Consider the following 144,179-nt stretch of genomic DNA (forward strand, 5'->3'; position numbering starts at 1 on the left):
GGTCTATCAAGGTCTATAAGTGAATACACACACACACACACATGCAAGCCCACACAAGAACATCAGCTGGACAGAAAACTTTATCTCCATCATTTAACCTGTCTATTATGCTATCAGACAGGGCAGCTAAGCATGTGCTTGTGCAAATGGGCTTGGTTAATATAAACAACTTAATTGAAATGGCTGGTCCCAAGAAACTCATTGAGGAAGGAGGATGCTTCCTGGTGGAGTTCAAGATGGCATAAAATGTATCAATGTTAAATCAGTGACATATGCAGCTCTGTTCCTCTTGGTTTACAGCTCTTTTAGGAGAGGCAATACCCATTTGCTTTTATCATTCCTCTGAAACTGCATTAGAGAAATTACAGGGTATTATCAAGATAAGAAAATAATTGCATTTTAATTTGACATGAGAGTTTCTTTGGAGAATAAAGTGGAAATCGGATCAAGAGAGCAGGATAAGCACACATCTACCTGTGTCCCACACAAAATCAGGGGACAGCAAGGGTACTTCAGAAAAATTTAAATCTGTTAGAAAGCTGGCCAACAGAAAAGGAACGCAAGAGTGCCATTCTGGGAAATTTCGAACATATAAAGCCTAATTTTCAGGATGAAACTGTGAAAGCGTTAGTCACTCAGTCATGCCGGACTCTTTGCGATCCCATGGACTATAGTTCGTCAGATTCCTCTGTCCATGGGATTCTCCAGGCAAGACTACTAGAGTGGGTTGCCATTCCCTTCCCCAGGGGATCTTCCCGATCTAGGGATCAAACCCAGGTCTCGTATTTCGGGCAGATTCTTTTATTGTCTGAGCTGCCAGGGAAGCTCTCTCCTGATGATGAGTTATACCTTTGAATAAATGAAATTTTAAAAGGTCTGAGCTGAAATGGTGTGCAGGAATGCTAAGCAAAGAAGCATGGTTGATGGCAGGGAATCTCCAAGTACAGAATCTGAAGGGATTCAAAGGAGGGAACCCAGGGGGCCTTCTGGGTGGATTCTGCAGGGCAGCATTCAGAGAAAATGGACTTTCTGGACACTGCCAACATCTTATTTGTGTTCATCTGTAGGCTCCAGGGGCTAGTGTGCTTTGACTAATGCAGGGAGGGTTTGTTTTCTCATTGGATTAGCAAGGTAGTCCTATGGAGCCTCCTACACCCACCAACTCTCATACCACAGCTAAAATCACTGAGGACAAGTCACTCTCATCTGACTGAGGACAAGTCACTCTCATCAGATCGAACATCTTCAGAATGAATCAGGAATTTTAAGATGCAAATATGAGCAAACAGCTTGTAGTTACCAAACTCAGAATGCCAACATGATGATAAGGGAGCATCTAAGAAAATAAAGGAACAGCAAGAGAAAGAGTTGACAGAGTAAACAGAACAAGTCAAAGTGAGCTTACTGCATATTCAAACAGATAGTGAAAGAGTATTGCCTATCTGAAAGAAGAAATTGTAGGATCTTATAATATACAAATGGAACCACTGAAAGAAAAAATTAAACAGATGGTTTAACAGGGAAAAAATGCTGGAGAATGAAGTAATGATCTGGAAATCTGAGCTCAGTGATCAGCTCTAAATGAAGTATAAAAGAAACAAATAACTGAAAAATAGGACAGAAAATGTAGAAACATAGGAAGTACTTTCTAAAATTCCAACTCCTATAAGTTTCAAAAAAAAAGAACAGAAAAATATAATGAAATACAGTTTTTCTACGGTTTAGAAGATCATGAGAGAATCTTAAAAGTACTCATGGAATAAGAAAAAGAAATGACCACTTTGAAATATTTGAGAGAGCATCAGAATGTGATGAGTCTCAAGAAAAACATATATTGCAATTTTCATGTTTTGAGTACAAACTTGTTTGAAAGTAGAGTGAAAAAATAATAAAGACAAACTATGACAGAAGTATTAAGGCAAAATTAAGATAATTTCACATATTCTACATCTAATAAGCTTTACCATTTGGCCCACAAGTTTCTCTTTAAAAATATTTAATATTTTCTTATGGCAAAAAATTTGTTTTTTTAATTCAGTGAATAATTTTAAAAAATGATGTAGTGTGCTTATTTTTAAAAAGACTAATATTCATAAATTAACAGAAATTACAAACTTGAAACTTTAACACTTATGATAAAAAAGTATGTATTAACCCTAAACTATGTGTGCTAAATTGCTTCAGTCATGTCCAACTCTTTGTTACCCTATGGACTGTAGCCCTCCAGGCTCCTCTGTCCATGGATTCTCCATGCAAGAGTACTGGAGTGGGTTGCCATGTCCTCCTTCGGGGATCTTCCCTATCCAGGGATCGAACCTGTGTCTCCTGCAGCTCCTGCACTGAAGGCAGAGTCTTTGCCACTGAACCACTGGGTGGCTAAACTCTAAAGCCATACCTCAACTCTAAAGTATGGGAGTGGCTAAATATTCTTTCAAAATGCTTTGATTGATTGACCAACACAACTGTTAGAACACTGCCTTAAAATCAAATTCAATACATCCACTATTCTTTCTTCTGTTGATATATTCTGCCACCCCATTTTAGGAGACATAAAAGGGTGGTTTTTCAGTTATTCAGAGAACAGTGTCTTGGAGGATGGAAGTGGGAATGAGCTTAAAATTCACCCTATTTTGATGGGAAATTGACAATGGCTTTAATCCATGGGTTCCATGTTGTGAAATGAAAAGTGGATAATTAGGTGTTGAGCTAGTTTCAAAGAGTTACAGATTATTTAACATACATCACCCTGGAGGATGATTTTCTTTGTCAGAAGCATAAAAGTCGAATAAGTTGAAAATCTGCTAATGTGTTTTTAACAAATGCCAGGAAGCAACACCATTTTTACTCTTTGGAGGTTAAATGTGCTTTTGATGGCATTTTATGGTGACTATGTATAAGGGACTAGAGATTTTTGTAAATACAAGGCAAATTTTGTGAGCTTCCACAGTCTGTGTCTTCTTAAAGGAATGAAATGTGTGCATTTTTCATTATGACGGTGTCCAAGATCTTTGCAGTCTTACAGAGCCCATCAGTTCAGTTCAGTTCAGTTCATTCGCTCAGTCGTGTCCGACTCTTTGCGACACCATGAATCACAGCACGCCAAGCCTCCCTGTCCATCACCAACTCCCAGAGTTCACTCAAACTCATGTCCATCGAGTCGGTGATGCCATCCAGCCATCTCATTCTCTGGCGTCCCCGTCTCCTCCTGCCCCCAATCCTTCCCAGCATCAGACTCTTTTCCAGTGAGTCAACTCTTCGCATGAGGTGGCAAAGTATTGGAGTTTCAGCTTTAGCATCAGTCCTTCCAATGAACACCCGGGACTGATCCCCTTTAGAATGGACTGGTTGGATCTCCTTGCAGTCCAAGGGACTCACAAGAGTCTTCTCCAGCACCACAGTTCAAAAGCATCAATTCTTTGGCACTCAGCTTTCTTCACAGTCCAACTCTCACATCCATACATGACCACGGGAAAAACCATAGCCTTGACTAGACAGACCTTGGTTGGCAAAGTCATGTCTCTGATTTTTAATATGCTATCTAGGTTGGTCATAACTTTCCTTCCAAGGAGTAAGCGTCTTTTAATTTCATGACTGTAATCAGCATCCGCAGTGATTTTGGAGCCCCCCAAAATAAAGTCTGACACTGTTTCCACTGTTTCCCCATATATTTCCCATGAAGTGATGGGACCAGATGCCATGATCTTAGTTTTCTGAATGTTGAGCTTCAAGTCAACTTTTTCACTCTCCTCTTTCACTTTCATCAAGAGGCTTTTTAGTTCCTCTTCACTTTCTGCCATAAGGGTGGTGTCATCTGCATATCTGAGGTTATTGGTATTTCTTCTGGCAATCTTGAATCCAGCTTGTGCTTCTTCCAGCCCAGTGTTTCTCATGATGTACTCTGCATATGTTAAATAAGCAGAGTGACAGTATACAGCCTTGACGTACTCCTTTTCCTATTTGGAACCAGTCTGTTGTTCCATGTACAGTTCTAACTGTTGCTTCCTGACCTGCATATAGGTTTCTCAAGAGGCAAGTCAGGTGGTCTGGGATTCCCATCTCTTTCAGAATTTTCCACAGTTTATTGTGATCCACACAGTCAAAGGCTTTGGCATAGTCAATGAAGCAGAAATAGATGTTTTTCTGGAACTCTCTTGCTTTTTCCATGATCCAGCACATACTGATAGAGATAAACCTCCTGAGCATGGACTGATATATTAACACATAAAGGCAACACTCTTGGGTTTAGTAAATGTGTTTTTAAGAAGAAAAATAGATATTTTACTTTTACCATAATCTGCATAAACCCAGAATTCTCTATTCTTTAGTTCCTGAAAATAACCTCCATGTTTTAGAATGCTATATTTTCAAACAATGAAGTCTAGATTCTAAATTATAATATGAAGACTCAATATTGTTAAGAAGTTAGTTATTCCCAATATGATTTCTAGGTTCAATACAATTCCAATAAAAATCTCAGCAAGTTATGATTTGAATATCAAGAAATTGATTATAAATTTTACATAGAAAGACAAAAAACCCAAAATAGACAAAATATTACTAAGAGGAACAAAGTTGGAGGACTGACACCACTAAACTTCAGTGTTTTACTCAAAAGCTATGGTCATGAAGATAATGTGGCATTGGAAAATAATAAACAAATTGATCAATGGGACAGAACAGAGTACCCAGAAACAGGCCACACAAATCTTGTCAATTGATTGTAAACTCAACAAAGGAGCAATGGCAATTCAATGAAGAAAAGATAGTCACTTCAACAAATAGTGCTGGAACAACTGTTCAACCATGTGCCAAAAAAATGGGGTTAGGATCTAGACACAGACTTTACATCCTTCACAAAAATTAACTCACAATGGACCATATACCTAAATGTAAAATGCAAAATTATAAAGCTTCTAAAACATAAGATAAAACCTAGAAAATGGGTTTGATGATGACATTTTAGATATGACACTAAATGCATGACCTTTGAAAGAAATCACCGAAAAGCTAGACTTAATTTTAGAAACATCTCTGCTCTGCAAACACTGTTAAGAGAATGAAAAGACAATCCCCACGGTCTAGGAGAAAATACTTGCAAAACACATATGTGATAAAGGACTTATACCTAAAATATACAAAGAACCCACCTTAATATATACTCAAATGAGTTAGAAGCTTATGTTCACACAAAACCCTGCACATTAATATTTATAACAGCTTTATTCATAGTTGCCAAAGCTTGAAGGCAACCTAGATGCCCTAGGTGAGTAGATAAACAGTGGTATATCCAGACAATGGAATACTATTCCGCAGTGAAAAGAGCTATCAAACCATGAAGAGCCATGGAGGAGACGAGTGAAGTACAGAAGCCAGTCTGTAAAGGTTACCCATTGTATGATGAAAATAATTGATTTTATTTAGAAAGGATTAAGGATAACATTTTAAAATAGCAAACACTCCTCTTTTGTTAGCTATTCCATTGCTAATTTTTTTAAATTGGAATATAATTGCTCTACAATGCTGTGTTAGTTCCTGCTGTACAATAAAGTGAATAGGCTATATGTATACATACATCTCCTCCCTCTTGAGACTCCCACCCCTCTAGGTCAGCACAGAGCACTGAGCTGAGCTCCCTGCGCTGTGCAGCAGCTTCCCACTAGCTATCTATTTTACACACGGTGGTGTACATATGTCACTGTTACTCCTTCAATTTGCCCCACCCGCTCCTTCCTAGGCTAGGTCTACAAGTCCATTCTCTGCGTCTGTGTCTCTATTCCTCCTCTGCCAATAAGATCATCTGTGCCACTTTTGCGGAGTCCATATATGTGCGTTAACATTATTGGTTTTTTCTGCGACTGACTTACTTCACTCTGTGTGACAGACTCTGGGTTCATCCACACCTCTACAAATGACCGGATTTCATTTCTTTCTATGGCTGAGGAATATCCCACTGTATATATGTACCACAACTTTACCTGTTCATCAGTCAATGGATATTTAGGTTGCTAGAAGTTGACATCGGTGAGTCTTTTATCATCAGAGGCAATGGTGGTCCCTCACTGTTCACCCCTCTTCACCTCTTTCCATTTTTTTGACATTGATGATTCTGCCTATTTCTCAAAGATTTCCATTGTTCTAAAATCTAAAACACCACAATCTCTTTGTTCTCATTTTTCTTTTTTTCACCCTGTGTCTGTCTTCTCCTAAAGATTATCCTCCTTCCGACTCCTAAATATATGTACACCATGGTCTTTTTAACTCTCCTTGAAAAGTTCAAAACAACATATCTGCACTCATCAGTTTCTTCTTGTATAATTCAGGGTATAGTCCCTCCCAAGACTTTGAATGATGTCTTGAATTAAATTTATTGTATAATCATTGTGACCTCCAAAAAAACTGGAGCAAAGGGAACCTCAATAAGTATTTGTTTTTAATAAATTAATTGATGTATAAAGCAATTCTCTACTAAATAAGTAGAGAGAGAACTGAGTTTAATAGTGTAGTTACAACACAGATTCCTGGTGCTCTTCAAGAGTGTGTCAGTCTTTTCTCTGGCTCAGATGATTTAAGCATGCCAGAGGAACCTCTAGGGTAGCATGATATTGAATTTTTTACTGGAATTCAATATCATGTCCTTTAAAAAAAATAGTCTAAGAGAAGGGCATTAATGGAGAAGGAAGCTGATAGATGCACTCCCATCCATTCTGATAATATGGACAGCATCGAATCAGACCATTGAAGTAACTGTGCATGTTGAAGGCATTGATACCATACCAGCTACCTGTATTCATGAAGCTCAAAAGAACCAGTGCTGTGCAACTTGTGAAAGTGAAAGTGAAATTCGCTCAGTAGTGCCTGACTCTTTGCGACACCATGGACTATACAGTCTCTGGAATTCTTCAGGCCAGGATACAGGAGTGGGTAGCCTTTCCCTTCTCCAGAGGTTCTTCTCAACCCAGGGATCGAACCCAGGTCTCCCGCATTGTAGGCAGATTCTTTACCAGCTGAGCCACCAGGGAAGCATGTAACTTATAGGTATGTTTCATATATGGACATTGTTGAGGATTTTGCTCATAATTTTCTGCAGTGTTCTGTTCACAGGGACCAATGGAAGAAAGCTAACCTACAGTCTCAAAACAAGGAAAGAGCTGCTCTCTCCCGAAATAAATAAGCTACATTCCAAATGTGTGGCACCTTGAGCAACATGTAAACTTCGAAGTGGTCACTTGCCTATCAGCTGGTTCTGTCTTACTTTCTGTATTTTCCTCTTGATTTCAAACATTTTCACTTCCTTCTGTTTTTCTTTCTGCTCTAAGATGTGCATTTTTGTAAGACAGTTTGAATTATTTTTGAACAAGTCAGATTATGAATAAACAAATACAATAAAAATAGACAAGAAAATGAGACCAAAGTTGAATGTATTATGTTGGAAAAATTCTACATCCCTAGGAACTTTTTTAAAGCACATTAAGATGGTTTACATTTATAGAACTGTGCATCCTCCTGGCATTTCTTTAAGACACCGATAGCCAAGGGATGAATGCACCACTCAGCCCAAATTACCTCCTTATCCTAAAATAAGTGGTGTTATTCCCTTTTTCACATGTATATTTCAAGCAATGAAACCCATGACTAACATTCTGAAAATAATTCATTTAAAATAGTTCAAAACTGACTTGGAAATATTTTTGAATGTATACTTCAAGGTCCACACTGCAGCTATTTTTCCTTTCAGAAAACAGCTTGTTGGATGTTCCCAGTGGCCAGAGCTTTGCATTTTGTGAATGTGCTTTTTCTCAGACACTCCAGCTGTGGTGCAAATTCCATGTTCTCTAGTGGTATCAACAGCACCACTAGATTGAACTTGGAAAATAGCTCATTAACAAAAGATATTTGGTGAAGAAATTTTAATTAATGCTTTGAGACTTGATGCAAATTTGCTGAAGAATGGGAGGAAAAGTCCATCTTTAGAGTGAGTTGATTTCTTAGTAGGATTGAGTGATTCCTCTCTGAAAAGGAACTTGCTATCACTTTTCCTAGTGCTCAGTAGGAAAAGTAGCTTACACTTCATGAGACAACTTAAGTAACTGGAGAACCTATCTTAAGGAAGGTTGTCTATTTTAAAAAAGGGAAAGGATAGTTAATCTGCCCTCTTCTGGAGACAGGAAATTTTATATGGGGAAATGCTGGGACAGCAGGTCAAGACAGTCAGTCATAGCCATGCTTTGTCTCTTTTTAGTGGCAGAAGATGTTGAAATAAAGATGATTATTTCCAGTCTCAATTGAGTGTTCTCTTGGGGTCAACACATTAACCCAAGATGTGCACTTATCATCTCATGTAATTATACAAAAGCCTTAAAAGTGAATGTGTATTATCTCATTTAATCCTTGCCACTACCCTAAGAAATAGTTACAATGGTATGATCATTCACCTAGAGCCAGACACCCTAGAATATGAAGTCAAGTGGGCCCTAGGAAGCATCACTACAAACAAAGCTAGTGGAGTTCATAGAATTCCAGTTGAGCTATTTCAAATCCTAAAAGGTGATGCTGTGAAAGTGCTGCACTCAATATGTCAGCGAATTTGGAAAACTCAGCAGTGGCCACAGGACTGGAAAAGGTAAGTTTTCATTCCAATCTCAAAGAAAAGTAATGCAAAAGAATGTTAAAACTACCACAAAATTGCACTCATCTCACGTGCTAGCAAACTAATGTTCAAAATTCTACAAGCCAGGCTTCAACAGTAAATGAACTGAGAACTTCCAAGCTGGATCTAGAAAAGGCAGAGGGACCAGAGATCAAATTGCCAACATCTGCTGGATCATGGAAAAAGCAAGAGAGTTCCAGAGAAACATCTACTTCTGCTTTACTGACCATGCGTAAGCCTTTTAATGTGTGATTCACAACAAACTATGGAAATTTCTTCAAGAGATGGGAATACCAGACCACCTGACCTGCCTCCTGAGAAATCTGTATGTGGGTTAAGAAGCAACAGTTACAACTGGACATGGAACAACAGACTGATTCCAAATCGGGAAAGGAGTATGTCATCAAGGCTGTATATTGTCACCCTGCTTATTTGACTTATATGTGGAGTACATCATGCAAAATGCTGGACTGCATGAAGCACAAGCTGGAATCAAGATTGCTGGGAGAAACATCAAGAACATCAGATAGGCAGATGACACCACCCTTACAGCAGAAAGAAAAGAGGAAATAAGGAGCCTCGTGATGAAAGTGAAAGAGGAAAGTGAAAATGTTTGCTTAAAGCTCAACACTCAGAAAAGTAAGATCATAGCCTCTAGTCCCATCACTTCATGGCAAATAGAAGGGGAAACAATTGAAACCGTGACAGACTTTGTTTTCTTAAGCTCCAAAATCATTGCAGATGGTGACTGCAGCCATGAAATTAAAAGATGCTTGCTCCTTGGAAGAAAAGTTATGACCAACTTAGACAGTCTATTAAAAAGCAGAGACATTACTTTGATAACAAAGGTCTGTCTAGTCAAAGCTATGGTTTTTCCAGTAGTTATGTAAGAATGTGAGAATTGGACTATAAAGAAAGCTGAGCACCAAAGAATTGATGCTTTTGAACTGTGGTGTTGGAGGAGACTCTTGAGAGTCCCTTGGACTGCAAGGAGACCAAACCAGTGAATCCTAAAGGAAATCAATCCTGAATATTCATTAGAAGGTGAAACTCCAATACTTTGGCCACCTGTAAGAAGAGCTTACTCATGGCCACATGTGAAGAACTGACTCTAGAAAAGACCCTGATGCTAGGAAAGATTGAAGGAAGGAGGAGAAGGGGACGACAGAGAACAAGATGGTTGGATGGCACCACTGACTCAACGGAAATGAGTTTGAGCAAGCTCCATGAGATTGTGAAAGACAGAGAAGCCTGGCGTGCTGCAGTCCATGGTCGCAAAGAGGCAGACACAGCTGAGCAACTGAGCAACAAAAGAACAATGACTCTAGGAATTTACCATAATGCTCAGGATAGAGTAGGTACTAAATGCATATTTGTTGAATGAATAAATTAATACATACTGACTGGTGGCTCAGTCAGTAAGGAATCCGCCTGCCAATGCAGGAGCCCCAGGAGACGTGGGTTCAATCCCTGGGTTCAGAAGATCCCTTGGAGAAGGAAATGGCAACCCACTCCAGTATTCTTGCCTGTGAAATCCCATGGACAAAAGAACCTGGCATGCTACAGATCATGGGGTTGCAAGAGTCAGACACAACTTAGCAACTAAATCACAACCACCACCTCCAATACATAAGTGACCTCTGAAGTTGACATAAATTGGCATTTTCTACTACAATAATAATGACTATGACACATTTTTGATTCCCTAAAAGTGGAAAAGAGGGAGAAAACTACCAAAGTAAACATGGCATCACCAACTCAACGGACATGAGTTTGAACAAGCTCAGGGAGATGGTCAAGGAGAGGGAAGCCTGGCATGCTGCAGTCCCTGGAGTGGCAAAGAGTCAGACATTACTGAGCCACTGAACAACAACAACAAAATATGGAATTAGGAAGATGATTTCACCAAAGAGAGGGAGGCTGTGTATTTGGTGAACATATTGAATCACCTTTAATCTCTGGTCAGGTTGCAGCTTTTGACATAACCTGTATTCCATGACCAGAGTTTCAAAGCTCACTCTCTTTGGAGATGTTGCTGTTTTTCAGCTGCCCAGTTGTGTCTGACTCTTTGCAAGTTCATGGACTGCAGCATGCCAGGCCCCCCTGTTCCTCATCATCTCCTGGAGTTTGCCCATGTTCATGTCCATTGCATCAGTGATGCCATCCTGCCATCTCATCCTCTCACACACTCTTCTTCTGCCCTCAACATTTCCCAGCATCAGAGACACCCACAAAGAAACATCCCTGCAGATCAGTTATCTTACTTGTGTGCGACCCTTCAAATACTATGGCAGGTGTCAGATCCATGGGTAGCCTTTTTATTGTTCAGTCACTAAGTCATGTTCCACTCTCTGTGACCCCATGGATTGCAGCATGCCAGGCTTCCCTGTTCCTATCTCCTAGAATTTGCTCAAAATCATGCCCGTTGAGTCAGTGATGCCATCCAACCACCTCATCCTCAGTCATCTCCTTCTCCTCCTGACTTCAACATTTCCAAGCATTCAGGTCTTTTCCAATGAGTCAGTTCTTTGCATCAGGTGGTCAAAGTATTGGAGTTTCAGCTTCAGCATCATTACTTCCAATGAACATTCAGGGTTGCTTTCCTTCAGGATTGCCTAGTTTTTTCTTCTTGCTGTCTAAGGAACTCTGAAGAATCTTCTCCAGCACCACAGTTCAAAAGCATCAATTCTTTGGTGCTCAGCCTTCTTGATGGTCCAACTCTCAAATCCATATATGACTACTGGAAAAACCATAGTTTTGACTATATGGACCCTTGTTGGCAAAGGTCTCTTAGCTTTTTAATATGCTAAGTTCTGGTTAATGCAGGATAATGGACCTATTTTAAAGTGGTGCTGGGAAAACTGGTCAGCCACTTGTAAAAGAAAGAAACTAGAACACTTCCTATCACCATACACCAAAATAAACTCAAAATGGATTAGAGAGCTAAATGTAAGACCAGATTCTATAAAACTCCTAGAGGAGAACGTAGGCGAAACACTCTCCGACATAAATCACAGCAGAATCCTCCAAGACCCACCTCCCAGAATATTGGAAATAAAAGCAAAAATAAACAAATGGGACCTAATTAAAATCAAAAGCTTCTGCACAGCAAAGGAAACTATAAGCAAGGTGAAAAGACAGCCTTCAGAATGGGAGAAAATAATAGCAAATGAAGCAACTGATAAAGGATTAATCTCCAAAATATACAAGCAGCTCCTGCAGCTCAATTCCAGAAAAATAAATGACCCAATCAAAAAATGGGCCAAAGAACTAAACAGACATTTCTCCAAAGAAGACCTAAACATGGCTAACAAACACATGAAAAAATGCTCAACATCCCTCATAATCAGAGAAATGCAAATCAAAACCACAATGAGATATCATTTCACACCAGTCAGAATGGCTGCTATCCAAAAGTCTACATGCAATAAATGCTGGAGAGGGTGTGGAGAAAAGGGAACCCTCTTACACTGTTGGTGGGAATGCAAACTAGTACAGCCACTATGGAGAACAGTGTGGAGATTCCTCAAAAAAACTTATGATCCAGCAATCGCACTCCTGGGCATACACACCGAGGAAACCAGAATTGAAAGAGACACATGTACTCCAATGTTCATTGCAGCACTGTTTATAATAGCCAGGACATGGAAGCAACCTAGATGTCCATCTGCAGATGAATGGATAAGAAAGCTTTGGTACATATACACAATGGAGTATTACTCAGCCATCAAAAAGAATGGATTTGAATCAGTTCTAATGAGGTGGATGAAATTGGAGCCAATTATACAGAGTGAAGTAAGCCAGAAAGAAGAACATCAATACCGTATATTAACGCATATATATGGAATTTAGAAAAATGGTAACCTGAACCCTGTATAAGAGACTGCAAAAGAGACATAGGCATTTAGAACAGTCTTTGGGACTCTGTGGGAGAGGGTGAAGGTGGAATGATTGGAGACAATGGAATTGTAGCATGTATATTATCATAAGTGACCAGTCCAGGTTCGACGCATAAATTTTCCTCTGTTCAAAAAAAAAAAAAAAATAAAATAAAATAAAATTCATAACCTTAGTTACATCTGTAAGGATACCTCTGCAATGTAACATAATGAATTCACAGGTTCCAGGGACTAAGTTATGACAGTTTTGGAGTGAGGGTGGGGGGTTGCTCTGCCAACAATACTTGTGCACTTAGATCTATGTGACTGGTTCTTCCTCTTTTCTTAAACTACACAACTTCTTTTCCAAAATCATCAGAAATGTGGAGCCTTTTCTCATGCAAGTGTTTCTTCTTCTATTCCCAGTAAATGCTTCTTGTATACAGAAAACATTGCACTTGAGTTTTTCTAAGTTTTTACTTCCTTAAGTTCAAAAAATGGATATGTTGGTTAGGACTACATTTATCACTTCCTATCAACCACTATTAAAAAGCAGAGACATTACTTTGCCAACAAAGGTCCATCTAGTCAAGGCTATGGTTTTTCCTGTGGTCATTTATGGATGTGAGAGTTGGACTGTGAAGAAAGCTGATTGCTGAAGAATTGATGCTTTTGAACTGTGGTGTTGGAGAAGACTCTTGAGAGTCCCTTGGACTGCAAGGAGATCCAAACAGTCCATTCTAAAAGAGCTCAGTCCTGGGTATTCATTGGAAGGACTGATGCTAAAGCTGAAACTCCAATACTTTGGCCACCTCATGTGAAGAGTTGACTCACTGGAAAAGACTCTGATGCTGGGAGGGATTGAGGGCAGGAGGAGAAGTGGATGACAGAGAATGAGATGGCTGGATGGCATCACCGACTCGATGGACATGAGTTTGAGTGAACTCCGGGAGTTGGTGATGGACAGGGAGGCCTGGCATGCTGTGATTCATGGGGTCACAAAGAGTCAGACACAACTGAGCAACTGAACTGAACTGAACTGAACTGATCAACCACTATGGGCTTCCCTGGTGGCTCAGCAGTAAATCTTCCTGCCAATGCAGGAAACATAGGTTCAATCCCTGATCCAGGAAGATCCCCTGCAGGAAAAAATGGCAATCCACTCCAGTATTCTTGCCTGGGAAATCCCATGGACGGAGGAGTTTGGTGGGCTATAGTCCGATAGCCCGCGGGGTTGCAAAGAGTCAAACACAATTTAGCAACTGAACAACAGATCAACTATACCATAGTGGTCTTCCTCTATGATTTTAATTAATATACTCTCTTTCAAAATTCCTTAGTTTCCTGGTAATTTATTTGCTTTAGAATATACATTATCTACTTGAATTTTTAAGATAAGTCTATGAGATAAGTTATGATCATTATTCTCAGCATGAGAAATTTAGCAGCTCAGGGAGGTTAAGTGACTTGCTAATGTGAACAGCAAGTAAAAAGTGAATCGCAACTAAGAAGATACAACTGAGATTATGGCTTATTTCAAACACTATCTTTACATATTTTTCTGGCACATAGTATAAATCTGATCTGCAATTTCTCAATAAACAGTAATAACTTATTTACCTGAAGCAATGTGGCAATACTGAAAAATCAAAGATATCATCAAACTCCTTTTTACTGCATGAGTAAGACATGGAAGCACAAATCAATAGCAATGATAATTTGTAACAATTTCTTTAAAGAAGATTTAAAACTTTAGCTTTAAAATGGAGGAGAGAGTACATATATTCACCTCTAGTTCACAGGCAAATTCAAATGAAATCAAAGTTTGGAGTTTTCCAAAGGAATAAACCCACAATGGGAAAGGGAACGGAACTCAGGAATAGGTAAGAGAATTCAAGAAAATGTTGAACTAATGCCAGAGTAATGCAAGTATGAGAAAGCTGCAAAGGAAGCCTAAGACATGTTCATCCTAGACCACGAGTGTCTCTGGGCCCAGCAAGGGATGTCTGATGGAGGGTGGGAGTGAAAAATAGGCTAGAAGATGATTTACTCAAAGTCAGTACATAGAACAATATACCTGTCCTCCATTTGCACGAAGCATGGGCAGCATAGTTTTCACTTTCAAATGAAAACATAAAAAAAAAAAACAAAAAACACCCACAAAGAAGTTCCTTCTAAGTCCTCTTTGAGTCACACTAAAGCATCCTGGGTGTTTACTGGTAACCCTGCGTTTATCCTTTTAATTCAGCCGGACACTTGGTCTTCCTCTCGCACTCCTATTGCTGAAATCTGACATAAACTCAGTTTCCAAAGGAGAAATGTGGATTGCAAATCTTTAAGCTATCACAAAGAAAAAATTAACTTAATAGCTAGCACTTCTCGATGGGGGTGCATTGTTCCTTTTCCACTGTGGTGCAGAATGGGACTCTACTACAGTTTATGAGAACACCCAGAACCATGCATGATTATCTAACAACTTCAAATATTGATTCTATCTGAAAATGCCCTGGCCCTTTTTTAGCCAGGCGGACTCTACTTTGTTCAGCCCCCTAAGTCCAGTAACGCTGTGCTCCTTTGGGTACAGTTTTTGGTCTAGTCTTTGCACAACTTCAGGGCAATACCTTCTCCTTCCCCTACTTAAGATGCCTCACCAGAGCTCCCTTGTACGGCCTGGGAGTGAACTTCCTGCATGCCACATGGCACACCCACACAGCACTTTGTTGGCCAGAGGGCATAAAACACTAAATTTAACATTCTGAAAAGCTGCATTGTTTAATGAGAAACAAACATCCATCATTACTTTCAGACAGCTCCGTCATCACTCCATCCAAATGCTTTCTTTGCCTGCTGCAAAGAAGGATCACCTCCGCGATTTTCTGAAAGGCAATACTTGCCTTAACAAAGAGTATTCCCTTTTAGAGGTTTTCTCTTTTCTCTTTACTCATATTCAAGGATTTCTAATTATAAAACTAGGAGACTAAGTTGAATAGAATAATGTAAGGAAGAGAAAATAAAAGAATACTGACAGATAATGAAAATTATTCATTTGTTAGAGGGGGTCATTGAACACTTTCACTTTTACTGGCTACAAAAAACCAAGGACTTACTCTTTTCTCACAAGCCTATTGTGGACATTGATTATTTCTTCTTGGAGCCCATCCATCATTCTAACTGGCATACGGCATGTATTATGGCCCATTCATTTCATTTGTAATATGTTTTCTTTTTAAAATTAGAAAATGGGCCAAATAAAGCCATGGCAGAATGTTCTACATATAGTACTGTCTTCTTAATTACATTAAGAAAATTCTTTCCAGCCATGTTAAAAAATGATTCAGTCAGCATCTTTTCCCTGGGAAAGTTTTCCCCCCAGCATCACTTTTTAATTCAGTTTTGATCAATTACACACACACACACACACACACACACACACACGGGCTTCCCTGGTAGCTCAGCTGGTGAAGAATTCTCCTGCAATGGAGGAGACCTGGGTTGGATCTCTGGGCTGGGAAGATATCCTGGAGGAGAACATGGAAACCCACTCCAATATTTTTGCCTGGAACATTCCATGGACAGAGAAGCCTTCCAGGGACAGAGGAGCCTGGAGGGCTACAGTCTATGGGGTCACAAAGAGTTGGACACAACTGAGCAATTAAGCACAGCACAGCATATATACACATACAAAAGGATTAACTCATAGAGTATTCCTTGTAAGCCAAAATAATTTATTAAGTTATAGTGTTATCACTTACTAATACATTTTAAAATGGTTACCTGTTTGTGACCTTTACAGTTGACTCTATTTGACAAACACTAAAAGAATCAAACCACCTGACCTGCCTCTTGAGAAACCTATAAGCAGGTCAGGAAGCAACAGTTAGAACTGGACATGGAACAACAGACTGGTTCCAAATAGGAAAAGGAGTACGTCAAGGCTGTATATTGTCACCCTGCTTATTTAACTTATATGCAGAGTACATCATGAGAAATGCTGGGCTGGAAGAAGCACAATCTGGAATCAAGATTGCCAGGAGAAATATCAATAACCTCAGATATGCAGATGACACCACCCTTATGGCAGAAAGTGAGGAGGAACTAAAGAGCCTCTTGATGAAAGTGAAAGAGGAGAGTGAAAAGGTTGGCTTGAAGCTCAGCATTCAGAAAACAAAGATCATGGCACCTGGTCCCATCACTTCATGGGAAATATATGGGGAAACAGTGGAAACAGTGTCAGACTTTATTTTCGGGGGCTCCAAAATCACTGCGGATGCTGATTGCAGCCATGAAATCAAAAGATGCTTACTCCTTGGAAGGAAAGTTATGACCAACCTAGACAGCATATTAAAAAGCAGAGACATTACTTTGCCAACCAAGGTCCGTCTAGTCAAGGCTATGGTTTTTCCCGTGGTCGTGTATGGATGTCAGAGTTGGATTGTGAAGAAAGCTGAATGCTGAAGAATTGATGCTTTTGAACTGTGGTGCTGGAGAAGACTCTTGAGAGTCCCCTGGACTGCAAGGAGGTCCAACCAGTCCATCCTACAGGAAATCAGTCCCGGGTGTTCATTGGAAGGACTGATGCTAAAGCTGAAATTCCAATACTTTGACCACCTCATGCGAAGACTTGACTCATTAGAAAAGACTCTGATGCTGGGAGGGATTGGGGGCAGGAGGAGAAGGGGATGACAGAGGATGAGATGGTTGGATGGTATCACCGACTCTATAGACATGAGTTTGGGTAAACTCCGGGAGTTGGTGATGGACAGGGAGGCCTGGTGTGCTGTGATTCATAGGGTCGCAAAGAGTTGGATACGACTGAGTGACTGAACTGAACTGAAAAGAATCAGAGGGGCTTCGCTGGTGACTCAGTGGTAAAGGATCTGCCTGCCAATGCAGGACACATGGATTCGGGCCCTGATCCAGGAAGATCCCACATGCCCTGGAGCAACTAAGCTGGTGCACCACACTGTTGAGCCTGCAGCCTGGGAGCCACCACCACCGAGCCCGAGCGCCACAACTACTGACGCCACGCGCTGTGGAGCCTGTGCTCTGCAACAGGAGGAGCCACTTGCATTGCGAAGCCTGCACACGGCAACTGGAGAGCAGTCCCTGCTCACCACAACTAGAGAAAAGCCCACGCAACAACAAAGACTCAACACAGCCAAAAATAAAAGTAAACAAGTAAATAAAATTTTTAAAAATTAATTGGAGAGTTTTTAAAAGCTTGAGTTATTTAAGACCACTCCAACCATCAATGTTCGATTATTTTATCGTATGCAAAAATAATATAGTCCCTACAAGTATGGGGAACTTGTCCAAATTCAGGGAACAGTAGTCCTTGGATAAAACCTCCAGTTTCCATAATTATAACCAATGTTCTTTACAAATGCACTACACTAAGTCATACATTTCTCTTAGGCTATCTGAGACTAGTGTGTATTGCTCTAGGATAATCTTCCTTCACTCTCAGTTTATCAACCTAATATGTATTTGGCAATGCAGACAATATCTGAATACCTAAAGCAGCATAAGGGATGAAAGAGAATGAATTGCAAGCCATGTATTTTGATATTCTGCTTTTGGAAATTGTTCAAACATCTTCTCAAACAAAACTTGGTTCAGCATTTCAAACATATCTCAGACCAAACTAGACTATGGTCACAAAATAATAAAAGAGGAAAGCAAACATTTATTGAATGTCTTGAAGTTCTACCTGCTATTCATAGGCTATTATTCTTAATTCTTAAATAACATGATGAGCTAATCATCATCATCAGTTCAGTTCAGTTCAGTCGCTCAGTCGTGTCCGACTCTTAGTGACCCCATGAACCACAGCATGCCAGGCCTCCCTGTCCATCGCTAACTCCCGGAGTTCACTCAAACTCATGTCCATCGAGTCGGTGATGCCATCCAGTCACCTCATTCTCTGTCGTCCCCGTCTCCTCCTACCCACAATCGCTCCCAGCATCAGAGTCTTTTCCAGTGAGTCAACTCGTCACATGAGGTGGCCAAAGTATTGGAGTTTCAGCTTTAGCATAAGTCCTTCCTATGAACACCCAGGATTGATCTCCTCTAGAATGGACTGGTTGGATCTCCTTGCAGTCCAAGGGACTCTCAAGAGTCTTCTCCAGCACCACAGTTCAAAAGCATCAATTCTTCGGCGATCAGCTTTCTTCACAGTCCAGCTCTCACATCCATACATGACCACGGGAAAAACCATAGCCTTGACTAGATGGACCTTGGTTGGCAAAGTAACGTCTCTGCTTTTTAATATGCTCTCTAGGCTGGTCATAACTTTCTTTCCAAGGAGTAAGCGTCTTTTAATTTCCTGGCTGCAATCAGCATCTGCAGTGATTTTGGAGCCCCCCAAAATAAAGTCTGATATTGTTTCAACTGTTTACCCATCTATTTCCCAAGAAGTGATGAGACCAGATGCCATGATCTTCGTTTTCTGAATGTTAAGCTTCAAGCCAACCTTTTCACTCTCCTCTTTCACTTTCATCAAGAGGCCTTTGAGTTCCTCTTCACTTTCTGCCATAAGGGTGGTGTCATCTGCATATCTGAGGTTATTGATATTTCTCCCAGCAATCTTGATTCCAGCTTCTGCTTCTTCCAGCCCAGCGTTCCTCATGATGTACTCTGCATATAAGTTAAATAAGCAGGGTGACAATATACAACCTTGACGTACTCCTTTTCCTATTTGGAACCAGTCTGTTGTTCCATGTCCAGTTCTAACTGTTGCTTCCTGACCTGCATACAGGTTTCTCAAGAGGCAGGTCAGGTGGTCTGGGATTCCCATCTCTTTCAGAATTTTCCACAGTTTATTGTGATCCACACAGTCAAAGGCCTTGGCATAGTCAATGAAGCAGAAATAGATCTTTTTCTGGAACTCTCTTGCTTTCTCCATAATCCAGCAGATGTTGGCAATTTGATCTCTGGTGCCTCTGCCTTTTCTAAAACCTGCTTGAACATCTGGAAGTTCACGATTCACATATTGCTGAAGCCTAGCTTGGAGAATTTTGAGCATGACTTTACCAGCGTGTGAGATGAGTGCAATTGTGCGGTAGTTTGAGCATTCTTTGGCATTCCCTTTCTTTGGGATTGGAATGAAGACTGACCTTTTCCAGTCCTGTGGCCACTGCTGAGTTTTCCAAATTTGCTAGTATATTGAGTGCAGCACTTTCACAGCATCATCTTTCAGGATTTGAAATAGCTCAATTGGAATTCCATCATCTCCACTAGCTTTGTTTGTAGTGATACTCTCTAAGGCCCACTTGACTTCACATTCCAAGATGTCTGGTTCCAGGTGAGTGATCACGCCATCGTGATTATCTTCGTCGTGAAGATCTTTTTTGTACAGTTCTTCTGTGTATTCTTGCCACCTCTTCTTAGTATTTTGCTAAGAAGATAAACAACGCTCAGATATGTTTCATGTCTAAGAGCACAGAGCTTACAGATATGACCACTGAACAAATGACCAAGATGATTAAAATACCATGTGCTTCATATTTTATCATACCTTTTCTCACTGACTTTAAAATATCCTAAGACAAGTGTGGCAAAGCCAGGACAATGATCTGGACAATTTGAAAATTTGAATAACATGCCTTTGGGCACTGAGAGTTGAGTTGGAGGTCTTCACAAGTGATTGGGAAACATCTCTGTGCACCAGGCTGGTAATGCAATGTGTTAGCAGGAGCCGTGAACTTCAAGACATATCATCTCTACTCCTTATCTAGTTTATATTCTACAGCTATTGATGGAGAACCTACCAAGTGCCATATTAGGGTAAGGGGCTTGGAACAGAAGAGGGAATAGCTCAAAAATTATCCTCAACAAGGGATGTAGAAGTAGACCCAGTTCAAAAAACTTCTAGGAGGTCAGGAGGTCATAAGGGGTGATATACACATGGGATAAGAAAAGGCTCAGAAGATAACAGGTGGAGCATATCATGAAAAATCATGCTAAGAAATTTAGACTTTAATTTTGAGGAGTGAAGTCACAGAAAGATCATGCTTATCCCAATGAATGGGATGGCCTAGATGGAACTGTTCAGATGACAATCACAAAGGTATTATTGATAAATTTGCAAGATAAGTGTTGTGTCAGTAGCTTGAGTCAAGTGCTGTAGGAACAGAGTGGAAATACCTGGGGATATTAGAGTACACTTTGACAGAGATGTCAAAGAACCCAGAACTTGAATAAAAAAATGAAAGACATGGTGACATATACTCTAGGCAGAGGAAAAACATAAGAACTGTGGAAGACTCCAAGAAAGAGGTTTAAATTTGTGATGGCAAATTTTCATTAAGGTTCATCAGTGGATAAGAGCTGGAAAGTAGATTAGGAAGAGATCACCAAGAGCTTTATGCTTCCTTTTGATTGTGGCTTTCACCCCAGTTGGCAAAACTACACTGGGCACCCACATGAAAGAGGAGACTATGCTCAAAGTTCCTCATTGTTTTCTGAGATCAACTAAATAATTCATAGTCTTCTGTCTTTTTGAATTCCATAGAATACTTGACACAGTGGAACCCTAAATACCTCTGGTGACACAAGAAACAAATTTGGTATTTGTTCTCCTACAACTTAATGACAGCACATCCCTTTAAGGAAGATTGGTGAAGGTAATGGAAAATACTTCGTAACAGTCATAAAATTCAATAGAATCTAGGGACTCCACGTCAAGATAACTTTTCTTTAAATATTCTACTAGATGCATTTTAAACAAATTTCTAACAAGTGAAAAAGAATAGTAAGAAAGTCAATTTGTTGATATAAATAATAGTTTTATTTGCCAAATTTTCTACTGTAAAACATACAGTTTTGAATTATTTTCCAGGACTCAACACTGACATAATTACTTCTAATTTATTTTCTCCAGATATAAAAGGTGAACCAGTTGTTCCATCGTGGGACAAAACTGATACCTTTGAACACCAGCATCGACTGCCTTGGACCTCTGCACTATCATAGCAGGAAAGACACATGTAGAGGCAAGTGACTAATTGGAAATGAAAGAGCCCTCCACTCAAAGCCACGTGTTTGTTTGAACCCTAAGCTCATAACATATATTCAACTAAGGAGATACAGGCACAATACCCTCCTGGGTAGAGGACACAATTCCAAAAATTCTCATAATTATTCCACTTGCCAATGATTCACCCTTTATAGGAGTAAGCACAAGATAGTATGGAGTGAAATACCTTAATCTTTGATGTTTGCTTGAGTAAAGATTAAATACCTGAGACTACAAAATGAGTTTTGCAGCAGAACGCTGAACTAATATCTGGAGCTTTGGAGCCTGGGAATGAATGATGTGGATATGGAGAGGCAGTAAATTAAACTCGGACAAGAACCCTTTTTCCAAATTAGCTGCAAGTTACCAAGATGCTTTCCCAGTGGCTCAGTGGTAAAGAATCCACTTGCAGTTCAGGAGACTTGCAGGAGATGTGGGTTCAATCCCTGGGTTGGGAAGACTCCCTGGAGGAGGAAATGGCAACCCATTCCAATATTCTTGGCTGGAGAGTCCCATGGACCGAGGAGCCTGGTGGGCTGCAGTCCATGCAATCAGATACAACTTAGCGACTAAGCAGGCACACACCAAAGTGCAGTGTTGCAGAGTGCAATTGCAAACAGCTTTCTGAATGGAGGAGAACTGGATTATCCATTTTTGAAGATGGTCTAGAGAGCCTCACGCCTCACTTGCTTCATGGTGATGGAATCAGCACTGTTCTCAGGCCTCGCTGCCTGCCTTGGGCTATCCTTAGCCCACTGTTAAGAATGTTAAGCTCATCAGAAGCTATGAGTATCGGAAATCCTCAGGTGGAGACTGACAATCTCTCCAACTGGCATAGGAGGGACATTCATTCATTTCAAGCCTCTTTCCCTAGATATTCTATGTGATCCACAGTCGGATGATGGCCAGATGCACCATCTGGGATGTGTCTCTTCTTGGTCTGTTCTCCCTTGGCTGTTTGGTGAGAACCCTTGCTCTGCAAAGAACCTTATGCCCCCAGTCATAAATCTCCATGTTCATCTTCTGCCCTAGAATATGGACTCCTTGAAGGCAGAGGCCATGTTCTCTTCCTGTTTGTAACATCCATCACGACCTTTACCACATGATGAATGTTCACTGAATTGTACTGGATAGCTTAATAGAAATTCTTTAGAAGTTTTCCCAGTGACCTCAAGAGTATATTTTGGATAAGTATATTACCCCTCTTAGGGGTAATAATACTAGCCTCAGGGTTCTAATTGTTTTTAGGGACCCAACAGAGATCTTCCTAGTGATGAAGATAATTCATCTAATTTTTCTTAGGTACAATTTGCCTGGTGCTTTGGAGCTTTTCTGATCACACTCTTTAAAAAATAATGCTGGCTATAAGCAATTTAGTTTTGGTGAACGTGGAAGACTGGTCTTTGAGAATCCAGGCTTTCTTATTGATGTTAGTGGTTGGATGAATCTGCCACCATATTCAATTACCAAAAGCACTGGAATAATGTTAATACTTCTTCAAGGCTTGTTAGAGACGTATCCAACAACCCAGGAAATTCTTTCTTTTTGGATTATCCCAAAATTATTACAGAAGAAAACAAAGGCAGAATTTGAACCCAGAATAAAATTTCTTTTGAATTTTTTAACATGAAAATCAAAACGTAAAAGTAAAGTTAAAACCTATCCATGCAAAAGTATAAAAAGTAAGTGAAAGAAGTTACTAGGTGGTGACTCTCACTGGGAACTCAGGAATAGTGTCCATAACAAGAAATTAAGCTGATGTTTGAATTAAAGGAACAAGATGAATGTGTGGGAGGGTCAGAAGAAACAGTATTTACAGGTAGTGAAGTAGAGTCAGTCATCAACAACTCTAACCTGGGGACCATCTTAGTGAGTTTCCAGGACAAAAAAGGCCCTTGTATCCAGAAGGTGCTGGCAGGGAGATCAGAGGAACAAGAATCAGAGGAACAAGAAGAGTTGCAAGAGAGACGGGCCATTTTGCCATGAAATCAAATCACATCAGATTCTGCAAACCCAGCTGTGCTCTGTTTCCCTTAGAGAGTAGCTCAGGTTCCCGAGTTATTAGTACCATAGCCTGTGTAACCTGAGTCCTGGAATTCATCCTTATCAGGCTGAAGTGTGACCATTACACATTGTGAGAAAAAGGACCAATTTGGGAACAACTAGAATGGGGACTCAGCCTCAAGAAGAGTGGAGAAAACCTTCATCTTTCTCTAGAGAAGCCTGCAGTAGCTTTTAGATTTCTCTTAAGATTTTTTTTTTTTAATGTGGATCATTTTACAAGTGTTCATCGAATTTCTTACAATATTGTTTCTGTTGTCTGTTTTGGTTTTTCAGCCAGCAGGCACGTGGGATCTTAGCTCATTAACCAGGGGTAGAACCTGCAACCCCTGCACTGGAGGGCGAAGTCTTAACCACTGGACCACCAGGGAAGTTCCAGCTCTTGGATGTCTGAGACCAGAATTCACAGTTGAAGTACAAATACAGGAGTCATCCGGAGAAGGTGATGCCTTGACAGTCAGTGCTGACCTGTGGGCCACCTGTCTGCCCCACGGATGCCGGCCTGATAGAGCATTGCTAGACGGCACGAGATAAGCTTGCTTTCCTGCAGATGGCACTTTACTGTTGGATGGGAATATATTTTACAAACATGATCCAAAGAGATCATCCCCATGAATTCTAAATTCAATCTAAAGAGTCTCTTAGGATAAACAAAGGCCGCTCTGCACCTTTTGACAAATCCAGAACCAGGAAAATTGAGAGCCTACCTCCTCCCTTAGAAAATTAAATTTCGGTTTAATGTTCTCCTCATGGCTGAAGTGGCTACTTAAGGAAAGATAATGACAGCATTAGGATGTTTAATTGCTGCTTAGCTTAATCAGGATTTCTCTGGCTCCTGCTGGAAAGGATGGGGGGAGGGGGAGAAGTGTTAAACTAGAAACAGAATGAAATATCCCTGTATCAACCCAAGAGATAAACCTCACTTGTACATAAGCAATACTTGCAGACTTGAGGGGTGTTTATCGGTGCCTGGGAGTCTGTTTGCTGTGTGGACCGCACATAGAGAAGACTGGGTGGAGCTTCAGGGTGGAGTCAGGTAAGTGGCAGGGCCCACCAACATGGCGGAACCCAGCCCAAAGCTTGAAAGAACAAGCCCAAATCTATAACAGCAATCCTACACTTAGCTACCATATTTCTAAGCAGAAATACAGGTTTTTCTTAGTATTTTCTTTAAGATGGAAAATATCCTGATGATATCTGTGGATGGCAGCTCTAGCATCTAGCCTAATCATAGCAGTCACACAAAGGTGGCCAGGATGAAGACTGTATCCTGGAATTTTAAATTCCCTTTCCTAAGCTTCTGTCATTGTCCAGTAAGGGCATTAGACCTGGAAACATTCAGAACCTTTTCCACTGCCAAAGCTAAGCTAGCTATCATCAGACACCATTTGACACTGTGTTCTTCTCCTTTTCGCTGTGCCAGGTCTTCATTGCTGCATTCAGGCTTTCTCCAGGTGTGGCAAGTAGAGGCTACTCTTCCTTGTGGATTGTAGGCTTCTAGTTGTGGTGTATGGGCTTAGTTGCTCCTCAGCTGGTGGGATCGTCTCAAACCAGGGATCGAACCTGTGTCCCCCACATTGGCAGGCAGATTCTTAACCACCGGGCCACCAGGGAAGTCCTCCACACTGGGTTCTTGCTCACCAATCAAATCTCCAGTGTGTGTAGAACAGCACCTGACACAGAAGCAGACACTTCATCATCAACATCCATCAATTCATTTCCTCTTAAGAATCTGTTACCTAGCATGGGAGAAAGGGCAGTGGTGCATCCAGTAAAATTAGTTCTCTTCATCAGCTTGCTTGGTAGCCTGGAGAATCTCAAGGTTTGCAATTTTGTGGCCCATATTGAGGTAGACTCAGAGGATTATCTCTTGGGTTGAGAAGATCTCCTGGAGGAGGGCATGGCAACCCACACCAGTATTCTTGCCTGGAGAATCCCATGGACTGAGGAACCTGGTGGGCTAGAGTCCACTGGGTCACAAAGAGTCAGACACCACTGAGCAAATAACACTTTTACTGGCAGTTTACTCTGCAGTCTCAGACAGACACTGGTTGGTGGGGGACACTTTCTGATCTGAGGTGAAGAACCTCTCCAGGGGAGCAGAAACAATGAACAAAGGAATGGATCTGATTCTGATGTAATTTAATCTGGATCTTAGAATGACTGTTACTATCTTTCATTCTGCTTTCTTTAATTCTCATAAGTGAAAGTTTGGTTTTCCTTTTCTCTTCCAGGTAGAACTCTTATTCAGTTTTTAATTTCCAAAGCTGAGTACGGATGCATTCTATAAACTTCTCCACTGTTCCAAGATCAATAAAAATAAACTTATTGAGTTATCTTCTTAAAATTGACCAAACACCCTTAATTCTCTGTTGTCAATGTGAAATGATCATTGATTGTATGTAATTCATTGTGGACATGTTGATAAATAGCATTTAAACAAAAACTAATTGCTAATCATATTCCCCAGAAATCACCATCCAAGACTATTAGAAGACATGTAAATATGTATTTCATCATTAGCTATAAGGAGCACGAGAAAATTAGGAGACTGGATGAGTTCAGCTTGGCTGATACATGCTATGGAAAATTCTGCAGCCCTCAGAAATGATGAACAACAAGCATATAAAGCAACGTGGATAGATTCTTAAAAAAAAACTATAAGGTTATTTTTAAAAAAGAAAGCATAATCTATAGCATGAAATTATTTATATTAAATTTTAAGCATAGATCTACAAATAACCCCATATATTTTTCAAAGGTAGGTACCCAAGGACAAATATCAGATATATTTTGTTATGTAACTGAGTGAAAAGACAAACAAGAATCATAGATGAAAGGGTGAAAATATTAAAATAAAATTAAATAAGTAAAACAGGGCTTGCCTGTCTCAGTGATAATGATGTTCCAGAGACAAAGGTTCATGAATAATTCAATTCTATGTACCTGAGATCCTTAAATATTAACATAAAACACAAGCAACATGAAAATTGAGTAAAAGTCAAGTGAAAGAGAAGTCAATTAAGCTCAGTATGCAACTTAGGACAAACACTTGATATGGGCTGGGAGTGTCATTTCCAATTAATTACCTATAATTTTTATGGGCATCACTGTGAGTTGACTATCCTTGCTTTCATGACCCACAATACAGTCTTTTCAAGAGATCCTGTCAGCTCTGCCTCCAGGATATTCTCAGAATCTGATCACTTGTCACCCTCTCCTCCCCTCCTCCCATCACTTGTCACTTGGTCTTTTGTTTATAATTGCTTTCACCCTTGCCCCCCATTGTGGTCTCTTTGCCACAAAATTGATAGAACAATCGTGTCCTTCAACCCTCCGACCCCTCACTGCTTCTCCAGAGTTCAATCCCAACCCTGTGGCCTAGCTGTTCTGTGCTGGCTTTCTGACTTGGTCTTCTATCCCCTTGCCCCTGATTCACCATGCTCCATCCACACGACCCCCTTTTCTCCCTGTAACACATAATATCTGCTGCTGCCTTTGCACTTGCTGTTTCCCCCGCCAGGACTCTTTCATTAGTTGGCTGATACCCTTGTTTATTTCTCATCTCTTCCCAAATGCAACCTTATTGCAGGAGACTCTCTTGTCAACCCAATCCAACAGCCCCTTTCCTCTTTCCTTTCTCTGCTCTGTTTTCGTTCATTTTAGTACTTGCTGGTACATGGCACTTTATGTTTTTAATGTACTTCCCTTTTCAGAGCAGCAGGAGAAGTTACTGCTCTGCTATAGAACCTAGAACAATGTTGGGTTCAAGTCTGTGCTGCATAACTAGAGAAGAAGTGAACCTTGATGACAGTTTGACCTGAATATATTTCAATGGGTAATAATTGGACAAGCCAAGAAAATGATAATAATCACACGACATTTTCTCATAGTTTGAAATTTAAGACACAACTTTATTTGATTAAAAAAAATCATGCCTCCTTTTCTTATCTTTTCAGTAAAGCACACTGAGGCTAAGCAAACTTCAACTCCCTCCTTAGTGCCCATTGAGGAAAAAACCAAGTTTATTCCAGGGCTGAGTAGGTAGGCTCTTTATCTTTTTTTTTTTTAATTGTATTTATTTGTCTTTGCTGGGTCATAGTTGAGGCATGTGAAATCTTTAGTTGCAGCATGCAGGATCTTTTAGTCGCCGCTTGTGGGATCTAGTTCCCTAACCAGGGATCAAACTTACATTGGGAGCACAGAGACCCACTGGACTACCAGGGAAGTCCCAGTAGGTTCTTGACCCATTTCATTGAATGGCTGTTCTCTAATATATTTTCAAAGATTTCTCATCTCTCCCTGCAGTTTATTCAGTTCAGTTCAGTTCAGTTCAGTTCAGTCGCTCAGTCGTGTCCGACTCTTTGCGACCCCATGAATCACAGCACGCCAGGCCGCCCTGTCCATCACCAACTCCTGGAGTTCACTCAAACTCATGTCCATCGAGTCGGTGATGCCATCCAGCCATCTCATTCTCTGTCGTCCCCGTCTCCTCCCACCCCCAATCCCTCCCAGCATCAGACTCTTTTCCAGTGAGTTAACTCATCGCATGAGGTGGCCAAAGTATTGGAGTTTCAGCTTTAGCATCAGTCCTTCCAGTGAACACCCAGGATTCATCTCCTTTAGAATGGACTGGTTGGATCTCCTTGCAGTCCAAGGGACTCTCAAGAGTCTTCTCCAACACCACAGTTCAAAAGCATCAATTCTTCGGCGCTCAGCTTTCTTCACAGTCCAACTCTCACATCCATACCTGACCACGGGAAAAACCATAGTCTTGACTAGACGGACCTTTGTTGGCAAAGTAATGTCTCTGCTTTTTAATATGCTCTCTAGGTTGGTCATAACTTTCCTTCCAAAGAGTAAGCGTCTTTTAATTTCCTGGCTACAATCAGCATCTGCAGTGATTTTGGAGCCCCCAAAAATAAAGTCTGACACTGTTTCCCCATCTATTTCCCAAGAAGTGATGGGATCAGATGCCATGATCTTCATTTTCTCAATGCTGAGCTTCAAGCCAACCTTTTCACTCTCCTCTTTCACTTTCATCAAGAGGCCTTTGAGTTCCTCTTCACTTTCTGCCATAAGGGTGGTGTCATCTGCATATCTGAGATTATTGATATTTCTCCCGGCAATGTTGATTCCAGCTTGTGCTTCTTCCAGCCCAGCATTCCTCATGATGTACTCTGCATAGAAGTTAAATAAGCAAGGTGACAATATACAGCCTTGACGCACTCCTTTTCCTATTTGGAACCAGTCTGTTTATCCATGTCCAGTTCTAACTGTTGCTTCCTGACCTGCATACAGGTTTCTCAAGAGGCAGGTCAGGTGGTCTGGGATTCCCATCTCTTTCAGAATGTTCCACAGTTTATTGTGATCCACACAGTCAAAGGCTTTGGCATAGTCAATGAAGCAGAAATAGATGTTTTTCTGGAACTCTCTTGCTTTCTCCATGATCCAGCGGATGTTGGCAATTTGATCTCTGGTTCCTCTGCCTTTTCTAAAACCTGCTTGAACATCTGGAAGTTCACGGTTCACACATTGCTGAAGCCTGGCTTGGAGAATTTTGAGCATCACTTTACTAGTGTGGGAGATGAGTGCAATTGTGCAGTAGTTTGAGCATTCTTTGGCATTCCCTTTCTTTGGGATTGGAATGAAGACTGACCTTTTCCAGTCCTGTGGCCATTGCTGAGTTTTCCAAATTTGCTGGCATATTGAGTGCAGCACTTTCACAGCATCGTCTTTCAGGATTTGAAATAGCTCAATTGGAATTCCATCACCTCCACTAGCTTTGCACTTTACTTCACATTCCAAGATGTCTGGTTCCAGGTGAGTGATCATGCCATCAGGATTATCTTGGTCGTGAAGATCTTTTTTGTACTGTTCTTCTGTGTATTCTTGCCACCTCTTCTTAATATCTTCTGCTTCTGTTAGGTCCATACCACTGCTGTCCTTTATCAAGCCCATCTTTGCATGAAATGTTCCCTTGATATCTCTAATTTTCTTGAAAAGATCTCTTGTTTTTCCTCTTCTGTTGTTTTCCTCTATTTCTTTGCATTGATCACTGAGGAAGGCTTTCTTATCTCTCCTTGCTATTCTTTGTAACTCTGCATTCAAATGCTTATATCTTTCCTTTTCTCCTTTGCTTTTTGCTTCTCTTCTTTTCACAGCTATTTGTAAGGCCTCCTCAGACAGACATTTTGCTTTTTTGCATTTCTTTTCCATGGGGATGGTCTTGGTCCCTGTCTCCTGTAAATGTCACGAACTTCCGTCCAGAGTTCATCAGGCACTCTATCAATCAGATCTAGTCCTTTAAATCTATTTCTTACTTCCACTGTATAATCATAAGGGATTTGATTTAAGTAATATCTGAATGGTCTAGTGGTTTTCCCTACTTTCTTCCATTTAAGTCTGAATTTGGCAATAAGGAGTTCATGATCTGAGCCACAATAAGCTCCTGGTCTTGTTTTTGCTAACTGTATAGAGCTTCTCCATCTTTGGCTGCAAAGAATATAATTGATCTGATTTCGGTGATGTCCATGTGTAGAGTCTTCTCTTGTGTTGTTGGAAGAGGGTGTTTGCTATGACCAGTGCGTTCTCTTGGCAAAACTCTATTAGCCTTTGCCCTGCTTCATTTAAGATATAAGCATCTGAATGCAGAGTTCCAAAGAATAGCAAGGAGAGATAAGAAAGACTTCCTCAGTGATCAATGCAAAGAAATAGAGGAAAACAACAGAATAGGAAAAACAAGAGAGCTCTTCAAGAAAATTAGAGATTCCAAGGGAACATTTCATGCAAAGATGGGCTCGATAAAGGACAGAAATGGTATGGACCTAACAGAAGCAGAAGATATTAAGAAGAGGTGGCAGGAATACACAGAAGAACTGTACAAAAAAGATCTTCACGACCAAGATAGTCACGATAACGTGATCACTGACCTAGAGCCAGACATCTTGGAATGTGAAGTCAAGTGGGCCTTAGAAAGCATCACTACGAACAAAGCTAGTGGAGGTGATGGAATTCCAGTTGAGCTATTTCAAGTCTTGAAAGATGATGCTGTGAAAGTGCTGCACTCAATATGCCAGCAGATTTGGAAAACTCAGCAGTGGCCACAGGACTGGAAGAGGTCAGTCTTCATTCCAATCCCAAAGAAAGGCAATGCCAAAGAATGCTCAAACTACCGCACAATTGCACTCATCTCACACGCTAGTAAAGTCATGCTCAAAATTCTCCAAGCCAGGCTTCAGCAGTATGTAAACCGTGAACTCCCAGATGTTCAAGCAGGTTTTAGAAAAGGCAGAGGCACCAGAGATCAAATTGCCAACATCCGCTGTATCATGGAGAAAGCAAGAGAGTTTCAGAAAAACATCTATTTCTGCTTTATTGACTATGCCAAAGCCTTTGACTGTGTCGATCACAATAAACTGTGGAACATTCTGAAAGAGATGGGAATCCCAGACCACCTGACCTGCCTCTTGAGAAACCTGTATGCAGGTCAGGAAGCAACTGTTAGAACTGGACATGGAACAACAGACTGGTTCCAAATAGGAAAAGGTGTACGTCAAGGTTGTATATTGTCACCTTGCTTATTTAACTTATATGCAGAGTACATCATGAGGAACGCTGGGCTGGAAGAAGCACAAGCTGGAATCAAGATTGCTGGGAGAAATATCAATAACCTCAGATATGCAGATGACACTACCCTTATGGCAGAAAGTGAAGAGGAACTCAAAAGCCTCTTGATGAAAGTGAAAGAGGAGAGTGAAAAGGTTGGCTTGAAGCTCAACATTCAGAAAACGAAGATCATGGCATCTGGTCCCATCACTTCATGGGAAATCGATGGAAAAACAGTGGAAACAGTGTCAGACTTTGTTTTTTTGGGCTCCAAAATCACTGCAGATGCTGATTGCAGCCATGAAATTAAAAGACGCTTGCTCCTTGGAAGGAAAGTTATGACCAACCTTGATAGTATATTAAAAAGCAGAGACATTACTTTGCCAACCAAGGTCCGTCTAGTCAAGGCAATGGTTTTTCCCGTGGTCATGTATGGATGTGAGAGTTGGACTGTGAAGAAGGCTGACCGCCGAAGAATCGATGCTTTTGAACTGTGGTGTTGGAGAAGACTCTTAAGAGTCCCTTATACTGCAAGGAGATCCAACCAGTCCATTCTAGAGGAGATCAATCCTGGATGTTCATTGGAAGGACTGATGCTAAAGCTGAAACTGCAATACTTTGGCCACCTCATGCGACGAGCTGACTCACTGGAAAAGACTCTGATGATGGGAAAGGTTGGGGGCGGGAGGAGAAGGGGACGACGGAGAATGAGATGGCTGGATGGCATCACCGACTCTGTGGACATGAGTTTGAGTGAACTCCGGGAGTTGGTGATGGACAGGGAGGCCTGGCGTGCTGTGATTCATGGGGTCGCGGAGAGTCGGACACGACTGAGCGACTGAACTGAACTGAACTGAACTGCTTCATTTTGTGCTCCAAGGCCAAATTTGCCTGTTACCCCAGGTGTTTCTTGACTTCCTACTTTTGCATTCCAGTCCCCTATAATGAAAAGGACATATTTTTTGGGTGCAGTTTATTATTTAGCTCCAAATTAAGATTCTCTGAAAGGTTCATCTGTGGAAGTGGAAAATGTGTGAAATTCTAGGCATGTGGTCTCACTCCTAATGATTCACTTAAATAGATATCAGTTCAGTTCAGTTCAGTGGCTCAGTCGTGTCCGACTCTCCGCGACCCCATGAATCACAGCACACCAGGCCTCCCTGTCCACCACCAATTCCCGGAGTTCATTCAAACTCATGTCCATCGAGTCAGTGATGCCATCCAGCCATCTCTTTCTCTGTCATCCCTGTCTCCTCCAGCCCCCAATACTTCCCAGCATCAGAGTCTTTTCCAGTGAGTCAACTCGTCGCATGAGGTGGCCAAAGTATTGGAGTTTCAGCTTTAGCATCAGTCCTTCCAGTGAACACCCAGGATTGATCTCCTTTAGAATGGACTGGTTGGATCTCCTTGTAGTCCAAGGGACTCTCAAGACAACCAGTAATTATTTACACCTTTTTGATTGCTTTCAATTTGACAGATTTTAAAAAGGGGGGAAAGGTTGACCAGAGGGGAAAACAGCGAACGACACAGTCCAGCAGTATTTGAGTCAAACACCTGCCCATGAGTCATAAAATATAGATCTTGCTGAAAAACTGTACCCTGGTGCAGAGGCTACAATCAGACAGGTTGAGCAATGGGTATAAATCAAGCCCTTTCTTCAGGAGCTGGTTCCACAGAGGAATTATTCCTTCATAAAACAATGTTATAGTAAACAAAGACATGGTGAAATAATGATGCCCCCTTACTCCATAGAATGCATGCATCTCAGGCTTGTGCTGTAAGGAGCAGGGAACCCATTTATGGCAATATTTCATGGTGTTTATGCAGCAAAAAATAGATTGCATTGTTTCCCCCTTGGAATGTAAGGACAATCATGCTGGTGGGAAGAATATTTCCAAGTAACCTCTTAAATGGAAGCATTACTACACTGTAGGTGCTAATTTTCTCTAGTTTCTGTCAGAATGCCAGGTATACAGTAATGAGGTTCCACAACATATAGCAAACACAGAATTCAAGCTATTTATTCCTGCAGATTTTAAGGAAGGTTTTAAGTGGTGGATAAAAGCATACACCTTCATAGTGAAAAAGATATCTGACATCTTCCAAAAACAAAAACAGGACAGACATCCAGTTCTATTTTTTAAGTCTCCAAAAAGCTTTTTTTCCTTGTTAGTCATCTTGCTTAGCAATTTAGATCTATCACTGTATTAGGTAGTTATGAGACTGCATTTTACTTTCAGCTATGTGATGCCAGAGTATATATCTTTCAAAATCATATTCCCAGGCTCTTTAATTAGCCACTTCTTATTTCTACGTGCTTTAGGTAGGCACAGTAAATGATATTTTCAAATGAACATTAAGTTGGAAGCAATCTGATGCGTGAGTAACATGACCCTGTGGTTTCCAGTTGTACAGCCCTAATACCTAAATTCTATCTTGATCTTACTGTTATTTTCAGTCTTTCATAACCTGTCAATGTCTAGCCCACACAACATACCTGAACCAAAGAGTCCAACGAAGAGTTACCCAGGATTCAGCTCTGACTCTAGACCCCAGAGAAGTGGGACTTTCCAAAAGAGCTTTCCCACTCATAGCTTGAATTTCTGCACCTGTTAGAGTATAGGACTTTACAGGAATCCTCCAACACTTTACCTTTGAATTGCTACAACTGGCCTTTGCTCAAAATGGTATGTGGGGGTTTATTTTCATAAACTTTATACTAATTCTGCAACTTCAAGAGAAGCTACTGCAATGAGAAGCCCATGCACCACAACTAGAGAAAGCCTAATGCAGCAACAAAGATCTAGTGCAGTCAAACATAATAAATCAATAAAGATGCTTTTAATCTATTCCAAATGCTCTCAACTTGGAAGTCATTCCTTCTGATACTCGTTAATCCTTTAGGCTTTATTCCCACCCCCAAAGCATAATATCCATTGCAACATGAAAGAAGTTGCCTCAAATATCATCAGTCCTACAACTAATTTTGTACACATTATGCATTTATATTTTCATATGCTTGTATTTTCTGTTTCTATACTGAAATAAAAGGTTACACCTATTTCCTTTGCTATCAGAAATGGAGACAGGTGGGCGTTTTAGATACAGTTTAAATTTTGTTTATCTTCACTTGATGGAACTTTGCCTATAATATCATTTCAAGGATATATTCCTTGTTCTTTCCACTAGGGTATAAATGCATCTAAAATAAATGCTAAGTTCTTTGACTTTTCTAATATCTGTCTCCGATGAGTTGGGCATCAATTATTCTTATGAGCTTTTCAAATTGGATTGTTGGAAAAGTTCAGCGAAGTAGAACTGACTACTGCCAGCATTATGTTTAATGAGAATATATAGCTGCATACTTGAAATCTGCAGCTGACTTTTTTTCTGGGAATTCTGAAAGGCTTGCCTTATCCAAAGCTCCTCCTTCTTGGGTAAGATATTCTGAGGCTCTATAAATATCCATTTTCTAACAAGTAATTCTGTCAATAGAAATAATACATTGTTCAGGGAATAGACAGCCATGTTAATAGCAAGCAAACTCAAATGAGAGGTTTATATGTATATTAAATTGATGATGGATCTAGAATACCATACAGGTTCAAACACTGGAGCAACCATTTTCAGTCATGTGAGAGATGTGTAAGTAGAGGAAATCTATCAAAAGAGAGTATATTTCCAACAATCAATATTTTTCAAGCATCTGTAATTTGCCAGATGTAATATTAGATACACAGCTAGAATGAAAATCTTTTCCTTTATGGAGGTTTTAGTAGAGTTTCTTGTTGTTCAGTCATTCAGTCATGTTCAGCTCATGATCCCATGGACTGCAGCACACCAGGCTTCCCTGTCCTTCACCATCTCCTGGAGATGGTATGCAGACAAACATAATTGAGCATGGCAATCATTTATTGTTTAATGATATTAACTACTATTTATCAAACATCCACTATGTATAAGTACCTGACTTGATATTTTGGACACAAAGACGATTAAGAAGCAATCCCTTGGATTTTCCTGGTGGTTCAGTGTTTAAGAATATGCCTGTCAATACAGGGGATACGGGTGTGATCCCTGGTCTGGGAAGATCCCACATGCCTCAGGGCAACTAAGCCTGCACACCAATCACTGAGCCTGTGCTCTAGAGCTCATGCACTGTAACATGAGAAGCCACTGCAATGAGAAGCCTGCTCACCACAATGGAGAGTGGCCCCGGCTCGCCACAGCTAGAGAAACACACTTGCGTACATAAGTGAAGACCCAGCACAACCAAAAATAAATAAATAAAAATTTTAAAAAGAAGCAATCCCTTTTGTCAAGGAAATAGCCATTTAATGGAAGAGACAGACAGAAAAACTGGCAAAGACAATGGCCATCCGGACACCACTGCTCCCTAATACCTCCCATCCACCCAGGACATGCTGTACACTCTGCTCAGAAGGTGTTACAAGAGGACTGTCATCTGCCACGTTAGTTTGTCTTCTTTCTACTGAAGATGAAGCTCCCCAGATTCAAGGCCAAGAAAGAAGACACCAGAACCTTCCAGTTTTCAGTAATTTTAATGGTGGCCTATCCTCACATCATATCAGTATCACAATTCTGTATTTCCCCAAAGAATCTCATTCAAAAAGTTGAGTCGAATAGAACACTTGAACTGATCTTTCTTCCTCATTCCTATTACTGCTCACCACAAAGAAGGTAATGTTTTTAAAATATAAATTTACTCACTGAGGCTAATGAGCTATCCTGATTTTGCAATATGAACTAACACAATACCTTGATTCATTTTAACATAAAATTAAACCAAAATGTAGACATAAATAAAACCTTCTACATCTATTTTTAAAACTGTTTCATCCTTTCTAAACTTTTCTTTCTGAATAATTATTAACTGAGCTGCTTGCAGGTTTCAAACAAGATTTCAGTTTTAGTCCCAGCTTTATTATTAAGATTTTATAGATTTGTAAATCAGGGTATCTCTCTATGAAACGATGAAGATAGCATTTGGGTCTCCTACCCTGAAGCATTGAGCAACCATTGAAAATGGATGTGAAGCCCCAGGTTTACAACAACTTTGTAAGTTTGGTTCAAATAGAAGACTGTAAGTCTGTGTGACTGAAGGTAGTTAACTGAATACAACTTTCTTTAGAATGTGCATTAACAATTGGTCCTGTCTTCAAAGCAAAACTGAACTGTGAATCAGCACAAAACCAATCCTTAATATTTATTGGTTGAATCAATCAATCAAGTAACAACTCTTACCATGGTGGTCAGCCCACCATTACTCAGAAAATTGACACTGAGTGTCAAATTCAAATGCATTATGTAAACATGCAAAAAATACTAATACGAACTTCATGGATTTTCTTGAGAGTAAAGATTTTGATCCAAATAAAGTTATGGAGTTTTCATTCACTGATCAATGAGTGTTTTTTGATGATCCTCATGAGACGGAAACAATTACGATGAAAGGACAAGAATATAGACTTTCACATACACTAAGAGTTATGTACAAAACTGAGCAGAGCAGCATGATTTTAGTAGCTAAAGGCGGGAAACCAGCAAATACACATCAACAGTGCAATGGATTTTGAGTCAAACTGATGAATCTATGTTGATTTATGAATCAAACTGAGTTTTTCAGCCAAGGTTCAGTCTTACAATCAGTCTTATATCAGTCTTTTCTGCTCAGTCTTATAATCAGGCCCCTCTTGGTGCCTTCTGATGGACTAATGCTGAGCAGACCGGCAGTAGTCAAGCAACCGCAGGTATCTGCAGGTAGGTATTGAACCTTATTTTCTCAGCCCAAGATGCAGATAATGCAATAACATGTTCCCAAGGCCATAGAAGCTGAGTGCTCAATTCAGGATTTGACATGTGAATGGTCTGCCCACCCAAACTCTCTCAATTTTTTAAAGTAGGATTATTAAAAAGTATGACATTCATAATGAAGATACAAAAAATTAAATGTACAGCAGAATAGATTATCCAAATATGAATGTCTCCTTGTAATCACAACCCAGGAAAAAAAAGAGAACATTACCAACACTCTGGAAGATATCCTCTACTCCTGCTGTCTCTAAAATCATTGCCCCTTCTTCTCCTCTAAAATTATAGGTTATTTTGACTTCCAACATCATCATTTATGTATGTGTGCCTATGTAATTTGTTTACACATGAAATGTACTTGTTTCTGTCTGACTTATTTCATCTCTAATGTGCATGTGTGAAATTTATCCTTATTGTTACATGTATCTGTGGTCTACTCAGTGTTCATAGATATACCACACTGATTTACCCACCACACTCAACATGTCAGCAAATCTGGAAGACCAAACAGTGGCCACAGGATTGGAAAAGGTCCGTCTTCATCCCAATTCCCAAGAAGGGCAGCAGTAAAGAATGTTCAAACCATTGGACAATTGTACTCATCTCCCAAGCTAGTAAAGTCATGCTTAAAATCTTGCATGCTAGGCTTTGTCATTATGCAAACCAAGAACTTCCAGATGTCCAAGCTGGGTTTAGAAAAGGAAGAGGAATTAGAGATCAAATTGCCAACCTCTGATAGATCATAGAGAAAGCAAGGGAATACCAGAAAAACATCTACCCCTTTTTCATCGACTACACTAAAGTCTTTGACGGTGTGGAAGGCAAACTGTGGAAAACCCTTAAAGGTATGGGAATCCCAGGCCATCTTACCTGTCTCCTCAGAAACCTGTATACAGGTCAAGAAGCAACAGTTAGAACCCTGTATGGCAAAACTGATTGGTTCAGCGTTGAGAAAGGAGTACAATAGGACTATCTGCTGCCACCATATTTGTCTAATCTGTATGCTGAGCAAATCATGAGAAATGTGGGGCTGGATGAGTTACAAGCTGGAATCAAGATAGGCGGGAGAAACATCAACAACCTCAGATATGTGGATGATACCACTCTAATGGCAGAAAGTGAAGAGGAACTAAAGAACCTCTTGATGAGGGTGAAGGAGGAGAGTGAAAAGGCAGTATAAAATGAAATATTAAAAAAATTAAGATCATGGCATCTAGTCCCATAACTTCATGCCAAATAGAAGGGGGAAAGGTGGAAGTAGTGACTGATTTCTTCTTCTTGGGCTCTAAAACCACTGCAGATAGTGACTGCAGTCATGAAATCAGAGGACCATTACTTCAGGAAAGCTATGACAAATCTAGACAACATGTTGAAAAGCAGAAACATTACTCTACCGACAAAGGTCCATATAGTTAAGGTTATTGTCTTCTCAGTGGTCATGTACAGTTATGAGAAATGAACTGTAAAGAAGGTGGAGTGCAGAAGTGCCTTCAAACTATGGTGCTGGAGAAAACTCCTGAGAGTTCCTTGGACAGCAAGATCAAACCAGTCGATGTTAAGGGAAATTAACCCTGAATACTCCTTGGGAGGACTGATGCTGAAGCCGAAGCTCCCGTATTCTTGTCACCTGATTCGAACAGCTGACTCACTGGAAACAAGAGCCTGATGCTGGGACAGATTGAGGGCAGAAGGAAGAGAGGACATCAGAGGATGAGATGGTGGGATGCCCTCACTGACTCAACGTCAATGGACACGAACTTGGGCAAACTCTGGGAGATAGTGAAGGGCAAGGAAGCCTATCATGCTCCAGTCCATGTGGTCACAAAGAATCAGACACAACTGGGTGACTGAACAACATTGAAGCATATTTGCTAGTTTCCAGTCTTCAGCTACTAAAATCATGCTGCTCTGCTCAGTTTTGTGCATAACTCTTGGTGTTCATGAAAATCTATGTTCTTGTCCATTCATCACAACTGCTTACGTTTCAGGAAGATCATCAAAAAATATACACTGGTGTAAACTGCCACCTTACCTCACCACACATACAGAAGCAATGCAGTAGACATTCTTCGTTTCTAGTCAGTCAGCAAAAACACAGAAAAAGATATCCAGGAAGCCTTTGATGGCTTTTAGATGTTTCTCCCTGCTCATGTTTTACTCCTGTCTAGAATTCTAAAAAAAAAAGTGTTTTGCATAAACTTATAGACTATTTAACTATAAATTGTTATTGCTAAACAAGTCCAATGAAAAGGATTTGTATTCACTTTGACCCTGTTTCTGTTCAAATGTGTCACTGGGGTGGGCTACTTTGATGCAGACATGGAGAACCTGACAGTTAAAGCTTGCTCCCCCATCAAGAAAATTACAAGCCTGAACTAAAAGTTCCTTACCACCACCTTATTAGCAACAATTCTTGGGATCCAATCACTTAATATTACTGTAAATAATAGTAATAACATGAGAAAACATTTTCACTTAAAAGGAAAACTCAGCTTTTATCCCTGAACTGCACTTAACACAAAATGACTCTACATCCAACAGAGCGAATAACGTGCTTCTATAAGAACTAATTGAGCAAATACCAGTGGATTGCACAAGATCAAACATTATTGATTCCTGCTTATTCACGTGGCAAAATCAATTTCTCCTATCATATCTGGAGAAACAGGATGATATAATTGTTTCATCATTAAAGAGATACAATATAGAAATGATACTAGAAAGAACAACTCTGCTCTGGGCTTGCATGAATTCTGGGTCAGCAAATAATTCATGTGCAGCTCGGCTTCTGAATTGAAGTCAGCCTACAATGATGTCTAATGAGACAAAGCGGTTCCTCAGTTTAAAATTTCCCCAACTGGAGTTCCCCAAATAGTGTTTTATAATATACTGTAAGGAAAAAAAATTCAAGGATAAAGAAATTGGTGAAATTGTCTGCACAGATCCCCTTGCAATTCTTCAGCAAAATAAATAGTATGGTGGTGGTTGGGGGGGTGGGCTCTCTGGTGGTCCAGAGACTAGGACTCCATGCTCCCAAGGAGCCTGGGTTTGATCCCTGGTCAGGGAACTCGATCCTTCATGCTGCAACTTAGAGTCAACATGCTGCAACTAAGACTGGGAACAGCCCAAAATAAATAAATACATAAATGTTTAAAAATAAATAAATAGGGGAAATCCTGAAGTAAACATGCCAGGATCACATCTGTGTTCGGCTGATCCATGAAGACACTGATCTGTACCGGGTTCTAGTAGTTATGACGGGATAGCTATACAAAATAATAATATTCTCTGGTTCTTTCATTCCACTCTTGCCTAACTTAAGGAAAGAAAGAAAAAAAGAAAGTGAAGTCACTCAGTCATGTCCAACTCTTTGTGACCCCCATGGACTATAGCCTATCAGGCTCCTCTGTCCATGGGATTTTCCAGGCAAGAGTACTGGAATGGGTTGCCATTTCTTCTCCAGGGGATCTTCCCGACCCAGGGATTGAACTGACTTAGGAGTTTGTGTTTTGTGGTTCAGGTTCTTGAAGTTCCAAGGGTCCGTGTCATCTTTATCTGGCCTGGGCCAGCCTGGAAGGGAAATTAATAAAGGCTCATTGGAAGGATATGGCTTCCCTGGTGGCACAGACTGTAAAGAATCTGCCTGCAAAAGGAGACTCGGGTTTGACCCCTGGGTTGGGACGATCCCCTGGAGAAGGGAATGGCACCCCACTCCAGAATTCTTGCCTGGGAAATCCCATGGACAGAGGAGCCTGGTGGGCTACAGTCCATGGGTCACAGAGAGTCAAATATAACTAAGTGACTAACACTTTCACTTTTCACTTTCATTGGGAGGTTAGAGGATGGACAAATACCTAACAATATGGAGCAGCCTAACCTCACAGGGAGGGAGGCCCTGACCACTGACAATAATAAGGCAGAATACAGAAAGCAGATATTGTTGCAGCCTACCCATAGGAGCGGCAGTACAGGGAAAATAAAGTCGAGTTCTAGACAGAAGAGTGGTAAGCCAAAGAGCATAGTGGACCATGACAAGCTAAAGTCACGGACCTCCAGAAACTTTGTTAGGCCACAAAAGTGTGGGGGGTTCTGGTAACATCAACTAGAACACGGATGACACTTTAAAACTAACTGAAATTAGGGGACTTTCCTATGGCCTAATGGCTAAGACTCCTTGCTCCCAGTGCAGGGAACCCAGGTTCAGTCCTTGGTCAGGGAACTAGAACCCACATGTTGCCACCAAAGATTTCATATGCTGCAAGACTAAAGATTCTGCCTGATGCAACTAAGACCCAGCACAGCCAAATAAATATTTTAAAAACTAACTTAAATTCGGTTTCCTGCCAGTTATAGCAGGTAAGTTCTAAGCTGGGTTTAATCTGATCTGAGGTGAACAGGAAGCAAAGCACACATGGGATCAGTGACCTTCCCTGTAATATGTCTCAGGCACTTCTCCCCCTTGGTAGATTCTCCTTGTATTTGACACACTTCCTTTCTTGTTTTACCATATTTTTCTCCTCATTCTGAGGCTCCTCTCATTATTTTTCATTGATGGCATAGATGTTTGTTACAAACACTTGGCTATGCATGTGTCTTTGAAAAATATACAGGGTTGTTTTGAATATGTGTGTGTGTGTCTTAATTTCATGTATATGTTATTGCACTATAGATCTTTTTCATTCATAACCTTTTAAAAACTCAAAACTATGCTTTTAAAACCCCATTATTATTATGGCTGCTGCTGCTGCTAAGTCGCTTCAGTCATGTCTGACCCTGTGCGACCCCATAGACAGTAGCCCACCAGGCTCCTCTGTCCCTAGGATTCTCCAGGCAAGAACACTGGAGTGGGTTGCCATTTCCTTCTCCAATGCATGCATGCATGCTAAGTCGCTTCAGTGGTGTCCGACTCTGTGCGACCCCATGGACAGCAGCCCACCAGGCTCCTCTGTCCACGGGGTTCTCTAGGCAAGAATACTGGAAGGGGTTGCAATGTCCTTCTCTGCTTACTGCAGCATGTCCCTGGAATTTGTTTTTAATGGTTGCAGACTATTCTAAAAAAGCTTCTACCATATTTCACATTTCCATTACCCTCAGCAGTCTTTGGTCTTCCCAGGTGCCTCAGATGGCAAAGAATCTGTATGCAGTGCAGGAGATTCAGGTTCAATCCCTGGGTGGGGAAGATCCCCTGGAGAAGGAAATGGCAACCCACCCTAGTATTCTTGCCTGGAGAATCTCAAGGAGAGAGGAGCCTGGTGGGCTACGGTCCATGGGGTCACAAAGAGTCAGACATGACTGAGCAACTCACACACACACACACACACACACACACACACACACACACAGGCAGTCTTCAATTCCCCCACTATCACAAATAATGTAGTGAAGAAAACCCTTAAACATGTCCTCAAAAGGGCACATCTCTGATCTTGTTCGGCATGGATTTCAGATATTAGGAAACATGAGAACTTCGAGTTACTAAGTGCTCACAGTGTCACTAAGGGACTACGATGAGAAGTCTATTAAAAGTTTCTATTTCCTACCACACTATCAATATTTGTGTTAACTGATGCTTTATTATTTGTCAATCTGATGTAATCCACCTATAATGCAGGAGACTTCAGTTTGATTCCTGGGTGGGGAAGATCCGCTGAAGAAGGGATAGGCTACCCACTCCTGTGTTCTTGGCTTTCCCTTGAAGCTCAGCTAGTAAAGAATGAGCCTGCAATGTGGGAGTCCTGGGTTCAATCCCGGGGTTGGGATGATCCCCTGGAGAAGGGAAAGACTACCCACTTCAGTATTCCGGCCTGAAGAATTCCATGGGCTGTATCATCAATGGGCTCGCAAAGAGTCGGACATAACTGAGTGAATTTCATTTCACTTCACTTCAATCTGATGTATCTTTTATTGTTCAGCTATTATTTCTCTGATTAGCAGTGTGAGAGAGTATGTCTTTATAAGTGTTCCTGTCATTCAGATTCTCACCCATCTAAACCATCTTGTACCATTTTTCATGTAAGAGAAGTTTCAGGGAAAGTGTTCTAAGGATATGGACATGAGAGTGTTTCAGTTTTCACGATGATTTTCAATATTTCTTTGAATAATATCTGGTTTCTGTACATTTTTGTGTTTTATTTAAGAACTCATGTTTCACTCCAGGGTCCTAAACATATTCCTTAACATTTTTATACTATTAGCTTTGTAGTTTTAGTTCCCTATTTATGCTGTGTGAGGTAGGAATGGAATTACATTTTTCTTAACATGTTGTTGTTCAGTCACTGAGTTGTGTCTGAGTTTTGTGACCCCATGGACTGCAGTATGCCATATTGCCCTGTCCTTCACTGTTTCCCGAAGTTTGCTCAAAATCATCTCCATTGAGTCGGTGATGCTATCTAACCATCTTATCCCCTGTCACCTCCTTCTCTTCTTGCCTTCAATCTTTCCCAGCATCAGGGTCTTTTCCAATGATTCGGCTGTTTGCATCAGGTGGCCAAAGTATTGGAGCTTCAGCTTCAGCATCAGTCCTTCAATGAATATTCAGGGTTGATTTCCTTTAGGATTGACTGATTTGATCTCCTTACTATCCAAGGGACTCTCAAGAGTCTTCTCCAGCACCATAGTTCAAAAGCATCAATTCTTTGGTGCCCAGCCTTCTTTATGGTCCAACTCCAGTCTTATACATGACTAGTGGAAAAACCACAGCTCTGACTATACAGACCTTTGTTGGCAAAGTGATATTGCTGCTTTTTAATACACTGTCTGGGTTTGTCATAGCTTTCTTCCAAGGAGCAAGGGTCTTTTAATATCATGGCTACAGTCCACTGTCCACAGTGATTTTGGAGCCCAAGAAAATAAAATCTTAACATAGCGTCTCTATTTTCCCATTACCATCCATTTAAGTATCTTATTTATTCATTTGTTTGCTTGTCTGTATCACCAACTTTATCATGTATCATATTGCTATAGGCACTGTTGAGGAGTTCTCTGCCATACTGGTATGTGGAATTCTGGTTGCCCCAGCTAGCTAGTTCTGGTGCTGGCTGTTGTTTCTCTGTGTTGAGAGAGTTAGCAATGACTCCTCTAGGGAAATGTCGTGGGGAGGGTTACAGGAAGCACTCACCTAAAATTAGAAACCCTCCTCCTCTGCCACCCTGATTCTCAATGGAGGTGCCCTTTCCCTTCTGAGAAGCAATCTCCTAACACACTTGAACTCCAAACCTTCTACTGCCCCAGGGTTTATTTATATCTTCCATGTGGGTATTGCACATCAAACGTTGAGTTCAGTCAAGGGCAGGGACAACTACTTTGCAAACCTTCAAAAAGACGAAAACTTTTTGGGGTCCATATGCTCTTTGTACTTCATGAAATGTTTGACTAAAATGTATGCTCTCTAAAAGTTTATTGATTGGCTGACTCTGACTTTTCTCACTGGTCATAACCCACTAAATTTCCATCAAAACGATGTAAAAAAAATAGCTATATTATCTGTGTCTCCTATGAAAGTCATGGAGATCATACCAGGAGCACGGGGTCGGGGAGGAATTCAGTGAGACAACAGGCAACACATACGGTTATGACTGCAGACATACAGTAAGAGGGGCCCCCCAGGTGATGCCAGGGTAAAGAGACGCAGGAGATGTAAGAGGCGTGGGTTCAATCCCTGGGTCTGGAAGGTCCCCTGGAGGAGGGCATGATAACCTACTCCGGTATTTTTGCCTGGAGAATCCCATGGAGAGAGGAGCCTGGTGGGTTACAGTCCACAGGGTCACAAAGAGTCGGACATGACAGAAGCAACTTAGAATGCACGCACACATCCAGTAAGAGATCAAAGCAGTTATCAGGCAATCCGTGCATCTATAACCCTCTCAGCACTGCATATGCCACCAGAAACAAGAGGGTGTCTAATAAACATTTACTGAAAACAGTTTTCCCTTGAGTGTTTACGTCAAGCCTAACCTTTATAGAAGATCAAATAAACCAAGTATCTTCCTAACATCGTATGTCAATTTTTAATGTCTGCCTGCATCACCAACCCAAGTAAAGAAACTCTGTTTTTGATTAACTTTCCCACTCTATTCCTTTCTTACTAAAAAAGAAAACATTATTCCTTTAATCTGACAAATGAAAAATACTGACAGATCAGCTCTTGCATTTCTTCAGACAGCCTATTAGCCGTGAACTTCATTAGATCACACTTCACCAAACTGGATCTTTAATGTAAGTCATATCATGTGCTTATTTTAAAGGCATTTTTTCCTATTTCCAGGGCCACTCCATACAAAACTATGTGTAGTTTCTGCTAAGATATTGGATATTTCACATAAGTTGCCCGGGTCAAAGAAGACATTTGATGGGATGAAGACACTCAGGGAAAAATAAGACAAATAGAGAATTCTAGTGTCCATTTATAGGCAATGGATAAAGTAGAAATGGCAAACTGATGTAGAAGTGGTTTTACTCTTGTGGAGAGAACCATACTGTATATTAAATGAAAATAGTTGGTTTCAATCAAAGTATTGAGAGCCATTCCATTTTTCATTTTGCATCTTAGTCAACTCAGGTTAATAAACAAGATAGGGTATACAGGTTTGATCCCAGGTCTTGGGAGATCCCACATGCTGTGGGGCAACTAAGTCTGTGCCTGCGTGTCCCAGAGCCCATGCTGTTCTGCAACAAGAAAAGCCACTGCAATGAGAAGACTGAGCTCCACAACCAAAGAAAGCTTGTGCGCAAAACAAAGACACAGTGCAGACAAAATAATTAATTAACTTAAAAAAGAATATCATATTTATAAAAGCGAGGACATAGAAGCAACCTATATGTCCATCTGCAGACGAATGGATAAGAAAGCTTTGGTACAGATACACGATGGAGTATTATTCAGCCATTAAAAAGAATACTTTTGAATCAGTTCTAATGAGGTGGATGAAACTGGAGCCTATTATACAGAGTGAAGTAAGCCAGAAAGAAAAACATCAATGCAGTATACTAATGCATATATATGGAATTTAGAAAGATGATAACAATAACCCTGTATACGAGACAGCAAAAGAGACACAGGTGTATAGAACAGTCTTTTGGACTCTGTGGGAGAGGGCGAGGGTGGGATGGTTTGGGAGAATGGCATTGAAACATGTATATTATCATATGTGAAATGAATCCAGGTTCGATGCATGAGACAGGATGCTCGGGGCTGGTGCACTGGGATGACCCAGAGGGATGGGATGGGGAGAGTGGTGGGAGGGGTGTTCAAGATGGGGAACACATGTACACCCGGGGCGGATTCATGTCAATGTATGGCAAAACCAACCAATGTAATATTGTAAAGTAATTATCCTCCAATAAAAAAAAAGAATATCATAGACTGGGTGGCTTAAACAACAAATATGCATTTTTACAGTTCTGGAAGTTGCTAAATCCCAGGGTGCCAGCAGAGTGAGGTTCTGGTGAGAACTCTCTTCCTGGTTCCTTCACATGGCTGAGTGAACACAAATCCTTTCATTCCCTTATAAAGCCACCAATCCAATCATGGAGCACCAATCCACCCCAATGACCTCATCCAAACCTAAATTCCAACCCTCAATGCCATCACATTAGGAAGTGAGGCTTTAAAATATGAATTCCTGGAGACACAAACATTCAGTCCAGTATCACATCATGAATACCTAATTGTGAAAGGATTTAATTGTACCATAGTACCATAGCAAACCTGATATCTGAACTGGGTGGAAGTGGTTTTAATTATCTTTAAAAAACATCTTTTAATCTATATTCCACATTTTTTACAGGGTTCACATGTATAACACTATATTAGTATAACAAGCATCCCCAAACTCAGTGACTTAAAATAATAATTATATATTCAGTTCAGTTCAGTTCAGTCGCTCAGTCGTGTCCGACTCTCCGCGACCCCATGAATCACAGCACGCCAGGCCTCCCTGTCCATCACCAACTCCCGGAGTTCACTCAAACTCATGTCCATCGAGTCGGTGATGCCATCCAGCCATCTCATTCTCTGTCGTCCCCCTCTCCTCCCGCCCCCAATCCCTCCCAGCATCAGAGTCTTTTCCAGTGAGTCAACTCATCGCATGAGGTGGCCAAAGTATATTACTGATGTTCAAAAATCCATAGGTTACCTGGGCAGTTCTGGATCTAGGCAGGATGGGCTGATCTTGACTGGGCTTTAGCTGACTGCTGTCAGCTGGCAGGCTTTTTACAGCTGCCTGGTCTCAGACAGCTTTACACATGTGTGTGATGTTGAAATGGGCACCAGATATACCTGGCCAAACATACCTCTCATCATCCAACAGGCTAGCTCAAGCTTGTTCCCACGGCAGTGGGGAGAGTTTTGAGAGCTAGTGAGACCTAGTGTAATAACGTACAAACTTACTCCTTCCCTGCTCCCTGTTCTGTTGGTCAAAGCAAACCATAACTAGCCTGGATTTAAGAGGCTGAGAAATCGATTTCACCTCTTTATGAGAGAAGTCAGCACATTTCAAAGGATCATGGATACACAAAGGACTATAATGATGGCTATTTTTGCAAACAACCTGCCACAATTTCCTATGTAATATAAACTGATAATTATAAAAAATAGTATTGCAATACTTTGGTGGCCTAAAAATATTGGGTTGGAAAAAAAGTTTGCTTGAGTTTCTATTCCAGAAAAACCCAAACACATTTTTTGGCCAACCCAACATGTTTACTAATGATGTGTGGATGAGTGAGTACCATTGATACTATGCTTCTTTTGTCAGCAAGTCCATTCTACTCTCATATAAAGCAAATATTTATGCATTTGGGGCAATATTTGTGTGTTTCGCATGCAAGTAGAAGTGGGTCCACATTAATTTTTCTAAACTCAAATGACTTTTCCATCTTTGTCCCATCTCATCTATTACCATCATTACCACCAGCTAAGATATCTAAAGGTCCACAAGCCTGGACTCACCCATTCTCTCGTTTGCTCTACCATTCCATTATTAGTCAGTCACATAGATTCTACCTTTGCAAAGACTCCATTACCTCCACTGTCATATTACTCCCCATTTTTGAAATTTTAATTTTATATTTAGTTGGGGGATGATTACTTTACAATATCGTGATGGTTACTGCCATACATCAACATGAATCAGCCATAGGTACACATCCCACCTCCCTCCCCATCCCATCCCCCTATTTTGTCAAAAGAGAACTGGCTTTGGGTGCTCTGTGTCATACAGCAAGTTTCCACTGGCTATCTGTTTTACATGTGGTAATGTGTATGTTTCAATACTACTCTTACCCCAATGTTCATTACTCCCCACTGACTCTGCTTTGGCAGAAACCCATACCACCTCTTCTCTTGAGCTACTGAAAGGACCTCTTGACTTGACTCTCCAGATCCAGTATAGTCCATTCTAATTCACCACATTCTCCTCCTATCTGATTTCCCAGGGAACAGTCCTGACCATGGAAAAATTTTATGGCTCCCTTGAAACTACTACTCAGTAGTTTAAATTCCTTAGCAGGGCCATGCCATTCCTTTAGAGCCATTTTGGGAAGGTGAGAATATCATATGAATTACATTCATCTCAGTTATCTCCTGCAATTTTCTCTCTACAGTTTAAACCAGGCAGCCCCGCACGAGTGCCACTACTGAGATAATGTGTCATCAGTATCTGACAAATAAACAAATTATAAAATAACCTATCGCCATAAAGCCCTCCAATGGCTTTCAAATACTCAGGTTAACTCTGAACTATGTGGCTTGGTCTGATGTGGCTGACTTCACTTCCTACCATCGCCAACTCCTTTCTCTCAGACACACTCTCCCTCCTGTGCCCTGAACACACACACCTCAGTCTTGGTCCTTTTTTTTCCCCTCCTTGCTGGAGCTATCTTCACTTAGCTCTTCTTCACTGGACTTTTTAGAAAAGTATTTATTTATGAGGCTGCACCAGGTCTTATTTGCTTCACACAGGATCTTCACTGCAGCATGAAGGATCCAGTTCTCTGCCCAGAGATCGAACCTGGGGCCCCTGCACTGGGAGTGCAGAGTCTTAGCCACTGCACCACCAGGAAAGTCCCTTCACTAGAGTTCTTCTTCTCACCATTTAGACCTTATTTAAAGAGCTCTCATTCTCCACTGTTCTCTTTTTAGAGAATCTATTACAATTGTATTCATTTGAGGGGTTGCTTGCAGTTTTCCATTCCCCAATTCTCATGCTTCTCTTAGACATTTCGGAATTTTAACTTCATAAAGAGCAATAACCCCAGGAATTTACCAAAATGCTCAGCACATAGTAGGTACTAAATACATATTTGTTAAATGAATAAATTAATATATAAGTGGAATCCTGGTGGTTCAGTCAGTAAGGAATCTGCTGCCACAGCAGAAGCCGCAGGAGACATGGGTTCAATTCTTGGGCCAGGAAGATCCCTTGGAGAAGGAAATAACAACCCACTCCAGTATTCCTGCCTGGGAAATCACATGGACAGAGAAGCCTGGCAGGCTACAGACCATAGGGTCGCAAGAGTCGGATACAACCTAGCAACTAAATCACCACTGAATTGTGGGCAAACGCTTTACCATCTGAGCCACCAGGGAAGCTCAAATCACCACCACCAATACATAAATGGACTCTGAAATTTATATAAATTCCCATTTTCTACTACAGTAATAATAATTATGACACATTTTTGATTGTCTAAATGTTGAAAGTAGGGAGAAAACCACCAACTTAAATATGGAATTGGGAAGATGATTTCACCAACTAGAGGGAGACTCTATTTTAAGGAGATATTGAACCACCTTTAATCTCTGTTCAGGTCACAGCTTTTAACATAAGTTGTATTCCATAACCAGAACTTCAAAGACTACTCTTTTCAGACATAACCATCAAGAAAAACTTCTGCAGATCAGTTCTCTTACTAGTGTGGGACCGTTCACACACTATGGCAGGTGAGAGATCCAAAGGCAGCCCTTTTTGTGTTCAGTTGCTAAGTTGAGCCCAACTCTTTGCGACCCCATGGGCCGCAGCACACCAGGCTTTCCTACCCTTCACTATCTCCTGGAGTTTGCTCAAACTCATGTCCATTGAGTCGGTAATACCATACAACCATCTCATCCTGTGTTGCCCGCTTCTCCTCCTGCCTTCAATCTTTCCCAGCATCAGGGTCTTTTCTAATCAGTCAGATCTTTGCATTAGGTAATCAAAGTATTGGAACTTCAGCCTTAGCATCAGTCCTTCCAACGAATATTCAGGGTTGATTTCCTTTATGATTGATTGGCTTTATCTTCTTGTGGTCCAAGGCACTCTCAAGAGTCTTGTTCAGCTCCACAGTTCAAAAGCATCAATTCTTTGGCACTCAACCTTCTTTATGGTCCAACTCTCACATCCATACATGACTACTGGAAAAACCATAGCTTTGACTATACATACTTTGGTCAGCAAAGTGACGTCTCTGCTTTTTAATACTCTGTCTAGGCTGGTCAAAGCTTTTATTCCAAGGGGCAAGCATCTTTTAATATCAAGGCTGCAGTCACTTTCCACAGTGATTCTGGAGCTCAAGAAAATCATGGAACTCAAGTCATTCTGTAAGAGTGGACTATTCTCTCTAGCTATACAGTAGAGCTGTACAGAAATGAACTTACATGGCTTGCAGACTCAGTCATAGTAATTAATGTTCACATCACACCTATGACCACATATGCACATTCTTACTCACATGCCTTTATATTTTGTCCATCCGGAGATCAAACAACTTGAGACACAAAAGTAGAGCATGGTTTCACCTGCGATCACACAGTTAAGCACATTCCTTTGCTAGGGGCTGCCATAACAAAATGCCACAGGCTGAGGTTTAAGCCACAGACTTTTATTTCTCATAATTCTGCTGCCTGCATTTACCTAGGCATCAGGTTTAGTTTCTTCTGATGTCTTTCCCCTTGCCTTCCTGCTGTGTCTTGGCATGGTCTTCCTCTGCTTATAAGGACATCACATTAAGAACTTGAATTAAGACCCACAGTAATCACCTCATTTTAATACAATTTCCTCTTTAAAGGGCCTGTCTTCAAATGCAGTCACATTCTGAGGTCCTGGAGGTTGAGTCTTCAACGCATGAGTTTTGAGGGGCACCCAGTTCATATTAATAAAAGTAGAGAAAGCAGTAACTTCCTCATCCAAGTGTGGAGAAGAGTATGTGCTGTGTTGTTTCCATTCCTTACTTGCTGGCATCCTGTCTTCACGTTGCCCCAGAAAGCTGATCAAACAGAGGAACCTCCATGAATTTCAAAGGGGACTCCACCTTAGAAGATCTCTATAGAAAGTGAGGAAGACAGGGATGGGCTCAATTTATGGAGGATTTCCAACAGGAGCTCCATCATCCCCATAGCTGAACTTCCTTCAAGCCATTCGCTCAACAACCCTTATTAGAAAAATCCTGACTTTGTTGGCTGAAACATCCCCAGTCAGCGTGAGGTAGGGTCATTATTCACCGGCCATGCTTGAGAGCTTTATTTGTGAGGCACTCCTGTGAGATTTTAATAAGGACCTTGAAGAGATGCTGCTTGTAATGGGCCAGTAGAAAACTCTGGTTCGAAATCCAGAGATACCCAGGGGTTGGGCTGTTTGCACCCTAAAGGTGGCAAAAGCTTTGACAGGCCCTCAGACACTCTGTTTTCAGGTGATAAGCCAGCCTCTGGAAGCATAGTCCATCAGAGGAGAAAGCAGATTTTCTGCAGTTTCAAACAGGCTTTCCCCTCCCTGGCATCACCACCAAGACAGTGTGTCATGAGTGTCAGCAAAGATGTTGGTGCTCCGCCAGGAAAAGCAGACGACAGTTTGTATTAAAACCTATTATCGTCATTGTGGCTCACAGGCTGCTGTACAATGCCCACTGAAAGGTCAGGTATACTTTGTCCGAAGAAAGTGTTTTCTAAATAAGTATTCTCTCCATCAAAAATCATTCTAAAAACCAGGAAAATTAAATAGGCTTTTGTTAAGTGAAAACGTGAAATGTTATTAAGGCTAAGACGATATTAGAGGAGGCACTTTTACCTTTAGCCTTGCACTGAAATAAATGAATGTGCCAAATGAACCATGGAAGAAGGAGCTTTGGAAAATTCACTTTTTTGAAAACCTCCAGATTGATCAAGAGAATTTCAGAACAATGCTCCTCTAACGAACAAGATGGATTTGTTGCTGTTGATGTTACTGTTGTTGTGTTTTATTCCCATTCCACCATGGGCTGATATTTTAGTAAAATGTCATATAAATAAATTATTTAAAAAATAAAATAGAAAGCAAAGCTCAAAAATGCAAACCCTATTTAGTTACATTACTAGATTAAACAGATATTAAATTATTTTGCCAACCAAAATCTCTAGCTCTCCACTCTCAGTCTCTGCATCTCTCTGTATACTGGTGACAAATAATACACATGGTCGGAAAAATATGATGGTTATGATTTAAGAATAAATGACCTCAGTCCAATCAGCTGAGTATCATTGCTTCAGGGAAACATAGTTTGACGACCACTATTAAAGTACAACACTAAATGTATCATGAATACATAAACAATTCCAAAAATAATTCTCCTTAAAATGCTCTTAGTTTTATAATGGTCTTTTGCATTTATTGTTTCATGGTTTTGTTTTTGGTTGTTTCTGCATTCATTGCAAACACATTTAAGATACCATTTCCATTTTATTTTAAAATTTTAGTGATTTCACTGATTTCATTTGCTTTTAAAAAACAAACAAAAAAACTCTTCAATCTGAATTCAGACACCTAACAGGTTTTCATGTGTTGTGGTTTTTAAAGGCAAGAGTTGGCCTGCAAATTTGTTTAGATTCGTGCGTGCTAAGTTGCTTCAGTCATTTCTGACTCTTTGTGACCCTACAGACCATAGCCTGCCAGGATCCTCCGTTCATGGAATTCTCCAGGGAAGAATACTGGAGTGGGTTGCCATTTCCTCCTTCAGGGCATATTCCTGACCCAGGGATCAAACCCATATCTCCTGCATCTCCTGCATTGGTAGGTAGATTCTTTACCGCTAGCACCACTTGATTATGTGAGAGAGAATGAGTGATTTTATCTTACCTTCATAAACTAATATGAAAGAATAAGTTAACAGAAGCCTGGCTGGCTGGCTGGCTGGATGCTGTGTCTAGACCTTCTAACTTCTCTGTGAATAAGAAACTGCTCCTTCAAATTTAGACCTTAGCATGACTGAGAATTATCTATAGACAGTCTAGTTCTGACCTCAAATCCTGACTCATACTTGAATTTGGGAAGTGAGTTAGGGCTCTCCACAACCCACACCCGTCACAACTGTACAATACCCATTGCCCACAGATGCTCTGAAATGAGTCTATTTTCTGACATACCTAATAAAACATGTACTGTGTTAAGCCTCACCGTTTTGAACTCTGCAAAGTGCTAGGAACAGTTTCCATGTGCTAGCTGAAACTGGAATAGATGAGGATATGCAGTCCATTTACTGTGAATGTTTATCTACAAGGAATAGATGCAGCACCGCATCTCCAGGATAAAGAGACTACATGAGGGTTACACAGTGACAGAGTGTGGATCGCGTTGCTGAGTGCATCATTCAAGTCCGTCTCATCACATGAAATTCTGTGCATACACAGCAGCACATCAGTCCCTAAAAGCCACTGTAAAGTGGAAGATGCAAAACCAGATGAATGGCCTGAGCCCAGGGGAAGCTGGTTTACTTTCTGGCTCTTGTTCCAATGACAGGATAGAGCTCTCTGCCCGGATCAGTGCTTGGAAACTGATGGAGATGAGTTGAAACTGCTCCAGGGCTTCAGATCATCTTTCTGTGTTTAGTTCTCTTCATTCCACCCGCCTTGAGTGGGGCTTTGTCTCACAGGGCTGTGGTTTAGATTTGAGCTCTATCTTTGTGATTGCTGCTCTGCTAAAAGGAAGGGCAGAATGGAAAATTGTGAAGAATTGTGTCTGGCAAGAATCTAGAAAGGGCGTGTGATCTGTTTTCTGATTTTGTTTTGTAAGGTGACAGCAAAAGGCCCCTCCATGCAGACAGAAGTTCTTCCTCTTGCTCTGGGCTTCCTTTACAGGGCTTCCTGGGCCAGGATGAATGTCTCTAGATGTGCAAGAGGGGCAGGGGCAATGGAGGCCAGAAATACAGGATAAACACAGCTTACTGTCCTCTCTCTTTGGAGCACCAGGGTAAGGAAATCTAAATGTTATTTCATGGTAAAATAAATACAGATATATTAAGAAGTAGAATGCAAATTGCACATACCATAAGATAAACACAGTAGGATTAAAACTTCAAACTTCTTTCATAAGCTACTTATGTTTCTACTTTTCCCCTAGAACCCTCAGGATGTGTCTTCATTTTTGCTCTGCAGACAGGGGTATGTGCTAAAAGATCTGAACACTTCTGCTCCAGAAATGTTCACTTCAGCCCTGGAGAGATGACTGTGGCTATGGCTCAGACAGTACAGAATCTACCTGACAATGCAGGAGACGCGTGTTCGATCCCTGGGTTGGGAAGATCCCCTGGAGAAGGGAATGGCTATCTATCCCAGTATTCTTGCCTGGAGAATTCCATGGACAGAGGAGCCTCGTGGGCTACAGTCCATGAGGTTGCAAAGAGCAGACATGACTAACCAACTAACACTTTGACTTTTCACACACATGAAAGGCATGGTCCTCTGCAAATGAGGGTTTGTAAACTTTAATTACTGAAGCAGTTTTATTTTGAACTTGGTGCATACCTGGACTTCCTGTCTCAAGATTCCAATCCCATCGTACATGGTACCAATAAGATCCTGGTCCTCATCTCTCTAGTTCATCTACTTGATGCCTTATTGATTTTTCTCCAGGCTTTTTTTCATACCCAGTGCCTTAATCTGCTTGGGCTGCTTTAACAAAACACCACAGGCTGGATGGTAACAACAGAAATGTATTTTCACAATTATGGAGGCTGGAAAGTCCAAGATCAAGGAGCTGGCTGACATAGCCCTTGCGGGAAGTTCTCATCTTGCAAGAAGGCTTGTAGATGGTCACCATCTTGCTGTGTCCTCACATAGCAGAGAGAGAAGTGGGGGAGAGAGAGAGGGGAGAGAGAGCTCTTTCTATTCTCACAAGGCCACAAGCCTAGAGGGTTAGGGCTCCAGCCTTACGACCTCAATGAAGCTTAAATACTTCCTAAAGAACTGACCTCCAAATGCAGTCACATTGGTGGTTAGAGCTCAACAGATGAATTATATGGGGATACAGGTCAGTCCACAGCACATCCAGAAAAGTGCACCTAAGACTCCTACTCATATCAAACCATCAGGACTAAAAACAGGGAGCTTGCCATGGAGGGGCTGAGAGGCAGTGCTCTTGGATATAAAATACACAGGGAAGACCCCCCCCCCAAACACATAGTGCTGAGGATACAGCAGAGGCCATGGTGGGGAACCCTTACTCGTGTTCCCCAGAGTGAGGGACCTTAGAAGGAGCTCAGACGTGGCAACATCAGATGCCGTGGACAAGAATGAGGAGGTCTAAGGCCAGAGCAAGTCAGCCTACAGCAGTGATTGGCTACTGATCCCACAAACCTCTGCCCACTATGGAAGGATTATCAAGACATATTAAGTGAAAGGGCCTTCCCTGGTGGCTCAGATGGTAAAGAATCTACCTTAAATGCAGGAGAATTGGGTTTGATCCCTGAGTTGGGAAGATACCCTAGAGAAGGGAATGGCTACCCACTTCAGTATTCTTGCCTGGAGAATTCCATGGACAGAGGAACCTGTTAGGCCACAGTCCATAGGGTAGCAAAGAGTCAGACATGACAGTGACACACATTAAGTGAAAAGATAAGGTGACAAACAGTACCTAGCATATGATCGCTCTTATGTAAATAGCAGGTGATAAATATATTCACACTAACCTAACATATATATCCATACATGTGACAGAAAAATAAGACAGAGAGGTAGACAAAACTTCTAGTAGGATACACCAGAAGCTGTTGATCATGATTAAATTAGGGTGAAAGAATGATTGATACAATGACCATGGTGTTTATTTTCCATTCCATTCGCTTGTGTTCTGTTTAAATGGTCTTAGCATGCTGTTGTTTGGTTACTAAGTCGTGTCTGACTCTTTTGCGACCCATAGACTCTAGCCCACCAGGCTCCTCTGTCCATGGGGTTTTCCAGGCAAGAATGCTAGAGTGGGTTGCCATTCCTTTCTCCAGAGGATCTTTCCGACCCAGGGATCAAACCTGCATCCCCTGTATTGAAGGTGTATTATTTACCACTGAGCCACCTGGGAAGCCCACCTTACCATGTATGTGTACTTAAAAAAAAAAAAGAATGTTTAATGTTGAATAAGTATGCAATCTCTTGGTAATAGATTAAGAGACTTTTAAAACTTTACACCACAATAAAATTGTGTAGTATCAAAAATAAAAACTGAAAGAAGTTTAAAGCCCTTAAAAATATTATGTAACATTGAGAGTTCATTTTGGGAAATCCCCAAGGACATGACAGAACCTTCTAAGAAATGCTGACCCTCCACCCTACAAGTCCCCAACCCCCTGCCCACACTCCCCATGCCATGAAGCCACCTGCGTGAAACAGCACCAGTGGCAGAGGATCTAGAATGAACCCCAGGGCTTGAGTTCTGCTTCTGCCACTGACAACAATATAAAAGTACACATTTTAAACCATGGGACATTAATTTTCTCGTTTGTAAAAGAGATATGGTATCTGCCTCACAAAGCTCTGTGAATGTAAATGATGAAATATATGTGAAAACGTTTTTCAAACCATAAAACAAGCCATAAATATTCTTTAAAGTGAGTGAGACTGCATTGGAACAAGCACTTTACAATACTTTAGTAATCGGACTTATCTTTTTGGTAGTACTCGAGATGGCCCTCCTTCATGTTCAGATTCTCTCTTGTATACCTGACAGTTTTAGGTCACCTTTTGAAAAGACTGCAGAGAAGAAACAGAGAATCCAAGGGAGGAAGGAAGGGTGACGGGAAGGAGGGAGGGAAAGAGGAAGGTGGGCATACTGACATTCTCTCCAAAGATGATGCTGTTTTTGTCCTGGACAGAAAAGAAAAATAACGGGCCTAGTTTAGTCCCCTTTTATCAAATATTAATACAAGAAACACTGGCAGATTATTAATGGTGTCTAACATGTACATCCAATACAATTTTTTTCAAAGAACAGTTGTAATCAACTTCAGATGATAATTTGACTAGCAAGAACTATTTGTGCATGACATGAATTTTCCCAAGCTTCCTTCAATTATATAAGAGAAAATTCAGGACTGAAGTCAACTGAAGTGAACTGGGCCCATGGCTAAGTGGACTCCCTTATTTTAGCTGCTCCAAATGGGGCCAGGAGACTGGGAGTAAATTGACTCTAAGTTCTGATACCTCTGAATAGGATGGACAATTAGCCATCTAAGCAGTTAGAAAAGTAGTTCATGATAAACACAATACAATCTGCCAAAAAAAGAAATTCTTTCTTCCTCCTCAACAGAGACAAAGAGAAACAGAATGACAAAGTTATTAAAGATTTTTCATTTTTTCCATTGCAAAAAGAAAATTGTTTTAAATACATACTACTCCATCAGATCTTCTCTTTCCTATCTCTTTCTAACTTCATACAGAAATATTCTGCTTATTGAGGATAGTATATTTCATGTTTCCATTTTTCCCCCTTAGTTCTTCAGTAAGTTAAAAATGACAAAAAAAAAGAACAAGGAAAAGTGTTCAAGCTATCTTCCCTTTCTTCATTTAAAAAATTTTCATGAAACATTTCAAATATTAAAGTATGAAAAAATAATAACACAGACACCCCCATATTCAACATAAGGTAACATTTTACTTGATTTCCTTTTCAATCTTATGTTTTTAAGAAAAAAGTTGTAGATGCAGATTCTTTACCGACTGAGTTATGAGGGAAGCCCAGATACAAGCTGCTGTATATAAAATAGATAAAAAACAAGGTCCCACTGTTAGGCATGGACACCTATGTTCAATATCCTGTAATAAAACCATAATGTAAGAGAATATGAAAATTATATATATATATATATATATATATATATCTGAATCACTTTGCTATATACCAGAAACACAACATTGTAAATCAACTATACTTCAGCAAAAAATAATAATATTCTTAAAAAAACTGATAAACACAGTTTCTGATTTTCTTTACCCTCTTAATTTTTCAGTTTCCTATTTTACTATGTTGTGTCTTTTGTCTTTATCATCTTTCCATCTACTTTGTCAGGCTTTAGTCTATTATTCACTTTCAAATTTGTTGATTAGTAACTTGGCTCATTGATTTACTACCTTTCAAATTTTTCCCTAGTATGTGCATTTAGGGTTACATATTTCCAAAAAACTGTTCACATATTTGACATATCTTTTCTCATTGTGCTTTTTCTCTAAACTTTTATAATTTTAGTATGATTTTGTCTTCAACTTAAAAATCATTTAGAAATATATAGCTATAATTTTAAATACAAAAGAGTTTCCATTTTTTCTATTTTGATCTCTAATCCAATCTACTCTACAAAAATAATATTTCATTTTTTGGTACTGATTTATATTTTCATACTTTTCCACATAAACTTGAAAAAAATGAACCAAAGCCAAAGTGATAAAAATATTGACAGAGACCTGTGACATTAACTAGTTGATCAAGTTAGCTGACTACTTGACTAGTGGATTGAAAATCTACAATCCTCACTTGATCTGTAAAAGCAGTAGAATTTGAGGTCTATGAGCAGTAGTCTAACTTGAATAACCAAAGCAGAATCATGGCTTCTCAGTCAATTCCCTGACTTGAGCCAGTTTGCATATCCAAATTCCCTTAAATTAAAGAGGAGAAAAATCCACTTGTGGGAGGAACAACACCCCAAATTTCCACTATTAATTTTCCTCTAAGCTTTCCTCCAAAAGGGCCTAAGGCCATTTACCAGGGGAACTGTGCCATGGAGAAAGGCAATTGATCAGAGCTTTTAGTGATTCATAGACACTGTCTCTGAACTAACACTACTTCCAGGAGACCCAAAGCATCACTGTGGTTCACCAGTCAAAGTAAGAACATATTGAAGTCAGGTCATCATTGAAGTTTCAGTCTCCCAAATCCATTCTATGTTAATTTTCTCAGTTCTAGAATGTATGGTTCAAACAGACACACTCAGCAACTGACAGAATGCCTATACTGGTTCTCTGACTTGTGGAGTGAAGGCTATTATGACAAAGGGAGAGGAGAAGTGGAAGCCACAACAGTCTCTACCTGCAAAATAATGAAATAAAAGCAGTACTGATAGCTTACAGTGAATAGTGTCAGATTTGTGATCTCCAAAGAAGAGAATTTAGCTTCAGGACCAGAGATGAGGCTTCAGGCACTCAGAGCTTCACATGGCAAAAGTTTTTATTACAGTGAAAGAGGGATGGAGAAAACTCCTGACATAGATCTCAGAAGGAGGCAGAGCGTGCCCCACTCATTAGTCCTATCAAGGCCTTATATACTTTTTCAACTGGTTACTAACAATAGAAAGGTCTTACCAGACCCACTCCCACACATAAGTCTTAAGATAACAAGATTAGTCAAAAGGTTCCTGTTAAGAAGGATTGTTGCTATATATCAGTTCAGTTCAGTTCAGTTCAGTCAGTTCAGTCGTTCAGTCGCATCCGACTTATTGCGACCCCATGAACCACAGCACGCCAGGCCTCCCTGTCCATCACCAACTCCCGGAGTTCACTCAAACTCGTGTCCATTGAGTCGGTGATGCCATCCAGCCATCTCATTCTCTGTCATCCCCTTCTCCTCCCGCCCCCAATCCCTCCCAGCATCAGAGCCTTTTCCCGTGAGTCAACTCATCTCATGAGGTGGCCAAAGTATTGGAGTTTCAGCTTTAGCATCAGTCCTTCCAACGAACACCCAGGACTAATCTCCTTTAGAATGGACTGGTTGGATCTCCTTGCAGTCCAAGGGACTCTCAAGAGTCTTCTGCAGCACCACAGTTCAAAAGCATCAATTCTTCGGTGATCAGCTTTCTTCACAGTCCAACTCTCACATTCATACATGACCACTGGAAAAACCAAAGCCTTGACTAGACGGACTTTGTTGGCAAAGTAATGTCTCTGCTTTTTAATATACTATCTAGGTTGGTCATAACTTTCCTTCCAAGGAGTAAGCGTCTTTTAATTTCATGGCTGCAATCAGCATCTGCAGTGATTTTGGAGCCCCAAAAAATAAAGTCTGACACTGTTTCCCCATCTATTTCCCATGAAGTGATGGGACCAGATGCCATGATCTTAGTTTTCTGAATGTTGAGCTTCAAGCCAACCTTTTCACTCTCCTCTTTCACTTTCATCAAGAGGCTTTTGAGTTCCTCTTCACTTTCTGCCATAAGGGTGGTGTCATTGCATATCTGAGGTTATTGATATTTCTCCCGGCAATCTTGATTCCAGCTTGTGCTTCTTCCAGCCCAGCATTCCTCATGATGCACTCTGCATATAAGTTGAAAAAGCAGGGTAGAGCTTAAGGAAAAACATATCCTTGAGCAAGATGTTTTGTTTTGTTGTGCAATCATTAGCTCTGGGCTTAAAAAAAGTTAGTGTTAATGATTGTTGTCATAACAACTCAGAGTTTAAGAAAAAATGTCTTATGTGACTAAGACAAAGCAATGTAACAAAAAAAAAAAAAAACAACCCACTTTTGTCCCTTTCTCTTCACTGAGGGCCCCAGACTCCTTATCAACCTACATAAGAATTCACTGTCTCAGTACCATATTCTTGGAGGGACTGTATGGATTAGTACCATCTTCAAAAACTGGAAGCTGCTGGAGTGTTGAGTCACAGTGCATCCTCATTAATTCACCCATTTGATCTGTGCAGAAAACACATGGATCTCGGCCAAGCTGTGCTAAAAACTGATCTTTGTGACTTGGAATTTGTGTGACTCTGGGTGCTTTAGATAATCTTCGAGGACTTTATTTTCTTTATCTACTAAATAAACCTAGATATGCCATATCAAATGGTTATTATAAAAACTGAATGAAGTTTATATTATAAAAACTGGATGAAGTTTATTCTATAGAGATGTTATTCAATGAATGTTAATCAACCTTGCCTTTGAATATGCTTTGAATATGGTGGTTGAGGCATTTAGTATTTTGGTTTTTTTCCCCCTGTAATGTTCTTTCTTTTTTTAAATTCATTTACTCATCAAACATTTCTAACATATATCAAGCACCATGAAAAGCATCCAGAAAACAATAATGAACAAGCCACTGTTAGTATTTACAATCTTGTAGTGTGCAATTAGCTAAGACAGTAGCCACAGAAAATATAATAAAAGTGCTCTGAATATTAGAGAAGCTTCAGAATGATAAATGGGTACCTACCCTAGTCTTAGTGCTTAAAGAAGATATCCAGGTAGATATCTTCTAGGCAAGAACAACAAATAGCAAGAAGGCAAGAAGAACAAATAGCCTTTGGCAAGGAAAGAAGACGAGGAAAGACCAGGCAGACGAAACATCCATGAAGAGGTCGACTGTAAAGCAATTATCCTTCAATTTAAAATAAGTGAATTAATTTTAAAAAAGAGGTCCAGAGGATGCGGATAATCTAGGATGTTTAAGGACCAAAGAGAAGGTCACTGTGTCTGACCCACAGTGATTGATGGTGAGGGATGGCCATGCCTAGCCTACAGAAGTTGGCAGGAACCAGATTGAACATCATCTTTCAAGCTTTTCTTCAAGGATTCTGATCTATATTCTGTGTGTGGGGAAGGGGTAAATAGAACATGATTGAAATGAATGAAGTCAAAATTCTACTTGTTGCCTCAATAACAGAACAATGATGTTTCATGGGGTCAGGTAAATTGCTTAGATGTTAATTAATATCTCTGTTTTCAGAGCTTGAAGTCAAAATTTATATCACCTTAATACCATTTCCCCAAATCACACATATCTGCAAAGTACAATTATGAAATGAACCAGGAGGACTGATGGTAATGGTAAAAGGAAAAAAGTCTAGATATGTTGCCTCATTTTTTCATGTTCCCATGATATGTGTGCTGTTATCCCAGGACAAAAAGATAATCAGACAAGTTCTGTCTGACCCAGAAAATCATGTAACCGACACACTGGCAGATATATAAAAGCATTCATTAATGGTCTGCTTTTGGACAAAGAAGAAACAAGGGTCCCCTATTGTGAATACATTCTGTACCCACTGTGTCTAAATCTTCCAGGCAAATATGGATGATTGCAAGTCTGTGTACTCAAATAAATAAATAATCAAGAACTGGAGACTTGAAACCCAAAGATTTGATTTCCAACTTTAGCTTGGCCACTTTCTATTTGTGTGACTAATTATGGGAAAACCACCTGACTTTTTAATTTTATCAGTATCCTCTGAAAAAATGAGCATAATCATATTTCAATTGCTATAGAGTTACAGAAATTTCCAACTAAAAATGTGCTTTCTAAGAGGTCATAAAATAGCTCAATTTCAATCCCCCCTCCCCGTCTCTCATATAATGATGAGAATAATGGGGCCAGGAAGAGAGAAAGGATTTGTCTACCGCATACAACTTTTGACCTCAAGGTTTCCAATAAGATCACATCACTGTTCTGGGGGCTTTACTTACATTATATCACTTAATCCTTATAATAACCCAATAATATAAGTATGATGATCCTCATATTGTGGTTAAAGAAAGGAATTACAGAGTTTAGGGAAACTGTCCCAAATTATATAGCTGTAATTGAACCCTGGTCTTTATTTTATTTATGCCTTTCCCCTTAAGCTCCATGGCACCAGCTTGCCTGTCACGCATTCTTTCTTTCTTCATCTCTCCTTTTATGGCACACATTTAAAAGTGTTTTAGAGGGACTTCTTGACTGCTCCTGGGCCCTGAACTTCTCTCAGGATGGCCTAGGGCTTGGTACTTACAGAATGTGTTCAAATCAAATTCTTAAGCGTGAGCTTGTCAGCTTCTTGATCTCATTAAAATATAGTTTAAAAAAAACACAAAAACTCCAGGAAATAAACAAAAAGGAGTTTGGTTCAAGCATGCATCCTGAAATTCCATGGATCATTTAGGAGGACAGAGGATAATGACTAAAATTATTACCTGGCTAGGATTTTTTGACACTTCTATTTGTGTTTATCTGCTAGGAGTCTCCACATAGTATGTAGCATTAGAAGATTAATGAGAAAGCAGTTGCATTTAAAATGACAAAAGGCTACTAGTGCCCGAAGCAGCTCAGCTACCATCCTGCTGACAGATCATGAAGGCACAGAAAGAGAGGAAAAGTCACAAGAGTAAAATTGTATGTTTCCACATACAACATTATGAATCAGCCATAACTATATGTGTGTATATATACACTTCAGTTTTCCTGAATGGAAATGTGCAAGCAGTAGCTTTGTTAGGAAGATTTTTTTTTCCTTAATGTTTCCATTGCTTCACAATGCTGTGTTGGCTTCCACCATAAAACAATGTGAACCAGCCATAACTATCTACATCTATGTCTGTATCTATCCCCTCCCTCTTGCGCCTCCTTCTCACGACCCCATCCCACCCCTCTAGGTCATCACAGAGCACCAGGCTGAGCCCCCTGTGCTATACAACAACTTCCCACCAGCTGTCTGTTTTGCAAATGGTGGTGTATATACGTCAATGCTACTCTCTCAGTTTGTCCCATTCTCTTCTTCCCCCACTGCGCTCACAAGCCTGTTCTCTAGTTCTCTGTCTTTAGTCCATCCCTGCAGACACGCTTATTGGTATCATTTTTTAGATTATATGTATATATATATATATATGCAGAGAGGTTTGTCAGTACCATTTTCTAGATTTTATATATATGTGTGTGTGTGTGTGTATGATATTAGTTTTTCTAACTTCACTCTGTATACCATGCTCCAGGTTCATCCACCTCAGTAGAACTGACTCAAATTCATCCCCTTTCATGGCTGAGTAATATTCCAAATCGACTGAGCGACTGAACTGAACTGAACTGAATATTCCAAAGGGTTTTTAGAATTAACACCTACAAGGGAGTAAGGGAAGTGGGTTGAGACTGGGGGGAAAGCTTAGTTTAGTTACCAACTCTGGAGCTTGGATGGCTCTTCACACTGTCCACGACTCGGAGCAGGACCTCTGCACCCCCACCCTGATCACTCAGTGTATTGCGGTTGTCCCTGGAAGTGCACTTAAGCTTTGACAGTCCAGCTCCCTCTAGTGATGGATAATTGGGTAGTCAGTGCCTCCAACTGCTGGGAGAGTATGTGTTTATGTCCTGAAGGGGTATCTAGTATTTGCACCAGAACACTTGCCAACAAAACACTTTCTTTTCCCATTTTTCCTGTAATGCTCCCTGGCTCAGGCTATACCAAAGATTATGAATATATACTAATTATAATAGATATCATTTTTGAGGCTGAGTAGATGTTCATCCCCCTTTATCCCTTCTATCTACATGTATTCAGAGACAACAACTTCTCGAAAATAACCAATCAGAGGAGACTTTCAGGGAAGTGGGAGCAACATTGTAAATCTTTGGAGGTGAAATCCCCAGAAACAAAATATTTCATGAGCATGTGGAATTTTTAAGATCACTAGAAACACATAATGACTGCTCATTTCTTTAGAAATGCACCCCATAGTCTAGAGTTTAGTCAATATCAAGATAGAAAACAATTCTTCAAGTGTCCAGGGCCTTAGCAGAAAAATTCTGCTAAACACTGTTAGTTGGACTAGAAGTGATACACAGGGATACTCCCAAGCTACAGATCAGACGAAGGAATACCAACCAGAATCCACATTAAAAGTAGATGAGCTATGGCCGATACACCTATTTGTATGTAGGAAAACATGTAGGAAAGATGCGCTCTCATTTGAAATAGAAAAAAATATATATGTGTGTATAATATGGGTTATGCAGAGAAAAGACTGGAACATGGGACTGAGAAATCTGTCCTGAACACTAGAATAACGTCTCAATATTATCTCCTGTAGTATGAGAATACATTTTATAAGAAAAATGGAAATGTACTTTGAATGAAATAAGTAGGTAGATAGAGAAATAAAATAATAAAGACAGTGGGAATCTCAAATATATTGCAAATATAAAAAACTAACAAATATAGGCTATGCATTTTTTTTAGAAAGCAATAATATACACAATAGGATGAGAAACCAATGCTGTTGGGTAAGAACCCTTGTTATGAGACTAGGCTGACAATAAAAGAACTAAGCTAGCACTCCCCTAAAATCCTAGTTACATGTCTCTAGTAAATTTACTTTTCCCTTGTCCATTGTAACTACTTGATATCTTCTCCTTGCCCCAGTGTACTCTCGATTATTGATTTGGCATCATTCTTTAATTAAAGGCCAAATTATTTCTTTAATAAGTAAAATTTGTAACACAGAAGAGTTACCTCTTCCCGCCCACAGACCTATGCGTCCTCTTCATCATGGTGGTTGAGGACTCAGCCTCTCCAGTAGGTCATGGTGGCTTTAAGACCCGACTCCCCTTCCCAGTAGTGGCATGGGTAGAGAGGACTGGTTTAACTACTCTGCATATTTATTGTGGCCTCATTATAATCAAAACAGTGATAGACTCCCAACGTACTTCACAGGATTAACCGAGTTATCATTGTTCAAGTGCTTGGAGCAACCCCTGCCATCCAGTAAGTGCTTAGTAAATGTTAGACAGATTACTAATTCATTTTTAAAAGAAGTGCTTCTCCTCTTACACAGAGCTAACTTCTTGTGTGTTCAGATCAGCTTTAGCTATGTCATCAGCGAGATCACAGGAGGGAATGTTGAAATGTACACAGGATATGGCAACAACTGTATACAACATGCTGTATATACTACAGACATATACATGTATATACGCACATACAGACTGGGATGGGACTGGAATAAATATATATAATTTCTGTTGTGATGTTAGATTTTTAAGTGAACACCGTTCTTCCTTTATACTCATGCATTTTTTTATTTTAGGGTTTATTAAAAACTAAGTATGCCATTATTTCTTTCTCAGTTCTTATATTCTCCTACCATCTGACAGTAAATGTGTTCTATGATGAGAAATATTAAGCATGAATCTAGATTTTATTGGGCTTCAAATTTATACATTTCAACACACACATTTTAACTATGAAATGAGTTGCAAGCCCTATGCAAGTGAGAGGCCCTGCAGCTTAAGCTTCATCAGCATCTCCTTTAATATCCTTCACAATCCTAAAATGAGGATGTTATTATCGCCCACATACTGATGAAGAAACACAGAGTAACTTGCTAAATGTTGAGCTGTATGAACAATGAATGTCCTGGCTCTGAGATGAGTGTTCTTTGCCTCCACATTCCAGCTTCCTCTATTCTTACAGGCAGGCAGGAAACAGGGGTCCCAAAGAGGACCTCCTTTGTTCAGTTGCCCCTTTCTCAATGCCTATACACATCACGGGTTTTTCCCCAGTTTTTAAGGTTCTGTCATTGCTATGAGAGGTCATGGAGGGCAGCCTGTCATTCTCACTGGGTTCTGAATCACTGGGAACCATGTCGAGTGTTGAAATATACAACTCCAGCGAGGGGAGATGATTGCTGAGCAAACATATGATCCTTAAAGTCATAATAGGAAGGAATTCCCTGCTGGTCCAGTGGTTAAGAGCCCACTTACCAATGTAAGGGACACAGGTTCAATCCCTGGTCAGAGAACTGAGATCCAAAATGCTATGGGGGAACTAAGCCCACATGCCACAAATAGAGAGTCCTGGCACTGCAACAAAATCCAGTGCAGACAAATGAAAAAAAAAAGTCCCAGAGCTCCTGGATCTCCTTCTGTCTCATCAGCCCTCTCATGTGGGAAAGAATAACCAGGAGTTCTAAGAATACAGTCACTGTCTTTGAAGCATGTGTTGGGCATGTTAACACACACTAACACTTGTTAACATTTTCTGTCAAAACAGGGAAGATGCCTGCTGTTGGATAGGAAATAAGGATCAGTGAAATTTAGATCCCTGAGTAGCAGTGGTGATAAGATGCTGGGAGGCTGGAGGTAAGAGAATGTTATCAAGAGTTAAGTTCTGGTTTGCCAAGGAACAAGAACAGGATCTCTAGTGAATGGAAGCCAAGGAGGGAATCACAATAACACAGCCATTGTTTTGGAAAAAGTCATACATTCCTTCAGTTCAGTTCAGTTCAGTTGCTCAGTCGTGTCCGACTCTTTGCGACCCCATGAATCACAGCACGCCAGGCCTCCGTGTCCATCACCAACTCCCGGAGTTCATGCAAACTCATGTCCATTGAGTCAGTGATGCCATCCAGCCATCTCATTCTCTGTCATCCCCGTCTCCTCCCACCCCCAAACCCTCCCAGCATCAGAGTCTTTTCCGGTGAGTCAACTCGTCGTATGAGGTGGCCAAAGTATTGGAGTTTCAGCTTTAGCATCAGTCCTTCCAATGAACACCCAGGATTGAACTATAAAAGTACAGCTGGGATATCCTTACTGGGCTCTGTGGCTGAGTACATCCAAAGGATGGACACACTAGGTTAATCTGGGAAACAGACAGATCCCCTGCTTCTTCCAACCCACTGTATGCCTACAATGGACTCATTGGTAACCCATGACATCATGGTAAATACATGGTTCAACAGAGCGTGACTAATTCTCAAGCTGCTAATTATCTGATAGGAGAAATCTGAAAGAGCAGAATGGCTGATTTCAGAGAACATTTTATTCCAGAACCCCAAAGCCATTAATGATTTGCCCTGCTTTTTGCTGTTCTTTTATGTAAATGTAAATCCCTTAAGAGAAGAAGAGTGTCTATTCCTTAATATGTACCTAAATATAATTTTATGGAAGTAGCTCTTATGGGGTTCAGAGCAATTCAAATACTCTCTAATTCACTCACTGGCTTTGGGCTATAAGGTACTTAACTTCTCTGCTCATTTGTTTTCTCACCTATAAATTTAAACCAAAGGTGGGAGGTTTAAGGAGCTGTCCCATATAATAAGCCCCATGTACCACTTGCTGCACAGAAAGATAAAGCTCTTCTTCCCATCCCACCTTCCATTTCCTTTAAGTTCCTCAAAATGTCCTCATCATAAAGACCAGAATAAAGGTCATTGTAGCCTCTTTGTTTATATATTTTTGATTAAAGAAAAATGCTCCAAAAACTGAAATGCCTCATGAAAGCCATGGTGCCTCATCAGAGAATGTAGTGGCTGCATTTGAGCCAACAGATAGTTACTGGGCATCTTCTCTGGGTCAGGTGGTACACTGAGACTGGGGAGATGAATGCAGCCATGAAATAGAATATCTGTTTTAAAAAATTCACAATCAATAAAGGAAAAGGAAGCCACATATTATAAATGAAAAAAGGATCAAAAAGAAGGACAGGGCTGAAGGAGCAAAGCCAAATAAGTCATGTGAGCCATACTGAAGCCTGAGATAAAATGAAAAATTAGTAATACAGAACATGCTTGATGTAAAGCCTTGATTTTTTAAAAATCGTTGACTTTTTGCATTGATTATACTTTTTAAAATATTGTATTAAAATAGTATTTATCTTGATTATTGAGTTTTTTTCCCCTTAGATTTTTTACATCTGACCTAGAGTGTTATGGACAGAATTGTGTCCATCCAAAATTTACCTGTTGAAGTTTTAATCCCCAATGTGACAGCATTTGGAGATAGGGCTTTTAAGTAGGTAATTCAAGTTAAATGAGGACAAAAGGTGGGGCTCTAAATCAACAGAATTAGTGTCCTTATAAGAAGAGGATGAGACACCAAGAAAATGTAATGTTGCTGTAAGGAGGAACCCTGTATAAGCCAAGGAAAATGGCCTCAGGAGAAACCAACTCATCTGAAACCTTAATCTTGGACTTGTAGCTTCCAGAACTATGATAAGTAGGTTTCTGTTCTTTAGGCATTTCAGTCAGTGGGTATTTTATTATGAAAACCCTAGCACACTAATACAGAGGGTAAGGAGAGATGTCATGAATGAAGTCATCTGCGTAGTCTTAAAGGATTGAAAGAGTCTGGCTAGTCAGCAGATAAAGATAATTCTGAGAATTTTAAGCATGGCGTAGAATTGGGGAAGAGATCTCTGAGTCAGAGGTAATGTCTTTGATGGAAACTTTGTATGCCGGATTTATCAGTATATGGAGTCAGGCAGACACCAGAGCTAAATTGACCTTTGACAGAAACTTACCCTAATGCCTGTGTTTGTAAGTCTTGTGAGCTAAGAAAGCTTTATATTTTTAAGTTGTTTAAAAAATAAAAAGCAGACTATTTCTTGAATGTGTGAAAGTTACATGAAATTCAAATTTCTGAATCCAAAAATGAAGTTTTACTGGAACGTAGTCCTGTCTTTCATTCAAGTATTGTCTATGACTGCTTTTCTGCTATAACAGAGTTAAATGTTAGTGAAAGAGACCATATGGTCCACATGCCTAAAATAGCTGCTGTCTGACCTTTTACAGAAAAAGAGTATCATCACCTGAACTAGATCTCTTCCTTCTAGCACCCATCCCTACCATAAATGCATATTTATTTAAAAAAAAGAGAGAGAGAGAATGCTACTAGGAGAGAGACAGAGCATGAAGGAAGGGAGTCTCCCTTCCTTCATGGCATACACACACACACACACACACACACACAGCATACAATGGAATATTACTCAGTCATGTAAAAGAATGGAACAGTGCCATCTGTACCAACATGGATGGACCTTGAGATGATCATACTAAGTATGTCAGAAAGAAAGAGAGAATTACTATTGATATCATTCATATGTGGAATCTAAAAAATGATATGAAAGAGCTTATTCATAAGAGCATAAGCATGCGCACAGACACAGAAAACAAACTTATGGTTACCAAAGGGCAAAGGGAGTAGGGGAGGGATAAATTAAGAGTCTAGGGTTAGCAGATACAAATTCCTGTATATAAAAGAGATAAACAAGGTCCTGCTGTAAAACATAGGAAACTATATTCAATATCCTGTAATAAACCATAATGGAAAAGAATATGAAAAAATACATACATAATTAAATCACTTTGCTGTAAAACAAAAACTAACACAACACTGTAAATCAATTGTACTTCCATAATTTTTTAAAAGATGCATATCTCTTTAAATTTCCCCAGCACCCCATAAGCATAAAGACTCCACCCCACGGTGTGTGCTCAGTCATGTCCAACTTTTTGCGACCCTATTTTGGCAACTCTATAGACTGTTGCTCACCAGGCTCCTCAGTCCATAGGATTTCCCAGGGAAGAATACTGTAGTGGGTTGCCATTTACTTCTCCAGGAGATCTTCCTGACCCAGGGACTAAATCCATGTCTCCTGTGCCTCCTGCATTGGCACCGAGCCACCTGAGAAGACCAAGTATAAGGTCTGCTGCTGCTGCTGCTAAGTCACTTCAGTCGTGTCCGACTCTGTGCGATCCCATAGACGGCAGCCCACCACGCTCCCCTGTCCCTGGGTTTCTCCAGGCAAGAACACTGGAGTGGGTTGCCATTGCCTTCTCCAATGCAGGAAAGTGAAACGTGAAAGTGAAGTCGCTCAGTCGTATCCAACTCTTCGTGACCCCATGGACTGCAGCCCACCAGGCTCCTCCATCCATGGGATTTTCCAGGCAAGAGTACTGGAGTGGGGTGCCATTGCCTTCTCCGAGTATAAGGGCAAGAGCCCTTAATTTAGCAAAGACAAACGTGAGCCTGGAGCCAGGCTGTTCTGAAAGCTTGTCATATTATAGCCCCGACAGCACCGCTATACAGGCTGCTCTGATCAGCCACCAACTCTGCTACAGTTCTTTCCTAAATCAAACAGGAGACACATGCTCACTTTGTTACAATGCAGATCTCATTATTCCAGAGCACACTTAGCAAACTGTTTTGGACAAACTGCCTCATTTGCCTGCTGTAATGGAGGGTTTGGCATGCCCATGTTCATTAAATCTCCATGTCCCAGTTGACACTCCACAGCCGAAATCACCCATAAACAAATTTATAGGAGAATCATTAAGCGTGAATGAGCTCACACTTTGTAGGGATGTTTTAGAGAAATGAAAGCACAGCTAGTTCCAAATTTGGAGTAATGACAAACCTTGTATCTAAGTAGATCCATTTTTTCCAAGAGAATAAACATGACACACATCGATGAGGTGGTTTTCTTAGAGCATTCTTTGCATAAATCATAGGTCCCCCATCAGGTAGTGAAAGCATTACTTTGTAGACAATTGAGGCAATTGCTTTTCTCCACATCCCCACACTGGATCCATCAAGGTGGCTTCTGCTCAGCTTTGATTGTTACCGACTTAACCACCCCAGTCTTTGTCAGCTGTATTTCCATGGAGCACACCAGCATATGCATTTTCTGACACATGATCTTAAAAGAATAACTAGTATCTCTAAGGAAAAGGTAAAGTTTGTAAAGACTAAGGGCAATAGAATCATAAAAACCTGCATGTAACCCTGTTTGGCCATTTACTAGCCTTGAGGTTTCCGGCAAGTTACCTAATATCTCTGGGACTACTTTTCCATAAATAAAATAAGGTTGAAAATCACAGCCTCTTCAATTTGCTGTAAGGATTCGATGAAATAATGTAAGTGATCCTCCTAGCTCAGTGCCATGCACACCACTGGCATGCCCATGATAGTTTTCTTTGACACTGTTTTGGAAAATCTAGGCATCAAAATAAAAATTGATGTCCCCTGGATCTGACTGCATATTCTAGAAATATAGCACAAACTCTGTGACTTTTAGAAAACATCCTTCTGCACCCAGCAATTTAAATATTTTTAACATAATGAAAAGAAAAAGCATAAAATAATTCATATTACTTTAGGCACAAGCACAGATATTATTGTGTTAAAAAGGAAAAGAAAAGAAATGTGGAACGTTTACAATTCTCTGAGTGAGAGTGCTTTTTAAGGTTCTTTCTTTTTGGGCAAGCTGCAGGGAGATCCAACCAGTCCATTCTAAAGGAGATCAATCCTGGGTATCATTGGAAGGACTGATGCTAAAGCTGAAACTGCAATACTTTGGCCATCTCATGCAACGAGTTGACTCACTGGAAAAGACTCTGATGCTGGGAAAGGTTGGGGGCGGGAGGAGAAGGGGACGACAGAGAATGAGATGGCTGGATGGCATCACCGACTCTGTGGACATGAGTTTGAGTGAACTCCGGGAGTTGGTGATGCACAGGGAGGCCTGGCGTGCTGTGATTCATGGGGTCGCAGAGAGTCGGACACGACTGAGTGACTGAACTGAACTGAACTGAACTGAACTGAACTGAACTGAAAGAAGAGAATGCAATGTTGAGATAACTAGTACATTCCCTCAATTTTCAGAAGCTGTCAGCCCCTCCAAAGAGAAATGCATATATATATATATATATATATATCTTCTTTTTTTTTTAATCTGTAGAAGGGGAAATTAAACAACACCATGTGGTCTGAACAGTCTGCCATTGGGGGAGAAGCTGGTTTGGGATGTGTTTTCTAGCAGCCCACTCCAAACCTCTCTAGTTCATTTCTCCATGATGCCACAGAGATTTCCATGCCCACATTCTCTTCCTACAGCCTATTCAACTTTTCTCATGCAGGATTTAGAGGAGAGTGGAAAAGTAGGACCAGTCTCAGCATGTACACACACCTTTCCACACACAAGACTGAACCAGGAGACCGTCAGAGGCCACATCCCTTTACAGCAGGAAGGAAACTGAAATAGCATCAAATTCAGCACTAGATCCTCTGAAGCAAGCCCATTCCCTCTCCCAAGGCCAATTCACATGGGTATAAAAGTCCTAGATTTGGCCCACAATTTTAGGCAATGTTAATCCATAACTTGCCTGCAAGTCCCATGAATCTTAGAGGGAAGAATTTCTTCCATGGATAGGAAGGCATGGGAGGAGACAACAATGGGAGGAGAATAAAATTTTTCTTTGATCCACACACTTCTCAAAATCTTTTATCAAGGACAAAAATTTGCTGGAGAATGTACTGCATTCTTAGCAGCTATTTTTGCTTGGTTCATGTTTTCAGATAACCATGAAGGTAAGTAATTTACTTCCAAGTAAAATCCATCATTTCCACATACAATGCATTGGCTAGCGTATCCAGGGTTTGTGCTCTCTTCTTGGTAGGCTGCATTTATTTTAGTTGAAAGATATTTCAAACATAAACTCTAGGTAACTTAATGATTGCTTCTGCTGAAAAGATTAAAACAAAGAAAAGTTCTGTAGCAAGGATGTAATATAATAATCCATGCATAGTATAAACAAATATACTCATTTTAGTAGATACATGAAGGTAATTGTTACAAGCTGCTGTTGTTGTTCAGTTGCTAATTCATGCCCAGGTCTTTGGGACCCCAGGGACTGCAGCATAACAGTACATTTGTCTTAAATAAATTTTTGAAATTTCAAAAACAAGATAAATTTTAAATATTAAATATAATTTTTCTGATATGAAGTGTTCTGAAGGTATTAAAATTTCATGGTTATGAAGCAATATGGAAAATAGTATGAAAAAGGAATGAGCCAATTGTATGTACAGAATGATTACTGAGAGACATGTGATAATGAGACGTGATAATGAGACATGTGATAACGAAAGAAGATTGGAAAAATCTTTTATGTGCTATGGAATCCATAACAGGGAACTATTTTTGTATTCTTTCCTATCTACCAATTTTCCTGTGACATGATTTTTCCTCTTATAAAATGAAACAAAGATGTTTTAAAACTAACCAGGTTGAGCAGGGACACTAAATTTTTATCTCATCATTAAGTCAAACAACGGCTACTAACCAGTTGCTTTATCCCAAATCCTAGAGAATTACATTTAAATGCTTTGAGTCTTTAGTGTGTGCTCAGTAACTCAGTTGTATCCAACTCTCTGTGACCCCTTGGACTCTTGCCAACCCAGATCCTCTGTCTGTGGGATTTTTCAGGCAAGAAGATTGGAGTGGGGCACTACTTCCTCCTCCAGGGATCTTCCTGACCCAGGCAATGAACTCACTGTCTCCTGTGTCTCCTGCAGTGCAGGGGGATTTTGTACCACTGAGCCATCGGGTAAGCCCTTGATTCCTTCATTTTCAGAAAACTCTTTGGATAACAAGAGGTTATCTCTCATTTATAGATGAGGAAACGTAGACTCTGAGTAAATCACAAATCCAGTAAGAGGCAGAATTGGCAAGGATACATGCTCCTTTTTAATCTACCATATTTTTCAAGTTTTTGAAACCTAGTGCTATATTACTTTGCAATTAAGACCAATGGGTGGGACTCTCCTTGTGGTCCAATAGTTACGAATACACCTGCCAATGCAGGGGACATGGGTTTGATCCCTGCTCTGGGTTGATTTCATATGCTGCAGAGCAACTAAGCCCTCACACCACAACTACTGAAACCTTGTTGCTCTGCAACAAGAGAAACCACTGCAATGAGAAGTCCTCATACCACAACTGGAGAGTAGCCCCCTGCTTGCCACAACTAGAGTAGGTTCACCTGCTGTGATAAAGACCCAGTGCAGCCAAACAAATTAATGATTATTCAGTGAGACTCTATTACCTACAGAGCAACACTGGTGGTGGCCATTGTTGAGGGTTGTAGAGGGCAGTGGTGGGGACACCGAATACCTTATCCTTATTTGTTTCCTCTAATATCATTCACTAATATCAGATTTCCTCTAATATCAGTCCCTTGGACTGCAAGAAGATCACGCCAGTCAATCCTAAAGGAAATCAGTCTTGAGTATTCACTGGAAAGACTGATGCTGAAGCTGAAGCTCCAATACTCTGACCACCTGATGTGAAGAAGTGACTCATTGGAAAAGATCTTGATGCTGAGAAAGACTGAAGACAGGAGGAGAAAAGGATGACAGAGATGGTTGGATGGCATCACCGACGCAATGGACATGCGTTTGAGCAAGCTCTGGGAATTGGTGATGGACAGGGAAGTCTGATGTGCTGCAGTCGATGGGGTCACAAAGAGTTGGACATGACTGAAAGACTGAACTGAACTGAATATAATTCACTAACTCAAGATACATTAACACCTGATAGCAAAACTATAACAGAGAAGAACAAATCTGACTTCATAGTGGACCTTGTCTGCTAGCTCTAACCCTTGTGTTCTATTTCCTGTGCTCTCCTGCCATGCTGGCTGTGTACCTCTGCCAAAGAATCTTGCCTGTAGCCTGAAATATGCATGATGGTGCACTTTCAAGGCTCTGCCCTACAGGCTTGACCTTTAAAGGTAAACCAATGCCATTCATAGAGAGATAAAAAGCCACAGACTAGAAAATGACTGTCTTATCAACAGAAACATGGTGACCACACCTACATGGACAGCTGCAAGAACAAGGAATTTCAGCACCTGGAAGTTTGCAACAACCAGCAACTGCCCCCTCCCCTTTTAGGATAAAAGAAGCCTGAATTCCAACAGAGATAAGACGGTTCTTTGGGACAGGAGTCCATCATCTGGGTCTCGGAGCTTTCTGAACAAGGCTGCAATTCTTTGCCCCAACACCTCCTTTCTTGATTTATGGACCTGTCATGCTGAGGACCAGTACAAGCTTGAACTTGGTAACAAACCACAATTTTAAAAGATCATGCAAAATTTGACATTATAGTAAGGATATAGTTCTTGTCTCAGTGGAATCTTTTGTATGTTTTTCCCTTCTGTTTCCTGAGACAGAAAGAGGGAGCTCTGTGTGTACCAGGAAGGTTAAGAGTTTCAATATTTAATAGGCTTGTGGAGTGACAAAACAGTTTGATAATCATTTGATAACTTTTGAAGAGGAATTTTTTAAAGTCCTTTCAAAGAAAGGTCTGCATAATACTATGACGATAACCACATTTATATAATGCAATATAAAATGTGTAACTTTATTCATAAATCAACATATTTACAGCTTAATTATGAGGAAGGGGCATACCCAGATGTCATTCTGACTCACTTATTTAAATGCAAAAATGTATTTGTAATGGACAGTGACCATAAGAGTATATAACCTCTAAAAGGGGAAAAACACCAAAATTTAAAAATTGTCATCGTTCATCTTATCCTTTATTTGTCCCTGTGCTTTTTATTTTTTTTTCTCCTGGTATTTTCCACAGCAGCATATTTAGAGACAAGGATTTGGAGAATTTGAAAGGCTTTGTGCAAAATGAAGCAGGCACCATCCTGTGTCTATCTTTCATACCGTACTCTTTGTAGGACTAAAAAAATATGGAGAAAGCTTAAAATAGCTGACATTCAACAGTGATTCTACCTAAATCTAACCTGTGCTTCCCTAGGGAGGAAAAAAGGAAAAAAAAAAAGCACAGGAACAAAAGCATCAGCGAGTATTTTACCATAGGATAGCTATTTAATTGAAAACTATACCTTTTTTTGTGACTCCCATGGATAACTGACATACAAACTTGTCTAGCCTCATTCTTCTCTTATAATAGTGACCTGCTGAAGCATCACTGTCTGGCTAGAACATATGTACCCACCACTTTCATTTATATTTGAAAAATTATTTATCTCCCACTACAGTTTCCATGATTTCAGTGTGTCTGCCCTCTGATGGCCCTCGCAATACCTACCGTCTTATTTGGGTTTCTCTTACCTTGGGCGTGGGATATCTCTTCACAGCTGCTCCAAGAAAGCGCAGCTGCTGCACCTTACCTTGGATGAGGGGTATCTCCTCAAGGCCACCCCCCTGATCTTGAACGTGGAGTAGCTCCTCTCAGCCCTACTGCGCCCGCGCAGCCACCACCTATTGAACGTGGGGCAGCTTCTCTTGGCCCCCGGCCCTGGCCTCAGGCGTGGGGTAGCTCCTCTCGGCCATGCTTCTTTGCGATCAGAGGGCAGACACACTGAAATCATAATCACAGGAAACTAGTCAATCTGATCACATGGACCACAGCCGAATGTGGTCCACTGGAGAAGGGAATGGCAAACCACTTCAGTATACTTGCCTTAAGAACCCCATGAACAGTATGGAAGGGAAAAATGATAGGATACTGAATGAGGAATTCCCCAGGTCGGTAGGTGCCCGGTATGCTACTGGAGATCAGTGGAGAAATAACTCTAGAAGGAATGAAGGGATGGAGCAAAAAGCAAAACCAATACCCAGTTGTGGATGTGACTGGTGATAGAAGCAAGGTCCAGTGCTGTAAAGAGCAATATTGCATAGGAACCTGGAATGTTAAGTCCATGAATCAAGGCAAATTGGAAGTGGTCAAACAGGAGATGGCAAGAGTGAACATAAAATTCTAGGAATCAGTGAACTAAAATGGACTGGAATGGGTGAATTTAACTCAGATGACCATTATATTTACTATTGTGGGCAGGAATCCCTTAGAAGAAATAGAGTAGCCATCATGGTCAACAAAAGAGTCCGAAATGCAGTACTTGGATGCAATCTTAAAAATGACAGAATGATTTCTGTTCGTTTCCAAGGCAAACCATTCAATATTACAGTAATCCAGGCCTATGCCCCAACCAGTAACGCTGAAGAAGCCGAAGTTGAATGGTTCTATGAAGACCTACAAGACCTTTTAGAACTAACACCCAAAAAGGATGTCCTTTTCATTCTAGGGGACTGGAATGCAAAAGTAGGAAGTCAAGAAACACCTGGAGTAACAGGCAAATTTGGCCTTGGAGCACGTAATGAAGCAGGGCAAAGGCTAATAGAGTTTTGTCAAGAGAATGCACTGGTCATAGCAAACACCCTCTTCCAACAACACAAGAGAAGACTCTACACATGGACATCACCAGATGGTCAACACCGAAATCAGATTGATTATATTCTTTGCAGCCAAAGATGGAGAAGCTTTATACAGTTAGCAAAAGCAAGACCAGGAGCTGACTGTGGCTCAGATCATGAACACCTTATTGCCAAATTCAGACTTAAATTGAAGAAAGTAGGGAAAACCACTAGACCATTCAGATATGACCTAAGTAAAATCCCTTATGATTATACAGTGGAAGTGAGAAATAGATTTAAGGGACTAGATCTGATAGATAGAGTGCCTGATGAATTCTGGACGGAGGTTCGTGACATTGTACAGGAGGCAGGGACCAAGAACATCCCCAAGGAAAAGAAATGCAAAAAAGCAAAATGGCTGTCTGAGGAGGCCTTACGAATAGCTGTGAAAAGAAGAGAAGCAAAAAGCAAAGGAGAAAAGGAAAGATATAAGCATCTGAATGCAGAGTTCCAAAGAATAGGAGAGATAAGAAAGCCTTCCTCAGAGATCAATGCAAAGAAATAGAGGAAAACAACAGAATAGGAAAAACAAGAGATCTCTTCAAGAAAATTAGAGATTCCAAGGGAATATTTCATGCAAAGATGGGCTCGATAAAGGACAGAAATGGTATGGACCTAACAGAAGCAGAAGATATTAAGAAGAGGTGGCAAGAATACACAGAAGAACTGTACAAAAAAGATCTTAATGACCAAGATAGTCATGATAACGTGATCACTGACCTAGAGCCAGACATCTTGGAATGTGAAGTCAAGTGGGCCTTAGAAAGCATCACTATGAACAAAGCTAGTGGAGGTGATGGAATTCCAGTTGAACTATTTCAAATCTTGAAAGATGATGCTGTGAAAGTGCTGCACTCAATATGCCAGCAAATTTGGAAAACTCAGCAGTGGCCACAGGACTGGAAAAGATCAGTCTTCATTCCAATCCCAAAGAAAGGCAATGCTAAAGAATGCTCAAACTACTGCACAATTGCACTCATCTCCCACGCTAGTAAAGTCATGCTCAAAATTCTCCAAGCCAGGCTTCAGCAATATGTGAACCGTGAACTCCCAGATGTTCAAGCAGGTTTTAGAAAAGGCAGAGGCACCAGAGATCAAATTGCCAACATCCGCTGGATCATGGAGAAAGCAAGAGAGTTCCAGAAAACCATCTATTTCTGCTTCATTGACTATGCCAAAGCCTTTGACTGTGTGGATCACAATAAACTATGGACAATTCTGAAAGAGATGGGAATCCCAGACCACCTGACCTGCCTTTTGAGAAACCTGTATGCAGGTCAGGAAGCAACAGTCAGAACTGGACATGGAACAACAGAATGGTTCCAAATAGGAAAAGGAGTGCATCAAGGTTGTATATTGTCACCCTGCTTATTTAACTTATATGCAGAATACATCATGAGGAACGCTTGGCTGGAAGAAGCACAAGCTGGAATCAAGCTTGCCGGAAGAAATATCAATAATCTCAGATATGCAGATGACACCACCCTTATGGCAGAAAGTGAAGAGGAACTCAAAAGCCTCTTGATGAAAGTGAAAGAAGAGAGTGAAAAGGTTGGCTTGAAGCTCAACATTCAGAAAACAAAGATCATGGTATCTGGTCCCATCACTTCATGGGAAATAGATGGAAAAACAGTGGATACAGTGTCAGACTTTATTTTTGGGGGCTCCAAAATCACTGCAGATGCTGATTGCAGCCATGAAATTAAAAGACGCTTACTCCTTGGAAGGAAAGTTATGACCAACCTAGATAGTATATTAAAAAGCAGAGACATTACTTTGCCAACCAAGGTCCATCTAGTCAAGGCTATGGTTTTTCCAGTGGTCATGTATGGATGTGAGAGTTGGACTGTGAAGAAAGCTGATCACCAAAGAATTGATGCTTTTGAACTGTGGTGCTGGAGAAGACTCTTGAGAGTCCCTTGTACCGCAAGGAGATCCACCAGTCCATTCTGGAGGAGATCAATCCTGGGTATTCATTGGAGGGACTGATGCTAAAGCTGAAACTGCAATACTTTGGCTACCTCATGCGACGAGTTGACTCACTGGAAAAGACTCTGATGCTGGGAAAGGTTGGGGGTGGGAGGAGAAGGGGACAACAGAGGATGCGATGGCTGGATGGCATCACCGACTTGATGGACATGAGTTTGAGTGAACTCCGGGAGTTGGTTATGGTCAGGGAGGCCTGGCATGCTGTGATTCATGGGGTCGCAGAGAGTCAGACACAACTGAGTGACTGAACTGAACTGAACAGTTTCCCCATTTAAATAAGTTGCACATGTGACTTGTTCTCCCTTATTGTTCTATACTTCACCTTGGAGGTCATCGCTCTTCATCCTTGAGCTCCCATTGGCAAAGCTCTCTGTCTCACCTTGTAGACTTCTCCATATGTCATCAGCATGAATCAGTTTACTTTTGATTTTGGGGTGGTTCTCGTTGCAAGATATTAATGTCTGTTCCCCCTCCTGGCCCCTCAATTTCTTTGCAGCTGCAATTTTGGGCTGAATGCATTATGTGGGCCAAAAGCACCTCCAGGAATTGGCATCTTGGGTGTAAACACAGAAAGGCCAAAGCCAGGAGAGCTTTACCTCAGAATCTAAAGGCTTTTCAAATAGCTTCTATCCAAATTCAGCTTCTTTCCATGACTTTATTCAGAGCATTTTCAGGACAGATGTGAAACGAGATACAGTAAACATTTTCTGAGATTATTTCTAGACTGCTTTGCACACAGAGCAAGATAATGTGATCTGAACTTGCTTTCCCACAAAATTATTAATGACACACTCTATATGTGTAGATAAGCTATGTGAAGGGTCCTATAAGTCTGATTCTATGTTCTTTTTAAACACTTAGTTCAGAGCCTTGGGGAGCTACCGAACCAGTCACTGAAAGAATAAATCACTCAAAAGTCATTTCTACCTACCTTCAATGGTTGTTTCTAGATCTTGTTTGTCTGTTTAAATAACGTTCTTGACCATTTGGCCTGAATGGCATGCAGGCTGCTCAGTCCATCTCCATTTATACTTGTGCTCCAACAAAGCACATCCCAAAGATTTTCCACTTTAATGTGTGGCCAAAAGGACGTTCTGCCAAATGAACAAACACACAAACATAGTATATTTGGCAGATATGTTGAATGCTATATATCTTTCTCTTGGAGATTAATAGGAACATTATCATATTTAAAATGTGTACATACATGCACATATACATACTCAGTTTTTATATAACATCTATAATACCCCATAGCAGATGCTGCTGCTAAGTCGTTTCAGTCGTGTCTGACTCTGTGCGACCCCATAGACGGCAGCCCACCAGGATCCTCTGTCCCTGGGATTCTCCAGGCAAGAATACTGGAGTGGGTTGCCATTTCCTTCTCTGATATACCCCATAGAACTAGTATTTAATGAAACCCCTATTTCTTATCACCATATATCATTTAAGGGCCAAAATCAAAGTCCTTTTCTTTGTTCTCAGAGTCACCAAACTACAGTGACGATTATCAAGCAGGGATCTCCAGGAGTTTATGGCTCACTCATTTTTGTATCACCACACAGTGCTCAGCACACAGTTTTACTTAAGAGTCAATGATCACTTAATATTCAATGATTACATGGATAAATGCATTCGACATTGACTGGAGCTTAGAAATACACATTTTATGTGAGAGAAATGCTTTTAGTTACTAGACTCATCAAACTGGACTTCTGTATGTATTACAAAAAAAAACAATGGCACAGGGGAAAAAACAGTTCTATAGCATGCCATCATGCCACAGAACATGCCATCATTAAAATCATCTACCAACTCCTTTGTTCATAAGCCACACTAAAGTCTAAACTATGTTTCCGAGAGTTTGTGCATCTGCTCCTAAATACTTGTGTCCTAGTTGAGTACTTGGATCTGTCTTATTTTTAGCACTGCAGAGTCATAAAACCTCCCAGTGGAAAAGAACACTTTACAGTCAAGACAGACCAATGGCTTCATTTTCTAGATAAGGTAACAGAGTGTCAGATGGTTCACAGGATCTGCCCAAGGTCACATGGGAGAAATTTTCAAAGAGGTGCTTTGTACTTTTCCCTGTGTCTCCAACAGTCTCTGGCACATGTAATAAGAAATATGACACATTAATTAATTATAATTAATTATAATATAATCTTACAAGCTACTTTTATATAGACCAACCTTGGAAGTCTGTTACCTTAAGACTTAATAGAAAGGAAAAATTTCCTCACTTATTAATTATGCTACCGTGTAACTTACTAAGAAATGACACACGGCAGGTCTAGTCTGCAAAAGAAAATCAGATAAAGTGATGAGTGGGTGTCTGTGAGAGCTTGTGAGATTAAAGGCGAAAGTGATTCAGAGTTTGTAACAAGAATGTTTTCAGTTCTATGTGATCACACTTCATCAGAAAGTTCCACTATAATTGCTTAAAAAGGACACATCTGACACTCAAAGTTTGAATGGAAAGAATTAGAAAATTTGAAGATGAGAAAGTAGTTTCAACGTTAGTATTGGATGGAGTAAATGTTGAATAAATTTATTATGTGAAACAAGAGTAGTTAAAAAGATCAAATACATGGTGATTATACAGCAGCTTGAAAACAATTTATAAGAAAAAAATGAAAAATGTGAGAAATGGACAAATCATAATAATTATTATACTTTTAACATAAATCTCAATCTTTCAAAAATTTAAAAATGAAGTAAATATAGAGCTTTTAAAAGTAAGGTGAGCAAGAGTAACCATTCAATGGTTAAACAGACTTTTTACATGCAGAGTTAAAAATTTATTTTGCAATTTTCCTAGAACATGGACATAAACCAATTGTATAAGGGGCCACTAGAACATCTCAGTTTATTCCAAAAACTAGAAATGTGAAAGCCATGTTCTCTGTAACAAAGCAATAAGATTAGGAATGACTAGCAAAATTTTAACCAAAAAGTTACAGGGAAAAAAGGGAGACACTTTGAAGACTTTTAATTTTATTCTCAGAATGAGTTAAAAGGATTCATGTATTTACAAAGCCAAGACAGACAGTTGAAAATAAGCTGTTGTCAGAAATGTGTACAAGAAAAGGAAAAATTTGAGAGCTGAATTTAAAGTGAGGCTATATACTTCATGCGACAAGTTGACTCACTGGAAAAGACTCTGATGCTGGGAAATTTTGGGGGCAGGAGGAGAAGGGGATGACAGAGAATGAGATGGCTGGATGGCATCACCAACTCGATGGACATGAGTTTGAGTGAACTCCGGGAGTTGGTGATGGACAGGGAGGCCTGTGCTGTGATTCATGGGGTCGCGGAGAGTCGGACACGACTGAGCGACTGAACTGAACTGAACTGAACTGATAGACTTAATACTGCAGAAAACCTCATCACTGGGACAAAAGACAAACAGGACAGAATCCTAGAATTTGATGGAGAAAGTTAAAGAATACAAATTAGAGAAGAGATAGGAGTTATGGAGGACAGATGATACATCCAAATGATCCCATCCAGGTAGGGCAAATTCCTTAGCATCCATTTCCAATCAAAACTCTTTGGTAATGAGAGTAGAGTTCTCCTTACAAAAATGAAGAATAGTTTACTGAAATTGACATCCAGTTCAGGTTATAGGGCAGCATGCTAAAAGTACTCGTCTTCCCTGCTGGCTTGGACAGTAAAGAATCTGCCTGCAATGCAGAGGACCCAGATTCGATCCCTGGGTCAGGAAGATCCCCTGGAGAAGGGAATGGAAACCCAGGTTAAGTATTCTTAACCTGGAGAATTCCATGGACAGAGGAGCCTGGAGGGCTGCGGTCCATGGGGTCACAAAGAGTAACAGGAATAATACTGAGATGTTTGACTTCAAAGGTATATTTAGAAATATTCAAGATGTTTGGAGAATTAAGGAGAAAGTCAATATATGTTCCAAAATATCATGCTAATTTCATGCACAAGAGTACTTTGTGTCTTTCAATTCCTACAGATTAATGAGCTGTAGAGACTGAATAGTGAAGTGAAGTGAACTAAAGTCGCTCAGTCGTGTCAGACTCTTTGCGACCCCGTGGACTGTAGCCTACCAGGCTCCTCCGTCCGTGGGATTCTCCAGGCAAGAGTACTGGAGTGGGTTGCCATTTCCTTCTCCAGGGATCTTCCCAACCCAGGGATCGAACCCGGGTCTCCTGCATTGGAGGCAGACGCTTTAACCTCTGAGCCACCAGGGAAACCAGAGACTAAATACACAAGACCAAATTGTCTCCAGCTCAGTCACGCGTAGGCTCCAGATTGCCTAGAGGTAAGATCACAGGGTGGAGCTTGATGAGCTTAAATTCCTTTCTAGCTGTCACTGTCAGTAAGTCTGAGACAATTGCTATAGACGTCAATCTTACCTGAGATGAAACACTGACTGTGACCACGCCATTTCCTGTTTGACTCTAATAATCATGTTACTGATAGTTTATTATGTGCCAGACGTCATTCTCATAATTTAATTCTCACAACAACACTTTGAATTGAGTATTAGGGATATTTCATTTTTTTTTTTTTTAGATAAGGAAAATGAGGCTCAAGGAGTTAAATAATTGGCAGAGGTCGCACAGCCAGAAGGTGTTGGAGATGTCCTAACTGCCCTGAGCCGCTGGACCACACTGCTGCCTGTGGTGGTGTTTCTTAGGATGATTTTGCCTCTCGATGTCACCATACTCCTACTAGCTCCTTTTGCATGAAATCTTGTATCCCTGTCATCCTGGTTTTCTGGCATTTTCTTCTAGAAGGACTTAAGATTGTGGGTCTCAGAGCTACACCTGCTTGAGTAAATGGGCCAGACACATGCACCCATTCCCAGTTAACTGTTTTACAACTTGGCTGGCTCTCAAAGGGGCTGGTGTTTTGCTCAGGAAGTGAAAAAAAAAAAAAAAAAGAACTCAGCATTTCCAAAATTGTATTCTGTGAAACATCAAGTAATATGAACTTTAAATTGACATTTTATGGCAATAACAGAGCTCCATGTTCAATAAAATATATGTAAAAATACGAATTATATAATATCTAACCCATTTACTTTGTTTTTTAATATATATTAAATTATTTGGCTGAGTCTTAGTTGTGGCACGTGGGATCTTTTGTTGAGGTGCAAGGATTCTCTAGTTGTAGTGCAAGGGCTCAGTAGTTGCGGCATGTGGGCTTAGTTGCCCTGTGGCATTATGGGATGTTAGTTCCCTGACCAGGGATTGAATCCATGTTCCCTGCACTGCAAGGCAGATTCTTAACAATTGGACCACAGGGGAAGTCTCTAACCAATTTCTTTAATAAGACATTTTTCAAAACGTTTACCATGCTCATGTGTGTGTGCATGTGTGCTAAGATGCTTCAGTCGTGCCCAACTCTTTGTGACCCTGTGACTGTAGCCCACCAGGCTCCTCTGTCCATGGGGATTCTCCAGGCAAGAACACTAGAATGGGTTGCTGTTTCTCCTTCAGGGTATCTTCCTGACCAAGGGATTGAACCCATATCTCTAAAGTCTCCTATATTGGCAGGTGAGTTCTTTACGACTAGTGCCACCTGGAAACCCATGCTAATGAATACCACACTGGATTTCTTAGCTGCTTTATGCAATATAAAAAGTAAAATAAATATATTAAAGTAAAATAAACTTTTTATTTTATAAATAAAGTAAATAAACTTTATTTTACTCAGGAAATTTTTGGGAAGTTCTACGCTATCCAATTATTTGTTTATTCAAATAATCATGTCATCGGAATCTTCATGATCATGGATAACATTATGCTTAAATGGGAAGCTTGGACTTTGGGCATAATATTACAGAAATAAATTGTTAGAGATATGAAATACCTCTTCTGATTCAGTTGTGTCATATATAAACAGCTAATCTCCATCTTTCTTTTTAAGAAGCAGGAAGAAGTTGTTTAGCGCCACTGAGTCAAGTCCTAAATATGAGTTTCATCCTTTCTGACACAAACTGTTTATAACAAATGAACTCCAGCTTGCATGCAGTATAAGCTCCATCACGGTTAAATCCCTGAGGCATTAGGTGAGCCTGACTCAGGTGTGCGAGTCAGCTTCTTAATTCCATCTCAAAATGTGCCTTCTCGTCAGAGCGAAAAAGCGGCCTCTGCTTACGCGGAATCAGGCAAGGTGAGGCTCCTTCCATTTATGCTGGATTGAAGTGTTTCTTTCTTCTTCTGAGTGTAGAGCTATTTCTCATCACAGCGGATGTCCAATACCACAGGACGCATCAGTCTTGGTTCATTAGCAATGCTTGACTAATCCTGATGATCACACTTCTGAGAGCAGTCTGCAATAGGTCACATCATCACTGACAAATGACAATGTAAAGTGGGAAAACAAGGAACCAGGCAAGACTTGAAGTAACTGCGTACTTTCCTAAAAGTTTCCTACAAACAATAAGAAATACACGTGTGTGTGTGTAAACACATGTGTGTATACATATATTATACATACATAAAATAGTTATTATATATATATATGTATGTATGTATGTATACATATTGGAGAAGGAAATGGCAACCCACTCCAGTGTTCTTGCCTGGAGAATCCCAGGGACGGGGGAGCCTGGTGGGCTTCCGTCTATGGGGTCACACAGAGTCGGACACGACTGAAGTGACTTAGCATACATACATATGGGTTTCCCAGGTGGCACAGTAGTAAAGAATCTGCCTGCCAATGGAGGAGGTGCAAGAGACACAGTTTTGATCCCTGGATCAGAAAGATCCCCTGGAGTAGAAAATAGCAACCTGCTCCAGTATTCTTGCCTGGAAAATTCCATGGACAGAGCAGCCTGGTGGGCTCCAGTTCATGGGGGTCACAGAGTCAGACACAACTGAGCAAAATAGATTATATATGTAGATCCTGATGCTGGGAAAGATTGAGGGCAGGAGGAGGAGGGGGCAAAAGAGGATCAGAGGGGTAGATGCCACCATCAACTCAATAGAGTTGAGTTTGAGCAAACTCAGGGACACAGTGAAGGACAGGAAAGCCTGATGTGCTTCAGTCCATGGGGTCGCAAACAGTTGGACATGATTGAGCAAATGAACAATACCAATGTACATATATATATATATATATGTATATAAGGAAACAGATTGAAACTTTTGGATGAAGTCTAATATATTTCATTCTTAAGTTATAGAGTTAGAGCCATAGATAATTTAATTAAATTATTATTTTTTTCCTTTCTGCCCCCTTTCCCCTCTTGGACACTCTTTTTTTTTTTTTAATTGAAGGATAACTGTTTTACAGAATTTTGTTGCTTTCTGTCAAACTGCAATATGAATCAGCCATAGGTATACATATATCCCCTCCCTTTTGAACTTCCCTCCCATCTCCCACCCCATACCACCCCTCAAGGCTGATACAGAGCCCTTGTTTGAGTTTCCTTAGCCATACAGCAAATTCCCGTTGGCTACCCATTTTACATATGGTGATGTCAGTTTCCATGTTACTCTCTCCATACAGCTCACCCTCTCCTCCCCTCTCCCCATGTCAGTAAGTCCATTCTCTATGTCTGTTTCTCCATTGCTGCCCTGTAAGCAAATTCTTCAGTACCGTTTTTCTAGATTCCATATATGTGCGTTAGAATACGATATTTATTTTTCTCTTTCTGACTTACTTCACTCTGTATAATAGGTTCTAGGTTCATCCACCTCATTAGAACTGACTCAACGGTGTTCCTTTTTTTTTTAAGCATATGAAAAATATTTATTAAATATTTATTCTGTCATGAGTTTGTCTAGTCGCTGCATGTTACAGGATGCTCAGGGCTGGTATGCGGGGATGACCCAGAGGGAGGATAAGGGGAGGAGGGAGGTGGGAGGGGGGTTCGGGAGGGGGAACTCAGGTACACCCAGGGCGGATTCATGTCAATGTATGGCAAAACCAACCAAAATAAATAAATAAATAAATAAAAACAGGAAAGAACCAGTGTTCCTTTTTATGGCTAAGTAACATTCCATTGAAAGGACTGATATTAAAACTGAAACTTCAATATTTTGGCTACCTGATGCAAAGAGCTGACTCATTTGAAAAAACCCTGATGTTGGGAAAGATTGAAGGCAGGAGGAGAAGAGGATGACAAAGGGTGAGATGGCTGGATGACATCATTGACTCAATGGACATAAATTTGAGTGAACTCCGGGAGTTGGTGATGGACAGGGAGGCCGGGTGTGCTGTGGTTCATGGGGTCACAAAGAGTCCGACACACTGAGAGACTGAACTGAACTGAATATTCCATTGTGTATATGTACCACAATTTCTTTATCCAACACAGATGTCTGCTGATGGACATCTAGGTTGCTTCCATGTTCTAGCTATTGTAAATAGTGTTTCAATGAACAATAGGACACATGTGTCTTTTTCAATTTTGATTCCCTCATGGTATATGGCTAGGAGTGGGATTGCTGGGTCATATGGTGGTTTTATTCCTAGTTTTTTAAGGCATCTGCATACCGTCTTCCACAGTGGCTATATCAATTTACATTCCCACCAACAGTGCAAGAGTGTTCCCTTTTCTCCACACCCTCTCCAGCATTTACTGTTTGTACACTTTTTGATAATGGTCATTCTAACCAGTGTGAGGTGACATCTCACCGTGGTTTTGATTTGCATTTCTCTAATAATGAGTGATGTTGAGCATTGTTTCATGTGTTTGTTAGCCATCTGTATGTCTTCTTTGGAGAGATGTCTGTTTAGGTCTTTTCCCCACTTTTTGATTGGGTTGTTTCTGTTTCTGGTATTGAGCTACATGAGCTGCTTGTATATTTTGGAAATTAATCCTTTGCCAGTTATTTCATTTGCTATTATATTCTCCCATTCTGAGGGTTGTCTTTTTACCCTGCTTATAGTTTCCTTTGCTAGGCAAAAGCATTTAAGTTTAACCAGGTCTCACTTATTTACTTTTGTTCTTATTTCCATTACTTTAGGAGGTGGGTCATAGAGGATGTTGCTTTGATTTATGTCATCAAGTGTTCTGCCTATGTTTTCCACTAACAGTTTATAGTTTCTGGTCTTATATTTAGGTCTTTGATCCATTTTGAGTTTCTGTTTGTGTATGGTCGGTCGTAGGAAGTGTTCTAATTTCATTCTTTTACAAGTAGCTGTCCAGTTTTCCCAGCACCACTTATTGAAGAGGCTGTCTTTGCCCCGCTGTATATTCTTGCCTCCTTTGTCAAATATAAGTTACCCATAGATGCATGGGTTTATTTCTGGGCTTTCTATCTTGTTCCATTGGTATATGTTTCTGTTTTTGTGCTAGTACCATACTTGTCTTAATGACTGTAGCTTTGCGGTATAATCTGAAGTCAGAAAGGTTGATCCACCAAACTCCATTCTCTTTCTCAAGACTGCTTTGGCTATATGGGGTCTTCTGGGTTTCCATATGAATTGTGAAAGTTTTTGTTCTAGTTCTGTGAAAAATGTCATTGGTAATTGATATGGATGGCATTGAATCTGTAGATTGCATTTGGTAGTATAGTCATTTTCACAATATTGATTCTTCCTACCTGGAACATGGACTATCTCTCCATCTGTTTTTGTCAGCTTTGAATTATATCATTCAGTTCACTTTATTCATTCAGTCATGTCTAACTCTTTGCAACCCAATGGACTGCAGCACACCAGGCCTTCCTGTCCATCACCAAATCCCGGAGTCCACCCAAACCATCGTCCATTGAGTCGGTGATGCCTTCCAATCATCTCATCCTCTGTCTTTCCCTTTTCCTCATTACCTCAATCTTTCCCAACATCAGGGTCTTTTCAAATGAGTCAGCTCTTAGCATCAGGTGGCCAAAATATTGGAGTTTCAGCTTCAACATCAGTCCTACCAAAGAACACCCAGGACTGATCTCCTTTAGAATGGAGTGATTGGATCTCCTTGCAGTCCAAGGGACTCTCGAGAGTCTTCTCCAACACCACAGTTCAAAAGCATCAATTCTTCGGTGCTCAGCTTTCTTTATACTGCAACTCTCATATCCATACATGACCACTGGAAAAACCATAGCCTTGACTAGATGGATATTTGTTGGCAAAGTCTGCTTTTTAATATGCTATCTAGGCTACTTCCAAGGAGTAAGTGTCTCTTAATTTCATGGCTGCAGTCACCATCTGCAGTGATTTTGGAGCCCAGAAAAATAAAGTCTGCCACTGTTTCCACTGTTTCCCCATCTATTTAACATGAAGTAATGGGACCAGATGCCATGATCTTAGTTTTCTGAATGTTGAGCTTTAAACCAACTGTTTCACTCTCCTCTTTCACTTTCATCAAGAGGCTCTTTAGTTCTTCTTCACTTTCTGTCATAATGGTGGTGTCATCTGCATCAGTTCAGTTCAGTTCAGTCGCTCAGTCGTGTCTGACTCTCCACGACCCCATGAATCACAGCACGCCAGGCCTCCCTGTCCATCACCAACTCCCGGAGTACACTCAAACTCATGTCCACAGAGTCGGTGATGCCATCCAGCCATCTCATTCTCCGTCGTCCCCTTCTCCTCCCGCCCCCAACCTTTCCCAGCATCAGAGTCTTTTCCAGTGAGTCAACTCGTCGCATGAGGTGGCCAAAGTATTGCAGTTTCAGCTTTAGCATCAGTCCCTCCAATGAACATCTAGGATCGATCTCCTTTAGAATGGACTGGTTGGATCTCCTTGCAGTATAAGGGACTCTCAAGAGTCTTCTGCATATCTGAGGTTATTGATATTTCTCCCGGCAATCTTGATTCCAGCTTGTGTTTCCTTCAGCCCAGCATTTCTCATGATGTGCTCTGCATATAAGTTAAATACGCAGAGTGACAATAGATAGCCTTGACGTACTCCTTTTCCTATTTGGAACCAGTCTGTTGTTTCATGTCCAGTTCTTACCGTTGCTTCTTGCCCTGCACACAGATTTCTCAGGAGGCAGGTCAGGTGGTCTGGGATTCCCATCTCTTTCAGAATTTTCCACAGTTTATTGTGATCCACACAGTCAAAAGCTTTGGCATACTCAATAAGGCAGAAATAGATGTTTTTCTGGAACTCTCTTGCTTTTTCAATGATCCAGCAGATGTTGGAAATTTGATCTCTGGTGCTTCTGCCTTTTCTAAAACCAGCTTGAACATCTGGAAGTTCACAGTTCATGTATTGTTGAAGCCTGGCTTGGAGAATTTTAAACATTACTTTACTAGCATGTGAGATGAGTGCAATTGTGCGGTAGTTTGAGCATTCTTTGGCATTGCCTTTCTTTGGGATTGGAATGAAAACAGAACCTTTCCAGTCCTGTAGCCACTGCTGAGTTTTCCAAATTTGCTGGCGTATTGAGTGCAGCACTTTCACAGCATCATCTTTTAGGATTTGAAATAGCTCAACTGGAAGTCCATCACTTCCACTAGTTTTGTTCACAGTGATGCTTCCTAAGGCCCACTTGACTGCATTCCAGGATGTCTGGTTCTAGGTGAGTGATCACACCATCGTGATTATCTGGGTCATGAAGATCTTTTTTGTACAGTTCTGTGTATTCTTGCCACCTCTTCTTAATATCTTCTGCTTTTGTTAGGTCCATACCATTTCTTTCCTTTATTGAGCCCATCTTTGCATGTTCCCTTGGTAGCACTAATTTTCTTCAAGTGATCTCTAGTCTTTCCCATTCTATTGTTTTCCTCTATTTCTTTGCACAGATCACAGAGGAAGGCTTTCTTATCTCTCCTTGTTCTTTGGAACTCTGCATTCAAATGGGTATATCTTTCCTTTTCTCCTTTGCTTTTCTCTTCCCTTCTTTCCACAGCTATAAGCCCTCCCCAGACAGCCGTTTTGCCTTTTTGCATTTCTTTTTCTTGGGGATGGTCTTGATTCCTGTCTGCTGTACAATGTCATGAACCTCCGTCCATAGTTCATCAGGCACTCAGTCGATCAGATCTAGTCCCTTAAATCTATTTCTCACTTCCACTGTATATTCGTAAGGGATTTGATTTAGGTCATACCTGAATGGTCTAGTGGTTTTCTCCACTTTCTTCAATTTCAGTCTAAATTTGACAATAAGGAGTTCATGATCTGAGCCACAGTCAGCTCCTGGTCTTGTTTTTGCTGACTGTATAGAGCTTCTCCATCTTTGGCTACAAAGATTATAATCAATCTGATTTTGGTGTTGACCATCAGGTGATGTCCATGTGTAGAGTCTTCTCTTGTGTTGCTGGAAGAGGGTGTTTGCTGTGACCACTGCATTCTCTTGATGGAACTCTAGTAGTCTTTGCCCTGCTGCATTCTGTACTGAAGGCCAAATTTGCCTGCTGCTCCAGGTATTTCTAAATTCCTACTTTTGCATTCCAGTCCCCTATAATGAAAAGGACAACTTTTTTGGGTGTTAGTTCTAGAAGGTCTTGTAGGTCTTCATAAAACTGTTCAACTTTAGCTTCTTCAGCGTTATTGGTTAGGGCTTAGGCTTGGATTACCGTGATATTGAATGGTTTGTCTTGGAAACGAACAGAGATCATTTTGTCGTTTCTGAGATTGCAACCAAGTACTGCATTTCAGATTCTTTTGTTGACTGTGATGGCTACTCCATTTCTTCTAAGGGCCGTGCTCAGTAAATCTTTAATCCGATTTTCTGTCGATGGGCAGGGCTGTGTTCTCTCCCTGCTATTTGACCTGCGGTCAAACTATGGTAGAGATAATTAAGATAATAGTGACCTTCTTCAAAAGGTCCCATGCACACACAGCTACACTGGGTGCCCCCAACCCTGCAGCAGGTCACCGCTGACCCACACTTCCGCTGGAGACTCCTGGACACCCACAGGCAAGTCTGGGTCAGTCTCTTGTGGGGTCACTGCTCCTTTGTCCTGGGTCCTGGTGTGCACAAGGTTCTGTTTGTGTCCTCCAAGTGTCTGTTTCCCAGTCCTGTGAAAGTTCTGGCAGCTCTATAGTGGGATTAATTGTGACCTCCTCCAAGATGGTTTATGCTAAGCCCAGGTCTACTGTACCCATAGCCCCTGCCCCTGCAGCAGTCCACTGTTGACCCGTACCTCTGCAGGAGATACTCAGACACAGTTCTGTCTCAGTCTCTGTGGGGTCTCTGGATCCTGCTGCACACAAGGTATGTTTGAGCCCTCTGAATGTCTCCGGTGGGTATGAGGTTTGATTCTTAACGTGATTTCACCCCCTCTTACCATCTCGCTGGGGCTTCTCTGCCCTTGGATGTGGGGCATCTTCTCATAGTCACTCCAGTGCCATGCAGCAGCTGCTCTAGTGATGCTCCACCCACGTTAGCTGTTGGTAAAGCTGGAAGGCATCCTTGGAGGTCCTCTCAATCAGGCTCCCCATTTTACTGCTGGGGAAACTGCAGAATTGACTCAAAACCTTTGTTATTTCAAGTACACAAAACTGACTGTTGCTATTATTTTTGTGAGATTAGAGAGCCTGATTGTCTAAAATTTTTTTTCTAAAACTTTGGCTTTTCATGAAAATCTTAGTCCCTACAAAAGTGAACTTTTAATAAGTATTTGCTATTTGAAATTTGTCAGTTTGAAATTTCTTTCATTGGTGTCTTTTAATTTTCTGTGTACAGTTCTTTTGTCTCCTTAGGTAAGTTTATTCCTAGATATTTAATTCTTTTTGTTGCAATGGTGAATGGGGTTGATTCTTTAATTTCTCTGATATTTCATTGTTAGTATATAGAAATGCAAGTGATTTCAATGTCTTGATTTTGTATCCTGCAACTTTGCTAAATTCACTGATTAGCTCTAGTAATTTCCTGATACTATCTTTAGGGTTTTCTATGTACAGTATATCATCTGCAAACAGTGAGAGCTTTACTTCTTCTTTTCTGATCTGGATTCCTTTTATTTCTTTTTCTTCTCTGATTGCTATAGCTAGGACTTCCAGAACTATGCTGAATAATAGTGGGGAAGGTGTGCACCCTTGTCTTGTTCCTGATGTTAGAGGGGATGCTTTCAGTTTTTCACCATTGGGAATAATATTTGCTGTAGGCTTATCATATATGGCCTTTACTATGTTGAAGTAGTTCCTTCTATGCCCATTTTTGAAGAGTTTTAATCATAAATGGGTGCTGAATTTTGTCAAAGGCTTTTTCTGCATCTATTGAGATTATCATATGGTTTTTATCTTTCAACTTTTTAATATGATGTATCACATTGATTGATTTGCATACATTGAAAAATCCTTGCATCCCTGGAATAAACCCAACTTGTGTTGCTGAATTCTGTTTGCTGAAATTTCGCTGAGGATTTTGGCATCTATGTCCATCAGTGATATTGGCCTGTAGTTTTCTTTTTTGTGTTGTCCTTGGTTTTGGTATCAGGGTGGTGGTGGCCTCGTAGAATGAGTCTGGAAGTGTTCCTTCCTCTGCAACTTTTTGAAAGAGTTTTAGAAGGATAGGCATTAGCTCTTCTCTAAATGTTTGACAGAATTCTCCTGTGAAGCCATCTGGTCCTGGCCTTTCGTTTTTTCGGAGATTTTTTATCACAACTTCAATTTCAGTGCTTGTAATTGGGTTACTCATAATTTCTATTTCTTCCTGGTTCAGTCTTGGATGATTGAACTTTTCTAAGAATCTGTCCATTTCTTCCAGGTTATCCATTTTATTGCCATATAGTTGTTCATAATAGGCTCTTATAATCCTTTGTATTTCTGCATTGTCTGTTGTAACTCTCCTTTTTCACTTTTAACTTTGTTAATTTGATTCTTCTCTTTTTCTTGATGAGTCTGGCCAAAGGTTTATCAATTTTGCTTATCTTCTCAAAGAACCAGGTTTTAGTTTTATTAATCTTTACTATTGTTTCTTTCATTTCTTTTTCATTTTATTTCTGCTTGAATCTTCATGACTTCTTTCCTTCTACTAATTTTGGGTTTTTTTTTTTTCTTCTTTTTCCAGTTGTTTTAGGTGTAAAGTTAGGTTGTCTATTCAATGTTTTTCTTGTTTCTTGAGGTAGGATCATATTGCTATAAACTTCCCTCTTAGAACTGCTTTTGCTGCATCCCATAGATTTTGAGTTGTCCTGTTTTCATTGCCATTTGTTTCTAAAAATTTTTTGATTCCCCTTTTGATTTCTTCCATAACCTGTTAGTCATTTAGAAGTACATTGCTTAATCTCCATGTGTTTGAGTTTCTTACAGTTTTTTCTTGTAATGAATCCCTAGTTGTGGTTGGAAAAGATGCTTGATACAATTTCAACTTTCTTAAACTTACTGAGGCTTGATCTGTAACCCAAAATGTGTCCATCCTGGAGAATGTTCCATGTGCACTTGAGAAGAAAGTGTATTCTTCTGATATGGATGGAACGTCCTGAAGATAACAATGAGATCCATCTCATCTAATAAGACTTGTATTTCCTTATTCATTTTCTGTTTTGATGATCTGTCCATTGGCATGAATGGGTTGTTAAAATCTCCTACTATTATTGTGTTACTATCCATTTCTCCTTTTATGTCTGTTAGTGTTTGTCTTACATATTGAGTTGCTCCTATGTTGGGTGCATAGATATTTACAATTGTTATGTCTTCCTCCTGGATTGATCCCTTGATGATTATGTAGCGTCCTTCAGTAATTGTGCTTTTTGTCTCTGTACGTTTATTTTTTAATTCTTCTAGGTCTTTGTTAATTGATTCTTGCATTTTCTCCATTTTGTTTTCAAGGTTTTTGATCATCTTTACTATCATTATTCTGAATTTCTTTTCAGATAGTTTGCCTATTTCCTCTTCATTTATTTGGACTTCTGTGTTTCTAAATTGTTCTTTCATTTGCATAGTATTTCTCTGCCTTTTCATTATATGTATGTTTTTAACTTAATTTGTTTGAGGTCTCCTTTTCTGAGGCTTTAAGGTTGAATTATTTCTTCCTTTTGGTTTCTGGCCTCCTAAAATTAGTACAGTGGTTTGTGTAAGCTTCACATAGGGTGAGATTTGTGCTGAACTTTTTGCGTGTTTGTTTGTTTATCCTCTAATGGGCAAAGCTGAGTGGGGTGGTAATCCTGTCTGCTGATGATCCTGATTGCTGATGGTTTGTATTTTTGTTTTGTTTATTGTTTAGATGAGGCATCCTGCACAGGGTGCTACTGGTGGTTGGGTGATGCTGGGTCTTGTATTCAAGTGGTTTCCTTAGCGTCAGTTCTCACTATTTGATACTCCCTAGGGTTAGTTCTCTGGTAGTCTAGGGTCTTGGAGTCAATGCTCCCACTCCAAAGGCTCAGGGCTTGATTTCTCTCTCTTTTCTGTCCCCTGTGTGGCCTCAATAGCTTGATGGTTTCCAGCTCCCCCAAGATTTCTCTTGATTGAATGCCTTTTCAGTCTATCATGACCCAGCCTCACACAGAGTTATCTGCTGAGCTTGGGCCAGGTCCCCGTGCTCAGGCTCACCTGGCCTCTCTATGGTCATGAGCTGCGACGTTGACTCTAGCTCACTGCTGCCTTTACTGTCCATGAGGATGCGGCCATATCTCCCCTCTTGAATACTCTCCCATTCCTTGCTTCCCTGTAGGAATTCCTTTTCAATAAGTAGCACAAAATACAAGAACATATCTAAATCACAGATTACATACAGATGACTGGGTGAAAAATGAAAAGACCAGGAGGACCAATGAGTTTTTACTTTTTGTTATTTCCACAAACTTTAGGATAGTTTCCCACCATTTTATAAAGTATATAACTTTATGCTTTATATACCCTCAAGATTATCATTTATTTGGGGCTCCTTATCTGTGCTCGCTCTATGGGTCTCAGTAGTTTTGAGTCTTCTGTCTCCTGCTCTCCTCTGGTGACTCCCAGAACATCACACTCTACCGGTTTCGTTGCTGGCTCCTTGCTTAACTGGGTTCCAAACACTGTGATGCCTTGGCAATGGGTCCTGTGTGTTCTGCTCTGCTGTGTTAAATTGCAAAAGTGGCATCGATTCTCAGTAGATCCTACCATCAAGAGCTGGAATATATTGGGTTTCAAGGCCAGGCCTCAAGAGGCATTGTGTATTTCAATTCTCTTATTTGAGATCCCTGCACCATCGCCAAATGAACAAGACCAGGATGGCCTGGAGGGTGAGAAGGATGGAGCAGAGATGAGCCACCAGTCCTGAACTGATCTAGCAGTTGTCTCTGGAAGTGTGGGTGACCCCTGGCTGAGACTGGATGAGCCTGACTCAGATAAGAACAGCCTAGCTGATCCTGGCAAAAACCATTAGCTCCTGCATTGTGAGTTCAATAACTGCTAGCTGTTTTAGCTGAATTGGGGTGACTCAGCGAACAGCAATAGTTAACACATATAGATTTATTGCCCTCTACTATCACCTGTCACATTGGGCTTCCCTGGTGGCTCACTGGGTAAAGAATTCACCTGCAATGCAGTAGACACAAGAAATGTGCATTCGATCCCTGGTTTGGAAGATCCCCTGGAGGAGGTCATGGCAACCCATGCCAGTATTCTTGCCCAGAGAATCCCACGGACAGAGGTGCCTGGAAGGCCCATGGGGTTGCATAGCATCCGACATGACTGAGAAACTGAGTACACATGCATCCTCTGTCACAGGCTGTTATTATTTTTTGTTTGTTTGTGGTTTACTTATGATTTGGTTGTTTCCCTGCAAATGTAGGATGGTTACTTGATTTGCCTTGTGTTCTGATGCATCTGAAACACTTACTGACTCAACTGGCACAAGCATGGGGCTCAGTGAGTGACTGTTGAATAAATGAACACAAGACTGGATGAGTAAATGTTACTATATAGATGCTCCAAAAGCACCTACTTAAAAATGAATATTTCTACCAGTTACAGTAGGGATAACTTTTAAGCTCTCTAGAATTCCTCAGTAACTTTTATGCATATTGTTAAAGTATATTTCCTATTTTTGTTTTCAATTATTTTTCCATCATTGCTACTTACTTTACCTATTTTTCCATGTTGCTAACATTCTTAAATGATAGATATTTATCATATTTAAGTATCTTTGATAAAGTCTTCTTCACTTAAATTCAGTCACAATGATGTATCCACTTTTAAATGTTTAACTGCTTTATTCCATTAAAAATACAATATAGTAAGCCCCCTACATACGAACCATCAAGTTTCAAATTTTCAGAGGTGTGAATATGTGTTCCATCAATGTCAGACATGAATGAAATTGCAGCTTGCCCTCCATCTCCGATTGCTGATGATTCTTCAGTTTCCGCCTCCCACCTCCTCTCCTTGCTCCAATCAGTAAATCTTGCCTGTTCACCTGATGCCAACCCCTGCATACTAGCTGCTGTACTGTACTTTTCGAGGTAATGTACTGTATTATAACATTTAACATGTTTTATTTTGGGGATTATTTTTTAGGCAACATTTGTGTGAAAGTTATTATAAACCTATTACAGTACAGTACTATACAGTACAGTTTGTTATGTTAGTTAGGTACCTAGGCTCACTTTGTTGGACTTATGAACAAGTTGGGCTTAGGAATGTGCTCTTAGAATGGAACTCATTCATGTGTAGGGGACTTATTGTTATCATAAGATGGTATTAATTAAGATGGTTGGAATAAAAATCAAAATCTCAACTAACAATTCTCATTTAGAGAAAATATATTCAATACCAATATCTGACATGGCCTCTGAGCCTTATAAGTTGTTAGAGTTGGTCTGTAATTGGTTCTGACCTTTCTGGTGGCCTTATACAACCCCCTTTCTTCCTATAAAGAAGGTGAACTGGGGGAGATGTTCCCATGGTGACAAAATCCCTGCAACCTCAGCCCAACATTCCATATATCTCACGCCCACAATTTGAGAGAGAAGTGATGCCATCTTGCCTACTACCTGGCAATAAATTCGCTTCCCACTCCTATGTGACAGGTGGCTCCCAAACAGGTAGGCTGGTGGAGCTGGGCTTCCTTTCATGCTGTCAAGGAGCAGCGGCCTCCTGCTGGTTGATGGCCAAAGCCTCCCCATCATATTGACAGTCCCTCCTACTTTTAATTCCCCTAGCCACAGATCTTTCAGGGATTTGCTCCTGTTGTGAGTGAGGCTGTTGCAGTTGGTCTGCTCATCCCAGGGAAATGGAGCTCCATCTGTGTGAGGCATCTGCCTGCATTCTGCCATCTGACTTGCCTTAGACCAAATGCCCAGACTTCCCCTAGGGAAAGCCGGAAAGAAGCCCACAGCTCACCTCAGTCTTCAATGGCACCTGAGTCTACATTTGTCTTTCAATTCAGTCCTTCTGAAACTTCAATGTGCCTACAAATAATGTGGGGTTCTTGTTAAAATGCAGATTTTAATCCATAAATTCAGAGGTTGGCCTGAGATCCTTCATTTGAAATAAGCTTCTGGGTGATGCTGATGCTGCTGGTCTAAGGATAAGGGTCCTTTTGAGTAGCAAGGCTTTAATCAGCACATTAGGCTAGTTTGTCTCCTATCTCTGGGCTCCCAGGACACCTGAACTGAAATTTCATCGAGTAATTGGTAGTGTTTTCCTGGAATTCCAACTAGCTATACACCTATCACTTGAAACTGGGCTAACTCATTGCCCTAAGCATCAGTACCTCAAGTACTAAAAAAAAAAAATATAAACTAGGCTAAACTGATGAAGAGGAAAGAAACAAAATGCAACATAGTGTACTTAAAATCTAGCAAGTAGACTGATCAACACATAATGACTCTCACTAAAAATTCTACAAATTACAAGGGTTGGAAAAGATGTAGAAAAAAGAGAACCTTCCTACCCTATTGGTGGGAATATAAGTTGGTGCAGCCATTATGGAAAATGGTATGAAAGTTCTTCAGAAAATTAAAAATACAGTTACTATTACAAGCCAGCAATCCCACTTTTGGAGCATATATCCAGACAAAACTCTAATTCAAAAAGATACGTGCACCTTTATGTTCATAGCAGCACTATTCACAATAGACAAGACCAGGAACACTACTACTCAGTTGTTAAAAAACAAGCAAATGATGCCATTTGCAGCAACATGGATACAACAGAGATGATAATAGTAAGTGAAGAAATTCAGAAAGATAAAGACAAATATTAATACCATATGACATCACTCTATGTGGAATCTAACATATGACGCAAATGAACCTATCTGTGAAAGAGAAACAGAATCACAGACATAAGAGGCTGGTGCTTGACAAGGGGGAGAGGGTTGAGGGAGAGATGGAGCGGGAGGTTGGAGTTAGTAGATGCAAACTATTATATACATAATGGATAAATAACAAGGTCTTACTGTATAGTATAGAGAACAATATTCCGTATCCTACAATAAACCCATAATGGAAAAGAATACTTAAAAAGAATTCATATGTGTAACTGAATCACTTTGCTGCACAGAAAAAAAATTGACACAAATTACAAATAAACCATCAGTTAAGTTCAGTTCAGTTCAGTCTCTCAGTCGTGTCCGACTCTTTGTGACCCCATGAATCACAGCATTCCAGGCCTCCCTGTCCATCACCAACTCCTGGATTTCACTCATACTTATGTCCATTGAGTTGGTGATGCCATCCAGCCATCTCATTCCCTGTCGTCCCCGTCTCCTCCCACCCCCAATCCCTCCCAGCATCAGAGTCTTTTCCAGTGAGTCAACTCGTCACATGAGGTGGCCAAAGTATTGCAGCTTCAGCTTTAACATCAGCCCTTCCAATGAACACCCAGGATTGATCTCCTCCAGAATGCACTGGTTGGATCTCCTTGCAGTCCAAGGGACTCTCAAGAGTCTTCTCCAGCACCACAGTTCAAAAGCATCAATTCTTTGGTGATCAGCTTTCTTCACAGTCCAACTCTCACATCCATACATGACCACGGGAAAAAACAAAGCCTTGACTAGACGGACCTTGGTTGGCAAAGTAATGTCTCTGCTTTTTAATATGCTATCTAGGTTGGTCATAACTTTCCTTCCAAGGAGTAAGCGTCTTTTAATTTCCTGGCTGCAATCAGCATCTGCAGTGATTTTGGAGGCCCCCCAAATAAAGTCTGACACTGTTTCTACTGTTTCCCCATCTATTTCCCATGAAGTGATGGGACAAGATGCCATGATCTTCGTTTTCTGAATGTTGAGCTTCAAGCCAACCTTTTCACTCTCCTCTTTCACCCTCATCAAGAGGCTTTTGAGTTCCTCTTCACTTTCTGCCATAAGAGTAGTGTCATCTGCATATCTGAGGTTATTGATATTTCTCCCGGCAATCTTGATTCCAGCTTGTGCTTCTTCCAGCCCAGCGTTCCTCATGATGTACTCTGCATATAAGTTAAATAAATAGGGTGACAATATACAACCTTGACGTACTCCTTTTCCTTTTTGGAACCAGTCTGTTGTTCCATGACCAGTTCTAACTGTTGCTTCCTGATCTGCATACAGGTTTCTCAAGAAGCAGGTCAGGTGGTCTGGTATTCCCATCTCTTTCAGAATGTTCCACAGTTTATTGTGATCCACACAGTCAAAGGCTTTGGCATAGTCAATGAAGCAGAAATTGATGTTTTTCTGGAACTCTCTTGCTTTCTCCATGATCCAGCAGATGTTGGCGATTTGATTTCTGGTTCCTCTGTCTTTTCTAAAACCTGCTTGTTATCTGGGAGTTCACGGTTCACATACTTCTGAAGCCTGGCTTGGAAAAAAATAGATTGCCTAAGAGATCAACCCTTATCTCTTTTATTTTATTCCTGATTTAGTATTTTGTGCTTGTCAGAGCTTCCAGTGAGGGAATTAAGTGAAAGAGAGAGAATTAATTCCATTACATCCAATTCATTTTGACTTAAAAACCAATTATTTAACTAGGAGCATTGGAGATACCAAGAAAAACAGGCACAACCTATTTCAAGAGCTTTATAACATCACTAGGTGAACAGGATAGTATGCTAAGTGCTATAGGCACTATGGGAAAGAACGTCAGGCTCTTGCTGCTCCAAACCAGCAGCATCAGTCTCACTGGGGAACTTGTAAGGTATAGCAACTCTTGGACCCCACCCCAGAATGACACAATCACAGTCTGACGGTAGGCCAGGAATCTGTTTTAATGAGTCATCTAGGTAACCGTGATGTACAGTAAAGTTTGAGAATCACTGGGATAAAATATGCTATTATTTATAATCAAGGAAATGCAAGTCATAGAGTTTTAGAGTAATGCTAACTGACACAAATATGAGTCACACACAGAACTTCATTTTTTGTAATGTGTTGTTGCTGTTCAGTTGCTCAGTCATGTTTGACTCTTTGCGACCCCATGGATTGCAGCACACCAGCTTTCCCTGTCCTTCACCATCTCCTGGAGCTTGCTCCATTGAGTCAGTGATGCCATCCAAACATCTTGTCCTCTGTCATACACTTCTCCTCCAGCCTTCAACCTTTCCCATCATCAGGGTCTTTTCTAATGAGTCAGCACTTCACGTCAGGTGGCCAAAGTATCGGAACTTCTGCTTCAGCTTATTTATTATTTATTTTTTAAATTGAATTATAGTTGATTTACAATGTTGCCTTACTTTTATATGTATAGCACTGTGATTCAATTTCATATATATATATATATAATTTATATGTAACATACATATATGTACACTCATAAATATATGTATATATATATATTACTATATATGTATATATATTTTTTCAGACTCATTTTCCTTATAGGTTATTACAAGATATTGAATATAGTTCCCTGTGCTGTACAGTAGGTCTTTATTGTTTATCTATTTTATGTATACCATTATATATCTGTCAATGTCAAAGTCCTAATTTATCCCTCCTCCTGTTGCTGAGTCCAAGTTCCCTCTGCTTACTGCACGAGAGGCCAGTGAAACTGAGACATGAAGTGTTGAGGCCAGGAATATGACTTTATTTGGAAAGCCAGCTGACAGAGAAGACTTTGAGATTAATGCCTCAAAGTAACCATCTTGTCCGGGTCTGGATGCCTGGCTCTTTTATTGAGTCAGAGAGAGAAACAGTGAAGAACTAAAGTCAAAAGGCAGAATGGAGAGGAAGAGGGAGTGAGGAAACAAAGTAAAAAGGGTCTTGAATCTTGCAAAACATCTCCTCCAGAAGGGTCAACCTTTGGAAGGGGTGTGTTAATCTCTTCTTTTTGCTGTAACTATTCATAGGTGAGGAGGGTCAGATTACCTCTCTACGAGCTGAATAAAGTCTCTTTAGTTTATAGTTAGGCAGAGACACAGGGTCCACTGAGGCAGGTTATTATGTATGATTACAATAACAATTGTATATTGTGTATTGTATTTTCTCACCCTACTTATTTAATTGTATATTGTCACGCTGCTTATTTAACTTATATGCAGAGTACATTCATGCGAAATGTTGGGCTAGATGAAGCACAGTTGGAATCAAGATTGCCAGGAGAAATATCAATAACCTCAGATATGCAGATGACACCACCCTTATGGCAGAAAGTGAAGAAGAACTAAAGAGCCTCCTGATGAAAGTGAAAGAAGAGAGTGAAAAAGTTAGCTTAAAACTCAACATTCAAAAAACTAAGATAATGGCATCCAGCACCATCACTTCATGGCAAATAGATGGGGAAACAATAGAAACAGTGAGAGACTTTGTTTTCTTGGGCTCCAAAATCACTGCAGGTGGTGACTGCAGCCATGAAATTAAAAGATGCTTGCTCCCTGGAAGAAAAGTTATGACCAATCTAGACAGCATATTAAAAAGCAGAGACATTACTTTGCTAACAAAGGTCCACCTAGTCAAAGCTATGGTTTTTCCAGTAGTCATGTATGGATGTGAGAGTTGGGCCATAAGGAAAGCTGAGTGCCGAAGAATCGATGCTTTTGAACTGTGGTGTTGGAGAAAACTCTTGAGAGTCCCTTGGACTGCAAGGAAATCAGTCCTGAATATTCATTGGAAGGACTGATGCTGAAGCTGAAACTCCAATACTTTGGCCACCTGATGTGAAGAACTGACTCATTTGAAAAGACCCTGATGCTGGGAAAGATCAAAGGCTGGAGGAGAAGGGGATGACAGAGGATGAGATGGTTGGATGGCACCACCAACTTGATGGACATGAGTTTGAGCAAGCTCCGGGATTTGGTGATGGACAGAGAAGCCTGGTGTGCTGTAGTCCATGGGGTTGCAGAAAATCAGACACGACTGAGCAACTAAACTGAGCTGAACTAAACTGATTTCCAGTGTGGTCCCTGGACCAGCAGCACTGGAATCACCTAGCAATTGAATCAGAATCTGCATCTTAACAAAATCTCCAGGTAATCTGTATGTACTGTGCAACTTCATAAATACTGTCTTTGAAAGTGCTGAAGTCCTTGTTAGGAAAGCATTACTCATCTCCCTGCATGGCAAACCTTCTGCTGAATCCTTCTAGTCTAAGCTCTGTGACTATGTTGACATTGAGGAGGTGGTGATATTGAAGAGGGAAAGGCTGCATTCCAGCTGGTATTGTATGATCACAGACAGCCTGAGGAATCCCTAGAAATCCTTGAACACCCGAATTCACACATGCAAGATACTGTAACCTGCCTCAGCTGCTTCTCACCATTTGCTCAAGATTACAGGAAAATGGAACCACTGTATTGAGTACGAACTGTTTTTGAACAGAAAAACTCATCGCAAAGCAGTTCATGGGAAGAGATAATATGGTTGGTCTTGGAGAGGAAAGAATAAGGCTGGGTTTTGGAAAGCTCAATGAAAAAAGAAATCAGTTATGCAGCTGCCTACAGGAAAGACAAATCTCATGATGAACATGAATTTATTAATCAAACAAGTGAAAGAAGCTATCTCAGTCCCTGCATTTTTGGAGAAAGGAAAAAAGAAAGCAGTACTGCCAGACCCCAGAGCATGCTGACTGAGAAGTGATGACCTAAAATGGACAATGAGAATCTGCAGGCAATTTTCTCCTTTAGTGTAGTAAAAGTGTTAGTCGCTCTGTTGTGTCCAAATCTTTGCACCCCATGGACTGTAGCTCGCCAGGCTCCTCTGTCCATGGAATTCTCCAGGCAAGAATACTGGAGTGGGTTGCCACTCCCTTCTCCAACTTTCTTCTTTATCCTGACCCAGACTCCTGGGATACAGCACTGCTTCTCTGTATGTCGGAGGCCTTTGCTAAAAGACTCAGTCAAAGTCTCAATGTCTGGAGTTTAATTCTAAGACGAGTTAGCATCTCGGAATGGTCCTGTTATTGGTATCGAAGGAGGCAGTGAAGGCAGAAGGGGTTATTCCTGAGCGATGGGGTACAAAACAAGGTGTTTTAGGATTTATTCATAAAAGCACATTTCAGCTTTTCTTTTTATGCCCAAACAATGTTCCCGGGGAAATGCTAGCAGAATGTTTGGGAATTATGCTTCTTGGAATCTGGATGAACATAAACCGAGCACCTCAGGGTTGAGTATACAGACATGAGTTCAGCTTCAGCTGCATTTCTGCGAACACCCCAGTTCAGAACAGACACATTTCAGGGAATTAGTAAACGCAAGGTTTTGCTTTTTACTGTGTGTTCAAACTACAGGTAGCAAAACCCTTTTAAAACCCCTGGAGCGTGGTTTTAAAGTCGCCCTAGGCATATATTAAAAAAGTTTTGCTGTTGTTCTAGGCAATGCCTTTTTAGGAAACAAGCGATTCTTGCTGTTACTGCCTCACATTCCCAGAGCGCCAGCTCTCTTTATGCGGCAGAAGTCAAATTGAGTTATTTCTTATTTTTTCTCCCTTAAAGGATCCAAATTTCTATACAACTAAACTGTACAGAACAACATCCCCTATACATGCTGGTCACGCTGGAAAAAACAAACAAACAAAGTGATGAGAAATCAAAAACACAATTTCAATTATACCCACTGAGACCAATTTTAGCCTCAGACAGGCAGGCATATTTATCGGTCACGTAGAAGTCACCATGTTTAGAATGTAGCTCTGTGATTCCTCACACACAAAATAATCTCACCAAGGGTTTCTGTGAGCGAGATGAATAAAAGCCTCTCTGAAAGATCTACTGGCCAGATGTCTATGGGGCTTGGAGGCTGGGGTTTATTCAGCCTGTATTTAGCCCTGGGAGAATCCAGATCACTGGCTGGAGTGATCACCCCAAAGGCTTTCCTCATAAGGCAGACTTGACTGGGACTCTGGTCCAGGCTGGAGGACATTCCCGGCCAACTCGCCCGTGCTTCACACCCTTGCTGTGTCTGTGGATGCAGGTTTCAAACACCACCTGTCACTTTAGACCCTCACTCAGAATGTCCCCTCCAGACACCAATACACATAGACACACAGTGATTCACGTGGGTCCTGGTGACTGGAGCGGCTTCAAGCTTCACTTCCGTCACTAGTCTGAGTTTGGCATTGTTTTTAATTCCCCACTCCCAGGGACACTTGAGGTTTTCATCTGCCTGATATCAGACTGAGCTCTATCTTCTAGACCCTGCACTTCCTTTTGTCATTAAGAGACGATATTTATGTTGTAAAAAGCAGCATACAGTCCTAGTTGACAAGAAATTCCCTTCTTAAAGAGATGAAGTAAAAATGACAGAATAATAGAACTCAATGGTTAAAAGGCACACTTGGGTCTAAGGTAAGAATCCCCATAAACCGCCAACCATCCAACAGATAAATGAATCTGCTACACAGCTTGTTGGAAGGATCAATATAAATCAGTATGCACAGCAGTACACTTTTCTCAGAGGACCTGGCCTTCAGTAAATGGGGAAACATCCTCCTCAAAGGCCAACAGCATCGAGTGGAGAGAGATCTCCCCCTAGAGTGACATGTCACAATCACAGAGGATGCTGTTTCGCGCTGGAATCCTCCTTCACAGTTCTACAATAGGCCCCTGGGGTGAGGTCCCACAAGAGTCCCTCCAAGAAGATGGGCTGAAACAAAACATCTTTCTGGTCTCCCTGTTCTCGGCTGAATGAGTCACAGCCTGCAAGTATGCTGTGCATTTCTGGGGGTCTGACTTTGTGGGATCAGTATGAGAAGATAGGAGTAGGTACCAGTAACATAAATGTCTACAGAGGAGATGTCTATACGGTCTCCTTCTCAATGGAGGGAACAGAAACCAGGCTCCAATTTGGAACCAGAAGACGTGACAGGCAGGCCTGTATCTGCTGGCTGACCTGAGCGTCATCTCATACACCTCTGAGCCTCGATTTCTCCACCCACAGAGGAAGAGTGTGACCCACCTCCAAGTCAATAGTACGGATTGCAGTAGGGAGTGTCTATCGAGACAATGTAACAGCTGTGCACGCGTGCTTAGTCACGTCTGACTCTTTGTGACCCCACGGACTAGAGCCTGCCAGGCTCCTTTGTCCATGGAATTTTTCAGGCACGAATACTGGAACTGGTCAGCATTTCTTACTCCACGGGATATTCCTGACCCAGGGATGGAACCTGCACCTCTTGTGCCTCCTGCAGTGGCAGGCGGATTCTTTACCACTGAGTCATGGAGGAAGCCCAGTTATAGCTGTAGAGCAGAAGAGAAGGACTCGTGATGGCTATACACAGAACTGTTCTTTGCTGTTAGTGGTCATTAAGGCAACCTAGTCCTCTTCTCCCAGAGCAAAGCCCTGAGACCCAGCCACCAGGGGATGAAGCTATAACTCTTGAGCAGATTCCGCTGCCTTTTGAAGACGCAGATCATGAATGCAGGGAGTCAGTCTTGATTCTGTCATTACCACTCAGAACATCCAAGAGTCCAAAATGGTCATCACGTCAATGTGCACAAGTTAAAAAATATAAAGATCAGAGGGAAATGGAGAGGAGTCAGTCTAAACCTGAGCCTGTGACAGAAAACAAGCAATCTGATGGTAAAATAGCAGCATTTTCTTACTGAAGGGTAAATTCATGTAGAGGGACACAGGTAGACTTAGGTAAAATCCATGGGTGCAAGGTAACTTTTTCAAAAGGCAGATTCTCCATTGTAAGATATGTTACATTTAATGAAAAAAGTATAATCTAAATTAATAAATAATTTGTAAATAACCCAAAAGCAAAAAGAAAGGAAGAAGAGTTTAGTGTTGGACAATGTATGAACATTTTAATCCTAAATCTTTATTACAGCTTGGCAAGGAGAGTGTCACTGTCTCCAAGATGAGGGCATTGAGGCACGTGGAGGTTGGACCACATGGGAAGCAGAAAGAGGATTCAAAGGGAAGACTGCCTTTGGAGCATAAGTTGTCCTAACAGCCGCATCGCTGGCATCAACCCTTTGTTATCCTCAGGATGCAGTGGTGGTTTAGTCACTAAGTCATGTCCGACTTCTGTGACCTCATGGAAAATAGACCGCCACGGATTTCCCAGGAAAGCATACTGGAGTGGGTTGCCATTTTCTTCTCCAGGGGATCTTCCGGACCCAGGGATTGAACCCAGATCTCCTGCACTGCAGGCAGATTCTTTCCTGACTGAGCCGCCAGGGAGGCCCCTCAGCACGCAGGGCACAGTGCAATAAGGACCAGGCCGAGTAACGGCACACAGAGAGTAAGAATTGGAGAGACTCAGTCTTTTCTAACTTGGAGACGTTTTTATAGACATGAAAGCAGGGCCTGAAAGAAGGCAGCTAGACTGAGTGACCAACTAGAGACTCAGCAAGATGAGCACTGCTCTTTGAGTCAGGGCTTGAGGAATTATCCACTTGTCTCAGAGCCAGTGAGATGGGTGACCTTGTGCAGAGATTGTTCATAAAGGGCATGGTGTAGGGCTCCCCTTCCACAGGCAATGCTCCAGCCCAGCAAGCTCTGCCCCACATTAAAAGAGGATGGCTGGCATCCTCAACAAGACTCAGCCCACAGAACCTGGGCATCTGACAAAGGAGAGCCTGGGAGGAGGTATCAGCCTGGCTGATCCTCGGTCCCTGCCTCCAGGAACATGGCACAGACCTGCCTCAATTCCACCAGAGGGCTCCCATGAAGACTGAGCTAGGAAAGCCTGCCTCACATCCCTCCAGCCCCTAGAACTTGGCATAATCACATCAGAGTCTCTGTGGTCAGATGAGAAGGCCCTTTGCCGAAAGTAAATCATGATGCTTGTGGGAAATTTATGTCTAATGTCCAGGCTGTTGTTTAAAGAGAACCATGCTATAATAAATATGCATTAGTTCCATTAAATGATGTCTGGAAGTGGAAAAAGCCCTATAGATGTGGTTGTCGATTCTGTTCATGTTACACAATTAACCTACCTAATGCTGATGCCGAATGGACTTTAACAGGTGAACTGTGCCCCTCATTTTTAACTTTCCCCCAGCTCAACATTGTTGTTTACTTCTCAAAATGTTTCTTCAGACATCAGAACACTATAGATTATTCTGTTATTTCAGTCGAATCTCAATTGTCCACTGCAATAATGACTGTGTGTCACAAAACACACCAAAATTCTCAAATTACTCCCAACCTGATTTTGAAAAGTCACAGTTTAGAAATAAAAGTTTTCAGACTTAATGTTCAAAGTTCATTCCCTTCTTCCCTTTCTTCTTCTCTTTATTTATATATTTTATAAGCTCGCCACAGATTAGGCCTGAGCAGTAGAGGGGAGGAGAGGCAAAAGTCTGTAATTGGGGAAGCTTGAAAAAACTTGACTGAGTAACCTTGGGCATGTTAATTAAACTCCCTGGGTGGAAGTCCCTCCATATGTCAAGTGTGAAAAATAGAATAATATACCTGCGCCTTAGACCAAGGATTTTTCTAGGAATAAAATAAGACTGTGCTTCTAAACATGTACTCCTTAGACTCCTAAACTTAAAGAATCAAAGGGATGTAAAGCATGATGCATACACAAACTATATGATGATAATATGCTGCAAACACAGAGCGTATATCAAAACGCAACGAGGAACAATAAGGACTGCTATTAAACACAGTAAATGAGCTATGTGTATTTTTTTTCAATAATATTTAAAGAAATAATAGCAGAGGAATTTAACAGGACATGCCAACAAAGCCAAAAAGGAAAAGGAGAACTGACAATAGTAAAGAAGAAATTTGCCAACATTTGAGGAAGTTGGAAAGGAAATGGATGATTGGTACTCCAGTAACAGAATAAAGGAAGGTGTATGGGAAGTGCCTGCAGAGAGGAAAGAGCAAAACAAGCTTTAGTTCCGAGACAGGTGTAGAAGGTGGAGGATCCAGGTCACAGGGAGGGTCGAATGAGACATGCACCTGAACACAGCCGAAATCTGTCCAGTAAATACTGAGGTTTCCACCCACCCCATCACTTTGACAAGAAGCTTCCTCACTGTAAGGATAAAATAGCTCCATAGAAAAAATCTCCAGACAATGACGTTGACCAGTAAGTCTCCAGTGAAAAGCTTTCTCTGCTGCTGCTAAGTCATGTCAGTCGTGTCCGACTCTGTGAAACCCCATAGACGGCAGCCCACCAGGCTCCGCCGTCCCTGGGATTCTCCAGGCAAGAACACTGGAGTGGGTTGCCATTTCCTTCTCCAATGCATGCACGCATGCTAAGTCGCTTCAGTCGTGTCTGACTCTGCGACCCCATGGACTCTGCAGCCCACCAGGCTCCTCAGTCCACGGGATTCTCCAGGCAAGAATACTGGAGTGGGTGGCCATGTCCTTCTCCTTGTCTCTGCTGCAGATCACCTTAAACTGAAACCACAAAGTGTATGTCATGTGCCTGGAAACAGAGTTCTGAGTGAGCTTTTATGTGCCTCCTTCTTAAAAATAAAATAGGGAGTCAAAGAGCACCAACAATTGAATACAATATTCAACATTAAAAAAAGAACAGAAACCAAACCAAATATAAAAATAGAAACCTAAAAGACACAGGGAAACATAGAGAGCAAGAATTACGTAAGTAAAACAAATTTAAAAGAAAGACTATTATAGTCCATGAAAAATAAGAGAAGCTATCATGAGAGCAGAATGCTCTAAAGTAAGTAATTTTTAGAATAAAAAAAATCTCATAGATGTTGAAAATCTTAAACAAGGATCCTTTTTTAACAGACAATGCTTTGAGTCCCAAAAGTGCAAGGGCACTTCCAAATAACAAAATTTTTAAAAGGAGAGAGACTGGAAAGAAAAGATATGATAAGAGAATCAAAGGATAAAGAGAACAGAAACAGAATAATTAGAATAAAAGTATAAAAGAATCATTATTCCATTATTGAAGAAATAGTACAATAAGGATAGGAATCACCAGGAAAGAAATAGAAAGAATTGAGATTCCAAGACAATAACAACAAAAAACACCACACACACACACACACACACACACACTATACTGCATATCACAATGACGCTGCAGAGCAGTGAGCCTGAAAAGGAGTTCCTAAAAGATTTTAAAGCTGAAAAGTTAGGTTGCATGTAACATAGCAGGATCTAAAATGGCACAGGGTTTTTCAACAGCCATACAGGAAACTAAGAATGAAGCATCGTTGTCAGAACTCTGATTTTCAACTTAGAATTCATATTCAGCCAAAGTGCTCAACAATGTAAGGAAAAGAAACTCAAACAAACAATGGCCCCCTCTAAAAGAAATCACTGGAAGCTAGGGACTACCAGAAATGTGTGTGCCACCTTAGACAGACACGGATGCAGGGTATCCAGCAAGACTGTGGTGAAAGGAAATCAGTATCTCCTGGAGGGAGAGGAAGGGGATGCGCTCTGATAAGACTCAGAGCTCATCCCAAGAGTCAGTATTTGACAGACCTACTGAACAAGTTATAAGAGAAGCAATTTATAAGAGATATGTAGTTAAATCAGTGAATGAAGCAAATTAGATAAATGTTAATTCTAAAAATTTTAAACTATAAGAAGAATAAAAAAGAATCACTCAATTGGCATAAGACATCATTTATATAGAAATAATAAAACACTGTGATTGGGAGAATGAGAGGGGAGAAATTAGTACATGTAGGAAAAATAAATTTATAGGAACCATCACAGGAAGGTGATGAACTTGATAAATAAAAAAGCCCAATGCAGGGAATGCCCTGATGGTCCAGTGGCTAAGACTCTATGCTCCCCATTCAGGGAGCCCGGCTTCAACCTGGTCAGGGAACTAGATCCCAACTAGATCCCCACTAAAAGATCCTGAATGCTGCAACTAAGACCTGCCACATTTAAATAAACAACTAAAAATAAAATATTTGTTAAAAGCCCAACACAGTCACAGTTTTTAGAAATATGGAGGCACAAATCAGGACAGAAATCAAGAAGCACTAACAATGTAATCCTCTGTGGAGAAGGATTGAAAAACAGGGAAAGATTTTTCACGTTAAGCCTTTTGGTGCCATTTGATTTTAATTAACATTAAAATTACTTGTATAATTTGATAAAGAAAAATAATTGAAATGTTTTATTAGAATTAGGTTCAATTTGTGACTGACTCAGTAATTGGGATGTTGGACAATTAACTTCACTGTGGTTCAATGCCCTTATCTATGAAATAATCCCTGCATCAAGGACAATAACCCCTGCATCAAGGAGTTGCGACTGAGGTTGTCTATGAAAATATGCAAAAAGTGTCGCAAGAGACCTGGCCTTCTGTAAATGTTCAGACAAACAAACAAACAAAAAACTGAACATCATTTCATCTTCCCTTCCTCCTCCTCCTTTTTTATTTTACCTGAATGAAGAGCCTTCATTGAACAACACAAGCTTAATCAGGCTCAAAGGTGCATAGCCCTGAACCCTATATCTCAGTCTACCCCTCAGAAGCTATTTGTAAAAGAGATAGCTATTTTCACCCTGAGAGCTTTGCTGTGTACTGGGTCTACTTAATGCAATAAAAAGAAACAGTGACAGAGTAAGGGAGCGAAAGGAAACATTAAGACATCAAATATCTTCTACAGGTTATAAATTATCTCATAAGGAAAGTAATTTTCCAAAGGTCAGTGCTGTAACATATATTCTGTCAACAAATTCCACAAGGCAGAAGTTATATTAGGCGCTACAGTAGCTATTTCTGAAAAGAAATACACAAAAATGACTAAAAAGAGTAAAGAGACCACTTAACATTTAATACTGTTGTTTTTGAGTATTTTCGAGACCACGACAGAATATGGGCTCATTGTCCTTGTTCCAGAGTACATGGGTGCTGCTCGGTGCAGGAAGGAATGAAAGGGAAGATTCCAAAGTAACGTTTTAGACTGTTATAATGAGAGAAGTGAAGAGCCTGCTTATGCTGCCCACACTCTTTTCTTTCCATGTATTTAGGTTCAGTTTAAGCAGTGACAGCCTCCTAATGCTGCCTGGCAAAGACCCACTCGAACCCCTGGAGGAGGCCCAGGGGAAGGCATCTCACTGTCATAGGAGTCCTGATCAGGGCCCTATTTTACACTGAATGACAGTATGAGAATAGCACAGGTCCCCAGAGAGCGGAGCTATGTTTGTCTCCGCCACAAACACAGTACGTCTTCTCTGCAGCTCATGCAACACATCATTTGTGATTTCTCTTCTCTTCCAGCCCACTGATGTTAACCCTGGTTTCGGAGGCAAAAGTCTGAAGTTAATGGCTCTCTATCACCTCCAGTCCCTAAACGCTGTCAAATGAAAGCTAATGATTGGTGACAAAGCTTATGCTTTGTCCACTGCTGCTTCCATGTGCCATGTTCTGGGCCTTTCTTTAATATGATCTCGTGCTAATAAAAATTCCTGCTTGATGTCAGAAGGAGCTGCTGCTGTCACTGTACCAGCGTAGGGATAGCTTCTTCTGAAATGTGCAACGTATTCAAAACTAACTTCTTTTTAAAGCTTTGGAAAGTTCCAGACATTTTCTTTAGAATACACATACACAGTTCCCCATATCTCCTGACTGCCTCTGTGAAGTCTGTAGCACCATCATCCCCCAGGGAAGGAAGGTACTTGGGGTTATTTTTAGCTTCATTCAAAGCAAAAGTTTCAGGACCCTGGAGAGAGACTCCAGTTTCCAGGAGCAGCTAGTGTGTTTGGCAAAATTTTTCAGAGTATCATTCAAAGAAATGGCCAAAAGTGGAGGTCATTTTCAAAACAACAGCAAAGTCCTCTCTCCCCACAAAGTGTGGTATATATGCACAAATGCATATGCCATGCTATATCCTACTGTGCATACTGACTAATGTTTGCCATATCTTGAGCACCTACTGTGTGCCAGGCTCTTTGCTCTAATCCACATGACAACACAGTAAGCTTGTTGTGTTCTTAACACTCCTGTTTTCTGAGACAGGTTGGTATGCTTTAGGCCATGGGGCTTATACATGGCAGTATGTGTTCAAACTCAGGAAAGCCTGGATTCCATGTCTTTTCATTCTGATGCTTTGACAACTGGCAGCCTCGCTGACCTGGAGGGACTGCCTCCTCGGGACCAGCCAATTAACAGAGCTGGAAAAGAACTGTTTCCCCACGTGACCCCTGGATAGTGTGGCACGCCTTCTCCTTTTGAAAACTGTGAGTAACAAACCACCTTTTCAATGGCAATTATCTTCTGACTGTTGGCCTCACAATACTGAAATAGAAATAAAACCTACATTTAAAACTGAGGCCCAGGGACTTTTCTGGTGGTCCAGTGGTTAAGAATCCACCTTGCAATGCAACGAACATGGGTTCGATCCCTGGTCCGGGAACTAAGATCCCACATGCCACGGAGCAGCTAAGCCCATGAGCCACAACTACTGAGCCCACGCTCTGCAGCCTTTGTATCAGAACTAGAGAGTCCCTGCACTGCATCAAATGATCCCGAATGATGCAACAAAGATCCTGTGTTCTGCAACTAAGACCCTATGCAGACAAATAAACAAATATTTAAAAACCCCAAATCCAAAGTTCAGCATTTGATCACATCACTGGCTTTGCTACAGGATTATTATTTGCTCAGCACTCTACCCACTGGGGTCTGGCCTAGAGGGAGGCATGCAGAATACCCAGGGGCCCAATGTCAGGAAGCATCACACTCAGGTCCACTCAAACGCTGGCCCCACAGGACATGGCACCATCCCAGGAGGGAATGACTTATCTCCCTTTGGTCTCAGCCCTGATGCCACATCCTGGGGCAACAGAGATGAAAGACCCAGGCTCTGCCCTCCGTCTTCTGGAGCAGGAGGCAAGAAAACCGACAAGCATAAATACAGCAATGCAGTGGCTGCTGTGCTACGGGTTTGCACCGATGCTGTGGGAGCCCCGAGGACAGGCCCCCAACTCATGGGTGTGTAGGAGAGAGGCATGCACTTCTCTTAGCAAAGGAAGCCCCTGAAAAGAAATTCCAGGCAAGGCTTCCAACACCATTAGGGCTGGGGGTGCAGAAGCACTAACATACATGCAAATAAAGTGTTCTCTATTAGCAATGGGATTTTCAATTCCAAAATCCATAAGAAAATTTAATTAAATTATCTCCCACCCCCTTCTGTGATCTTTCAAACTTTTTAAAATGTCCTTTACAAAGCAATATTTCATTTTGACTTTGAGGGATATCAAAACTGTCTTGATTTGGATGATAAATTATATGATATTCTCATCTATGAATGATTTCAAGAACACTGAAGAATGGAATAAAATAGCACAGCATAACATAGAATACTTCTAATAGAACTTCTGAAAGACTTCAGTGTCATTTCATCAACTCTCTCAGCCGGCAAATGTGGATATGAAGGTCCCAGGAACTTAAATAATTCATAAATCATCATTAATTGAAGAGTTTAGAATTAAATGAAGATTTCTCAGCTGCAAGTTGTCCCATGCTTGAAAACCTTCCTATGAAACCTCTGAACTATCTGTGTTCTTTCAAGTCCATGGACACCTTATTACAACTTCACTGATGCTAAAGACAAAAATGAAATTCCCATACTCAGTAGCCAAGAGCTTATTTCAAATTATAACTGACGTCAGAAGCAGATTCAATAGTAAAAAGAAAAAACTCTCCATATCTCATAACAAGATGAGAAAAAGTTCATGTGTAAAAACCATTTGCTATCCTTTTCTTTCTTTTCCCATCTCTTTCTCCTTCCCTCTTTGATCTTTATCCTTCCTATCTAAAATTTTAGTAATATATTTCTCATAGTTCCTTTTCTCCAAAAGAGAGCTATAGGATCTATTTGTCATGGGTCCATGACTTAAGTTTTGAATTACTGTGTTGAAGTCCTAGCAGCTGGAAACCTCTCTCACCTGATTTTGAAGATGGACACCTCAAGCTTTCAACACATCCACAATTACAGAAACAATTTAGCATGGAATTTCCCCCAGCAGCAACTCAGAGGACACCTCAGGTGGCATGAAAGAAATTAGACTGTCAGACTGCAGTGTCCCTGGGTCAAGTTGACCTCCAAATGGTCAAATCACTGAACACAGAATGCCAGAAGCCAACAACACAGAGTCCTGGAAACTGTAATAAGCAGATTGAGAGCTATCGCAAAGCCAGAGACTGAGAGTGGATGTGAAGTTTGTGACTGGCTGTCCTCACATCACTCTGTTATGAGGGTGATTCTCAGCAGCACCACACATCCATCAAGTATGTTTGAGTTCTGGTCTTGTACTATTTCTTAGGGCTTCCCTGGTGGTGCTAGCAGTAAAGAACCTGCCTGCCAATGCAGGAGACATAAGCGATGCGGGTTCGATCCTTGGGTCGGAAAGATTCCCTAGAGAAGGAAATGGCAACCCATTCCAGTATTCTTGCCTGGAGAATCCCATGGACAGAGGAGCCTGGCGAGCTACAGTCATACGGTCGGAAAGAGTCGAAAATGACTAAAGCAACTTAGCATGCACACACTATTTCTCAGTGAACCATGGAAACCTCAGTCCTGGCCAGAAGATGTAGTTGAAGTGGAGGAAAAATATAAGCTCTGGGTTTTGAGGTGGGAGATACTCTGGAGAAAGGACAAGAGCAATTACAGAAATTCATAAATTATATTATGTGGGCCAAAATGCAAGCACGCATCTCCTGTGGATTGTGTGACTAAGTTCAAACACTAGGATGGGCTGGAAGAAACCACATCAAGAGGGATAAATCAGCCAAACCAGAGGGCTGGATCAGAAAGCAAGGAAATATGATCTCTATCCACCCTTAGCCAGGTTTGTGAGCAATGAACATACATTGATGCTAAGTAGTTGTTTGGACTGAATGTTTGTGTCCCCCTAGAATTCACATACTGAGGCTCCAAATCCCAATGTGAGGCTATTTGGAGATAGAACCTTGGGGAGGTAACTGGATTGAGGATGTAACAAGAAGGCAGCCACCTGCAAGCCAGGAAGAGAGCCCTTACCAGAAACAGAACTCTTGACCTGGGACCTCCTCGCCTCCAGAACCATAAGAAAATAAATCTGCATTGTGTCAGCCACCCTGTATGTGATATCTTGCTATGGCAGCCTGAGCAAACTAATACAGAGGTTGATACCAAGAATAAGATACTGCTGTAACAAATATCTGAAATTGTGAAGGTGACTTAGGAACTGGTAATGGGTAGAGACTGATCATGTTTTGAGACGTGGGCTAGAAATACAAAAGCTAAAGGCAATTCTGGTCAGTTCTCAGATCGGAAACTGGAAGAAAGGAGATCCTTATAGTAAAGGACGTCACTAAAATATGTTCTGGTGTTTTGTGAAAGAGAATTTGTGAGTGATGAAATCAGATATTTAGCAGAGGAGCTTTCTAAGCAAAGTATTGAAGGGGTAGCCTGGCTCATCCTTACTGCTTATAGTAAAATGCAAAAGGAAAGGGATGCAGATAGTATAGTTTAGCAAAAATGAACCAGAATTTGCAGATATTGCAAACTTATTAGTTTATCCATACCACAAAAAAAACAAAGAAAGAAAGCTTGTTCTGAAGAGAACATTAAGGGGATGACTGAACAACCATTTGCAAAAGAGATCGTGTGTACCATTTGTAAACGTAAGCCGCCATCTCAGCAGAAGCCAGGAATAGAGATGGGATTATACAAGTGAAACACTACCATCTGGTAATCAAGTGGACAGAAAAAACAATTTTCAAAATTCTTTGGTTCTACAGGACTGAACCATACAGCTCTTCAGCTGTGAAAGTGTGTTGTCTGCGCATGCGCTAAGTACTTCAATTGTGTCCAACTCTTTCTGACCTTATGGACTACAGCCCGCCAGTCTCCTCTGTCCATGGGAATCTCCAGACAAGAATACTGGAGTGGTTGTCATGCACTCCTCTAGGGGATCTTCCTGACCAGGGATCGAACCTGCATCTCTTATGTCTCCTGTACTGGCAGACAAGTTCTTTACCACTAGTGCCACCTAGGAAGCTTGAATGTGGGCTATGCTTTGAGAAAAGAAAAGAATAATCCCAAAGGTGATTCACAGATGACCATGACTGCCTCCACTGTACTGGCTGCTGTCCAGAGCCTGGGGACAGGGCTGCTCCATCCTTGGGGGCTTACTGCCACCTGGCAGAGCTTTGAGGGATGGACCACCAATCAGAGGGTCTGAAGCTGGGACCACAGCTCCCATGAGTCTAGAAGATGGAACCGCCAACCCAGTGGGTCTGGAGGTCAGAGCATTGAAATAAGTGAGAATTATTCCTGAGCCTTCAGATGAGGTGGAATTTGCCTTGCTAGGTTTTGGACTTTCTTGGGACCTGTCACCCTTTCTTTCCTATTTCTCCCAGTGGGATGGGAATGTCTAGACTATGCCTGTACCATTACTGTATTTCAGAAGCACATAACTTGTCTTGTTTGACAGATTCACAGCTGGAGCAGAATTTTGCCTCAGGGTGAATCTACCTCCAGTCTCACTTATGTCTAATCTAGATATATTTAGATTAGATTTTGGACCTCAGACTTTAGAACTGATGCTGGAAAGTGAAAACTTTGGGGACTGTTGGGATGGAATGAATGTATTTTGCATGAGAGAAAGACATGAATTTGGGGACGGGGGCCAGGGGTGGAATGTTCTGGACTGCATATTTGTTTACTACCACAGATTCATATACTGAAGCCTAACCCCCACTGTGATGGTATTTGAATGTAGGGCCTTTGGGTGGAAATTAGGTAGTGAAGGTGGGGCCCTCATGACGTCATTAGAGGCCTTATAAGAAGAGGAATAGAGAGAGCTCTTTCTCTCTCCCTCCATGTGCCAACAGAGGAAAGACCATGTGAGGACATAGTGAGAAGGCAACCATACACAAGCCAGGAAGAAAGCTAAACCAAAATCCATCTGTTGACACCTTGACCTTGGACTTCCTAGCCCCCAGAAATGTGGAAGAACTAAAATGTGCTGTTTAAGGGGCCTGGTCTACGGTGTTTTGTCATGACAGCCCGAGAAGACCAAGACACTGGACATGCTGTTCAGTCACTAAGTCATGTCCAACTCCTTGTGACCACAGGGACTGCAGCACCCCAGGTTTCCCTGTCCTTTACTACCTCCTGGAGCTTGCTCAAACTCATGTTCATTGTGTTGGTGATGCTATCCAACCATCTCACCCTCTTCTTTTGCCTTCAATCTTTCCCAGCATGAGGGTCTTTTCCAATGAGTCCATTTTTCACATGGACACTCTTCAGGTGGCCAAAGTATTGGAGTGAAGCTTCAGCATCAGCCCTTCTGATGAATAGTCAGGGTTGGTTACCTTTCAGATGGACTGGTTGGATCTCCTTGCAGTCCAAGGGACTCTCAAGAGTCTTCTCCAACACCACAGTTCAAGAGCATCAATTCTTTGGCAGGAGAGATGACTTTTTTGAAATCAGTTTTGAAATAAGTAGGACAACCATGGTAATTCTTGGCATCCTGCAAGAGCAGTGAGCCCAAGACTGAAGCAAGTGGGTTTCTGAAGAAAGATCCACACTCTATAGAAAGGATCTACAGAAACTAGAGGAGAGCAAGGAAGTCTGGATCCTACGCAGGGCTAGCTTACAGATTCCTTGGGAATTTCTGGCAAGAATCTTGTGTTGGAGACCCAGAAAAGTGTCCACTGGGTCAGTGCCCACTGGATTAATGACACTGGCATTCTGCAGTCAACTTAGGTAGGAGGATGAAATTCTCAAGATCAATGTTTCTATGTCTGTCAGGCATAGAAAAACCATGGACTAGACCATCTCCAGAATTCATTGATTGTAGGGAATGAAAGCAATTAAAATGTTTATTTTCGTTTCCTTTGCCGTGGGAGGGCCTAGATGGAGAGCATCCTGCAGCATTTTAGACTGCAGAGGTACAGAGACTTTTTAGGAGGTTTACTGTATGGATCATATTCAAGAATGTGAAATAACTCAAAATGAAATTTTAGGAAAGGAGACTTGAAGATAGAGATGTGAAACTTAAGTACAAGGATCATATAAGAATAAAGTGCTGAATAAAGTGTTTGCTTATCTGTCTAAAGAATAGATTCATCACACCTCCTAGAGTCTTATCAGACCATGGGCAGAAGGTCAGGTACTCATTGTCCAGAAGGTTCTATCATGGTGCAGCCTGGTTGTATCTCCACTTACCTCCACTCAGGTATAAACCTGGAGAGTGAGCTCCTGCAGATGAGGGATGGCTGGACCAGTCTGACAGTGCTGGGCAAGGTCTTTCTTCATGAGCACTAGCTGATTTGGGTCCAGTCTTCAAGTTCATCTTACCAGTCTGCTCCCCAGCCTATGGGCCCTGTTATTTGCACAGACGTCCACACCTTGTTAGGATCTATGGACTCGCCACACTATGAGGCTGGCCCTTCAGTCTCTGTACAATAGCTCTGGAGAAGGTCAATTGCTCATCTTCAGCTCTTATCTGCAACCAGGTGTCTCCAGTTCTCAACACCATGCTCAAAAGTGGACTTTAAGAGGCAAGATGGCGGTGGCCATGCAGGGCCGCAGCCTGCTCTGGCTGGTGACCACTCTGGAAGCGGGCTCCAGGACGCTGGTGGCCGGATCCAGATGACCCCCTGACCTCTCGCTGGCAGCTGGGGCCATACTACGCGTCTCTGGGGTGGCTTCCCTGTGGCCACAGTGGGAACAGCTTCAGGAGTCCAAGGCTGAAGAGCGCGAATGTTACCCGAGCCTGGCGACTACGTGGAAGCCACTGTGAGTGCAGCTGGTAGCAGGTGAGCAGAAGTGTCAGCTCTGCAGCTCATGGAAGAGCCCAGAGCCAGGATGCTCCAGAGGAGTGACAGTTGGTTGTGGCAGAGGAGCAGAGGGAGGAGCCAGTGGAAGAGAAGTGTAGGGCCCAGCTGCAGGCTGAGGCCAGGAGCGCCCGTGGTACCATGTGGACCCGAGGAGCCTGCAGGACTGGGAAAAACAGCAATGCAAACATCTCAAGGAGGAGAAACAAAGAAGGAGCACCCAGGTCCTGCACTGAGTTCTTGCCAATAAAACCTGCTGTCTGATTGCCCCTCCCCTCTAAAAAAGGGCTTTAATTGCCACCACCTGGGCAGCTCTGTCTTGCTTTCCATAATTCTCATAAGTGAGTGCCTTCTTGGCTCTACCCCCATTCAAGGTCAGCATGTGTGGCAAATAGGCAGGCTGGACCATGTACGGGGAACACTCTTTCCTGGAATGTTCCAATAAACAAGATCACATGTGCTCTTGTATTTCCTATCTTTCACTGGAGTCTACTTAGAGCTGTTTGAACGTGTGTGATATTCAACCTGATTTATCTTATTTTGACTGCACTGAAAAATTATTTCGAAGATCTAACTTGCTGAAGCCAGAGTCTGAGATCGCCAGACAAAAATCAATGGTTTTATATATTAGACAAATACAAGTGATTCTGTGGGTAAATATTTTTGTATATCTGGCTAAATATATGAGGGAAAGTAGTGATCTACTTAATTGTGCCTTCAGTGTTGTTTCTGAGCATCCCTTCATTAAAAAAAAATTCAGATAAATTTATTTTCTGTCCTAATTTTAAACCTATGACGCTCATAGCAATTGCTTTCATTTAAAAAATAAAAAAACAAAACACAAACATGGCCCTAAATTATAAAATGCTGGAAAGTATTAACACCCTGTCGGTCTATCCATTTCTTCCTCTTCATTGCCCCACTCCCCAGAGACAGCTTTCACCTATTCTGCTCAAAGATGTCGTGACTGTTCATGATTATTTATTCTTTAATTTTTCCATTTTAGGACACTGTCTATTAACTTCCTGCTCAATAATCAATTTCACATTCTTATACCCATTCAATTTTGTGTTTCTTGTTCTCCCACTTCCTAATTTGTATGGTTCTATAAATATTTTAGCTTCCATTTCAGATGTCTTTATAAAAATGTTAAAATACATCCAAATTTCTCTTTCTTTTCATCAACGTGAACATCATATCTGGTGTAATCATATTATAAGATGATGCTATTGGGGCACCCCTCTTCCTCTTGCCCTGCCAGATACTGACAGCACCCATTATGCTCTGTCATTGCCAAGGCAGCTGACACATCACACCTGTACCTTAATTGTACATTCTGGGCTTAGTAGGCTGATTCACTCGAGTATTTGAAAACTGTTAAAGATCCCTGAACTGAGTCACTGGCTACTGGTATAATCAGGTGAGTTCTTCCACTTTAAAGCTGTGGGACATTGGGTACAATTCAAGAACTTTCGAGACCTCCACTATTCCATTCGGAAGCCTCTATCCCTATATGACGATCTTAATTTAAATTAAAGGCAAATAAAATTTAGAATTCAGTCACACTAACCATATTTGAATGGACATAACCTTGAGCAAACTCCAGGAGACAGAGAAGGACAGGGAAGCCTGGCATGCTGCAAGGGGTCACAAAGAGCTGGACACGACTTAGCAACTGAATGAAAACGACCCCTGTATTTCAGGTGTACGACAGCTATGCGTAGCTAGTGGCCACCGTATCAGAGAGTGCATATTTGGAAAACTTCCGTCCTCAAGGAAATGTCTGTTTCTGCATTGCTAGACGACAGGTTCTTAGTAGATGAGATGAGGAAGATGAATCAGTTGATTTCCAGACTGCCTCCTGACTCTAAACTTAAACAGCTTTGTCACTGAACGCAGTTTTTCCCAAAGTTGCTGAGGAAGCCCTCCCACAAAGCCAAGGCTGGTTTTCTAAAAAAGTGGCAGAAAAAACAAGAGGTGTTTTCAGGGAAAGAGGGCTCAAGACAGAAGGAAAGAAATGTAATCCTATCAGAGCTCTTCTTCAGAACAGGGGAGTGGGGGACTCGCCACGTGTTCAGGCTCAGTTTATAAGCTGCCTTTCCTCACGGTTACACGTGTTCATGAAACTTGCTCACGGTTAGTCTAGCCCATGCCATGGGATGTCTCATTTTTCCTTTTCAAAGCTCTCCCTTCACTTAGCCACTTTTTACTTTATTTTGTATTCAAACTTGTGTGCCTTAAAACAAATGAGAACCGCATAACCCAAGAAGGCTGAGGCTTAGTGCCAGCAAAGTCAGAAATCAGAAGTGATTTGCTTTTTGATAGTTTCATGACACTCATCATTCTGGTGGCAGCAGTTCTGAAAGCAGAGAACTGATGTGTGCAAATAAATTCCACCCATAGGAACAAATTCAAATGTGTGTAATTTGCCTGTTTCCGTGCCAAGTACCTGGAGATGCTTGCTAATTAGCTACATAGTGTTATATCCAGAGGAGTTTCCCTGGAACTACGGGCTCCCAGTCCTGTGCGAAGGCAAATGGAGGTGAGGGGGTGTGGGTAGGATGGAAGAGATGGAGAAAGAGAAGGACTTAAAATGGTGTCATAGAAGGATCTGAAATAGAGAAGGGAGATTATTGAAGCAAATGAGTAAACACTTGCGTTCCCACTACCATGCTGTTGTTCAGTCACTAAGTTGTGTCTGTTTTGTGACCCCATAGGCTGTTGCCCACCAGGCTCCTCTGTCCATGGGATTTCCCAGGCAAGAGAGAGAAGTTGCTGTTTCCTGTTGCCATACTGGACAGAGTTGCCGTTTCCTTCTCCAGGAGATCTTCCCAACCCAGGCATCAAACCCACATCTCCTGCTTGGCAAGTGGTTCTTTACCGCTGAGACACCTGGGAAGCCCTCCTACTATTATAAAACCAGGGAAAACATCACTAGCACACCAGCAGTATGCAGATGGCAGGAACTCTTAAGTGAGGTCTCTAAAAGGATTCATGTTTCTGATTCCATGTCTTACTGCCATTCTGTTGTTCTATGCACCTAACACAGTGCCTGGGACATATTAGGTGGTCAGTAAATACAGAATGGAATTGGTCCTTCTGCATTGGCCTCATGGCATTCACAGTTTCATGGAAGCATGGAGGTGTGTTGGCAATCAGGGAGTTCTGTAAGCTTAGCATCAGACCTCACTGTGATGTCATTCTAGGGATACGGACCGACCTCAGCTCCTGAACGGTCTCTGAGCTTCCTTTTCAGTGAAATGGAGATCATATTACATGTCAGCACACACAGAAATGTAACAGATAGGTTTTTTGGGTTTTTCTTTTAACAATGCATACAAATCTCTGCAATCCTACATTCAGAAATAATTAAAATAATATGAATGTATTTATGAAATATGTCATCTTGAAGGCCTTGCCTTTGATAAGCATAAGATTGTTAAAGGCAATGAGGGTAATTTATTTGAAGAAGAAAGTCAGATTCATAGACTAAATGATTTTCAATGGCTTTTACCATGCTATAGGCTTCCCTGGTGGTTCAATGGTAAAGAACCCACCTGCCATTGCAGGAGATGTGGGTTCAATCCCTAGATCAGGAAGATCTCCTGAAGAAGGAAATGGCAACCCATTCCAGTATCCTTGCCTGGGAAATCCCATGGACAGAGGAACCTGGTGGCCTACAGTCCATAGGTTCAAAAAAGAGTCAACATGGCTTACTAAACAACAACAATAGCCATGTTATGGATTTCTATATAATTTTCTACTAGACCTTCATTATATCCAAATCCTACCTTCTCGGCCAGGCCCTGGTCCCCAACATCTGACCTCTTACCCTCTGGGTTCTGATTGGATTTCCTAGTGGGCCATCCCAGCAAGAGTTTGGGACAGAGCGAGATCAAGGCATGTATCCCTAGCTGTCTCCCCACCTCAGTGTCTCAGTTGTAATAGGAAACCTGCACCTCTAGAATGACCTATGTCACATGGTCTCAAGTTCTCAGCTTCAGCTCTCACCAGCCTTTCTTTCCTTGCCTTGTCCCTTCAGGCCTCTGAATGATAAGCAGTTTTCCATTTTCATTAATCCTTGGGAGCTTCAGCATCACTTGAACAACCCAACTTCATCTCTATAGTCACCTAATTATGTTCTCTTTGAAATTCCAACTTTCTGTTGTATTCTGAGGCCCTATGGGATCTTTGGAGGGCTTCCCTGGTGGCTCAGACAGTAAAGCATCTGCCTGCAATGTGGGAGACCCAGGTTTGATCCTGGGTCAGGAAGATCCCCTGGAGAAGGAAATGGCAACCCACTCCAGTACTCTTGCATGGAAAATTCCATGGACTGAGGAACCTGGTAGGTTACAGTCCATGGGGTCGCAAAGAGTCAGACATGACTGAGTGACTTCACTTAAGTACTTTTGGGATCTCTGAAGTGCTCAGCTCAGAAACAGACCCTCAGTCCACTTCTGTTTGTTCTCATTACAAGGTCTGAATGGTGCCAAATAGTCTCTACCAGAGGCAGAAATGGATGGAAGCAAACTTCCATGTATGCAGAGCTATTTGTATCCAATGAGTGTCACAGGGCTGCGGGTGAGAGCAGTTCAATTCAGCATCAAAACAAAAGCATCAGTGTGATGACCTGGTGAATCTAGTTTTAACCTTGTATCCAGGTCTAGTAAATTTTCTTGACCTGATTTTTTAACCAGGTCCCAATGTTGCTCCACAGTATGAGTCCACCCCCTTCTCTGCACATTTCTGTGAACCTGCAGACACCCCGCTCGTCGTTCCCATTACAGTCCTCAAGCCACTCAGTAACTGAAGCCAAGGGTACCTCCTCTCACTACTTCTCTAGGGTCCTGGGTTAGTTGCTTAGCTGTTCACTACTGGCCTTCTTTCACTGCATCAGAGTTATCCTCACGCTGCCAAGTATGAGTTTGCACTTACTCACACAGGGAAGGAACAGGGTCGCCTGACATTTGGCAGTCCATGGGGTCGCAAAGAGTCAGACAGGACTTGATGATTGAACAACAACAACAACACTTATTCACACACTGAAAGTTCAGAAAAGTAACTCCTCCAGATTCAACCAGGTCACAAGCTGTCTTGCTGGTCTCCCGAAAGATGCACGAAACTTCTTATTCTTCCTGATTTAATCTTCTTTACCTCTTCCAGGACAGAAGTTGTCACTGATGGATTCCAGAAGGGTTTGTGATATTTTTACTGGAATTTAAGACACGGCGGTCTCTCCAATGACTGTCCCCAAAAAGCAATGAGGGGAGCTGTTTTGAGTCTGAAGCTGAAGGCAAGTTTATACCCTAGAAAAGACTTCTTACAGTTACTAATGCAAACATCCAAGAGAAATGGAACAGACAAGAACCCTCTGAAAGCAGCTGTTATGTAACATTTGCTGACCAAAATCTGATTCCTTCTCTGATTCTAATACTGCAATTTAAAGGAAGGTTAAAGGAACATTTATATTCAGAACTCTCTTGAAAGTTTGGGACATTTTAATACAGAGTAGAATTTGATGAGTCTTTAGATATTAATAACGTCATTTGCTGCTCTTTACTGTTCTGTGGATGAAATGTTTCCCAGGAAATGGACCTTGAAAGTGGGACCAATAAGGACTTGGGTTCTCAGATGAAACAAACAACATCTGTGCCTCCTGGAAAATAATTGCTTGTATAGTCTTAGTTGTCATATGGCAGCATATAATGGTCTAAGATGAGATGAAACAAAGAATGTAGAATCTTAGAATTCAGCCTCCTGACTTCAGGAGGAGGTCTCCTTGAACACCAGCAGGCAACAATCCTGAAATGTGAACACTGAAAGATAATGAGTGAGTGAGAGCGTGCATTGGTCAGAATAGAAAGCAGGATGGAGCTGTGGTGAGTCCTAGGTCAGCTACTTCATCATTTTCGTGGTGGGGAATTGCATGTGCTTTTCATCATTCATCTCTCACAAGGACTCCATGCACTGGGAATAATGTGGTTTAACAAGAACGAAAATAAAGAAAGAAATTAAGACTCAGATTATAAATAAATTGCCCGATTTCACGCCATTAGTGTCAGATGTAGAATTTACAGTGTAGTCCATTGTCTCTGGTAGATTCATGATCAGCCTCAATTCTGCATCATCTCTGCACGCACACCTTCTCCACTGGGCGCTGCAGTGCTCCATGGAGAGCAGGGCACTCCTCTTCTGGGTTCTACTATCCAGCCTCACGTGGGCAGCAGAACTCTGAAAGTGATGGTCTGTGAGTTCAGACTCTGACCTCAGCCAGACCTTATGTCTTTATACTTGTGCTCCAGAGTCTCTGTCACCATGAAGAAAAGAACGTGCCGGGGTTGCCCACAGGAACCAGGAGAAGGGTGGGAGACAGGTGAACAGACAGAGGCTCCCTAACCAAGTCCAGCCTAGATGTCAAGATAGCTGCAGACATGTGAGTCTATCCATGGTCATTCCAGACTAGAACAGTTTTTACTCTACATTTAGATGTATTATTACATGTCATCAAAATTCATAGTGGTTCATAATGGATGAAGAGCTAATGAAACCATTGTTTTGGAGTTAGACTACTGGCTTTCAAGAGTTTAACAGTGAAGCCCATTCATCAGATCAATGTTTCCTAAGAAGCCTGAAGTGGGAAGCAGATACAAGTAAGCAGGTTATTATGGTTTAAACCAAAGGTAGCTTTATTCTTAGCCACCCATGAAATGTGTTATAACCTAGTTCTTTCTATCCATGTGGATACAAAGAATGGCCTGAGGAACCCTCAGCTCGGGAGGTTGAGAATGCATCCCTTTTTGCTCACCTCCTAGGAGTGGAAGTTCATCCTCAGGACTATCTGATGCTATGATAGTAAATCTCTGATAGACATTCTGTCTGAGGTGGCTTTATTGCAAAAATTCAATTTCCAATCATATTGATTCTGCTTTTATTGAGCCACATTGATGAGACCCAACTAGGCTTGGGATATAATTACAATTGCTTTTGTGAATTTGGTAGCTTGATGGCTCAGATACAGGCATTTTCCGAGCCTCTACAATCTCTCATTTTAAACCAAAGATATGTGCCCATGAGAGAAAGAATGTAGAAATATGATAAAGATCATGGACATCAGAGCTGAGAATGAACCCTGAAACTGTCCCAGCCTGTGGGGCTTTGGGCATTTACCAGTTCTAGATTAAAGCATTTACCAGTTCTAGACCTTGATTATTCTCATCTGTAAAATGGACATAAAAATACCATACTTCCTCTCATATGAAATAAAATAAGGAAAGTAATGGACATGGTTCCTGCAAATAGTAAAGGCTCAGTGAGTGTAGCAAAAAGGAAAGAAGACAATACAGCTAACTCAACGTGGACAAGTGAGGGCAAGCTCAGACACCACAGCCTAGCCACTTCCATGAGCTGCCAATGGGGCAGATGGTGAGACTTTGCTCTGAGAATTATTTTTTCATGCTGAATCTCTACAGACCTCCCCTCTGTCACTCACATCTATGCCTCCTCCTCGATTACCAAAGAGACAACTTTGCTTACAATATGTGATCTCAGGACTTCCCTGGTGGTCCAGTGGTGAGGATTCCATGCTTCCACTGCAGAGGCAAAGATTTGATCCCTGATTGGGGGAACTAAGATTCCCTCATACCAGGTGATATAGCCAGAAGAAAAAAATATCATAGGGAGTGATTAAAAAAATAATGTGAGCTGCAGTCACTGTGTATTTCAGAGGGGTGAGCATGCTACTTTAATTTACATATATATATAAATTAAATATATTACATATATACATTATATTATATACATATATATACATTATATAGACATTTATTTATGTGTTATATATATTTATGTATTATATATATTTATATATTATATATATGTTTATCTATTGCATACTTTTATTTAATCTATGTTAAAAGATCCCCCTGGAGGAGGGCATGGCAACCCACTCCAGTGTTCTTGTCTGGAGAATCCCATGAACAGAGGAGCCTGGCGGGCTACAGTCCATGGAGTCACAAAAAGTTGGACATCACTGAAGCAACTTAGCATGAACACATGCATATCAAATTATATTATATTAAATAATGATGACTGCTGCTACTGCTACTGCTAAGTCACTTCAGTCGTGTCCGACTGTGTGTGACCCCATAGACGGCAGCCCACCAGGCTCCGCCGTCCCTGGGATTCTCCAGGCAAGAACACTGGAGTGGGTTGCCATTTCTTTCTCCAATGTGTGAAAGTGAAAAGGGAAAGTGAAGTCGCTCAGTCATGTCTGACCCTTAGCGACCCCATGGACTGCAGCCTACCAGGCTCCTCCGTCCATGGGATTTTCTAGGCAAGAGTCCTGGAGTGGCTTGCCATTGCCTTCTCCAAATAATAATGACAGTGGTAGTTTAATTGCTAAGTCACATATGACTCTTTGTGACCCTATATACTGTAGCCCACCAGGCTCCTATGTCCACGGGATTCCCTAGGCAAGAATACTGGAGTGGGTAACCATTCCCTTCTCCGGGGGATCTTCCCAACCCACAGATCAAACCCATGTCTCCTGTGTTGGCAGGAGGATTATTTACTACTAAGCCACCATGGAAGCCCATATTAAATAATATTATATATCACATATCTGCACTTCACAAATTAAAATTATATTCTGATTACCCTGAAGTTCTAGATTTTTTGTGACAATGCATCTATTTGTTGGTTCGAATAAGAATAAAAACACCTGCATAAGTTGTCTTAGTTGCATGTGCCTCCCTTTCTGTCTGTCTCTCTCCCATAATCATACAGCAAAGTGTAACTGGGAATTTAAAATTATACTGACATCAAATTCCACCACAGGTTACAAGTCAAAAACATTTCTATGCTTGTGATGCTTTCCATTTAAAGGTAGATGCTGAGATACAGTTTAATAACCAAGAAATTGATGGAAGTTGCTGTCCAGCACTGGCTCACATTATTATGTGCCCACTCACTTCTTCATTACCCCTGGCCCTTCACACCAGGGAAGCAGTTAGATTTATGAGAAAGAAGCCCAAGAATTAAGGGAAGAACAAGGTGCAAAGAGCTAATAGCAGATTTCCAGCTGGTCAGTCCCCTTTAATGGTGAGAGGGAAGTGAGAGGAAAGCCAGGCAGAGTGACTCATCAGATCCCAGGACGTGGGAGAATTAGATTTAAGTGAAAAAGGATGTTTCCTAGGAAACTACATGATCGGCTTGTGAAACATCAAACAGGAGCAATTTCCTCACAACAACCATGACTAAATTGATCTACCTCGGCCGGCTTTATCAGTCGGGGGAGATTAGCTGCCTTTTGTGTTTTCTTAGTCACTATCATCAAATTGTCTATCACGTGGCAGCTTCGGCTGCTGTGTTTCTGACCTTCTATAAGGACAGCCATGGCATTTGCTGTTATGTAATTGGAAAACAGGTGTTTTTCTCCCTATTTCTCATCTCTCCCCCAAGCCCCCTAAACCCTTGGAACACACACCTCTTCATCACCCCCTTTCTAACTTCAGTACAAGCTTCTGACACTGTCGTTGCAGCAAACCACAGGATTCAGTCATTAGAATCACTAAAAATATCCTCCCAGCTTTAGTCATCCAGAGATCTAAATTAACTTACTCTCTTTTAACCATGACAGTGAATAATCTCTAATTCACACTAATAGGACAGAGGAGGTCGGTCTGGATGAGAAAATGGTCTAAAAATAAGTGGAAATACTTTGAAAAAATAGAGCTCTTTACCAAAAGCACATGGAGTGTTTAACTCAAATACATTAACCATATAGAGTCTAATCAAAGTTTAAAAAAAGGTTGATAATTAGCATGCTAATTGATCAGAAAGCAGAACCTTGTTGTTCAAAGAAGTTAATTATTCATAAAATTCTGGAAATTTTCTGGAGTCACAGATTGGAATCCTGTGGTTTGGAGAAGGGAGCCACTGGCCTCTCTCACCACCTAGGGACAGCTGGAATTCATGCCTGGATAGGACTTTGAGGATCTCTGCTTCTTGAATGACAACAATTGTTACTGTATTAACAGAGATTTACAATTGAATCCACTTGCTCAGTCAACTAAAATTTGTTTGGTGTCTAGCATACTTTGGACAATGTTTTGATTGTTAGAACTAAGAAAGAGATGACCTCCCTCCCCCAAATCACCTTCCAGTAGAAGGAGGGAGACAAGATAAAAATTCAACAAACATGTCAATTTCAGATACTGGTAACTTCTACAAAGAAAATAAATGAAGGTGATCTGGTCAAGTGACCCAAGGAGGTACATATTTTGCACTCATGCTTCTCAAACTATCTCTGGTCTGTCTGTGTTGAGGACATATTATTCTTACAACCACCAACTAATCCATTATGGGCCAAAATTTTTGTAAAATACAATACAAATAATTTACCAAAAATTAAGTCCAATTTTTGAAATTATTAGAGCCAATAGATATAAAATCACTTCATCAAATTTCTGTAGAATTTTCTGAATGTCTATTCTCAAAGACTATTCTTTTCTAATCACAGACCACTAACAGCAAACAGACGGCAGAGACTGCTGTATTCATACCACACTCTGAGAGTAACTTACACAGGGGCTAGTCAGCGACACTTACTCTGCAGGTCCAAACACTTTGTTTCATATTGGAGATTAGTCACCTACTATAGTACACTGTAGACTCTTAATAAATGTTAGTCGATTAGCAGTGGTTTAGTTAGCACTGTAATATGTCAAATTATTTAAGATTCTTAATTTCTTGGATCTACCCTGGATTTATAGCTATCTCCACTTTTAATATTGCTTCTTAGGCAAAGAGATGTTTAGAATTCCAACTAACCATCTTCAAAACAATTTTTCTTAATGTAGCTACTACGTATTCACTGCTTTACCCTGTGCCAGGTATTATGGTAAGGAATTTACATATATAATCTCATTTGAATTTCAAATAGCCCTGAAAGCAGAAACTATGATTGTCCTTTCTTACGTTAAGAAACAAAAGTTTTTACATGTGTGCCTAGAGGTGTCATTTTTCCGTTTACATTTTTTAAGCTCTCAGATTATGTAATTGTATTACCAAGATGAAAATTGGACACTCTCAGTTCTGCCAGTGATGAAGTTCGTTGAAATTCCACTAGCTACCTGTGGAGTAGTGTTGTGGAGAGTCCAGAGAGCGGGAGGAAGCCGTCCCTGCTTTCTTCCCTTCTCAGTGATGGCGGAAGATCCAGGAGGAAGTTCAACCACAGACAGCAGGCAAGTGCTGCAGAGTTGCCTGGAGTTCAGGGAAGCGGCAGTTAGACCAGGGGCGTTAATCGGGGGAAGGCCCTTCTCTGGCTTCGTTGGTTCGTTTTTATATTCCCTTTATTGCCGCAGTTCTTTCCTCCACTCCTCCCTGGTGTGTTCTAACGGGTTCAGCATGTATCCTTCTATGCGTGTGTCTTCTCAGTTCAACCAGTGCCATGGCTTCTAAATATTTCTCATATTCTTACATTCTCTCAGCATCCTCTTTTAAAATCTATGTAGTTTTAAAAAGCTACGTACTGTGTTGCTGCTAACTCTTGTGGATTTCTGCCATTTTCTTTAACTAATGTCACAGAAATGGACACCTACATCCACTTTTACAGAAGCAAAAAGAGCTGGGTCAGGTGGTACATCCACACTTCCATGAAAATTGGTCAGTACAGGTAAATTGTTCCCCAGAATGACCACTCAACAGCCCCACACCCTTCAGCAGAGCATGAATCCATAGGGACTTCCCTAGGGTCCAGTGGTTAAGACTTCACTTTCCAAAGCAAGGGTTGCAAGTTCAAACCCTGGTCAGAGAGCTAAGATCCCACATGCCTCACAGCCAAAATATCAGAACATAAACAACAGAAGCAATGCTGTGACAAATTCAATAAATAATTTAAAAATGGTCTACATCCAAAAAAAAAAAAACTTTATAAAATTTTTCTAAAAAATTAAAAAGGAGAATGCTCTGGACCTTCACATTTCTTGATTTCTCTCAACCTCCTCCATAGCTATCAATCTTGAACCTCCCTTTTCCACTATCCCAACAATATCTTTCTCTTTTGTCCTATGTTATGGCCCTTTTTCTCAGACCCCATATCTTTCTCTAACTTAACTTATTCCGTTGATGGAACACAAAGTCCAGTAGCTTCCGGAAAATGACATGGTGATACATATTTTGAGAACTTGCTTGTGTGAAAATATCCACTATTTTCTAAATGCTGTGACTCATACTGTTAAGAATCTGCTTGCAATGCAGGAGACCTAGGTTCAGTCCCTGGGTGGGGAGATCCCCTGGAGTAGGAAATGGCAACCCACTCCAGTATTCCTGCCTGGAGAATTCCATGGACGGAGGAGCCTGGCGTGCTACAGTCCATGGGCTCACAAAAAAGCCAGACACGGCTGAGTGACTAACACTTCTATTCATAGCTTGAATGGTTACAGAAGTCTGGTGGATATTTTATTTATCACTCAAAAGTCAGAGGACAGTTTCCAGTGCTTTTGCTGAGAAGCTTCAGGGAATTAGAGTCCCACTTCTGTTTGCATTATTGTTTCACTCTCTCTGTGGGATTTTGAAATCTTATATTTGTTTCTGGTGTTCTGGAGAACAAATGTATATTGGGATGATGTTGCCTAAAATAAGTGACTTCCATTTGTTAGGCAGTTTTTTGTTCTTTAAATGTTCCTTTTTCTCTGGTTTTTACTTCAGGATATAGTGACCTCTATATTTTACAAAATACTTAAGAACTTTTTCTAGTTTTATTGATAATAGACATGTATCCCTGAATAAGTTTAAGGTATATAGCCCAAGGCTTTGATTTACAAATATTGTGAAAATACTTCCAAAATAAGTTTGGTTAGTATCCACAATCTCATATAGATACAACAAAAATAAAACAAAATAAAAAAAGTTCTCCTTGTGATGAGAACAATTAGGATTTACTCTCAAATTTCCTAATACATATTTAACTTTCCCAAATATCACACATCATTGTTAACTATAGCCATCATCTACATAACAGACACACTTAGTTTGTTGTGTGTTCCTTTATTGTACTTCACATATTTTGTGTTTTTTACAAACTGTGTTTAAGGCAACCCTGCAATGAGCACGTCTATCAATGCTATTTTTCCAACAGTATTTGCTCACTTCATGTCTTTGTGGCACATTTAGGTAATTCTTACAATAGTTCAATTTTTTCATTTATTATTATTACATATTTGTTATGGTGAGCTGTCATTCAGTTCAGTTCAGTTCAGTTCAGTCGCTCAGTCGTGTCCGACTCTCCGCGATCCCGTGAATCACAGCACACCAGGCCTCCCTGTCCATCACCAACTCCCGGAGTACACTCAAACTCATGTCCACAGAGTCGGTGATGCCATCCAGCCATCTCATTCTCCATCGTCCCCTTCTCCTCCCGCCCCCAACCTTCCCCAGCATCAGAGCCTTTTCCAGTGAGTCAACTCGTCGCATGAGGTGGCCGAAGTATTGCAGTTTCAGCTTTAGCATCAGTCCCTCCAATGAACATCCAGGATTGATCTCCTTTAGAATGGACTGGTTGGATCTCCTTGCAGCATAAGGGACTCTCAATCTCAAGAGTCTTCTCCAACACCACAGTTCAAAAGCATCAATTCTTCGGCGATCAGCTTTCTTCACAGTCCAACTCTCACATCCATACATGACCACGGGAAAAACCATAGCCTTGACTAGACGGACCTTGGTTGGCAAAGTAATGTCTCTGCTTTTTAATATACTATCAAGGTTGGTCATAACTTTCCTTCCAAGGAACTAGCATCTTTTAATTTCATGGCTGCAATCAGCATCTGCAGTGATTTTGGAGCCCCCCAAAATAAAGTCTGACACTGTTTCCACTGTTTTTCCATCCATTTCCCATGAAGTGATGGGACCAGATGCCATGATCTTTGTTTTCTGAATGTTGAGCTTCAAGCCAACCTTTTCACTCTCCTCTTTCACTTTCATCAAGAGGCTTTTGAGTTCCTCTTCACTTTCTGCCATAAGGGTAGTATCATCTGCATATCTGAGGTTATTGATATTTCTCCCAGCAATCTTGATTCCGCTTGTGCTTCTTCCAGCCCAGCGTTCCTCATGATGTACTCTGCATATAAGTTAAATAAGCAAGGTGACAATATACAACCTTGACGTACACCTTTTCCTATTTGGAACCAGTCTGTTGTTCCATGTCCAGTTCTAACTGTTGCTTCCTGACCTGCATACAGGTTTCTCAAGAGGCAGGTCATGTGGTCTGGTATTCTCATCTCTTTCAGAATGTTCCACATTTTATTGTGATCCACACAGTCAAAGGCTTTGGCATAGTCAATGAAGCAGAAATAGATGTTTTTCTGAAACTCTCTTGCTTTCTCCATGATCCAGCGGATGTTGGCAATTTGATCTCTGGTGCCTCTGCCTTTTCTAAAACCTGCTTGAACATCTGGGAGTTCACGGTTTACATACTGCTGAAGCCTGGCTTGGAGAATTTTGAGCATGACTTTACTAGCGTGTGAGATGAGTGGAGTAACAGGCAAATTTGGCCTTGGAGCACGGAATGAAGCAGGGCAAAGGCTAATAGAGTTTTGTCAAGAGAATGCACTGGTCATAGCAAACACCCTCTTCCAACAACACAAGAGAAGTCTCTACACATGGACATCACCAGATGGTCAACACCGAAATCAGATTGATTATATTCTTTGCAACCAAAGATGGAGAAGCTGTATACAGTTAGCAAAAACAAGACCAGGAGCTGACTGTGGCTCAGATCATGAACTCCTTATTGCGAAATTCAGACTTAAATTGAAGAAAGTAGGGAAAACCACTAGACCATTCAGATATGACCTCAATCAAATCCCTTATGATTATACAGTGGAAGTGAGAAATAGATTTAAGGGACTAGATCTGATTGATAGAGTGCCTGATGAACTCTGGACAGAGGTTCGTGACATTGTATAGGAGACAGGGACCAAGACCATCCCCATGGAAAAGAAATGCAGAACAGTGAAATGGCTGTCTGAGGAGGCCTTACAAACAGCTGTGAAAAGAAGAGAGGCGAAAAGCAAAGGAGAAAAGGAAAGATATAAGCATCTGAATGCAGAGTTCCAAAGAATAGCAAGGAGAGATAAGAAAGCCTTCCTCAGTGACCAATGCAAAGAAATAGAGGAAAACAACAGAATAGGAAAAACAAGAGACCTCTTCAAGAAAATTAGAGATTCCAAGGGAATATTTCATGCAAAGATGGGCTCGATAAAGGACAGAAATGGTATGGTCCTAACAGAAGCAGAAGATATTAAGAAGAGGTGGCAGGAATACACAGAAGAACTGTACAAAAAAGATCTTCACGACCAAGATAGTCACGATAACGTGATCACTGACCTAGAGCCAGACATCCTGGAATGTGAAGTCAAGTGGGCCTTAGAAAGCATCACTACTAACAAAGCTAGTGGAGGTGATGGAATTCCAGTTGAGCTATTTCAAGTCTTGAAAGATGATGCTGTGAAAGTGCTGCACTCAATATGCCAGCAGATTTGGAAAACTCAGTAGTGGCCACAGGACTGGAAGAGGTCAGTCTTCATTCCAATCCCAAAGAGCTGTGATTAGTGACCTTTATTTTACTACTGTCATGTACGGAAGTCTCAGATGACAGAATTTTTTTAGCAATAAAGTGTTTTTGATTAAAGTATGCACATTGTTTTTTTAAAGACATAATGCTACTGTACATTGATAGACTGCAGCATAGTATAAACATAATTTTTATATGTACTTGGAAATAAAAAAAATTTGTGTGATCTGATTTATTGAGATATTTGCTATATTGTGGTACTCTAGAACTGAACACACAACATCTCCAATGTGTGTCTGCATTTCTAGTACTATTTATCTTATACCTGGATGATCGCATCTTTTTATCACCTTCTTCCAATTCTTCATCCCCCTACCCTCCACCTCTGGTAACCAAAAGTTTGATTTCTTTTTCAGTGGGTTTGCTTTTATTTTAGGTTTCACATAGGAGATCATTCAATATTTGTTTTTCTGTGTCTAGCTTATTTCAATTAGGATGAGTGCTGAAAATTTGAGGCTTTTGTACTATGGTGTTGGAGAGTCCCTCGGACTGCAGGGAGATCAAACCAGTCAATCCTAAAGGAAATAAACCCTGAGTATTCATTGGAAGGACTGATGCTGAAGCTGAAGTTCCAATACTTTGGCCACCTGATGCAAAGAACTGACTCGCTGGAAAAAAACCCTGATGCTGGGAAAGTTTGAAGGCAGGAGAAGGGGACAGAAGATGAGATGGTTGGATGGCATCACTGACTTGATGGATATGAGTTAGAGTAAGCTCTGGGAGTTGGTGATGGACAAGGAAGCCTGGCATGCTGCAATCTATGGGGTCACAAAGAATTGGACATGACTGAGAGACTGAACTGAACTGAATGCCTTAAAGTTCTATCAGTTGCATCTGACTCTTTGTGACCCTATGAACTGTAGCCCACCAGGCTCCTCTGTCCATGGGATTCTCTAGGCAAGAATACTGGAGTGGGTTGCCATTCCCTTCTTCAAGGGATCTTCCCAACCCAGGGACTGAACCCAGGTTTCCCACATTGCAGTCAGATTCTTTACTGTCTGAGCCACCAGGGAAGCCCCAAAGTTCTATCAGGGTTGTCTCAAATATTGTGATAGTCTCACTTTTTATGGCTAAATAATATTCCACTATTGTACATATATATATATACAACTTCTTATCCACCAATGAACATATAGGTTGTTTCCATGTCTTGGCTATCATAAATAATGCTGCTATGAACATGGGGGAAGTGCAGATATCTTAGTGAGTTAGTGTTTTCATTTCCTTTTGGACATATGCCCAGAAATGGAATTGCTGGATCATGTAGTAGTTCTACTTTTAATTTTTTGAGGATCCTTCACACTGTTTTGAATAATGACTACACTGGTTTACATTCCTACCAATAGAACACAAAATTGTTTTTACCAACCAATATAATATTGTAAAATAATTTGCCTCCAATAAAAAATAAATTAATTACCTAAAAAAAAAATAAAGTTTCCTTCTGCATTATCTCCAGTTCCTCTTTCTTATTTTCATTGCTTGTTTCGGTCTCTGACTGAGATGCTGGGGTTTCCTCAACTGTGTGGTGGTCCTTGCTTTAGTATTTACAACATAAGAACTCTATTGGCCACTTGTGTATGGGGACATGACTTTTCAAGTGTAGTTTCACTGGATAGTAGTTTGGTTCCTCCCTTTTGGGAGGACTCCACAACTTTCTGTACCTCTGTTTTCTTGGACTTTTTAGTTTCTCCAGAGGGAAATTCTCTCTTGGTAAGGGATATAAGTTGGCTTTCCAGTATTTTTTCCATCATTTCAACCCCATGATTTTATTCTATCCCTTGACATTCAAGTACATGTTGCATTCCCCAAGACCACAGTCCCTCTTCTTTCAGCTTTCCAGCCAATAAGCCCCCAGCCCTCTGCTGAGATTGGGACATGGGTGCCCAGGTGAGCATGATCAGGGAAGGGACCTGGGTGCCTGCTTTTATATAGACTTTCAGTCAGTCCTCCCATTGTCAGTCTACCTGCTCCTGGACTCTTAGGTCTCCTTGAAACCTCCAATAAGTAGGGTCTGTGTGTATATGCAGTAGGGCAGGCTTTAAACTATGAACAGACTCACCTCTGGACTTCTACACTGTGAAGTTAGGATTCAGCTTTCCCAGGTCTGTTAAGCCCATGATTGCTCCTCTATCTCCTCTCTAGGCTTTTGAATTTTACAGCTCTTTTTTCCTCTCCTATATTTTTATCATACATTATTTCTATTTTATTTTATCCCTTTCCTATTGTTTCTGTAAGATTTCAGAAAGGTATTGAAATAAATGCCCATTTGAATCCACTTCTATCATTTAACAAGAAAAGAACTGCAGTTGTTTTGTTCTGTTTTGTTAACAGATTTTACAATACATTCTTGAAATGGTACAAGGTCACTTTGCCTGTAACTCTTTCCCTATGGACAGTTTTTATTAGTGAATAAAGAAAAGATGGTGATAACAGATATATGTTCTTATCTAAAACTGTTGATTTTGTACCCCAAAATGTATGCTATTGGGGAATTCCTGGTGGTCCAGTGGTTAAGAATCCACTTGCCAATGCAGAGAACATGGGTTTGATCCCTGGTTGGAAAACTAAGATCCCACACACAGCGTGGCAGCTAAGCCAGTGCACCGCAACCATAGAGAAGCCCACATGCGGCAGCTGAGACCTGACACACCCAAATAAACACGTCCGTGTCTTAAAAAAACAAAAGGATGTTGAAGTCCTAATCCCCAGCAATTCAGGACGTGATATTATTTGAAAATAGGGTTGTTGCTAGATGAATAGTTGTGTGGCAATAAGGTGGGTCCCTAATCTAATAGGACTGACCTCTTAAGAAGATGGCCATGTGAAGACAGAGATACAGAAGAATGCTGTGAAGATGCAGTTAGATGCAGTTAGGGACTGGAATGGGCTAGCTAAAAGTCAAGGGTACCAAGGACTGCCAGGCGTCATCAGAAGCTGGGAGTCATGGAACCAATTTCCGCTCAGAGTCCTCCAAAGGAACCAACCTGCACTGACACCGTAATCTGAGACTTCTAGCATCCAAAACTGTGAGATGATACATTTCTGTTATTTTAATACACCCAATTTGCAGATTTTGGGAAAAGGTCAGTTTTCATTTTAATCCCAAAGAAAGGCAATGCCAAAGAATGTTCAAACTACCACACAATTGCACTCATCTCACATGCTAGCAAACTAATGCTCACAATTCTCCAAGCCAGGCTTCAACACTACATGAACCAAGAACTTCCAGATGTTCAAGCTGGATTTAGAAAAGGCAGAGGAAACAGAGATCAAATTGCCAACATCCACTGGATCATCAAAAAAGTGAGAGAGTTTCAGAAGACATCTGCTTCTGCTTTATTGACTCTAGCAAAGCCTTTGAGTGTGTGGATCACAACAAACTGTGGAAAATTCTAAAATAGATGGGAATACCAGATCACCTGACCGGCCTCCTGAGAAATCTGTATGCAGGTCAAGAAGCAACAGTTAGAACTGGACATGGAACAACAGACTGGTTTCAAATTGGGAAAGAGTACATCAAGGCTGTATATTGTCACCCTGCTTATTTGACTTATATGCAGAGTACATCATGAGGAATGCTGGGCTGGATGAAGCAAGATGGCTGGGAGAAATATCAAGAATCTCAGACACACAGATGACACCACCCTTATGGCAGAAAACGAAGAACTAAAGAGCCTCTTGATGAAAGTGAAAGAAGAGAGTGAAAAAGTTGGCTTAAAACTCAACATTAAGGAACTAAGATCATGGCATCCGGTCCCATCACTTCATGGCAAATAGATGGGGAAACAATGGAAACAGTGACAGACTTTATTTTCTTGGGCTCCAAAATCACTGCAGATGGTGACTGCAGCCATGAAATTAAAAGGTGCTTTCTCCTTGGAGGAAAATCTATGACCAAACTAGACAGCATATTAAAAAGCAGAGATATTACTTTGCCATCAAAGATCCACCTAGTCAAAGCTATGGTTTTTCCAGTAGTCATGTATGGATGTGAGAGTTGGACCATAAAGAAAACTGAGCACAAAGAATTGATGCTTTTGAACTGCAGTGTTGGAGAAAACTCTTGAGAGTCCGTTGGAATGCAAGGAGACCCAGCCAGTCCATCCTAAGGGAAATCAGTCCTGAATATTCTTTGGAAGGACTGATGCTGAAGCTGAAACTCCAGTACTCTGGCCACCTGATGCGAAGAACCAACTCATTGGAAAAGAACCTGATGCTGGGAAAGATCGAAGGCAGGAGAAGGGGACGACAGAGGATGAGATGGTTGGATGGTATCACTGACTGTACAGACATGACTTAGAGTAAGTTCCAGGAGTTGGTGATGGACAAGGAAGCCTGGCATGTTGTAGTCCATGGGGTCACAGAGAGTTGGACATGACTAAGTGACTGAACTGAGACTGAACTGAATTCAATTCATACTGAACTGAATTTACAGATTTTGGTGTCAAGAAGTAGGGTGGTGTTATAACAAATACCTAAAGATGTGGAAGTGGCTTTGAAATACAGCAATAGTTAGAGGCTGGAGGAATTTTGAGGGGCTTGATACAAAAAGCCTACATTGCTTGAAAAGATTGCTGATAGAAATATGGACATAAAGATGGCCCTGGTGAGGTCTGAGATGGAAATCAGGAACATGCTATTGGATGCTGGGGGAGACAGAATCCTTCTTATCTTTCTGGTGACAGAGAACATGAATGAGTTTTGCTCCACTGTTTTTTGAAAAATAAAACTTGCAAGTGATGAACTTATAAATGTAGTTAAAGATATTTCTGTAAGGCGAGTGCAGAGAAAAAGAGACTGAGCCGGATAATCAGGCAAGAAAAAGGAAATTTATTAGAGGGAAAAGAGAAGGCGACTGGCTCTTAAGGAGAAGGAGTGTTCTCCCTTTCTGATGGAGTCCTTCTTATATCCCACCAATGAAAAATTCTCTGAAGGGATGGTCACGTAGCAGAGGTCTGAAATCTGGTGGTCTTTCAGCTTTGAGAAGATAAGCACTAGTGAGATAACAGGATGCCATTTGGGCAATTTGGTCAGTCTCACAGATCACTGTGGTTTTATTCTTCATTTGCGAGGTCAACATAACAAGCCATCTTATCAATGAGACCCCGTCTGGACCCTATCAATTTCCAAGCAAACAGTGGAAGATATGTTTCTCCTTGCTGATGATAATAATATGTGAAAGAAAGGGGATAAATCAAAGGAGAATTGCTAAGTAGAAAGGAACCAGTGTTTAATGATTTGGAATACCCAGATACATATTCTGGAGACAGGCTCAAGGTTGCAGCTGGACAATGTTTGCTAGAGAGATTAGGTACATTGATCCAATCAACCTCCAATCAGCCATCTCAGCAGTAGCTAGGAATAAAGGTGTGGTTCTCTGAGAAGGCTCTGTAGGGACCACTTGTTTTATGCTCTGATCCCCTCAATATACAAAAAAGACCGAAAAGGTTTTGAGAATTTTCTACCAGCAGAAATACTGCATGTCTAGACTGAGAAGGATGAAGATGAGATGAAATGAAGGAATGCCTCCTGGGACAGAGTCACAGATGCAAAGACCTGGCCCAAGGGGAACTCCTAGTCTCTAGAGGGCAGGGCAACCCAGAGCCAGCGGGAGTGGGGCCACTCCAGCCAAGTCAGAGACAGAGCATCAAGTCACACGGAACTATTCTTAGGTCTTGGAATCTAATGGAATTTTGCCCTGCTGAATTGCAAGCTTGCTTTAGACCTGGGATGCCTTTTTCCCTTGGAATTTCTCCTTTTTAGAATGGGATTATCTATCCTATGCGTGCCCACCATTGTATCCTGGAAGCAGACATCTTGTTTTCTGAATGCCACATAAAGCAGGCAGAAATGCATCTATCAATCAAGGAACACCAAGGATTAGGAGACACCGTCAGATGACAGGAGACAGGCATGGAGCAGAATCTTTCTGAAATCCCTCAGAAAAAAAGCAGTTCTACTGACCCTTTGTGTTTTTTATATCTAGCTTCCAGAATTTTGAGACAGTCCACTTCTGTTGTTTCAAAGTACATAGTTTGCTATACTTTTTAATGGTAGCTCTAGGAAATGCCCACATTCAGTCTACTTATACCAGCAAGAATACAAACCAAATCTACTTAGCAAGAATATAAACTACAGTTCTATTTCAATAGATTTTAGAACTTATCCTTAGATAGAGTTGAAAGTCAGAATGCTCATATTTTTTTCTCCATAGACAATTTCTTGTAAAGAAAAAAGAAAACGTGACAAAAGATAACACTCTTGTCTTCTTCAAAAGAGTAATCATCAAGGATATATTTTTTCCTCCTAATTCACAATAAAATTAAAATGACTCTAAGCATTAATTCAAATGTCACAGAATATACATATTATTCTATATATATACATATATTTCAAAAGAAAAAGATCAAGCAAGATTAATGGGTATACAGTAGAAATAAAAGAATTTATAGACCAAAATTTTATAAAATGGAAAAAAATTTATAAAATAGCATAAAGATTGTCCGTGTTTTGTACTGAATGTGTTTTCATTTTTATAATATTTCTCTGATTCAAGTTGATAGGATGGTAACACTTAGGAGGGGTTCAGCTACGTAGGTAATGATCAAAATGCTGTGAAGAAAGATTTTTAGAACATGCTTTCATACTGTTTCACTAGTAAATATAAAAATCATTTTCCAATTGTTATGATAATATCCCGTGTGTTCTTCCCCTCAGCTTTTTTCCCCTGCTCTCTCTCTTAACACGTAGGAATAATTTTCACAAGGTTACCCATTCTAAGTGTGCCAATAAATGTAATTATATTTATTTCAGAAGGCAGAGTTAAATTTGTAGAAGTAAAAGCAACACCATTTTTTATTTATAACCATGGTAAATTTTAATAGTGAGTTTACTGTAGCAGTGCATAATGTGATGTCTGATGTGCTTAACAAGATTATGATTCAACGTAAACTCTGGGGAATTCCTCAAGAACCCTGTCCCCTCCAGTGTTTCTGTTTGTAGATCAGTAAAAGGGCACTGAATTAGAAATCAAAGGATTTGGGCAAGTTCTCTGCCAGGAAGCGACAGCTCCCTCCCCTGAGCCACCTAGTGTTCTTGAGATTGACCTTCATCATTGCACTTCCCACACCTTTCTGCATTCACTGACTTCTTCCTCAGGGTTCCCACTGTGTGCATGCTTAGTAGCTTTGGGTCATGGACTGCAGCCTGCCGGGCTCCTCTGTCCATGGGATTTCCTAGGCAATAGTACTGCAGTGGGTTGCCATGACCTCTTCCAGGCGATTGTCCCAGCCCAGGAATTGAACCCATGTCTCCTGCACTGCAGGAGCCACTGAGGAAGCCGACTGAAATTAGTGCCTTAAGCTCGGAGTTTGGCTTATCTGCCTTAGCAAAGTGCTCATTGAGTGCGTGTGTGCTAGGTCACTTCTGTCATGTCCAACTCCTTGTGACCCTATGGACTGCAGCCTGCCAGCCTCCTCTGTCCATGGGAATTCTGCAGGCAAGAATACTGGATTGGGTTACCTCATTAGCTCTTTGTTCAATTAAACAAGTGAGTGAGGAAACAAAATGTGAGATATTGAATAATGCCCTGGACTTGTTTCCTCAAAAGGAAAGGAACACCTCAGAGCTGCCAGTTCAGCTATATTGCTTCGTAAATGTTTATATAGTGTCGATGAAAAAGTGTTGTCTTCCATATCTGCAAACAAAGGATGGCTGTGGCCATTGAGCCGTTAGCACCACTGCCCCAGTAGTTAGGGGACTTAGGCTGGGAAGAAACAGGATACAAGCCCCAGAGAGCTAAGCTGCGCATCAAAGGATTTCAAAGAGCCCAGACTCT

This window comes from Moschus berezovskii, chromosome 24 (assembly GCF_049115385.1).
Source record: "Moschus berezovskii isolate FMDL1 chromosome 24, NW_MosBer_1.0, whole genome shotgun sequence".
Lineage (NCBI taxonomy): Eukaryota > Metazoa > Chordata > Mammalia > Artiodactyla > Moschidae > Moschus > Moschus berezovskii.